Raw genomic sequence first — 118,826 nt, 5'->3', positions numbered from 1 at the left:
ATTCCACTGAAATTGGTGCTCAAACACTGACTGACACATGGAACGGGATGTACACATGTACAGGATTGCTATCTCAAAAGAGAAGTCTAGTGCATAGAAACAAGATTTAAAGCAAGATGCTAGAGCTCAAATCTTCAGCAAACAACAAATTATATGGCAAATCCTATACCCACGAAAACTTTGTAGACACCCGTCTCCAACCAGGGTTGGGTGTCCCAAGCACAACTGCTGATTTCTAGGAGCCATGCCTAAGTACACAGGACCCGATCCTAAATTCCCTTCTCCCTCACTGTCTCTGATGCTAGTTGATTTTCTTCCCTCCCTGCTGGTAAGGCTTCCTCTGTATCTCTCCAATCCCCACTGAGGATTTCAGGGGTGAAGGGTTGGTAGAAACATGATGCAGGCAAGGAGGTCAGGAGGGGTAAGCCACAAAAATCTCCAACCCAAGTAGGCTGCAATTATGGGCGAGCGAGGATGCTGCAAAGCTGCTGAGCTGTGCAAAGCATGGCAGCCACAGCCTTGTGTGCAATGGGATAGTAAGCTGGTCCTTGAGCAGGCCCCTGAGCCCATGCTATCTCTACCTGGGGCACACAGCAAGACGGAGTAAGGCCAAGGACATCTGTGACTTATGCCATCCTGTGAATGCAGCACGTGGCTTCAGCCAGCTGGGAATGTGATGCTTTCTGGACCTGACTGGCCTGTTATCCCTATTCTTACTAAAAAACTGTAATGGGGGTGGTCAGTCAAGCTAATGTTCATTTAATGGTGGAGTCTCATCTGCAGAAAACATGGACATTGATTTTGAGGGGCCTGGTTGTCACATGAAGCCATTGTGACAAAGCTAGGTGGGAGCTGTGTGTGGCAGAGACAAATGCCTCCCTCCTGTGGCAGATTTAATGGGAGCTGAAACCCTCTACCTGGAGCTGTGCACCTTGTGGTGACAGGGGCTCTGACAAAACCTCACTCCCACTGTGCTCCCCAGGCTGGTAGGACGATACTCACCACGAACAGCTCTGTGGCCTTCTCTCCTTTTTGTTCCCTTGTCTGGTCCTTACGGGAAAGGCAGGCTCAAGCTCTTAAAAGAGATCAGATAAACAATAGCTGTCCTGGAGCCAAAGGCTCTGGGCATTTTTGTTCTGCATTAACAAAAACCCAACACTGGCTGCAGCTGTGGCTGGTTAGGTTTAATGCATGCCTGAGACGACAGAACTCAGATTTGACCTGAGCTTCCCCAGAGACCGGGAATGTGCAGACCTAGGGCTTTGGTTACAGACTTGTCTATAAATAGCCCTCAATGCTGATGTAGCACCTTTCATCAAACATACTTCACAGTCTCAGGAGTGGCATTTACATGTGAACATACACCAACATACCCTATTTGGTTGCATGGAAGTTGGAAGCAGAAACGTTACTGACTTTAGCACTGAATCAGTAACTGAAAACTGCCCCTTCCCCCTATGCTCCCATTCCTAAAGAAACCACAGGCAGCCTATGTTGCCCATGCTGAAATTTTTCTGATCTTTACTTCATGAATGTCTCTTGGCCTTTAGATGAGGACTTACCCTGTGCTCCATCAGCTTCTGCAACTAAATTTCCCTGTTGCTCATACTGTGGACTCTCTCAGTGCCATTGCAAGGGAACATACGCTGAAAGTCTCCTAGCCAAGAGTTATTCTGATTTCTGAGGGCAGCTCAGAAGTGATGGAGACCCCAAAGATGAAACAGCTATAAGCCCTGAAACAAGAAGGAACAAACAGGCATTCTGCTGAAAGGTTTTGCCTGTGCCATTGGTTGAGAAATATTCCCTGTCAAGCTTTCTGAGATGCAGCATTGGCACGCATAGATAAATACTTCATTAAAGATCTATAGATAAACTCATCTGTGCCTCTAACACCAAGTTCACCAAAGTTTGCTCTGCTCATGCCAGCCCATCACTGCCATATAGCATCTGAGTGGCACTTTATCCATGCTGGTGTCCCTCTGTGTCCTGCTGAGCCTCAATAACATGATTCTTGGGTACAGACCTGCAGGAGTTGTACTTGTGACCCTGACCACTCAGCAGTACTTTTTCCTCTGATGGGAAAAGGGTTTGATTTACAGCCTGTGTCTTCTCAGAGGGAACAGAAGAACAGAGCTTTCAAGACATCCATGTGTAATGAACACATTTCAACAGACTACCAAACAGAGCCACCCTTTGCTTAAAGATAATGGCTTTCACACTGCAGGTAAAATACTAAGTGCACTCAAGTGTTTTCTAGTCAGCCTTTTTTCAGTGCAAAGGAAGACATTTTGAGCTGGAAACAAGAGTCCTAAGTTTCCCCTATGTCATCAAAGGCATATTTGACTAACCAAAACCAATGAGAAAATGTGGTGAGCATCTGTGGCAGCTCACCCTCTTTAAAAACACAACTACGACTGCTTTTGTCTCTATTTCCTTGTACATCAGAAGTAGCTTAGGTAAAAGTGAACCTGCTGAGAGGCAGTGATTAGTCCTGGTCAGCTACAGAGATCTTTTAATATTCCTTACTCAATTTCTGCTCCACCTCTGTAAGAAGTATTGGGATCTATGGCACTAAGGGGATGCTTACAAACCATTCTCATCATGATGGCAGACTGAGGTCTACTGTGTGTCACCAGGTGCCACCTTCTCTAGGAATGCATACAGACTGTCTGGGACACTCTGAATGCCAGTCCATCCATCAGGACACCCACAGGGATTCGGGTCTGTCTCAGCCCATCTAGTAGGTGCCTTCCCTCTTCTAGGGAGAAAAAGAAGCCCTGCAGGCTCTGGAGCTTCCCAGCCTTCTGTCTATTTTTGCCAGCTCTAATGGTTTCTGCATCCCTGAAGTGACTCAGAGGTCAAAATAGGAAATAGCTCATTTTCCTTCCTAGCACGCAAAGGAGCAAGAGCAAATCTGACTCCAGCCCATCTGGTCCCAGCATCACTGCAGGAAGAGCAGGCGGGATGTGAACTGAATGGCCTCAGGCAGTGACTCTGGATGGTCAGTCTGAAGGGTGAGCTTTCTGCACTTCCATGAATCCTATCATTCTTTTTTATCTGAGCCATGTACATGCTGGGTACCTGTGGGTACAGCCGCGTACATGCACTTCAACTGCAGGAAGCAAGTGTAAAAACAGTCAGTGTGCTTGCAGCCAAAGTGCATGGTGTGTCTCTGCCTGGATCTGGCCCCAGAAACTCTTTTTCCAATTGTCTTTCTGAGTGCTGCACAAGGAAGACAAGCTATGGAGAAGCTCCTGCCCCTTGTAAGTTTCCTGCTGCCGAGCCAGCATGCTAATGGCAAATGTCAGCCCTGGGAACCTGTTGGCTTGTTATTGCAGGGCTGCTTGTGGGCCCCAAGATGCTCTATTCCTGTTCACCTTTCAGAGAGGAGGAAGAGGAAGGCAGCTGAACATCTCTGGAGGCCACGTTCTGAGCAGAGCCATTCCAAGCCTCAAGATGGAAAAAGGACCACAAAAAATTCAGGCCTTGCTGTACCCATGCCATCACAGCTTTTTGTCCCTGCAAGTCCCATTGAAGCCCCTAGCTGGCCCAACACCTCCCCTGCCCCTCTGCTGAGGGCTGCTCCTTCCCCTGCCTCCTGCTCCACACAGGAGCTCCTGCCAACTGCACCAGGCCAAACAAGGGGCCACAGTTCTTGGCAGTGCTGGGGGAAATATTCCATGTCCAGGCTGCTGCTGGAAGGCAGGACCCCACAGCCCACATCCACAGTGAATTAGCCTTCCTGGGCATCCTCAGAGCATGGCTTTTGAAGAAAAACAATGTGCGTTCAGCTGGTTTTCCTGTGGAAGTCCTGGTTAAACCAGCAGCTCCTGAACAGCTTCCTGCACCACCCATAAAATGAAGGTGCTCACTTTGCACCTGACCTGCCAGGAAGAAACTCCCAGGCTGTAAAACTGGTGGCCACATCATTCTCTGGTCCTCCTCACCCTCAACCGGCACTGGGTGCCCTGAGCCATCCTAGCTGCCATGAGTGGGCATGAAGCATGGAGCAGCCTGCTGCTGGAAGGACATGTGCATCCTGGTAGTCTGGATCATGCACACAGCATGAGAGAGACAACATACTCAAATGAGAGTTGTAAAAGTCTCATGGGATAAGAATTTCCATTTGTTTCCTGATTACTATTGACCTGTGATGCAATGCAGGATTCTTGCCTGTATAGGAATTGCTCAAGCTTTCTGCTGACATTCCAGAAGCTATGACCAGAGCTGAACATGGCTGATCTGTCCAAAACAATTCTCCGGATATCTCACAGTTTGTGCAGCAGTGCAGTGCTTTCCCCAGTGCCCAGCAATGAAGAAGATGACAGTCTAAGCCTAAGAGCCAATAGCATCTACTTTTACACAGCTTTCACCAAACTAGATCTCTGCAATAAGAGTGGTCTGATGGCTGAGTTCCACTGAACTTCAGTTCTTAGACCTGGAAGGGTTCAGCATCTCTTGGGCATTCCATAGCAGGACTGCAGCTAGGTGACTGCTGCCTGGAAATGCCACTGCTCAGTGCTGTTTCCGCTGCAGGCTGAGACATGGAGATAAATAGTGGCAGACCTCAGGGCTGTCTCCTTTCTACCCTCTGGTATTCACAGGCCTGTGCAGCAGCTGGTCCTTCCTCAGCTCCTTCCTGAACCCTTGCCATGTTTAGTCTCCCTTTCCTGGCCATTTTCTTTGCCTTTCTCAGCACTCCTTTCTCAGCCATGCTTTTGGCTTTTGCTGCCCCCATGCAAAGCCAGGCTGGTCAAGCAGCAGCACATGAAACTATGCTGTGTTTTCTGCATTACACTTTTTGTACAGGCACAACCACTGGTGTTCTGTGACCTGGTTACTCTATCACTGTCAAAGAGATGAAAATCAACCCTGAAGCATGTGCTGAGTAAAATCTTCCAGACAGGAGAGTACTATCAGTCTACTTCTATTCTTGCATCTAACTGAGCTGGTCTATGAGCTAATGACAATTCCATGTCTGAAACATCCAGCCCTCATTTATCACATTTGTGACAAAAACTAGTGCTGAAAATAGCTCACGGATTGGGCACAAAGTATTCTGTTGGGGCACAAATGGATACTTCTCACCATGTCACAGCAGAGATGCTGTGGTGCTCTGCATCTCAGGTAAACTTGTCTCGATTTCTTGATCTCTCCATGATCCCAGTCAAATGTGCTCTGGTTTGACTCCACAGCCTCCAATCACCTCAGTATTACAGTGGGGCTGGTCTTATTCTACCAACTCCACACTAAGGATGTCCCACCCTATCTGACAAAGATCTGCAAAGAAACAATAGAACATTTGGAAGATGTTCAACTGGCACAGCTAGGCTATGGCCCTCATCTTGAGGAGAGCTGGCTGTTTTAGCAGCTCCATTGCTATTTTTAGTGCCCTTGAAAGAAAAACCTTCTCTGTTATAAACTTATTTGCCCTGTGTTTGGTTCTTGTTACAACAAACACAATTTGTGCAATATGTTGTTTTTCCCTTAGAAAGCAACAGCCTTTGCGTAAGCACACAATAAAATGCAAAAATAAACAATCCCCAGCTGAAAAGATTTCCAGTTGTGCATTTTTCATTGGGTCCCAGAAACTAATGTCTGGGTGAGGGGGAGGATGGGCAAGTGTCCACACTGAGATCTTCCTCAGCAACCTTCCTAAACATTAGCACAGGCAATCACATTTATCAAAGTTTTGATCATGCCAGTGAGCACAAGAAAGGAAGAGGAAAGCAATACTTTCTGTTTCCCTGTTTCTCCTTTGTCAAGATTTTGAGACACAAATGCCATTGTTACTCCCATGAAGATACTGGAATGTACACAAACAGAAGTCTGAGTACCAATCAGAATGTCACCAGTGTACCATGGCCATGCTGACTTCAGTGATGTCACCACAATTATGCCACAGAGGGAGGGGGACCAAAGTAACCAAGAAGCCATGGATCCAGCTTGACACTCACTGGAGAGTTCCCACTGGTTTTAAAGGGGACAGAGACACATAGATAAACAACTGCACCTGATGGAAAAGTTCTTTCTGGTGTATTAGTCAATGCTCACTTCATTTGAAGACAATGCCATGGCAATACAGTGCCCTATAATCTGAGCTCTTTAAACCATGGACTGCTTTTTGGCTCTGAAGCAAGTCAACAGAGCCTACAGTGTGGCATCAGGCAGTCACCCCCAGGCTTCTTGGTCTACATCCTTCTCCATCACAGGGCCAATTCAAGCAGTAGGACTGTCTTTAACTGTGCACAGATACCTGCACTTGTTCTGACATAGACTAAACAACAAAAAATGCCCATAGATGTGGCTAAAAATATTTCATGCACAGGCATCCAAAGGTTTCTTGAATGCTGCCTCACACCCGCTGCTGGCATTTGAACTGTTGGCATCAGCCATGTCCCCATCAGACCCCACTGAGCTGCTGTTGCTTACTTTGACACGGAGGGTGCTTTCTTTGTTAGCCTTTGGGGTTAAACAAGAGCAACAGTTGCCTGCTTTGTGTGGGGAGCGGTTGTTAGGGCAACTGGGAAGAATTCCTTGGCGCCAGCACAAGAAAGCACAAGAAAGGAATGAGCAGAGAAATGTTCAGCCGGAGTCAGAACTGAGCCAAGGGGATGTGCTCTGCTCTGTTTGTGTCTGTGCCTCACCCCGTCCCACCCACAGCCGAGGGGCCCCGTGCAGCACAGGTGAAATCAGCACACCCTGTGCAAGCGTCTGCATGGCTCCCTGCAGCCCGGTGACACTGGCGGTCCCCTCTGGCCCCAGGGCTCATCTCCTGAGTTATGGAGCTGCTAAGAGGAATCAGGCCCTGAGATTTCACTCTGTTGCTGTTTGAACATCCCTCAAAACACATTCGCACAGATTCTGTCTTATGGTACTTGGCACAAAGCTGTTTGCAGTAATAAAGGAAACTTGGAAAATGAGCTGAGCTAGTGATTTTCAAATGGAAAAAAATCTATTTTGGGATCATTTTCACTTTGAAAGATGGTTCAAAGGCACAAGAGGAAAGGGCAGGGCGAGCAGTAAGCTGCCAGGTATGCAAGTACAATTTTTTTAGGCTTCAGTGATTTTATTTTTGCGCTGCATGTCTCCATGTAAAAACTATTGCCTTCATCAATTCATTTTCCCCAGCGCATACCTCTTTCATAAAGAGACAATAAATTTTGTTTGGTTTAGCCTGCTGGTGTATTTACACAGCCTTGCCATAAAGTGGTCCGATTTCAGGTGATGGTGACTTGATTAGCTGGTGTTAGAGCATTTGCTCTTAAAAACTCTGATGGGAGTCAGCTGCTGGTGTCTATGTGAGTAGCAATAAGATGGGGGAAGAGAGAGAAGGAAGAGGAGTGGTAGAAGCAAAAGGTAGTGTTTGTGTTATGGAGTTGTTTGCGTATTTGCTTAAAGTCTGTAGGGGGAGACTGGTGACAGTTTGTGCAGTGAGGGAGTGTAAGCTGTCTGCAAACATAGCAGCTGCTGGGGCAAGAAACAGCTATGAGAGGGGAGAAGGTAGAGCAGGATGTTGTCAGGAATGGGTCAGAGCCAAAAGCAAGGAGGTAAAGTCTGGTCCTGGAAAGCATAGTGCTGGGTGAGACAGCTTAGTATTGTAATAAAAGAAAAAGCTGCAGTTTTCTGAAGTGTATCCTTATCAGAGTTGTGTAAAACTATGCAGTGTTATTTATGGAATGAATTAGAGAAAACTATTAATCTTTTTCTGTTGCAACAGGATACTTCTCTCCTGTTTGTTCTGAGGGGTGTGCTTTAATTTCGTCAAATTCATGTAGTCATATTTCATGATTTGTCAGACTATTGGTTTGTATCAAATATCTTTGTGCTGAGTCTGTTGTTTCCCCAATGACTGAACTCCTCACTTAAAAATAAACTGACATACAAACTTTGGGGTGAAAATACCCCAATTCTTTTTCTCTAACTGGTTTTAAAAAAAAAAACAAAAAAAAAAACAAAAAAAAAAACAAAAAAAACTCCTGTACCAGTAAAAAGCTGAAGGATAAGTAAAACTGCTGAAGAGTTTTATTTTGCATAAGCTGTGATGTTCCAATGCAGTCAGCTCCTGGCCTGAAACTTTCCAGGCGTAACGCCAGACTTTGCTAATATGCTAATGGGAGAGCTTCTACATTTGAGAAGTCTTTAGCTGCCCTCTATCTAAGCTAGTGCATCCTTTAAATTTCTCTTCCTGGCTTAGAATCAGCAGTCGGAGTTTAATGGGTGGCAAAGGCTTCTTGAAGTAATGCCAGTAATGTGCCTTTTGAAGGCTCCCAGTGTTTGATTTTTTCTGTGCCTGAAATCTTTTTTTGTTTTGAACAAGATTAAAAAATTATGAGCAGGATTTTTCTCCTAACTTTCCTTACACTGGTAGAGTATATAGCAAAGGCAGCTACGACGTCCCTGATTTAAGCATGGAAAGTCCCAAGGGCAGAGTCAGTAGAAGCCAAGTATGCAGCAGCTTCTTCTTTGTGTCTAGTTGAAAATTGTTTTGGACCAAATGGCCTAAAAACACACAAACCAAACCTGGTTACAGTGCAAGCGCTGTTGTAGAAGGCTTCTGACCAGTCTTGCTGGCTGACTCAGGCTAACTCAGCCAGGCACACCAGCAAGAGCAGGGGCCCTCTGAAAGGGTGTTTGGGGCTGAGGTTTGAGAAAGCTTCATTGTGGAGACTCTTCAGGGGTGTCTATGCCCACAATGTAATTGGCTCACTGCTATCTGCAAGTTAACACTCTTGCAGATAACTGAATGATTATTCTGTGGGGATACCACAGTACTCCACACTGCAAGCAAACAGGATCACTGAGTCACGTTAACCACCTTAATGTGCTGTTAGACAGTTTCTATTGATAATCTTGACAGTGGAGTTGGAGCTCACTTTACCTAACATGCAGAAATTACTTGTGTGCATGTGTGAGATGGTGAGGCTTAGAAGAACCTGTGTATTGTCTTCCAAATCTGTCTGATGTTTCTTTCCTAAGGATAATCACTGCACTAGGTGAGGCTGTTCTGCTGCTTCGATGCTTGTTTCTTATAATAGCAAAGTGTTGAAACTACAAAAAAGCTTAGCAGAGCATCTGTGTTAAGTGAGAGCCATGATACAGAGCAAAGGTGTGTCTGGTAACTTGAGCTGTTTTAAACAATCTGTTTAGAACAGTGCTTGGAAAGGGATTCCTCGTGGTTCAGATTCTCCAGACCTTACCTCACTCATCCATACTGATTTCTTGGAGTCTGACAATTGCTTCTCTGCATTAAATTCTAATTCTCCTGTTAACATTCCCTCAGTGTCCATTTGTAGCTTTTTTTAGTTTGTGCTGGCAGAAGTGTCTGCTTGGAGTTTCTCCCATTTTCTGTCTGGTTTGGTCTCTGATCCCTCTGTGACTACAGCTCTTTGCTCTAATTCTGATTTTCTGTCTAGACAGGTTTCTTTGTACTTGGAGTCCTCAAGAAAACCTGACCTCTATGGCAGACTGACCTAATTAAATCCCAACACAGGGAAAAGGCCTGTGCAAGGAGCTGGGCGCAGCCTTTTTGCTGGGATACAGCAAAAGCAAATCCGCCCTGCTCTCACAACCCTCCTCCCAGAAAGAGGGAAGATGAAGCGCTTGTAAGCCCTCCTTGCTGTACACTGTTGATCACTTTGCCTCTGAAACCAAGACCATGCAGATACTGGTTGTGTACTTCAGTACCAAGGGCGATGCCTTCTCCATAGCTGCCCTCCCCATGTGATGGTTGGGTTTGAGCAGGGAGTAGCTGCCAGAGCTTGTTCCAGTGGGAACAACCAGGGCAGCTTCCCAGGCCAGGGGTGACCCAGCTGGGTTCAGTGAAATAATGGTGTGGGAAGGGAGGGAGGGAAGGCTGTAGTTTGATGTTTACCCACGGTCCCATGTGGGCCTGTACATGTGAAAGGGGACCAAGTTCTTTTGTAGCAAGGGTTAAGATATGGCTGGTGGGAATGTGTCTATCAGGTCAGTTTTCCATTTAAAAACAAATAAATAAATTCTGGCACCATGGGTTCTGACAAAAGTCTAGACAGGAAAATATTGCCATAGCCATAAGATATTTCAGCTGATTTCACAAAAACACTTCTCCATATTAAAGTATTAAGAACGGAAACAGGAAAAGGAAAAAAAAAATCAAATGTGTAATAACAACAAGTGCAAGCCTTGTAACCTTGTTGAGGCTGCTGAAAGCAGTTAGCCTTAAACATGTTTGTTCTGCGTTAGCCCAGAAATGCTTTCTTAGTCATGCTTTGCAAGTCCTCGTGTGTGACAGGGACAGACCTCTCTAGTCAATGTACGGTCTGCTACTCAACTGAGCTTTACTGCAAGTTGTAGGATATGTTTAGGTGTTTGGGTTTTTTGCCTTTTTTCTAGACTTTTTTTGATTAAAGTAATCTAGGAGAAGGCTTAAGTTTTGAGAGTCCTGGTTTGCTGTGGTCCAGGTTGGTAGAAATAGAGTCCAGAATAATGTGAGAGCGACTTATTCCATTGCAGCAGAACCTGCTGGGTCTCAGTGGAGTATAATGCCGAGAAGTTACCTGGCTGTAATTTGTATGTTGTATCAGTGCCAGAGGCTAAAGTGTTGGCAGGGAAGGGTGTGGGGGGAAAGCGGTGGAAGTATTACAATGAGCTTTAGTCAGCTGAAGTTGAACACAGGGCTCCTCACAGGGAAAGCGTGGTTTATTAGGCAACATGATCTCTCCCTGTGAGATCATACATCAAAACAGGTTGAGCCATGTCTGCGGGCGTTACCCCGTGGAATTTGTAGATAGGGACAGGTTATACCTGCCAGTTCCAGGCACAGAGGCCAGTTATATTCTGCAGCTTCCAGAGGGAATAAGCCTCCTGAGGAGCACAGTTATTCTAATTTTCTTGTGGTAAGTCTACTGAAAAGAACTTATCTTTCTTCCTCTTCTCCACCCCTTTTCAAATCTCACTTTCCCTAACAGCAAGGTGTGATGTGTGTGGTTTCCTTCATCAACAGGCACAGCTATCACTTCTGAGATCACAATGGCATGGTGGAAGGCCTGGGTAAGTAAAGAAAGTAAAGTAAGACACCTTGGTTTCTTTGGCATTATAATAAGGTAACTTATCAGCTGCTCTAGGCAGTGTGTGGGAATGAAGTCTTTCCCCTTAAAAATCAATCCAAACCTGTTTATTGGTTTTCTGATTATAAAATACCTTTTAGCACTTCCAAAACCATGGCTAATGAAGGTGCTAACATGCTTCTGCCTTTAGGAAGACCAGGCTCCCTCTGCCTTGGAACTGAGTGGTGCAGGGTTATGGCTATGTAGCTTTGTGTTATGGGAATATGGCACTGGGGATTGGAGCAGCTGAAGTCTGCATTAAGTTTGAACGCTGTGAGTTCCTTGTCCTCTTCTTCACCTCTGCAATTGGTTCAGGGCATTGGCTTATCCGTGTTTGGTCCCCAGTTGCTCTGGTAGGCTGTGGTCATGGAGGGAGATGTGGTCTGCCAAGCCACTGTGTCTGTCTTTGGTGGCTTTTGAATGTTGGTGCAACAGTGTGGATTTGGACACCTTGTAAGTCTGCTAGGAGCCTGAAATAGCATGTTTGTTCTTTTCCAAACTGTTGTGGGCTCTGGGAGGTGTGTGGTAGATTGGGGATGCTCGTGAGTGCCCTGAAGCAGCATCTCACGCAGCTGAGGCCAAGAGGCAGTGCTAGGGTGAAGTGCCAGCTCTGCAGCCATCAAGGAAGCTCTCACATTAGCTTCTGTGGGAGGCTGGGTTTCCCTGGGGTTTAACTCCAGATATCTAGAGCTGAGACCTGGAAGAGAGCTACTGAAGAGTGATATGTGATGGGGTGCAGCCTGTACACAGGGCTCTGGCAGGCTTCTCTCCCCCCTGGGGCATTGCAGTCCTGGTGCTGATGGCATCAAGCGTCCTTTGCTGGTGAGGCTGGCAGGAGACCTGTGCCAGGGAGTGAAGGGAGCCATCATCCTACAAAGGAGAAATCATGGATATGACCACTTCTCAGGCCTTTATAGTTTTGTAGTTGAGAAGTGTGGGAGCCAGAGGGGGGAAAAACACCTAAAGGGCATGGAACACCAAGCTCATTCCAAACTATTTCCCAAGGCTTCAGGTAGAAAGCTCTCCCAACCTCAGGCGTTGGAGATTTTTGGTTTCTTTGTGTTTTGTTTTGTTTTGTTTTTTAAACTCTAAACTAGTTTTCCTTCCTGGTGATCTACCTCTGCCTCCCTGTTTCATTTTGGAAGTTATTTTAGTAAAACAGATTATTTTTTAAAGCTTGGAGAAGCTCTCTTGCTTCAATTTTTCCCTTTCTGCTTGCTTCTGCCCCCCATTTCCCCCAGGCTGAAAATCATTTGAATATATATTGAGAAAAGGAGGAGAGCCATTGAGAGCTCTAGAAGTCTCTTATCTGTGATGTTGTGGGTAGAGAGATGAGGAGAAGAGGAGATGGCAATGGAAAGGTGATTGAAATTGTTTTTGTTCTTAAAATCCTTCATAAAAAAACAGAATTCAAAAGCAAATGGAAAACTCAGAAGTTTACTGAAAAACAGTAGTCCCAATTATCATCCACATTTCAGGTTTTTGATAAACTGCTTTTCAAAGCATCAGATGTAGGGTACATATATTACATTGCTTTTGTGCCAGTTATTCATCTATGACTGGCACAAATGCTTTGAGTAGTTTCAGTTAGATAATTAGAACATCAATCCATCTGGAAAACAAGACCAAACTGAACAGGGTTTCTCTGGAAACCAATTGTGATCGTACCTGTGATTAAACACAGCAGATCAGCCTATGAGTGAGTTATGAGTAAGCTACTTGAGCCAGCATTGGCTGTAATGTTCCTTAGAATTAATACCAAAAAAGGACCATTGTTGATTTGTTTCCACTGCCTCCAAATGAAAGTTGAGCTTTATACTGCTTCTCACCCTGAGTCACCAGGCACAGATCCAGAGCGTTCTTGACGTGGACCCTAGAGAGGACTGTGCAGCTTTTTCAGAGCAAAATCAGACAGATGAGCATAACCTGCTTTCCAGGGAGATCTGCTGTTATTGGCTGATTTCACAGAGAAGCTGAAAAGCTAGCAGAAAAAGCTTGCACTGGTCTTGCTAGCTCCATCAACCCACCTATTCTGAGCTTGTGATAAATGTTTGGGGATGGCTTTTTTTGCAGTGACAGCTTCACAGCTTGTGACACCCTTAAGATTGTTGCTCAGTAACTGGTGAAACACAGAGCTGCATCTGGTTAGTAGTTTCCTGTTGATGCTGTCTCTTCCTTAGTGGCTCTCTCTGCCAGGAGCAGGGTGTGGTGGCACAGGAGGTGACCCTGGGCTGCCTGAAAAGCAAACTTCAGCAAATTGAAAGGTTCTTTCAGATCTTGCTCTTTAATGAACATACTGTTTCTTTCAAAGCTCATCATGAAAACACCTACTAGCTATATCTACCAGTAAAGCATTGGAGATAAGGACTCTTGAGTTGGCCTGCGAGAGCCATCCTGAGTGCCTATGCAGTGCAGTGTGACTGTCTTTAACTATGGCACGACAGTGTACATCGCAGTTGCTGGCTCAGGAGCACCTGTTAGGAATCTTCCAGAGTCAGGAATACAGGTGCTCAGAAAAATCTCCACAACCTTTTCTACTTGGCAAGGACTGCTTGAAGGTTAGCTCTAGGGAAGACTTGAACATCCTGGAAAGGCTCTAGGAGAAGGGAAAAATATTTATCATGTAGGGAACAGGAGCAGGATGGATTTGCAGCAGAGCATGAGGTTGCTAGGTGGTGCTTGGAGTGTTACGCAAGTAAGATGGGACAACTCTTGCAATTACTTCTGGTCTGTAAGCTTTGTTCTGAATGTGCTTCTTACCTGTCTGTAAGAGTGTCCCTATAGGAAAATTCATCAAGTCATCCTGGTATAATTAGTTCAATATTAATCATAACCATACAAGTCCATCTATGAGAACACTGTAGATTCCTGGGCAGCTTCCACTGCCGAGGAAGAGAGAACTGTGTCCATTGCTGGAGTAAAGTGGTAATGACTTATGACTAACCATCCACATACCTCCCTGTTGACAGATATTGTTGGTGGAGGTGTCAATATATTCAAGCTCACTCCCTTGATTAATGGCTTTAAAGTGAAGCTCTTAATCCTGAGTTCTGGTTTATGACCTCACTAGTTTCTGGAATAAGTCTCACTGTGTCTTTCTGCCCCAGGAAATTGTTTAGGGGTCTGTCTGGAGGGATCCTATGTAGTTGGTTCTCAGCTCGGGGAGGACTTTTTTGTAACTGCACTTCTCCAGTCAGATTTTTTCCTTCAAAGCAACCTCTTAATCCAGTTGCCTCCAGTAGAGGTGCTTTCTTATGTAAAACAAGTTGTATTTGAGTGAAGGAGCTGCAGAAAAAAGCTGCTGCCTATAAAAGTGGTTTCTGAAAACATATGTATTCCACTAAGCCCAGAAGGCAATGCTTTAAACAACTGTACTGAAGCACTGGAAAACATAGTTTCTGATAGCACTGTGGCAGACAGTATGCATGCTCTGAAGCAGTATAAAAGGGCTTGAATAGTAAAGTCCAGGATACTCTGCTTTTCTGCCAGACTAACTGCAGCTAATGATGGTTGCAACAGCACTTGACCTTGTTTTTCCTGCCAGGAGCCAGAGGCTGATACAGGCAGGTGGAGGCAAGAAACTTGAGTTTACAATCTAAAATACCTTCTCTTCAGGTGCTGAAAAGCAGCAACAAGTGCAGTATTTTTCTTATTTTTCAGAGTGAAGAGGAGGGCAAGCCTGTGATAGGGGTTTATTCAAACTTTGACCCTGCACCTGATGCTCAAACTCTCTACAAAGCTATGAAAGGCCTTGGTGAGTTGACTCCAGTCACATGTGTAAATTCTATGTTGTGTTTATGATTCCTCAGATGAATGCCATTCCTTAAGAGAACTGCAGACAGATGACAGATGTGGAAAACTCAAAATTAATTAAAAAAAATATCTACAAGACATATTTGAAATTTCACATCATGAAGGCAATAAACAAGGGAAGGCTCTGTGATTACTTGAATTGAGATTATTATTATTATTATTATTATTATTATTATTATTATTATTATTATTATTATTATTTTGTGCACTGTGTTTATGACTTATTGTTGCTCTCCATAGGGACTGATGAACAAGCTATAATTGAAGTCCTAACCAAGAGGAGCAACAAGCAGCGGCAAGAGATTGCCAAATCCTTCAAAGCACAGTTTGGAAAGGTGCTTCCAAAACAAAGCTGTATTCAGTCACTGTTTCATTGTGTGTGGGATGTAGTAAATGAGTGTACAGTTCATCTTGCAGGCATGGTGTAAACAACGTACAGATCTTTTTCAAATAGGATAATGTTTAATATAAGGCCTGAGGTGAATAAGTGAAATTTATTTTTGGTGGGATAAACTGTTTTCCCCCCAAAGATTCTGATCTTCTCATGAAAGATATTTTGAATGGAATATTCTTTGGGGTGAAAAGAAAAAAACAAACTATTTTGACTTATATTGTAAATTCTTTTGGTTTTGAACCCATCACAAAAATTTATACTTTTCTAAATTGCCTTTTGAGTAGAATGTTGGGTTGGTTTGGGGCTCTTTTAAATGATGAAGGAAGTTCAATTTAAATACTTATTTCATTACATTTATTTGAAAGTTCTAAAAATGAAAACATACTGCAATTATTGACACCCCTGTTTTTGTGTGGCTGTCTTTCCATCTTTGATAAAATATTTGTGGAGGAAAATTTTTGTGCTGCAAGCTCTTCCCACTATGGAGCCAATTGTGTGAGAGTTGCATCTGAAGGAGTGGGGGAAGGGAATGTTTTTGGAAAGAATAATATAGGCTATTGGATCAGTATAGAAATGGAAATCACCAGTGACCTTGTTGCAAAAGGAACTGCCTTGCAGTGATCTAAGAGAAGGAAGTAAACATGTACAGGGTTGAGTACAGGACAAGGAATAGAATGCTTGTCTCCTATGTACCCTTTAAAACAGAATAAGTCAACCTATATTATAACAGCAGGAAGATTTGAAGCCTGTCCTTAAACGGGCTGTGTGCTAGATTCTATAGAAGTCCTGGGTGCATGTGCAGGCTTTGGATATTGTCTATGTCCCTTCCTCAGTTCAAGGCCTTCAGTTGCCTCTTCTGCTCCCTGCCTAAAACAGGTTAGAGGAAGTTCTTTCTTTCCTCCTCTGATGCTGAATTAATTATATCTGGAAGAAGTTAGAGCAGTGGAGTAGCAAGAAATGTGATTTCTATCAGCTGTGAATTATATCAGGAAACACTTCTTTACGGAAAGGGTTGTTAAGCACTGGAATAGGCTCCCCAGGGAGGTAGTTTAGTAACCATCCCTGGATGTGTTTAAAAACCATTTGGATGTGGTGCTCAGGGATATGATTTAGTGGAGGGTTGTTAGAGTTAGGCTAGTATGGTTAGGTTGTGGTTGGACTCAATGGTCTTTAAGATCTTTTCCAACCCGAGCGATTCTATGATTCTATTCTATGCGGATGGACCTAGGCAAAATTCATTTTGTAGTTAGGTGCCCTTTCCAGCCTCAAGATTTCTTCTCAAACTATAAACAATGATGTCATTCAGCTTCACGGATGTAGGTCATGGGGATGGAAACAGCACTAGGCAGTAGAGATCTTTTGAGGCTCATAATGTGATTCTTGTCTGTTCAACAGGATCTGATTGACAGCCTGAGATCTGAACTGAGTGGTGATTTTGAGAGGCTCATTGTAGCTCTCATGTACCCCCCATACAAATATGAAGCCAAGGAGCTGTATGATGCCATGAAGGTAAGACAATTGCATTCTGGTACTTTGGTAGTGTATATCAAGTACTAACCTCCTGTAACTGTGTTTATTAATGCAAATGATAGTAACTAGACTAGTAGGTGATTAAGTTCATTATCAACAGTACCCTTTGAGAAATACTTTGTTGTACTATCAGTGTACATTCAAAATACTGCTGAACTATTTTGGGATGTATGTGAGTTTCTGAGCGTATATGTTTCAGAGTGGGTAAGACAGCAGAAGAGCCAAATTCTCCTTTGGCAACAGATGAATATCCATAGATCAGATTCCAGCTAAACATCTCCTACTTTCTGCAGTGTGATTCTTGTGAACAGAGACAGTGACCTGGGGGCCTAAGCTACTGCCATGATACCCCCAACTGAGGAGATAAAACTTTAAGAAATCAAATTGATTTCTTCGAAGAAAATGAGATTTCTTGGGATCTTACCCATTGGCACAGTATCTTTTTGTGGTATAAGGATAGACTCAGCAGACAAACATTGGTATACCCACATCCCTCTAATATGGTTCATTATTAAAGGTCCAGATCCATAAATGTGCTACAGAAGGACGAGGTTACATGAAATCATCCTTCACAAACTGATGTAAATGGTTCTGCATCCAAGCCAAATATGCTTTGTCTCCAACTTTCATGCTGGCAGTTTCTAACAGCTCAGCGCACAGCCTGACATTTTGCTGCCATCAGACTCCTCATTTGACCATCTTTCTCTACCTTTTTCTCCACTGTGTTTTCCACTAAAGGGTGTGGGAACAAGTGAAGATGTTATCATTGAGATCCTGGCATCACGAACAAAGGCGCAGATCAAAGAGATTATCAAGGCATACAAAGAAGGTAAAGTGCTTGAGGCTCTCATTTATGTGGTCAGAGCAATGTGCTGCCTGATTGCGTAGCAGCAGGGATGCTACCAGCTAGCAATGTCAGCAGGAAGACAGGATTTTAAGAGCAAGAAGGTACAACCTGACTGCCTTCAGCCTGACAAACAGAGTGTGGCTAAGCTGAGTGAATCTGAAACTCCCCTTCTTTCAGTCAGAGGAAGAGGACAGCAAATTACTTTTTTTTTTTTTTTTTTTTTTTTTTGTGAGGCCAAGCCCAACGTTGTTAGGATGCAAATAAAACTAAGCTATCCTCTAGTGTTTTTTTTTTCTCTCTCTCAGATGGGCTGTAGGTGGAAATCTATCAAATGCTTGTAACTCTTAAAGTATATGCCTAGCATCAGTTATGAGTTTACACCTTTGTTACTGGAGGCAATGGTGTACTGTGCTGGGAATGCCTGTCTGGGTGTTGCTGAGGGTATATGCTGATCTCGGTCTGCGTTTTCCACCAGCAACTTTCTTGACTAGTGTGAGGCTGTTGTAGATACTTATGTAACACTCAAATAATCACTTCCATTGTCTTTCTCTTTTCCTTGCATAGAATACGGTTCTGATCTGGAACAAGACATAGCATCGGAAACAAGTGGCTACTTCAAACAGATTCTAGTTTGCCTTCTTCAGGTGATGTTATAAAAAAGGATGTTCACACTTTTCTCTACCTTCTTGGAGAAGATATGCAATAGAGTGGACAATGCAGTCATGACCATCACAAACTATGGGGACATACTGTCACTTGGACTGGTTCTCTGTGTTTTCAGCTTCAGTGTGACTGAGGCAGGGAGCTCTTCCTTAGCAGCAAAGGCTAAGAACTGAGAACAGTCAGCTCTGCTGCAGAGAAACACCTCACTTTTACATATGCATTAAGTCACTATAATTTAAAGTGACTTCACATATCTATACATAAAAAAAGCAACTACAGAAAAACAGTTCTCCTTACAATTCATCACTATTCCTCAATACTGAGAGCATATTTGGATGCATTCATCCTATTAAATTTTCTAAATTTTCCTACCCAGCATCAGAATAACTTAGTAATACTAAGTAAAACCAAGAAGTTGCTTATTTTTTAGTCAAGAGTCATATCATATTCAGTCAATCATATTGACTGAAATATTAACAAATAAGTGCTCTGTGAAAATAGCTGAGGAAAAAATAATCTGTCTAGTATTTAATCTATCTTCATTGCATGGAAGATAACTACTTGCTCTCATGAATTACCTGCTTTCTTCCCATAGGGTGAGAGGGACAATGCCTCTCTCTATGTGGATACAGCATTGGCTCGCCAGGATGCAGAGGTACACTCAAATGCCCATCATCAGTGATATGCTTGCATCTCACCTGTCCTGAATCTCAGAGGTGACAGAGTTCTGATTAGCATGGGGTTGGAGCAATAGTATCTGGGAAGAGGGATTGTCCTGAAAAACCAGCAGCTTCAGTTTCTTCAGATTTGCCTGAGCCTTTCTGACCCTAAGAGGAGAGATGAAAAATGGTCTCAGGCTCAGTTACTTTTGATATGTGGAAACATGGGCATTGTGGAGTGGGATGCTGAAGGGCAGGGAAGAAATTTCAGTAGCGTTGTTGGCTGCTCTAATTGCCGCAGGAAGGATGGAGACAGCAACTGCTTTCGCTAGAAGGCACAGCCAAGGGTCTACAGTCGACTGCTCCAGGAGAATCCAGTTCATATAATATTTTAGGTTACTTCAAGCTGCGTTACCAAAGCAATATCTTCAGTCAAACTCTATTCCTTTACCAGCTGCATGCACAGAAAAAGTAATGATAGTGTGTTAAATCACAGGCTCTCTTTTCTGCTGGGGAGAAGATAAAGGGCACTGATGAGATACAGTTCATCACCATTCTGTGCAAGAGGAGTGCTACACACTTGCTGAAAGGTATGAAGCAGGCCATGATGCCGAGCTTCTAAAACAGAAAAAAATTCTTGCCAAAAACAAGAGGCAGAGCTATAGATGTCAAAACCTGGGTAGTCAGAAATAATCACTTTAATCTGTCCACAAATCCTTGGCTAATCAGTGCCTAAAGGCTGTCAGCAGCTTCTGTGAGGGCTTATGAAGACTTAGTGCCCCTGATATTCAGAATGTTTGTATAGGAGTCCTGATACATTAGCAATGGCTAGATGATAAAGTTATTTTTATAAGCCCAAGGAGAGAGTCCCTTTCTGACCAGGTAGGAACATGCTCTCATGATTCCTTGGACTTGAGTTCCTCTGGGGATAAAAAAAAAGTCAATGATAAGGCCTGTTATTGTACAGTGCTGTAGAGCCACAGGGTGCTTCTTGCAGCTCTCACCTGGATTCTTCTGAGACCATCAGATGTTACTTAGGAGGAAATTTACTAATCCCGCTCCAGCTAAGGGGAATCTCAGCTCTGCATTGCCTCAAGAAGAAGAGACTTTGTCTCATCATCTCAAGACTTCTGAGTCAGTCCAAGGCTTTGACTTGGATTTTGTTATTTATGCTGAACCTAAGCACTTCAACTACTGTTTAAATTTATTAGAGCTCAATTGATAAATTCATCTGTTGATGCCTGAGCATTCTCAAGCTGAAGTCTTCTGAGACAGTCTTCTAGCCCCTGGAGACCAGCTCCCTCTTGTGTTTTCAAACAATTTCCCAACAGCTCTGAAAACAAGGAGGTGTCTTCTGGTCTTTGACTGTGCTTGCCTTTAAGAACTGATTTGCAACAGTTGGTTCAGATGCAGCCAACCTTTGAGGCCTACTCAATCATCAAGGAAATGAATTTAATTTCCTTCTGGGCTTGTCTAATGCTGACTAAAACTGGTTCAAATGTCCATTTCAGAGGGATTTCTGATTTCATAGAACCATAGAATTGCTTAGGTTGGGAAAGTCCTTAAAGATCATTGAGTCCAATCACAACCTAACCATACTACCCTAACAACACTCTGTTAAATCATGTTCCTGAGCACAACATCGTATCACCACACAAGCAATACCTCTGAATATTGGACATAAAATGTCTGAGCAGTTGTTTGGTGGAAATTCAAAGTCCTTTGTGTTTTAAACAGTGTTTGAAGAATACCAGAAACTTGCTGGTAAAAGCATAGAAGACAGTATCAAGAGTGAAACTAAAGGCTCACTAGAGGATGCTATGCTGGCTATTGGTAAGTGCCCTCTTTCCCTTTCTTTAGTCCAAGTTTGTTGTCTTTCCTCCTGCAGCACTGACAGTATTAGGTGGATATACTTTATAAAGATTTCTAGTGGGAAATAAAGGGTCCTTAGCTCATTTCCTAGGGCAGGCTGAATGACTGGAAATGGTGTTGAATTTGCTGCTTTGGACTACAATTACCATTGATTCTTACTGAGCCTTTTTATGTGACTAGTGAGATGCACAAGGAACATCCGTCAGTACTTTGCAGAGAGGCTGTACCATGCTTTAAAGGTAAGACATTTTATTGCAACAAACTTTTTTTTCTGTCATAGCAGACTCAACTGCAACTTGGCTCCTGCCAATGCCATTTAGAAGAGCCAACGCTGTGGGGAAGTCCAACAAATTTAAGAGATTTTCTTTGCAATGATAGCAGAATTCCTTCATGTATCTTGGGTGGAAAAGTACACTTCAAGCTTGAGATACGAAGGAAATCAATCTTTTCTGGCTTAGGAGTTTGTGAGGATCCCAGTCTCACCTTCGTAACATGAAAAAAAATTGTGGACAAAGCCTCAGAACAGTCTGCAAGAGCTTATCCCTGGAATGCTTACTAACGCTGCAGACTTATGTATCTTTTATTCCAGGGGGCTGGCACTGATGATGGGACCCTCATAAGGGTGATTGTTTCTCGAAATGAAGTTGACTTAAATCTTATCAAGGATGAATTCAAGCGAATTGCAGGACAGCCTCTCTCCAGCATGATTGTGGTAAGCAACATCTTGATATGATGGTTCTTAGTTGTTGTGTGCACTCCTAACCTGCCCAATACTATGGGATGATAGTTTTTTCAGTAAAAAATATTTCTGTGAAGTTCACAGATCTTCTTCATTAGGTTTGTTAGAAATTATCTCATTTATACATATATATTATATATATATATATATATATATATATATATATATATATATATATATATATATATGAAAATTGAGTCAGACTGTGTGCTCTGTGGGTAAGTTGGGCAAAACCAAACCCGAGAGGAGACTGTTCTAGGCCTTTTATGTGCATTTTATTGTCTCCTAAATGAATCCTAAATTCATCTTCCTCTTTATACCTTTCCCATGCTGCTATGCCATTTTTGCCTCTCTGCTGTCCTTAACTATCTTAAGCTAGTGTGATGTAAGTCAAAGCAGTTGTGACTTTTTTGTTGTTGTTGTTTTTATTGTTTACCATTACATGCAGACTTGGTCCATGTTGTGGTAAGATAAGTTTATAAACTAAACTTTGTTAGAGCTTACTGTCTTCTGGAGTTTGGTTCTTAGTGAATGACCCTTCCTTGGTGAAAAACCATGTTTTCTACTAGGGCTGAAATGTTGGGTTTTATCATTTGCTGGATAAGGACTCTGGGGCATTTCTTTCCCCTAGTGCAAATGGCACAAGAGCCCTATCCTTATCAGTCCCTATGGGAAGTCTCATTCTATAATGAAGATCCTTTCCTCTAATTGACACTGTCAGTGTCTGTCACATTGATTAATGATCAGTTTTCAATGGTCTGTATGGGAGACTCATTCCTCCTGAGAAGCTGAAATGGCTTTACACCTGTCATCACAAAATATTCAAAGGGAGAAAAATTTTTACCTCAGGACGTGCTCTGCAGTACATTAGAACAAAGTGACCATACCTGTGGCTTTCTTAAAAATGTCCTTTCGCAGGGCTAACTGCCTTTTCCCTTTCTGTAAGGGAGAGAACACTATATGAATACCCTGAACACAAGTCTTGATTTCTCTCCTGATCTGTGGAATGGAACCCTCATCAACTGATCACCAGGATTCCAAATAAAATACTTGATAAATGTTTTGGCTTTTTTTTTTTTTTTTTTTTTTTTTTTTTTCCCAGGCAGAAGCTACAGACTTCATTTCTCTGTTCACTTCTGATGGTTTCAGTTGTCTGAAAGTCTGTTTTTTCTTTCCAAAGTATTTTTCTTGTTGGGGGCATATTCCATCCACTGATAAAGGCAGCAGTCAGCTTGAACAGGGGGGCTTTCATACCTACCTTTTTTTTTTTTTTTTCTCCTGCCAGGATGACACCAGTGGTGATTACAAGACAGCCTTGCTGAATCTCTGTGGCAGTGACTGACAAGATCGAGGAAGAAGATATTGAAATGGATACAAAGAGAAAATTACATTTTCAGGCACCTCTTCATTTACATGTAGAAAATCTTTGCATTGATACAAGTTGGAGAAAATGATCAAACTGAAGATATCCAAAGCTCCCCGAGAGCATGGTTGCTCAGTACACATTAAAATCTGTTCACTTTGCTATCAGTTTTAGAAACTCTTCCAATTATGTTTGGTTTTTCTTCAGCTTCTATTTCAATCTGTGCAGCTTCCCTTTTCTTTTAACATGTTGTGAAGGGAAGAAGTTTCTGATCTTTTAAGTGCTTGTTCCTGGCATTTATCCTGGTTTCTCACCTGAACTAAAATGTGTTGTTCCAGTCTGAATAGCAAGGAAGGTTTCCTCACTTAGTCTTTGGAGTATGAGGACCAGATACACAAGTAAATGACCCTAGGAGCATCCTGCTCCAGGTGCTTTGTCCTGGACTCCTTCACCTGTCAAATCTGATGCACACATTCAACACAAGATGAGGTTTAAGCAACCTTTAGGTCAGATACCAACCATAAGCTGATGGACATGTTCCTTAAAGTACCACCCAGACATCCTGAGGCATAGCAGAATCAAGGCTTTCAAGTAGCACCTATGTGACTTGCTACACTTGGTCTTGTGTTTCTTTTATCCGCTTTCCACGTCCTGCCTGAACAAGCAGCTCTGGCACAGAGACAGATTTCTTCAGTGAACCCCCTGACTCTGCCTTGTGTGATGCTGCTCTGGTGTCTGTCCAGGGCTGGCCATAAAGAAGCTGGGCTGAGGAAAATTTTGTTATGAGTAATAAGGTGGTGTTTAGAGGGATAGCTTTTTCTTTTAAATGGGGATTATGCATATCTTTGTGGTTGGGGGAGAAAAAAGTATTTTTGGTAAATACGTTGTCTTGGCTAGTACAAAAATGACTTCTAATAAATAGTTTTAAGCAAAGTACAAAACTTCACAGTGTAATTTTCAGTGGCCTGGTTGCTGATTACATGTTCTTTCTGCTAAAGTCTCTTTCCTCCCTTCAGAAATGTCTTATGCAAATGCATATCGTACGTTGAAAAGGGAAAAGATTTTCTTCTTGAAAAAATATTCACTCAGGCTGAGTCATAAACATCCTGGTTGCTACTGGTGAGTAAGTAGGTTTTTGGTTGTTTTTTACAGATGTTGGGGAAAGAGAAAACTGCCTTCAATGAATATCTCTGAATTTCCTGGTAGTTTCATAGTGCAGGGTTTTTTTTTCCCCCTCAGTGCAGTTAACTATGCTGCTGTTATTCACTGATGCTCCTGATTGATTGTAAATGCTAGGACTACAATCTTGTATTGCCTAACCTCTCCTGGATTATTTTTAATCCTTGGGCCACTTTGTAGGAGAAGGGCACAGTTCATACAGTTTTAGGGCAAGCTCTGCTAGCACTTGGGCCCTGACTGCTAGAGGAAAGGGTTTTGTACTTCCAGTTACGCTTCCAAATGCACCTCTGGCCGCTTACAGGAGAGCAGAGCCGGGAGCTGAGGGCAGCTGAAATACGTCCCCTAGATTCTGCTGGCTGCGGGGATAGCCGTGCTTGCAGCGTCACCTGGCGGGGGGCGGCCGCGCTGCAGCACGGGCCTGAGGCCGCTCCGAGAGTCGCCCGCGGGGAGGCGGCCAGCGCCCGGCCGGCCCTCGTGAGCCAGGATGGGAGGTGCTTCCGTGTCATCGTGGTCCCCACTTCTCAACGGCAGCTGAAGGGGGAGGAGGGATGAGATGAGGAACCCGTAGATGCGGGTGATCTGGGAGTAGTTCTGGAAAGGAGGAATCGCTGAGGGAAGCTCATTCTATCGACGTAATTACTGGGAAACAAAACAATTGTAAAACATCAATAAAGATTTAATTACATATTGATTGCTGCTAAAATGTTCCCCGGGTGAACAGGTGCTTTAATAAAGCGGAATCAATTCCTAAGCTGTTCTTACCAGTCCCTTCCAAATGCAAATATTGACTCAGGGTCTTTCTATTCATTCACAGTTTAAGTAACACGATTTTGTTGAACAAAAAATCAAGATAAACACAAGATAAGCAAAGCAAAACACAATGCAGGCTGTGAGAAATGAGCAGTAAGAAATGCCCGAGCCTAGTGCTTGCCTTCTGTTGCCTGTATGCCAGCCTTCCTCCAGCCTGCCCGCTGCCCATGCTGCTAGCGGAGCTGAGTGCTTGGGGCTTAGGGGCTGCCCCCTGCACCTTGCTGTGCTCCAGAGCCAAGACCCTGCCTGGGTGCAGGCTGGAGGCTGTAGGTGCTGCAGCTCTCTGCTCGTCTCACACCTGTATGTGTGTAGCAATAAGTAGACTGCAGCTACCAGTGCTGTTCCTGATCCCGAGGAAAACTCGCAGAAATCTGTTCAAGTTGTGATGTCAAGTTGAAGAATGCTTAACCCCCCCCACCAAGGCTTAGATTCTGGAGAAAGGTAGCTGTTGTTCAGCTCTCCCAGCATCCTGGAGTGTATGTGTCCTAGAAGCCCAAAGAATGACTGCAGGATCCCCAAGCGGTGGCCAGCCACAGGCAAAAGTAATCTTATTGCTGGGATTTCTGGAGAGATGAAGAAAACATTGGGTTGGCATGGCTTCATTTGCACCTCTGTTTTGCAACAGTTTTGGAGTCATTTGGTGGTGAAGTGTTTTTAAGTGTTCGAACAGAGATTAGTAAAGCCACTGTCAGAAAGTGAAAGAACTGAACAGTGAGTAGGGAAAGTGAGAGCTCTTTTTCCCATCTTCCTACCCTTAAGATTTAATTTATATAGTTGTGTGTAAGGAAACACATGAGAAGGAGGTTCAGTCTTCCTGTCTCCACACAGCTTCTCCAGCATTTCTCGGAGGCACCCCAGGGGTGGTGTGTGGTGCTCAGCTGGAGGCCCCAGCGAGAGGCCAGAGATGAGGCAACAGGGGCACCCCTGTTCTGTGGGGCACCCCAAGCAGTGCTTCTGCTCTGAGCACAGGATTAGCTAAAATGCAGACAGCACAGTGTACAGGGAGCAACACGGGGACATGGGTCATACTAGCATGGACAGCTGCTTTCATCACTATAAGCTGGGCAGAAGGGAGGTCTGAAGGAAGAGTGTCCTCCATACTGAGCAAAGTGCTGCTTTTCTGAGTGAAAACATGATTTTTTATTGTTAACTTCATAAACTCATGGGAAATAAGCATTGATTTGTTAATGTAGTGTGTTGTCATGAAAAAGTAGCGCCTGCCACAAGCATCTAGATGATGGAGTCTGTTAGTGTTGAGGATCTCTTGAAGGATCTCCTTTTGCTGGCAAGTTCACTACCTGTTGACAAAACTGCACAACTTTCTTGTGGCTTGTAGAAGGTATCTCCCTTGCAGGGAAGATAGTATTAACCTGTGAGCTGCAAAAGTGAGACTGCAGCAAAGGCACAGCATGTTTTACTTCAGCCTCTGCCCTGTATCCAATGCCTGAGCTGACTCTAAAGACTCTTCAGTCTTGTAGTGGTCAGGGTCAGTAAGTTCAGTACATCCCCGTGCTGGGGAGAACACAGCAGCAGTATGGAGATGTTTTGTTCAATGCAGTGCAGTGACCTCCTCTCCTCAGACCACATGTAAACAAGAGGGCCACTCCGATCTCCACCATTCCAATCACTGCAAAAAATACTGAGCTTGTAAGCAGTTGTTCATTCTTCTGGTGTCATACATTTGAACTCAAAGGACTCATCCCTGAGTTTCCCAGAAATTATCAGTAGAAAATTTGTTGTTTACTAAAAAACTGTCATGTTAAGCTGCAGAAAATAAATTAAAAAATCATAGTTTGTGATTTATGTCTGACTGCCCTCCTAGAAGATGACAAAAACAGTCAGCCCTGAGGACCTGAGCTCCTGTCAGTTTGGAAGAAAGTGTGATTTGTTCAAGCTGTGCTTCTGTTTTCCCAATACCCCTTCCTGTTCCAAATCTCAATTAGTCCATGTGTCTGCATCATGCCTTGAATTACTTGCATCCTTCAGAGGCTTGGGGCTGACATTTCAGACCAAAAATTGTGCACCCAGTACGTAAGAGTGGCATTGGTATGGGAGTTCAAGTCTCCTAGAGACTATCCCCTAATACTTAGTATTTCCTTGAAACTAGAAGAATGTATATGGTGACATTTTTTCTGTGGCATAGAAGTCATAAAGATCTATCTGAGTGGTTTTGTAATCCCGAGAAACCTTTTCTGCATTATTTGCTAGATAAAAGCACTTACTACGGAAATGCAGATTTCCATGTACATGCAGGAATCTAACACTAGAGAAATAAATAGCTCTGAAACACAGAGAGGAACCAGTATTGTTCTCTCTGTGGTAATGAAGAACAGGATATGTTGTAGGCACAGTATTATTAATAAATAGTGAGCAATGCAATACAAATCTGTAATTCAATTTAGGATTTCAGCTCAAATTGTTCTTTGGAGTTACAGATGACAGTAAGCTTTGAAATTGAGTTACAGTCCAAGCAGGAACTGAGTCATGTGTAGCAATGTTCTAGAGAAGCTTACAATCACAGTCTGGAGTGGGCAAAATATCACTGAGAGCAGTATGTGCACTGAAAAAATAGCATCTGGGGGACGTAAATTAAATTGAACTTAGAAATAAATGTCAGACAGCAAAAGAGGGAAAAGTGAAAGTCAACATTTCCATATATTGATTTTAAAATTGCAACTTTATTTCAGAAACTAGTTCAAGTTAAAAAGCAATTATTTAAAGGTTTCATTAATCTGAACCTGAGACATGACATTTGGAGCAGAAAACACTACTTCACTTTGCATCAGAATATGATTGGTTGTGTTTTGTTTTTTTTTTTAACTTTCCTAAAAATCTCCTAATTTTCTATTTTAATTTAAGCCGACTCATCTCAGTTTTCCTTCAGTTTTGTGGTTTAGTCACTGATCTGAAAGATCCCTTATTCTTTTTGCTGTAAAATTGGCTGATATTCTTCACAAGAAAGGAAAGAGTCCTTGCTTTAAATTCACAGGCTGTCTTCTATAGCAGAAAAGACATAGTGAGGACTAAATTCTGGATGACTTTAAACAGGAAAAGCAGACGACAGAGGAGCTGGAAAAGAAGGGAAGAGGAAGAGTATAGCTGATGTCAACCTCTAGCTTTGCCAGATTAAAAGTGTATCAGAATCACCAAACAGCTCTTTTGTCTTCCCATGATAGTTGGTTATTTTCTCCTTTCTACACAGTCCAGATTTTTCACCTTAACCAGATGTGACTTATTAGCTATTTAATAACAAGTTTTCCTAACCTGAAATACTAAAATATTCATTCAACACTCTGCTCACTGACTCGCTAGACTCAAAAAAATTTCCTTCACAAATGAACAGAAATACCACTTTTACTGAGGTCATACCAATCATTCACATTAATCGAAGGAATTTCTGCCTCAATATGACAAGATCTCACGGTCATTTCCATGCCACCACCACCTCAGCCTTAGCTCTCTCCACGCAGGCAAGGCCAGCAAGGGTTTCTGAGTCCCTGCATTGCACATGAAATATGTGGGGCTGGAACGAAAGATGTCCTGCAGAATCTGAAAATCATTATGTAAATCCATTTATTCCTCACTGCTTCTCATGCTTCTGGGACTGAAAGAAAATCCCTGCTCAAGGTAGTTTTCAGCTCTGCAGATGTGGTAGTTCTGTATTTCTAAGCCAGAGCTGTCACACCATGAGCAATGTGCTAACTGTAAAAGCCAAGCTGAGATAGATCTTCACTTCCTGGGACTGCTTGTAATGAGGCTAAATTGATTAATTTCAGGAAAGAGTTCAGATGCCATGGTGCAAACTGTTAAATAAATAGCATTTTCAGAGCAGTAAATAACAAGATCTGTTTCTTCTGAAGCACCAGATACCACGTAGAGTAATAAACTGGTGATCCAGTATTATACAGCTTGTAAGCATCAAACTAAGTCTCTAGTTCTCTTCTTTTTATATTTATCTAGTTCATCCTGAAAGAAATAAATCCATAGCCACACTACTTGCTTTTTTTCCTGCCAAGTAACCTTGTAAAGCTGGTCCTACAACCTAGGACCTTGAAATCCAGGCTAAATTCAAAGAGCTTGACAAGCTCATCTGTCTTCATGTATGCAATCATCTGAGTAACTGCTGTTTCCCAAAGGAAATGAGACCTGACAAAAAGCCGGAAGAGCTGCTGGTGTGAGTTTTTTTTACTGATAGAGAGAAACCTCTTCTTAAACTAGCCAAGTACCAAGTGGGCATTATTACTTTTTTCTTTTACTTTTTTGGTGAACTTTTCACATATTATATCAGTAGGTTGTAGCCACTTTGTTAAATGTTTTGATGACAGTAAACACAAGAAAAAATATTTTTGTGAGTGCATTGTGCTTTAAAACTCTCTCACTGGTTTAGAAAAGTCATGGTTAAAAACTGTGGCATTTGGATGACCTTCTGTTAGCTGTTCTTCCATCTAATACTAAGACTCAATTCTGGTATAGAAGAGGGAAACATTTGTGATAATAAACATTCAGCCTCAGTCATTCACTTGTTTATATGAGGTTGGTACTTGAGAGATCCAGTGTAATTTAAAATGCAATAAATTGAAACAAACTCACTCCATTTTGGAGGCTGCTTATGAACTCTTTTAATTTGGTGTCATATTTATTTGGGGAGAATTAGATTATCCTATTCATTAGATGCAGTGGCTGGTGATGAATGGAACAACATTCCACATCAATGGCATTAATTGAATCCTTGCAAGCACAGATAATACCCCTGCAGGAAACAGGAGAAGATGGAAAAGTTCACCAAAGTAGATCTGCATATACTACTGTGACGAGGGAGCCCTGCTGAACTGCCATGGTTGGAGGCAGAAGTTGACTGCTTTTCTTTTCCTTTTTTTTTTTTTTTTTCTTTTTCTTTTTGTAACTGCTGAAACATTTGTTATGATTTCTCTGCATACAATGAGGATCAGATCCTCCCGCTGCTATGCATTGCACAAGTGCAAGTTAAGGGGAAGCTCCTTCTTCAGAACTCACCTTAACCAGAAATACCACACAATGTATGGGACAGGTGGTAGAGTTAGCTGTGCAGAAAACAAGTGGTTTAGAATTTGTTTTAATGATCCACTTTATCTGCTGTTGTAGCTACATGCTGCCCTAGCAGGCCACAGGGACTTCCTTCACTCTGGCACTGACCTGGGTTGGTGATGAATTAGCAGAACCTCACCCACTGACAGCCATTTTAAACGTCATGTTTGTAACCAGACCCAGGTGATTTTCTCCTCACTCATTAGTAATACATTAGTAATACATGCTCAGGTCTTTTGAAAATTTCTCAGAAATGTGTCCTATTGATAGAGCCAGAAGCCAGTGGTAACTGGCCAGAAGCCAGGGCAGTCAGTTGCACCATCCCTATTTTGCTGAAGCAGAAATGGAAATACGTGTCTGAAAGCAGCGGATCAGAACACAGATTGTCTGAGCCGCAGGGAAATCATTCTCCCTGGAACACCATCTTTCCTCTCCACTTGCACTGGGATATGTTTTTTCCTGACTTGCCCTTTCAGTAATGCAATCCTGAGAAGATGCTTTCAGCCAAGGTCTCGAAGAGGTTAAAGCAGTAATAACCACAAGGGGAGCAACATGGACATTTATAAAACTAACCATTTCAGAGCACTAATTTCATCAGCAAGCTAATTGCACATATTGTATCTAAGAACATTTCCAGCCATCTGCAGGAAGAGAATGTCATAGTGCTTGGAAGGCATGATGTTTTTATGGTAGTGTCTTGCTGATAAATGAACGCGGTGCAGTGAGTTTGGGATGTCACAATGATTATCATGTAGAACAAACATCTCTTGCTGTTATCTGGAAGTGTATACATAGCACTTTTACCATGGTATCTGAATACTGGTTTGTGTTTCTCATCCTAGTACTCCTGTTACATTTTACCTCAGTTTTAGAGGGAGGAGCTGAGTGGACGTGGAAACTGTTGCTGCTCCCCACAGCAGAGCTTGGCTGCACTGTTCTCCCGCAGGAAACCAGGGATGCTTGAGGAGCAGAATCGCAATTTCCCAGGTTCAAGGCCAGTACATTGCCAACTATTTCTCACACTTTTACTGTGGATCCAGACAAATATTTGCAGTCTCTAAACAACTTCCATCTTAGCCTAAAACTGACTTGAGTGAGATGAGTAAAAAATAGGTCTGTGTTCTCTCCCCATGTAAGTACAGCAGCATGTCAGGAGAGTTTGTGCTGTCTTTGTGATCATTTAATTCTAGGTAAAATGAAATCCTCACTTGGAAGTTTTGACAGACACTAGTTTGCTGAAAGGTAAGGGATGTTTATAAAGCTGATATGGCAGAATTCACCGTGTGGTACAGCTTTATTTTGACTTCAGGTCTCTGACTCAAGTAACTGAGTTTGATCTTTTATGGAAAATGCTGCACCATTGGGTAGAACTGCAGCAAGATTTGCCTTTCTGCCTACTTGGAATCAACACCTGAGTCTTCTGAACTGAGTTCTGATGTTTGACTGAGCATCACATACCTCTCAAATCTATCTCTGCTCGTAAACACCCATTTTCAAGGACTTGTGTATAAATAAAGTTATTTGTGTTTACATTTTTCCTCAAGTACGAAGGTGACCTTCACTGCCCTGTTGTGATAGATCTGATAAGGTGACAATGCAGCAAATAACCTGCAAGGCCTGGCAGGCTCACCTCCTCCTGCTCACCAGTGAAATGAAGCAGCACAACCTTGCCACAACAAATAGCTATGTCTGCACATAGCCTGTGGGTTCTGTGGGTTGTGGGTTGAACTGAGAGTTCAACACCACCACAGCCCTATGTTGTGAGAGCTGATGACCTTTTTCAGTTTAATATATATATATATATATATATATATATATATATATATATATATTTTAAATACTTGTTTGTGAGTCAGTTTAATGAATGATGGTATCAGCCTTTCTGAGATGTAATATTAATCAATGGGACATTTTCCTCACCTGGAGATCACTGAAGACATTATATTCTGAAGCCTCAAAAGTTTATGCTGAGATGGGCATCCTGCCAAGAACAACATTTCTGCCTCAAAGACAGGGTGAAGTTACTACATCTAGGGTTAAGGCTAAGTAATCCCAGCGGTCAAGACATTCAGGCTAGACTTGCAACATAGCTCTTAAAATATTTCCCATTTTCCTCTAAAGTAAGGCAGTTAGAAAAACAAACTCATGTTTCTTGTTAATTTCAGCACGCAGTTATCAGTGAGACTTTGATGTTTTGTGCAAAGAAAATCAAAACCTTCCTGCAGAAATAACTCACTTTACAAGGATTCATTAGCATCCCAGCTTGTCTGGGCTCCAGTCTTGGTAGGTGAATTTTCAAGCACTGAGAACTGAGGACTATGGATTTAGCTGAAGTTCACTTGGTATGCTGGGGTCCAGTCAATGTCTTCTAAAGACCATGATGTATGAATGGATGCAGTGAAGTGCACAGTTGACTTAAGTGAGAGGTGTGGAGGCTAAGCATATATAGTAATGAATAAGTGTATGAGTATAAAGTCCTTATCATAGTAAATAAACAGAAGTGAATTCTGAACTACGGCAATCTGAAGGGACTCTCTGTGAGGACCTGCCAGAGCAACCTGTGGGAGGTCACTCACTGCATCTGCTTTTCCTGTAGTTTGTGTTATGCGACTGTCCTGCATGGTTTCTCATAGGCTAGATGGAGCTTGCTTCAACTTCTGCTTTAACACACCCAGGCTACAGGACCAGAAGGTCATGCTTTTCCTGAGTACTAGACCTGCCAAAATCTGAGCCTTGGTCAGTGGGAAACTCAAATTAAATGCCTAGTTCATGTTGGCTGACATTTTATTACAGAAGAAAATCTTTTTCTTGTCTTTTGTGCATGTTCCCAAGACGACTGCTATAGCAACAGCATTTTTGTCATGGCACATGGAGGAATGGGGCTCCATTTTGCCAAGGTGTGTAAAGCAGGCAGGAAATGTCACCTTGAATTTTGAAGTTCTTACAATGTAACAGAAGGCCTGTTGAAGAGTGCAGGACCTGCACAATGCCTTCTGTAATATAATAATGGAAACATTAGCCTTTGTTCATCCTACAAGAGTGGAAGCATTAGGAGGAGAAAACTTTGGTCTTTATATCATGAAATAAAAAAAGGCCACCTAGAGAAAAAATTCAGCAGATTCACGTGAAGAACGTTTTATGCTTTAATGTTACTCCCAAATTGTAAAGTAGTTGGCTATTTTGAAAGTGAAACCCTGATTTAAGGAAAAAAATTCTCAGCAGCTGTGGGATCATCTAGCAGAATCCAACTTACAGGAGGCAGAAAATGATTGCCATTTTGACGGAACAAAAATAGCTTGTAACACAGGTGCACTTGATGACGTGTACGTGGAAAAAATTAGCCTGCTTGTTCATGCCTGAGTTCCCAATTTAGGATGCCTAAGTGCAGAACGAAGGATCCTGCTAACTAGGTGTTCTTCAGGATGCTTCACAGCTGGTGGAGCCTGGGCAGTCCCTCCGTGGTGGCCCAGCTCCCCCCCACCCCCCAGCTTGGCTGGGTGGCAGAGGCCATTTCCACTCACAGGAGCAAAAGGTATTTCACTAACTCTAGTGGAGCTCTGTTGCTTTATAGAAGCAAAAATATGGTTTTAATTCAGCCAAATGTTAATTCCCAAAGTCTGGGAAAGTTTAGAGTGCCTGGAAATAGGTTTTTGAAAATAACATGCTCTTCCAGACTCCCCTATTGGGGCAGCTGCCACTTGATCTATCTTAACCTCAGCCCCACTTCCAAGATCGTTGTGAGGCATTCTTGATGCTTCCAAAAGTGCCTCGTGCTTTGCAGAAAATTGACTTTAAAGTATAACTGGCTTTTAGTGCCTTTTTTAATGTTAAAAACAGTCTTAAAATCAGGAAGCATGTTGATTGCAACTAATTGGGAAGACCTGAGTATTAAATCATCACCTGACACAAGGAGAGAAAATCAAGCTTCATGTAATTCCAATTCAAGGTAATTAAGCTCAAGCAGTAACTGCAAGGAAAGGTCCAAGAAGATTTGCTCTTCATTTGTGCTGTTTTAAGGGCTGAGCTTTGGATTCCTAGGTGAGTTGCTGAAGAAAGGGGGTCTGAAAAGAAGCAGGAAACTATTTTACTGTGAAAGCTTAGTGTGCTTCCCCATGAAGTATTTAGGTCTTCAACAACAATTAAAAGTTATCTAATGTTTTATTTCAAAGCCCTGTTCTGAAGCACCTGATACATAGAGTGATATTCATCTGGTGGTCTAGAAACTTGTTATGGTTTGGTTTAAAAGAAATTTATTTTGAAGAAGAAAAATCTGAATCTCTTGCACTTACTGGGAGGGAAAAGGATGTGATTACTGGGCTACTGCTGAGAGACTTATACTGATCCCTGAAGAGGTGGGTATTCTGAAATGGAATTATTCTGGGGAAGCTTGCCCACAGGTGGCTTCTGTAAAACTGGTATCTTTCTTGCCATGCATCAGAGAAAACCTACGAAGGTGCTGAGTGCTTAATGACTTGGCGGAGGAAGACTGTAGGCAGGGTTTGCACTGAACTTGTGGCACTGTTTGATGTCCCAACCACCTGCCAGCAGAACATAGGACTGTAAGGGCTGGTGCACAGCTATCATCTGCTACAGCACCAGGTAAGCTCTTTTACTAGCTAAACAGGCTTTATTCTTAAATGACACGGCTTCAACCAAAGCCTTCCAGTTTCCAGCCCTACAGTAGTTGTGCTAATTTTGTGCTAATATTGCCCATTTACCTTCAGTATCATTTCTTTCTCTGACTTAATCTGCTCAATGAAGGTGTAATCTGTAACTGTAGTCTAAATAAATAGGCTCTTTTTGGCCTTTTAGGCACATTCATTTTCTATTCCTCTGACTTAATGTTACTTTGCATCTTGTCCTGGTTTCTGTAGCTGTTTCCTCAACTAGGATAACTGTACGCTGCATTTTGCATGAGGTCCTTACACAACAGCACATCTGTCAAGTATTGCAAATTTGTTGCCTTGTGATGACTGTGTTTTTCCTTCTCACAGCTGCCTCATGTTATGAGCCATGTTGCTCTGAGATGGCAACATTTTCCCTTACCCTTGGCAATATCAGGCTTCTGAGCCTTCTGCTCTCTTTCATACAGCTTATTTAAAAAGCAAATCAGGCTCTTTGTTACAGCCTTGCATTTTCTATTAAGTTTCATGGTGTAGCAGTTATGCCCTTTCTCAGTACTGTCCCATCTTTTTTCAGTGTTGCTGATACCTCCAAGTTTAGAGCTTGCACTTGTCCAGGCCACAATAGAAAATTTTAAGTAAGGTTGTTCCATTGGTGGAATGTGTTTTGTTTCTAAAAAATCCACTGTCTCTACTGATTGTGCAGCATGCTTTTTTTTAAAATAAAATTTGGGGAAAAAGTTTTAATCTTTTTTTTTTATTTTTTTTTTTATTTTTTTTGTTAACTGCATCTCCTCTGAAACCCCTTATAATGCTTCATTTAACTGCAAAGATTCTGAATTTGCTATGCTGCCATGCTCAAATGAAGTAAGTGAGATCACCAGTAAGAGATGCCAGCTAATCTTGCATATGCTCCCTATGGTTAATATGCGTTGTCTCTTTACCTCCAGGACTCAAATTTTACCTTTCCTCTGCTCATGTTTAGAAATCCTATATAACACTGAAGCTGAACTCATAAATGTTTGAACTATTTGTGTCTCTATTTTGGAAAGGAACTTAATGTATTTAGTAGGCCAGCTCTTTCATTGCTGAGAGGTGTGGATGATTGGATTCTCCTCTGTTGAGCTGCACTGGGTTGGTTTTTGTCTGAGTTTTCATACCACCTTTCTGACAGTAATTTCTGGTTATCAAATTTAGTCATCTCATCCTTTGCAAATCTGTGCTACACTATTATTCCTAATAAGAAAAAAAGTAAGTGGTTAACTTGATTTTTGGATCAGAATGCAGTGAATTTCCTTACTCTCTCAGAGAGTCTTTTCCATACTAGATAACAGTCATAGAATCTTCAAATTTGGAAAAACCAATAAGATCATCTAGTCCAACCATCAATCTTCCTTTCTGCACTTGCATGAGGTAACAAAATGGAGTACAACTTACTTATATGCTTGTGGGACAAATACTACTGCTGCTGATTTTACTCCAAGATGCTAAACAGATTGAAGACTTCAGTGTTTTTATATGATTTGTGAAAATGCCGTTCATACTGAGAAGGTTCATTGGGATTTTGGCCTTTCAAGCCTGTTTTGGGTAATGGAAATCCAACCAAATGGCTGGCGTTCCTGAGAATACTAAAATGGGATGGATGGGTCAAGAGTTAGTATAAACTACTTCAGGAACAATCTGCATATGCTATGGGTAAAGCAGTTCTCTGTGGGAGAGCAGCAGCAGGCTTGGTACAGCACAAACAAGGGACTGGGGAATGATTCTCTGGGAAATGCACTGTAAAATCTTGTACTGATCCCTAAGAAGTTGGCTTCAGGTCTCCAACATGGAATTGTGGTGCAACTTTAACACTTTTCTGTGTTGTGTACACCCACAGAGGGGCACTAGGCCTCCATGCCCACCCAATTAAAACTTCAGCCCTAGCTGAAGCACTGGAGCTAGTGTTATATAAAGGGATATTGCAGTATCTCTTGAGCACTGGGGTGTTCAGATGTGATGATAGCAGGACAATCGGGGAGGGATAGAGTTACTGGAAATATTCCCTGAAATAAAGATTCATTGTGTTTTTTTCTAATTTTCCTGCTTACTGATAATTTGCCTGTTGACAGCTGTATACGTACATGTTAAGTCAGCCTTTATCAGCTAACAGTTCTGAGCATGTGAGGTTCCCAGCTGACTCCTTGTTACACTGAGGCCAAAGAAAAGATTTTAATAACTACATGTTTGTTCAGATTTGTTTGTCCAGCTCTCATTGCTTAGTAAGGGTCACTTAACATCTCTGCAGTGCTGTATAGGACAAACTGAAAAATGGAGCTGTCCTTAGAGGAACTGGGACAACAGAATACAGCTATGCAAGCTGGAACACAAACAGCGTCCAAAACACACAGTAGGAATTCCCCTTGGCACAGTTGTACTCAGAAAATATGCCATATATTTGCAATAGCTACAGAGCTTGGATTTGCCACTCACTGGGGGGAAAAAATGGACTTGATAGTTTTTCTGCATTAGAACCTAAATGGGGCTGTACTGTACCCACCTTCTTATGTTACATTCTTCTCAAGTTGAGGAAAGTCCATGGTGCTAACAGTACTAACATAGGACTGGGATGTGTTTGCTGAGAGTAGGAAAGATACTCAGCCCCAGTTGCAGCCTAAGTGCCTTCTGCTTTATCATTGTATTGTTCGTGTTGTCAGTATGGTGCAGTATTCTTCATTTTTTTGCCCTGAAAGACTGTTCAGTTATACCAACTGTTGCTAAACAGAGGTAGTATTTCACTCAGGGGCTGGCTGTGTATTAATCCTGGATAAAGTTGTTCCTTGTAAAGAAAGTGTGCAAAATGCTTTCTGTCTGAACAAAACTATGGGTCAGTTTTTATTACATGCTATTATTATAATTATAGGTTCTTCTGCTTAATCAGGATGTGCTTAATTAGGATAGCCATTTAATTGGGACATCTCCCAAGGAACCAATTTAGCTTAATGATATTAGTGCTATCTAATCAGGGCAGCTTCAGGGGAAAAGAACAAAAAGCTTTAAAATAAATAAATAAATAATACCCCAGGAGGAAAAAAGATAAGCTGACATTTTGCTGGTCGATGCATCTACTCCATTCCCTGAAGGTTTGGGATGCACTGAGCAGCTGCAGGAATATCTCATTAAGGTTGTGGTGGCGTTCTGCTGCGAAAGTACCCGGCACCACACTTGCTGCTGCTAGTGGTTGCAAAGTAGCCTGAAAGATGAGGCTCAGGAACTTCATGTTGTTCCTCAGTGGGTGAGGAACAACATGATTGATGGCTTAGTGGGTCACAAGACTGACTTCAGTGGAACAGTTGGCTTAAGGAATCCCAGGCCCCAGTGTTCTCAACCCCCTGCTTGTTCACATGCTGAAACGTCACTGTCTCTTTAATTGCAGTGATGCAGCATTAACTGGATCAGTGACATGACAAGGTTTAAAATAACTTTTTTTTTTTTTTAATGTTTGTGGGCTTTTCTTATTTTTAAATGCTTATCTGTTCAGTTTTCCATTTGTCAGCTCTCCTGGGATGCACTGCCATTTCTCATGGAGTGATGAACAAGTGAATAGAGAGAGCTGGAAAGACACTGGCACAGTTCAAGAACACAACACAGTTTGTAATTGCATACTGATTTACGATGTCTCGCTGAAAGCAGGAATGGTATTACCTGATAGTAATTAAAGTCAGTCTTCATCTGACTCTACCTCTTGGGTGCTTTTCCTGTATGGGTATGCAGAATCACGTGTGCCTCCTTCAGTGCACTTGAGTAGTGAGCTAACAGTTAACCAAGAAGAACTGAAATTGCTTGAAAGTATATCCAGCAAGTTCTGCACAGGTATGTACTCCTCAGAGGCTGTGAGAAGTGAACTCATTCAAGCTAAGTTAATTACAAAATCAAGTGACTCTCCAGGAAGGATGAATGTCCTAATTGTTTGCCTGCTTGTATTTGGGTCACCTTGTGCAGCCCCATCTTCTTTTCAATTCTTTTACTCCTGAAGACACAGGGCTGCAGTTTTCAGACTCATGAAGCTGGCTGAATAGTAAATGCAGGGCTGGGTTCCACACCTGCTCAGCTGTGGCCTTAGTTAGTCACCTTGGAGCTGCATTTGCTGTTAGATTTCAAAACAGTTTTAGGAACTATCAAGGATCTCCTTTTGGGATTTGGGTGCCTAATCTTAGAGCTCTGAGCTGTCTTTTCTCTGCTGCACATGAAATCTATTGTGATTTGTAAACTTCTATTAAAACATTTGCTGATGTCTTCTTCAATAGAAATAACTGTCACTGAAAAATAAGTTTGATAAAGTGTATGTATTCCTTGGTGTTGTTACTACTTATTGGCCCTATGCCTCTAATTAGTTTGTTAGCTGTAAAAGGAAATATTAAACATATTCTAAGTATAAAATATAGTATTGCTACAAATAAACACACTCAGATTAAACATCACACTGCTTATTTTTGTTCTCCAACTGTAATAACAGACCACTCAGACAAAAGTGTGTGTAGCCAGCCTAGCGGTTGGCTGAGTCATAGCAACAGCATCAATTAATTTGTTTCCAGGTTTAAAAAACTAATAAAGACTTTCTACAATCTCCTAGATGCAGGAGGTTTGAATCTGTTCTTTACACTCACATATTCTCTGTATGCGTAGACACCCAATACCACATCTTTCATGATGTTAAGAAAAAATCATGGTGTGGTTGGGTTGAAAGGGACCTTAAAGGCCATTTAGTTCCACCTTCCCTGCCATGGGCGAAATAGAATCATAGAATCATAGAATCACTAAGGTTGGAAAAGACCTAAAAGATCACCCAGTCCAACCGTTCACCTATTCCCAATAGCTCCTACTAAACCATGTCCCTCAACACAACATCCAGCCTTTCCTTGAACACCCCCAGGCTCGGTGATTCCACCACCTCCCTGGGCAGTCCATTCCAGTGCCTGACCACCCTTTCTGAAAAGTAATACTTCCTCATGTCCAGCCTGAATTTCCCCTGGCGTAGCTTGAAACCATTCCCCCTGGTCCTATCCCTAATGACACGAGAGAAGAGGCCGACCCCCAGCTCACTACAACCTCCCTTCAGGAAGTTATAGAGAGCAATAAGGTCTCCCCTGAGCCTCCTCTTCTCCAGGCTGAACATTGCCAGCTCCTTCAGCCTCTCCTCATATGGCCTGTGTTCCAGACCCCTCACCAGCTTCGTTGCCCTTCTTTGAACACGTAGTTGAAGTAAAATAACAACAAATAGTTGAAGTAAAAGCACGTTTCTTCTTACTATACTTAGGAGAAGCTTATTTGCTGTTCTGTGTTGCACAAAATCACAGCATTCAACTACAGACCAGTCACAGTTCTGCTTTCATGTGTGCTCTACAGTCTCGGATGTGGATGCTTTTATGGATTATTTTAAAATATGTATAATATACTGTACCCCTGATCCTGGGAAATGGTATGGTAATTATATACATGAATCCTGGAATGCTCTGCATGTTGTTGTTTGAACTATTTGTGGTTTGTGGAAAACTGATTGGTGGAAATAGTTTCAACCATAAAGCTGCCTATTGTTATCACTTACAGCTTAGCATTTGCAATTTTGGACCATAAAACATTGATTTTGCAGTACAGAGAAATGAACTGGATAAAGATACATTGTTAGCAAATACACTGCCTGTTGCTCTGAGTGCAGATAAAGTATTTCCCCTTGTTTCAGCCAGATGGGTCCCCTCTTCCTTCCCAGCAATGGTAAGGTGCTCCTTAGCAGTACATCTTTGCCTAAATGTAAGCAACTCAGAGAATGCAACTGCACTGCTGTGAAACCTGTTTTGCAATGCGCGGGGAATAAATTCATCCTGTAAAGATCTGTAATTCACAGAGTATTCCTGAGGGAAAGCAACTATGCTAGAGGCCAGCAGGATTAATAATCCCAATTGGTCTGCTGGTGACGATGAGCTCACTTGGTGTGAAATTGTGCATGCCTGTGTGCATTGTGCTGTGTGGGACTTCTGACACGGCTGGTGGAAATGTGGGTTGTTGTGAAAGAAATCTTCACGATCTGCAACAGTTTAGCTGTAGTTCTGGTGGATGGAATTAGATTCATGCTGAATGCATGAGGAAATGGTGTGGTTGGATGATCTTGTCAGTTTTAAAAGTGTCAGCCAGCTTCTGTTGTCTTTGAATCCCATCAGTCTTCCCAAAAGCACAGGGCGGAGGGCACATGCACGTTATGCTCCTCAACCAGTCGATGTCTTTGCTGTTGTTTTTAACAAAGTTCCCCATTTGAATATGTTTGCTGTGAGTTTAACAGAAGTGCAGAGGATACCAGAACTTTCTGGTATTTTTCAGCTGTCTCTCTGTTTTTCAGAAATTGGTCTTTAGGACATCAGTACCTCTTCTACTGTCTGCCTTTAAGTGAAATAAATGCTTAGTATTACATAGAGTTATTTATAGTCATTAAGTCAACCTATCAAGCAAATGAATCAGTGGCAGTTATCTCACCAAGGGCATAGCATGGGATAAGTGCATTCTGCTTACAGTCATGCTGGAATAAAATGTAATCAAGGTAATATATATGAATGATGAAGCAGTGTTTGCCCACTAGCTGTTGACAGGGAGTCTTTGTATTCCTACAGTCTGGGTAGAGGGCACAATAATTCATGAGCTATAATTATTGCATTCAGAGAGCAGAGATGTTTAGCTGGAGCCTTAGGGACAAAACAAAGCTTCATGTTTATGGGTTAAAGTGCAAGTTTCATGTTCTGCATGTTATCGTTGCTTGCGACTGCCAAAAGCTATCTTTCTACCACCAGGGATGTCTTGAGTCTAGTAAAAGTAAGCTGTACTTGCATTGGTGTAATCCTACAGTAAAAATGTATTATTATGTTGGTGTCACTGTGTCTAGCATAACCCACCATATTTTGCCAGTTAATTAAAAAAGAAAAAACTATGCAGTGCTGTATTTTCTGTGTACCATGACTAAATATATATTTTTAAAGTTTTTAATTTCTGAAAAACAACAATCAACAACCACCAGCGTTCAGTTTCAACCTGGGTTTCTATCATACAGTCTCTATGCTGCTACTGGACTTCAAGTTTATTGAGTGGTTATCGGAAAGATAAGAATAGGATAAGACTGGAAATTCAGACTAAGGCTTAACTAGCATTGTCTGGCAGGAAAAGGTATTATACAAAAGTACAAATCTCAGCTTTATCTCAGTATTCTCAGTATTCTGCTTATGACTTCCTGAGTTCAAAGAAACGGCTTTGTTAAGCAAACTGAGATAGCGAGGGAAAGTTATAAAAGCTATGCGGATAATAAGCAGTGGTAATAAGCAACAATGCTGATATTAATGTTCAGTATCCCCTGAAAATCCGGCCACTAGAAATTCTGAAGAGAACTGTCTTTCTGTGAAAGAAATGTCAGGTGGAAAATACAAGGAGACTCACAGGTCAATGTAAAAGAATCAAGAGCTTCTTCTTGGGTCCTCGTGATGCGATGTCTTCACTTACTGTAGGCTCTTGGCAGTCTTGGTTCTTCTGGTTGTGTTTGTGACTTCAGTTTGGGACAGTATGTTGTTTAGAGCCCCGTCTCCGGCAATCTGCCAAGTCTGTAAAGGTGAGCTGCATCCTGGCATCAGAATATTCAGGTGTCCCATGGTGAATTTTTGATACCTGTCATCTTCTCCTTAATTGGCTGTGCTATACTACTGTATGTCCCTGGGAGTCCCTGCATCAAGGTTTTAATCCTTCACATATCAATGGCACTTATCACGTGTTGCAGCTTCTGTTTTCTCTTCATAAATGCTATTTGAGAACTAAATCTTTTGTATTTAATACTGTGATTAGTATAATGCCATTTTATAAAAGCAGAAACAAAGTAACACAGGCCATAGCATTTTATTTGTTATTACCAGGTTCCTAAAAACGTGCTGCTTATATCACAGTAACAAGTTGTTTTTCTGCTCTGAAAATCTTACAATCTTTTTGAACTACATCATAGGTGCAGGATCATTAAAAGCCTTCTTATAAAAAATAAATATTATGATAAACTCTTAAAATTCCATGAAGTGATGATTTGTTACTTAAGCATGTTTCTCCTGAATTACGTTTGTGATTCACTAGCAAGGCTTTTCAAAGAGCGTACTCAAAAGTATTGCTGTAGTACAATGAACACAAAATTGGTTGATCCTTCTTAAATAACTAATCAAGATCACATTTGCAGATGGGTAAAATATATGTAAGTTTTGGTGTTTTTGTGGTTTTTCCTGTTACCTTTTTCTGAGACTAAAGAGAGAGATTTTCCCCTTGGTTGCAAGAAAGCCTCAAAGCAACAAATGAAATGGCTTTCAACATCCATGCAGACAAAATTACATCCAACTCAGTGCTTTTGCCTTCAATGGGAACAAGGAACAGTTGCTAGAGCTGTTCACAACAATGAATAGCATATTACTTTCTACTGCTTTTGTGCACGGCTACATTCTGTGCACCCTTATGTCCCTGCAAAATGAAGGAGCGATGATAAAAGTACTGCTTGTATCCTGGCTACTTGTGAGAGCATGATGCCCAGTGTATAATCGAAGATAGAACTTACATATGACACAGATAGTCAGCCCTTTATAACCTAGATTCATTTTCTGGATTTGCTCTAAAGTTTTTGTTACCTGGGGTATCTTTAAGCAGAGTTTGGTGGGAGTTAGTGTTGACCCAGTACCAAGTCCATTAGTGATAAACAATACTCGATTCCAGACTTGACACTTCCTGTCTTCACTGGAGGGAGCCACATTCCTGCTCACGTAAGTGTGGGTTATTGTAAAATTGGGTTGGTTTGCTTTATGTGGGTACAAATGGCAGCATGAGTTGCAGTTCAAAGGAGAGTCAGACCCTGCTGATACTTCTCCACAAAAACGTTCAGATTTAGATCTTACAGCAAAGATTCACACTTCTGAGAAGAAAAACTCTGAAGATAGCTGTTTCCATTTAAGAGAGTGATGCTTGAAAAACTCTATATGTAGGATTATAAATCATAGTCTTCTATGTTCATGTTGAGCAGGATATTCTTACTATAGCTTGACATACATTAGTTAGGTGCTGAAATTGTAACAAGCACACAGAACAGGCAGAATTACTCAACTGATCAGATAAATAACCCTGAATATAAAAACACTCCAAAATTTAATTGGTATTCATGCACTCAAACAATACAACACAGTTCTGGTAAGAGTGAAGTTGTTTATGAGACGTTAATTTATTTTTACTACTCAGCATTGCAAAGTTGTATCAGCTCTGCTTTCAGCTACAACAGAAAACTAGAAAACTTCTAATTCAGGACAAGATAAAATGAGTCCCCTTGTTCTGCATTTCTTCTAATGGGCATAATATCCAGTCTAGAAGTGACGTTGCATACAAAGAACCAAGAAAAGCAAGAGGTAATTAAAAAAAAAAAAAAAAAAAAAAAGGAGAGAAGATGCAGCAGAAGGCCACATGAAAGAAGCAAAAATGTCTTGCCAAGTAATTGAGGAAGATGCAAAAGCAAATCACAAGCAAATCACTTAGCTACTGCTAAGGTTAGTTTAAAAACACAGGGCAGAATACAGTTCCATATTTCTTTATTATTATTATTTATTTTTTTTACAATGAACTTCTCACTTTTTTATCTTTTTTTCCTCAGTATGAACTTTCTTTATTTCCTCAGCAGTCACTGAGCAACATCTCCTTACTATACTACTTATTTACATGTAGCTTGGCCTTAAGGTCTGTGTTTCCACCTGACCTGGGTTCCAGTTATGTACTCTTATTCAGCACTATCTTTGTTGTTGCTGCCAGTGAGTGGAACTGATGTCTGATATCCACTTTTATGTTAATAGGAAATGGTCTGCATGTGTATATTTACTTCTTTGGGACTATACACACTCTGAAAATACAAGGCTTCTTCGAACAGCTTTTCATGTATGTTCAGACTTTCTGAATTAGATACAATTAGAGCACCAAGGAACTAATGAGTATTTTGCTGCTGAAGCAGAAGTGAAATCTTGCTACCGAGGCATGAAGCAGCTACAGTAATACAGTCACCTTTTCTCATCATGATGTACGCTTCCAACATTGCAGAACTTTGTAACTGCCAGCAGCAGGAATTGCAAAACCAACCAGATTCATTTCCATGCAGATCTGCAACTGTTTTTCATTTGCTTGAAAACAGCGTTCTGCCATCACATCAACGTGTTCCGAGAGCTTAACCTGCAAAGTAACATTTTCATTTCCCACTGCTCCTCTTTCAGTAACTTTCATCTTTCTTGTTCTTTGCCCCAAGTTCTGAGGGCAATGGCAATTTCCAAGCCCGTGTGACAAGAGGGAGAAGTTCCAGACTGACCTCCAGCCGTTTGATGCAAACTGGATCTGCTGAATGCTAATAGTTTGTTAGTTAGGAAAGCTCAAAAAAACATATATATTTACATGTCTCTGTTTCCCTGGTGTGTCATCAGTGCATAAAAAGTCTTAATACTGAAAAATGAAGCCTTTGTGAATGCAGCTTTGGCAGCCTGCAGTGGTAACATTGATTGTATGAGGTTCTACCTCAGCCATGCTGGAGATGTGAACATAGACGATAGACCCGATGTCAGTCTATGTGCACCATGGCTTATCTATTGAGCTGGCAGAGCAGCTGTTTGTTCACCAGTCTGCACCTCCTCAAAGACACAAACACCTTGCACATCCCAGGAGCTACTGAATGCATTTACTAACTTTCTTTGCTTGTTCTTACAAAAATCAGGCAGCAGTGGGCTCCTGTTTGCATTCCAGATTTGGCATCACCAGTTGCTTTTATACCTGCAGGTATGACTGCAGTGTGGTGTCAGTACAACCTCTGAAGTGCTTTCTGCTGGCTAGATAGAATTATGTCTGCAATTCAATGACAGTGAGCCCTTGGAGACTTCTGTCTGCATAGTGGATAAAGGTAAATGATCATATTCTTCCATTGATGCAGTTACCGAATTATGCTGACAGCTCAGAATCAATGACTTCACTTCTTTTTTGAAGTTGCTATTGAGGAAACCATAGATGACAGGGTTGACACAGGTAGAAGCCATGGCTACCAAATGGCACAAGGAGAAGATCAGATTGTGGTGGCAAGGTGAAATGATCTTGTAATTCCAGTCCACAATGGTGTTGAAAACATGCAGTGGTAACCAGCAAACAGCAAAGGCAGCAACCATGGATGCTAACAATATATTTATCCTTCTTAACTGAACTGCTCGGTTACTGTATTCATTCTTCTCAAACATGTCCTTTCTTTTCTGTAGGCGTAAGTAGATACGCAGATAGCAAAGTATAATGAAGAACAGCGGGATGCAGTACTGCAGAAGAAGTAGAGTAGTGGTGTAGATAAGCCTGTGTTGCTCAGAAGGCCATGAGTCAATGCATATGGCCTTGTCATAGGAAAAATTCATGATGTGTGAGAGCTGTTCATACAGATCATTAGACAAGATGGATGTGGTCAAAAAGGGAAGAGACATGAGACATGCTAAAGTCCAAATGACTCCAATTCCTAGATAGGCTTGGGAGATGCTTGGCCTCCAACCAGTTGGGTTTATGATCAGCTGGTGTCTTTCCAGAGCAATAAGGACAAGGGAAAGAATTGACACTGTCACAGATGTGCACTGTGTGAAAGAGGTCATTTTGCACATGACCTCCCCAAATATCCAATAGTCCATCATGGTGTAAACAACGGTGAAAGGCAGGCAGACAAGACACATAAACAAGTCTGAAATTATTAGGTTGGAAATGAGGATGTTGGTGACGTTGGTCTTTTCCTTCTGCCTGGCTATAACAGCAATCAGGCAGATGTTTCCCACAATGCCTAGAACAGTCTCCAGACTGTAAGAGGTGGCCAGAAAAACAGTAAGGTCAGTGACATTCCTGCACTGGTTAGAAAGGTGCGAGGGGAAGCTTCGATTTGAGCTCAAGTTCTTACTATTCAGGAAAGGAAAAGCGTCATTAACTGCCCTTGTCTTATTCATCCTGGGCCCCAAATTTTTATCCAAAAAGGTGATAACCAAACATAGACAGAGTCCTCTGGAGCTGGCCTAAGAAGTTATCTGTTCTATTTCACTGCAGGAGGTCTGGGTAGGTCTGCAAAGGAAAGGAAAAAGATTGCTTAGTTATGTTACAAGAGATCAGTCAAAAGTGCAGTGGGGGAAAGTAAGAGAAGCAAGCAATAATTCTGTATTTCTTCAGCTCCTTTTTATATGGCTAATCAGATTGTGAAATGGAATGGTTTGCTAGACTGTAGTATGGAAATATGTGCAAATCTACTGAAATATGACTTTGCCATGCGTGAAGTTATCCCCAGGTTTTAATATCAACTTAGAGCAGTACCTTGAATGCTACTAATTCAGTAGAAAGTTGGATCAAAACACACCGAGGAGTAAAAAAAATGTATGATCTTGTATTTCATAGAATCATAACAAGTCTTAGGATCAAGTTCCGAGTCCCTGCTGTGGACAGGGCATTTGCAAGACTCTGATCCACAGCTGTGTGAAAGGCACTTTATTGGGGGCATGTTCCGTCACTCAAGTAAAACATCCGTGAAAACATTAAAATATATTAATACACGAAGCTAACACCAAAATATTTTAATACAAGTTACTCTGCAAACTGAAATTGTATTTGCAGCCAGAACACGAGTTTGCTTGAGACAGTATCACCATGCAAAAATTCAGGCTCGTATCCTCAGGAGGGATAACATGGGACAATTTTGAAAGCATCTGAAATAATTCAAAATCACTTCAACATTTTTCCATTTCTACACAGCTGTGATAGGTCATGGGAACTGCAGTCCAAGTTCCCTACTTCCCCTTTCTGGATGAACCCCATTGCCCATGAGGCACTGATGTCTCCCTCTGGGTGGCCAGTGTGGCCATCACAGGGCTTATCAGGAATATATTCCAGGCTTTCCATTTTGGCTTTCTGAATAGCTGTATTTGACAACCCTTCTTAATTCCACATGACCAGATTCCTCTTTCAGCAGAATTTCTCTCTTAATAACTAAGAGTGTTCAAATGTTCTAACAGTATGTGCTGTCCACAGGGTGCTGTTTCTGCACAGGCGTATGGATCTGCTGCTCAGCCATGGCTTCTGAGCTGTGACTTTCATTGAGATCTCAGGGAACCAAGACCTCAGAGTTAATTGAGGCTGCATGGTTTTGGAGATCTACACCACAGGAGTGCCTGGGCTCTACCAGAAGACACCTGGGAGGCTGCTATGATCACCTGGTACGTTCCTGGGTTCCTTTTCCACTCTGCATGGGGGGTGATATCTCCTTTCGTTTTTGTTACCAGCGCCTTTCCTCCAGATGGCCATTGGGGCCCACTGATGTAAGTGAATACCCCTTGCTATAGTAGAGCCTTCTCTATCATCCTTACTCTGGAACCCAAATCTACATCCAGAAATCAAAGAAAAAAATCTGACCCTGCTGGGAGCTCTCATCCAATCAAAAGCAGTTACAGGCTGTATGAAGACTTCTGACTTGAGAAGTAAATAAATACATAGGGATTTATACCATTTACCCAATACACAAGCCCTTCCTCTGCAATCAGATGCTACTCAAATCTGTGAGGATGTGATAAATTTCTCAGAGCTTCAGAAAAACAAATGGAAAAGATAACAATGCATACATTAAATGGTATGATGAGACTCACTGTTGGAGTAGCAGTAACTGCTGAGCAAGTTCACTCGTCAAGGTAAAAGTTTAAACCAGATCCCACACATTTAAGGGGCATGCTCCCAAGAGGAACACCAAAGAGAGAGTGTGACTGTGTATTTGTTGTAGATGGTATTGCTGTGCCTCTGAAGGCTCTGCATTTTGTTGGGTTAGGCATCTCTTTTAATGCACTGCATTCTGTAGTGTTTCTCACAAGATGACTGGCAACCGCTTCCCAGTCATGTGTTCTCATGGTGATGCCATAGGTTCATAATAAATTATCAAACTCATATCACAGGCTAGGGGATGAGGCAGGGAAATGAGATGTGAGTGTCTCAGGGAAAGCTTTGGCACATTAAGTAGGTGTGAAACTGCTTGTTGGACCTGATTCCTTTGGAAAGTCAGAGGCTAGATCACCTGTGTGCAGCTCTCTGTATCTCTTATTCCAGTGTCTAGCATGTAAAAAACATTTCTAGGAAAATAGAACAGTGAGTATTTCAGTGACCTAATATCTATGTATCCTGTTACAGTACTCCTAGATGACAGATTCTTGGGGTCAGTCACTGCCAAGTCCTGTCATCTCAAGGTATTTAATGCTGTTCAGTTGATCTAAGTTACAAACCAATAATAATCAATATGGACTCACTTTGTTTAGAGAGTTGAATTAAGTGCTGACTAACAAACTGAATCACCAGTGCAAGTGGAAAAGAATTCTGGCTCCCCTCACTGTATTAAAAGCACGTTGATTACTCAGTAAAATACAGAAAGAAAACAAAATAAGAAACAAACAGACAAACAAACAAAAACTGTGGTCAAAGACGACAGCTTTTGTCTTCAGAAAGTGAAATATTACTTTCTCGGCTTGCAGGAGCAATGAGCTTCCTAAATCAGCAGGGGGGAAGTTGGGAGAAAGAGTTGAATTGCTGTTCCTTTGTTTTTAAAGAAAAAAAGGATATACCAGCTCAGAATCATCAATGAACTTCAGGAAAGAGGTCAGCTATGAAAATCAGCATGCTCCAAAAACAAGGTCTTCTTTAGTTGATGCAATGTGAGATGGTATTTCTAAAAAGTGGGCGACACAAAAGTCTGCAGCAACTTTACTGGATACAGAAGAATACAATAGGGAACTTTCAGACTTAATCTTTGTTAAATTCTTCATTTGTTTCCTTCACAGACATTTGTCATTCTTTTGGAAGCAAGGAAATAGAGCAGCTGAGGTCTGAAGGATGTGCTTCACTGAACAACACAGTCTTCTAAACTAAGAAAAGTCACTCAGGATATCCCAAAGAAAAAATTGAAAACAAACTATAATCAGCTTGACTGCCATATCCTATATGTGCCAGAAAAATTCTTTGAGGGAAAGGGAATTCTGGTGATATTGTACTCTGTCAGCTACCCAGGAAAGGGCAGATTGTCCTTGCAAAGCTGACCAGCACCAGCTCTTCTCTGCATTTGAGTCAGTCTCTGTATAGCTATGATGGGCAGTGTGGGTTACTTCCTACATTAGACATAAGTAGAAGGGAAAAAACGTTTGCAGTTCTTGGCTTCATTATTTGGTACTCAGACACAATTACTTGTCTGGCTCAGAACTTAATTGGTAGCTCAAGCCCTGTTTGCTGCTTCCAGTCCATAAGTCTTCATGAGAGAAGCAACTCTTACAGCCAAATGGCTGTATTACTGATTTAGAGCCATGACAATTATCTGAAGTAAAGCAGCTATGGGCTGTCTCTTTTAAACTAGAAACAAGTATGTATTTGGAAATATGTAACAGAACTCTGAAACGTATCACTGAGTGTGCACAGAAATCCCACAGCCATACAAATCCATAAAGCATTTGATACAGTGAGATTTAATGGTGAGCGTTTTTTACACTCATAGTTAAACTGCTATTCCAAAAGTATTGGGAGAGGCTACTGAAGGAGCTAATGTTAAGTTTTTCTAAGATCTGGGGTACAAGACATGTGAATTAATATGTTACAAGTCTATAACATTGAAAGATGGTTTAAATACCCACAGAAATGAGCAAGGCTGGGCGCATCTGTCAAAAACTGTCACTGCTTAGCAGAAAGCAATGGTTTGGTGCACCCATCCTCTGCAAGCTCAAATCCGTATCAGCCCGGCACTGACAAATCAATTGTTTGCACAGCCTTAATCTACGCTGAATGATAAAGTTAAGTATTTATTGTGGCCTCTCTTGCTTTTATAAGCCTTCTTGCTAAATTATTACTATTAATAATTGTGTTAATGTTTATTGTGGCAGTATTAAAATCTAATTGAGAATAGTGCTTGGTGCTGTTCAGGTCTAGGGGAGGAGACAAAGCTCTCTCTGGCAACACAGTAAGGGAAAGAGCTTTAAAAGTATACAAACAGAGCAAAGTATTTATTACTGTTTTTCCTTGCCTTGTGACTGGATTCAGAGCTCATTGATCCTTGTGGACTTTGGATCAGGTTCACTTCACTTTCCGTCCTTGTTTCTGTATGGTTTTAAAACCACCAAGAAATCCACAACAGTTTTATGGAACTGAAGAACTGTGTAAGAATTCTTTGCTTTCGGGAATCCAACCTGGCATAGGCTTTCATTCCTTGGCTTATCTTCATTTTAAACTACATCCCCATCAGCTCCAGTGACCTAATTTTAAAATGTAAATGCCAATTGAATGTGTTTCATTATTTCCTGTTACCATAATAGTTTACTGAATGAAAAGTCATGTCAGAACTGTTCTGAATCTGTATTTTCATGTTCTTCTAAAACTTGTTTGTTTGAATTGTATGAATGTAGTAACTACTCAGCAAACCTAAACATTTCAGATATACAGTTCTTGCCTCATGTCCTAGGTTAAAATTTCAGGTGAATTCTCACTGAGCTGACTGGTTTCTGACCAGGAAACATCATCCAAAACAGAGGGAGATCAGAACATAAAGGAATTAATAATGATATCATTATCTGTCAGCAAGTGAAGCTGAACAAATGTAGACAATCAAAAGTGATACCTTTATTAAAGAGATCTGAGATCTAATAAATCTGAAATAAACACTTCAAAGAATTCTTACCTGTCTCTGATGGAGGAAACAACCTCTGTTGCTGCACGTTTCTGTCTTGGAAGAAGGGAGAGCTGTTACAGCAGCAAAGTAAGACCATCTGTGTTTCAGCAATCTAGAAGAGATGTTCTGCTCGCTGCTTCAGTAGGTAATTTTGGGTGGCAATTCTCTTCCTTTTACCCCCTCCCTCCTTTCTCCTCTTCAGTTTAGCCAATGAATCCAGCTTCATCCCTGTGCTCTGACTTTGAACTTCTGGCTCCCTCTGCTGTTCCGTAAGTGCAGAAATTCTACAGATACATGAGATGGAGAGCAGCTTCAGGAAAGAGCTACAAAGTGATTGAAGCACAACGCCCATTCAAGCTACACTTTTAACACGTGTATGAGTGGAATTGCTAAAGCAGATAGATAGTAGGAGAAAGTAGAGGAACTGAGCCCCACTTTCTTCTCCTTCCTGAGGAAAGATTTCTGCAGGCTCCGAAGAGGATTTTACTTCTTTTTTTTTTTTTTTTTTTTTTTTTTTTTAACATTGTCAGTATTGGTTTTCTCATTTTTATTTGCAGTTCACCATAGACCACAGTTGGAATTTTAGTTTAGGAGGATGCAGGCTTCAAACTCTAAACACCCAGCTTGTGAAAGGGGAGAGGTGCACTGTAACTCAAGCAAACAACTCAGAAATGTAAGATTTGGAAATAGAGAGGATAGATTGCACCACTATCAGCTTTCCTTGGATTGTTTGTTTCTTAGCTTGCTTCTTTCTTGTGAAAACCCAAGGCAGAAATCAGAGCTGCAAATTTTTCTCTTGCATTGACAGAACATAGAGACAATATTTTATTTCCAAGAGCTATAGCAGGGTAATGTAATTTTCAACTTTACTTAAAATGTGCTTTAAGCTGAAGCCAGCCACTTACTTGGTCCTGTAGCTGCTGCTCTTCTGATGTTTTTCTCAAAGTGTGATAAGTAGCTGTAGCAAATATGTAGTTACATTTGTATGCTGACAGAAATCAAACATTTCAATATCAAAAATAATGACAGGCTCTTATCAACTAAACTAATTGTGAAAATTGTCATTTATTTGTACTGTATTCTTTCTTTCTTTCTTTCTTTCTTTCTTTCTTTCTTTTTTTTTTCTGGTACCAGCTATTAGAGGAGATGTGTCAATCTACTTTAAACACTTGCCTGACATTTTTCATCGCTAAAGGAATAAAGCAGAAGTAGAAATATGTAAGGTATTTCTAGCTTGTATTTCTTGTGCTTTGTGATGCTGAGAGCCTTCAAAATTGAAATATGCTGAATGCTTTAAGCTGGAGAACAGTCCTTATTTGCTGCTCCTTTCTTCAGTGCATGTCTGCTTTTTTTCTTATTAAGTATTTTTCCCAGCCTTCTTTTCAGGAGCTTTATTTACCAGCTGGTTTGTAGCAGCATCTCCCTTCTTGCCACAAGCATCTCCCCATATGCGGGGAAGGCAGTGTGCAGCCAGCAGGGCAGGAAGCACTCAGTCAGACCCAGATCTTCTTTCCAGCTCCTTGGGCAGTAGAGGCTTCACATCCTCCTGGAGCCAGAGAAGCTGGAATGATTTATCTGGCCTGCTCACTTCTGTTTCTTCCTTAATTTGTTTATCATGTTTATTAGTTCTGCTGTTCCAAACATCAAAGAAGGGGAGAGAAGCTGCTAAGAAGCAGACAAAACTTTTTCTGGGGAATGTTTTGATTTATGGAGCTTTTCGTCCTGTCTCCTTCAGCTTGCAACAGTGCTCAGCCAGCTGTCTCTCCACTCCTCCCAAACAGTTAAAGTTACGCTGTGTCATGTACATTCTCTCAACCCATACCTTTGGGAATAGCCTGCAACCATCAAATTAGCATCTGCTTTCCTCTTATGGTCAATAGAGAAAAGCTGCAGCCCTGGTCCTGAAAGACTGCTTAGGATTCTGCAGAAATGACCTGACCACGACTACTGGGCTACAATATCGAGATCTGTCTTCTTGACAGATTTTCGGGATGAATTGCTGTATCAAGGTTCTGGCCATATTTGGTGAGGTGGATGGGGTTATGTTAGAGTCCTGTTTCATGCAGTTTTTCCACACACAGCCCAGATGCTCACTGTTAACAAGTTGATATGGGAGCAGCACTTGTGTCTGAACCTGGAAACATGCAGCAGCTGCTGAAGCAGGATATGGTGATGCTGGGGCTGCCAAGCCCAGTTGTCCCAACTACAGCACTGCAGGAGAACGCTGGAGCAGCACAGGGTAAGAGAAGCTGCAGGAAGACAAAGATGTAGATGCCTCTTTCCTCATCCAAGTGAGTCGTCTTGCTTGATTCAGTGCCTTGCTGAAAGGGATACTGGTAGCTGAGCTGGCTGGTTTGAATGTGGACATGTTTAATTGCACTGTTCAACAGGGACTACTGAATTGTTACTTGCAGGAAGTTGGTGGGGATCCTGATCTGCTCAGACTTTTGGAAAATGCACAAGAAGAGTTTATATGAGGGTTCGAAGAGTGGAAATTCCTTCATATGCAAAATACTTGCTGCTGGAAAGCAGCCTGGAGTTCAGTATTCTCTGCTACTGTAAGTCCTCTGTTAGTCAGGCTGGCTGTTCCCGTTCATGTCAATAGGTTTACATAGTGTAGCAATCAACGGACCAGCCCTTGTTTGCTGTTGATAGGGAAAGGACTAAAACTGTGGCTGGCATGGTGTGAGCCTGCCCTCCCACCTCAATGATAAGCACACATGCTCCCATTGCCCATAGCGTGTGCCCCTGATACAGGAAGACAATAGAGATCTGGCTTCTTTCCTCTGCTGTACTTTTATATAACACTCAGACTATCTGAAAACAACATGTTTCTGGGGGGGATGCAAGGGAAACAGCACTCTTTGTGATGGTTAGACCTCCTTTCTGAAAGAGGTTATGGTAATAGCAAGGTCCTTGCCAAGAAACATTTACTGGTACAGTTAGCATCTTCCTGTGAGTGAGGGGGATGTCACAGCACTGGGATTATGACTGCACCTTGGATGCTCTGAGAGTCCCTTCCATCCATGTTGGTCCTCATTGATGGAGCCCTGGTGCTCTGTCTCTCTTTCTCTCCTCTGCGCTTGGTATTTGGGAGGCTAGTTCACCAACAACACATTCAGCAAATCAAACTGTGGTTCAGCATTTGGAGTCCTGATCTTTCTGGCACTCTTAAACAGTATAAGGTACTTAATGACAAATATACTGCGGAGAAAACATAGCAAAAAGCAGCACATAGTCCATGCATATGCTAAGCCTTCCAAGAAGGGGCTGCGAGGTATTGTCTGATGGAGTTGCTACCAAGAAGGTCTAGCTAATCCTGAAGGACACAGATTTAAGGATCTAAGATTGCATTTCTCATTTTACTTAGATTCTCAGATCACCTTAATGACTTTCTGGAAGTTCCTGGAACCATGAATGAGTTTTTTTTCTAAAATTTAGTAAGCAGTGTTCCTTAGTATGTACAGCTTTTCTATTTGCACGCTCTCAGCACTGCCTTTGAAAATAGGTTGTGTGACTGTGTTTTTCCTCAACAGATACGCAGAACATATTGGGTTTCCATCAGCTGAAATATGCCCTTGTAATATACTTCAGCAAGGTAGAAAAAAGAACACGAAGAAAACATCTACGTGTTACTCTTAAATAAACTGAACCCACTAAACAATTTATATGGGCTTTTCGTGCTGTACGGTGCTCTTATTATAATTGCTATTCATATTGTCTAAACATGTTTTATAGGATATTTTTCATAAAAACCACTCTCATGGACTTTGTACCAGGCACAGAGTTGTGCCTGAAGCCTACTCTCTAAACACGTTTTATAGTCTAGGTTTTCCATACAAACAGCTTTCACAGGGTTCTTTGTCACTGGACTTTGATCCAAACAAGATTATTGCAGGAAATTCTACCCCGGAATGGAAAGCTACAGAGCTATTTATATGGCATTTCTTTGCAATAGGTTGGATTCTAAGGCATGAGCTGGCTGTTTTTGTAAGATACCATTTAACTCCTGAAAATATTTTTCCTTGTATATTTGCGCCAATGGATTGACCTACAGAAGACACTAAGGTGGAAGAGGCTTTCAAAGGTCTTTTTTCTGTTTTGTTCCATCCTGCTCTCCTAGTCCACGTGTCCTTGGGAGAAATGTCAATGAGTGTAACAGCATAATGAATCCGTTTGTCTGGCAGCTTTGTGTAATAACGATTACTCTAATTGCTAGATTATTTCAAAATCAATATTTAGCTTCACTGCCACATTTTTACAGATACCATGAATTCTTCTGTTTTTAACAAGACTATTTAGTGAGTGCTTGGAAGAAAAATAAATCATTTGATATATGTGAAAATTTATTTAACTCTGCATCCCAACAGAAAAAAAAAAGCCTTGTTACAAATGTGTATATAATAAGACAACCATCTAGTGTCACAAATAAGACAGATGGCACAACTAGAGCTGTGAAAGATGTGAGGTGAATCCATTCCTCATGAAACCATGCTGCTTTGCTTATTTTCTCTAAGTAAGAGATGTAGAATATATCTAACTTCCAGGGGATGTGCAGAAGAAAGAGGACAAACACATCCAACAGCCTTAACCAACCCCATTGTAGACTTTGCAGCTTATGTCAGGATTAGTCTTCTTCACAACTCGGATGGAGCAGCTTTTCTTGTGGAAGAGACCAACGCAGTTCACTCTGTCATAGTTCTTGGGGACTGAAACCCTGTCATTGAGAAAGGCAAGGAGACAAATCAGGAGCCAAGACCTGGACAGAGATAAGGATGCTTAATGAGCTATAGCCATCCTGTAGCAAGCGACATTATGGATTGGTTTGGCTCACGGACTGCATTACTATCAACACTGAGGGGCTGCCACCAGAAGGGGTTGAAGCTTGATGATCTTTAAGATCCCTTCCAACCCAAACCATTCTGTGATGAGGAAGAGCTGTGTCTTCCGTAAGAACTTTGCTGTCTTTCACTTTGTTTCTTCCCAAATAAGTTCTATGTGGTTATCAGATAATTCTACTTAGTTGTGATTAGAGCTAACTGAGATATAGGAAGAGGAATTTTGCTCAACTGAATATGATATTCAAGCTCAGGCTTTCACCAAGGCTCTTTAAGTCTGAACATATCAATCAGTTCCTTAATAAGCAAGCAATAATTTGGGGGAACTTACAAGCTGCAGCAAACCATCGCATTCATCTTACACTTGCATTGGTAACAATCCTCAGTCTTCCACACTGCACCAAAAACGTAGAGGTTTCTGTTTGAAATGCACCCTACATGCACACAACAGAAAGCAAAAGTCAGCAAATCAATACGGACATGTATTAGTAGACATAAATCACAGTCTTCTGTTCATGGGCTGGCAATCAAAACTCTGATTTACACTGAATTATATCAGCAGAGAATCTGACCCGGTGCTTTGCAGTACAGATACCACATCTTTGCTCCTGAAGTGCACGGGAGAGTACAAAATATCATGATGAAGTGGTAGCAACCACATGCTAGAGAAATACTCCTCTGTTCTTGTGATAGATCTAAAGAAATTAGCTGATGGCTATGGTAGGATATTTATGCCTTTTCTTATACTCAGCATACAGATCTAGTCTGTAATTTCTCCCTCCCCTCTTCTCCCTCAACTTTTCTAAATTTTCAACAACACGAGTCTTGCAGCCTTTGCTTTGATTTTAGTGTTAGGTACCCTACTCAAGTTAGACAGTTCATGTGTTCTGCCATGTGGGAAATGGCTTCAGCTATACATTAACCCTGAGGGTGTCATGGAACAGCATCTGTCTGTCTGCCTGGAGATGTCTTCAGGTGGGTTGATAGCCCACCACCCTGCTGATTGGATCAATCTTCAACACAGAATGCATTATACTATTCCAGCATTTCTAACAAAATTAGACTTTGAATTTCTACTTCAGGGATGTCCAGTATTTGCCATTCTTACCATACTTGCTGGATGTTCTAAAGTAGCAGCGGGAATCGCACAGAGTCCTTGAGAAGAGGATCAAGCAGAAGACCAGCAAGAATTTCTAAAAAAGAAGCAGGAAGTTTTCTTTAAACCAAGTGTTTTTTCAATGGTCTAGTAAACTGACCCACTTGTGTAGAATTAAGGACAAGTTCTATTATTATAAACAAGCTCAGATTGAAAAATACTTTCCATGTATGTACACACACTATACACCTAGCATATAAACTGCTGACTTACCATACTTGCACAGGCTGCCCACATTTCATAGTGAGGGGCAGCTGTGTATTTATATACAGAGTGGAAACAATGGTCAAGGCAAAGGGAGGTGATGTCACCATGAGCACCCTGGAGCCAGTGGACACTCTAACCTGTTCCTACCATCGATCAGAAGGTGTCACCTCAAAAAGTCTTGCAGAAGCTTGTTTTGTGCACTGATGTACATCTTGACCTTCACTATGCCAGTGTAAATCTGAAGAAACTCCAGAGATACATTAGTCACTCTGCACCAGCACCAGTGTTGGAGAAAGCCTGTGACCCCCCAAAAGCTGCACCTCCAGCCCTGGCAGGCCATCAAGGAGCAGTGGGGAAAGGGCATGTGAGCAGCAAGGCAGTGGTGTGCTATTGTTCACCTGACCTGCTGCTGGAATATCACCTTGGGTCTGGAACAGGTCATTCCTACAGTGCAGCAGAGTGGAGACTCCAGTGTTCTCAAACTGATTTATTAGAATTTCAATGTATATGTGACATATTATTTTGTCCAAATTTAATGACCTGTAAGGACTAGCCAAAGTTTTGTATCTCTAGGTTGCTGGTGCAAACCCTGGCCCACAAGACACGCACAGATCACCATGAACAGACAGCACCTTTTTGTCAGCAAAAGTGAGATGATCTGCATGTGTATTGTCTCAGTTCAGAAGTGAAGCCAACAGTCAGGGTGCTTTTGTAGCTCACTACAGCAACAGTAGTGACATTAGGGATTAGAGAAGGCAAAGAAAGCAAAATTCCAGCTTTCTTTCACCTCATACATACCCTGCCTCCAAGGCAGTTGGGATCTTGCAGTGTCAGTTTTGGAGTTCATCAGGATATCTCACTGCAGGTATTAGGGGTTTTTGCACTACTGCAGTACACACTATGTGAGGCTGCATCTCACAACCATTCAGGAAAACTCTCACAGACCCCAGACCATCTATGGCCATGCCAGAATCTGGAGGAATCTGCTGCTTTGCTGATCTGGGGCGCAGGCATGACAAGCTCTGAAAGTTGCCAGAGGATTCCCAGAATAATGAGTTGCATTAATTCTGCTGATGGGGCTCTCTCAGCAAGCCTGTGCTTGATTAAACACCTTGATTACTCATTAGCTTCTACTGATTGACAGATAGTTGGAGGAAGCCAAGCTGCTCTGGAGGGGGTTCTTGGATAAGAGGTGCAGTGGCAGAGCAAGTGCTGTCTCTGGAGGGGTCCAGAGCAAGGGAGGTGACTGTGGAGGAACTGATCTGTGTGTCTTTAGTTTGGTTTTGTTGTTTGCTCTTGTTCTTGGAGAGAAGCTTGAGAGCTTTCATTGCAGTTTGCTTTTAATCTTGTAGTTCTGCGTTAATCTTGTGACTTTCGGTAGATCACATTCTGTGTGTGGTTCTGCTTTAGGAAACAATTGTTGTGTCTGATGAAGTACCGTAAGGAAATACTTCGTGGTAATCCTTGACTAAATTAACTCCTGTCTGAAGGGAATGATTTCTTCAAGTTGACTGCATTAGCATTAAGAGGAAATAAGGTGAAAATTCTATTTCTCTTATGCTATTAAATCTTTGAATTCATGATAGCCTTCAAATTTCTGGGCTGACCTTGCTGTTGCTCCTAATCTTGTCATATTCCTTGATGAGTGACAGTTGAAGTATGCAGTGCCTGTAATAAAAGTATAGCTTCAAAGAAATGTTAACATCCTTGAAGGGCAAGGTGCGTTCTAAATTCTCCTAAAACAATAAGTTTATTGTAATTTTTCTTTCATAAAAATAAAAAAACTATATTAATGAGTTTTTCTAAACCACTGCTGTTTCTCAGGTAGCCAAGCTCACTATGGTTGAAGCCATTGCTGCCTGGTGGTGCTGGTCCTTAACCTCAGGTGTGTGCTAAAGTGTGCTCTGTGTGATTTCTTTTTTTGTCTTTAAAGTACTTTTAAAAAAAAAAAAAAAAAAAAAAAAGGCACTGTAAGGTCACTTAGATTGCAAACTTGAGAATGAAGGAACGAAGTGCTTTTGAAAGTTTGTGATTTTGAGTTACCTTTGGGATCTATAAGAGAGCAGAGACTAAGACAGTCTCTTTGTCCATGCTTGTTGATCTGCTGGGGAGTCTTCTCTGGAGTCAGTAAGGCTTTCCAGGCCAAATAGATAGTGAAGGAGAAGGGAGTTCTCTGTGGTGTGGGTGTGAATGAACACTTCCCTGTAGGATGTGTCATTTGGTCCCTTCTCTTCAGAGAAGGATAAGTCAATCTTGCCCAGTGATGGCTGTAAGAGGTGAGAAGGCTGAGTGCCTCCTGAGACATGGAGACATGAGACATGGCCTTTCTGTCTCAACTCGCTGCTTGCCTGTGTACCTTATTCCTTGACCTGTGGTGCCAGTGGAGCTCACAGCATGGCTCCAGACAGTCTGTAAGTCTTTCACTAGCTGTGGGATATGGCAGCAGTTAATATATGGGTGTCCTTAGCTTGAGGTCTGTGAAGCAATGAGAAGAACATCCAGCCCTGCCTTTCCCTGTTTATCTTGCTGTTTGTCAGTGAAGCTGCCAAGCTAAACTGGTTAAATAATGCAGTGGTTTGACAAGCGCAGTGACTGCCAAACCAGGGAGGCAGTTCTGCCTGAAGATGCTTTTGCCAATTAGGAGGATTCTGAGTAACTTAGAGATGCCTGGAGCCAGGATGGACCGCTCTCCACACCTCAGAGCAGAAGGGTGCTTTGATGTCACCCCTGGGTCACCGGAGCTCTGACTGCAGGCCAGGTCTCCATTTCTGTAACTCAAGTGAAACTTGCCTGTGTTGAAAACCTAACCTGACTTCAGGAGCCTGTGGTTAGACACGGTCTGCTGGATGTCTGTTCTTTTTTTTTTTCTTTAAGCAGAAATATTCTTTGAAGCAAAAATTGAGTCTTCTTACTGCTGCTCCTGCAGAAAGCCTGACTCTTTAAACTCTTCTGCAGCGTAACCACTTCCCTGAAGAGAGGAAAAATTTACTTTGTTTCCTCCACCACTACTAGGCTTGAGACCTACATACCTCTGTGGACCGAGACTTAAACTCTTCCCTTTTCCAAGGTTCCAGTTGCCCTCAGGATTTGACCCTTCACAAACCTTGAATCTGAGTCCAGAGTAGTTTCATCTTATGCTGTTGGCTGTACTGTACCCAGTGCATCTCTGCTTTAGTAGTGGCTCCTTGGAACCATTGTACATTTACCCCTTCTCAAGCTTCCCAGAGCTACCTGATGTCACAAAGTCTCAGGACTCCGGTAGCAGCTCCAGTAATCTACCCCTGATTTAAATCTCTTTTTATTCCTCTTGCTGGTGGTATGCTAATCATGTCTATGGATCCTACTTCTATCCATGGCTTTGCAAATATGTCTGATTAATAAAATAATGCAGTCAAATTGCAGTATGTCAGTATGCTGTAGTTCCCAGATAGTCCACAGAATTGTTTCCTGACTGGCAACTCTCTAAAACTAGTGCTGGGGAGAATGGTGGCAGCAGCTGATGGCATGAATGCATTCTGAACTGTAAATGGGATGGATGTTCTGCCACTTGCTCCTTCCAGCCAATGCCCATGGTCTTATCAGCTCTGAGCTGCTAGTTCTGGAGAAAGAATTGCCCAGGATTACTTGGTAGACAAGCAGTTGTATCTCTGTCTCCTGAAATTAATGCTTCTGAGGAGTTTGGCTGGAAATCTCAGGGTGCAGGGCTACAGGCTGAACTTTGTCCTGATTGTAGCTAAGTGTTGTGATCTACTACAACCTTAGGACCTGAGCAGAGGACTTAGCAAACAGAGCCTGTTACCTTCCAAATTAAGGAATGCTGCACTAACACAATGCACAAGAAACTTCTAAATCTGGCACAGACTGTGGTTCATAGCGTGAACTATCAAAAAATCTGTTAACAGGGCAAAAATTACTTTCTGGAATCTTCTTTTTTCTACTCTAGAAGGCAAGAAAATTACAGTGGGGGGAAAAAGGGGGCAATGTAGTCAGAAATAGGTATGGTAAAAGTACAGGTTTTGATGAGAAGCATATAAGGAGGTTTGCCACCACAGACTTTAAAGAGTGAGATCAGTCTTATCACAAACTCTTGTCTTTGTATGGGTTTGTGTGTGTGTGTGTGTGTGTTTCTTCTCTGTTAAAAATTAGAGATCTAACACATGTAATTCCTGAATAAAGAGTATCTACTCTTTGGAGTAGAATTATCATTGAGCTTTCTTTCTTGTGTATAAGGGATAACAATAGGCAGGCCAAGTCCAAAGATGGGTTCAAGTCCAACTCAGTCCTGTTGATGACCTCTTCAGAAGCTTCTCTCTGTACTAATAGATTAAAGATACTTCTGAAAAGCTGCTTGCATTCTTAAACCCCTCTAGAACAAACGAAAATTAAGCTCAGTTCTGCCAGACAGAAGAACCAGGCTTTAGGTTTCCATGCTCTCTGTAGATTTTGCTTGACCAGCCTTTCCTTCACGCACAGGAGCACTGTTGTAGAACTAGGATGCCATCTAGTGATTTCATAGCAGAGAAAGAGGGTAGAGCAATCTGCTGTATTAAGTTCTTGATACTTCTTGTAACACTTGCTGGGAAGTCAGTTAGAACTTCCCTGCAATTTCTGGCTGCTGGTGAGCACCAGGTGGAGTAGCACAAGTTTTCTGCTCTCTTTCTGATATGATTTTGATTATCCTAATTTTCAAACCCTTTCCTGCTCAAGATTGTGGAAGAGTTCCCTGATACTGAACACACAGTCAAAACAGATACTGAAATGAAAAAGTGTTACTCTTGTAAATGTTTCTGTTAGGACTCAGTCTTACAGAGAGTTATATGCTGAAAGAAAACCAATGTCAAAGTAGAATTTCGGGGTGGGGATACGTCTTACTGAGTGTTTTAGATTGATCATATAACTTGTGTGTTCTGAAGTTTCATATAAATTGCTATTATAAAGCCAAACATTTTGCCCTTAATAAACCACAGCATGGTTCTGAGAAATAAGTACGCAATAGATTTAAACAGAAGTTTGGAAGCATTCAACAGGGGCCAAGACAAATATTCCTGCATACCAATAGATGCATTAATGAAGAGCAAAGTGAAAAAGCTGAACTATAATAAATTGAATGTGTCTGCATTTAAAAAACAGAACAAAGCAGAATGTGATCTGTAACTACCTAGCTTCTCCAATAAGTATAACCTAAATAAAATATGTGCATTCCTTGTTCTAGATTTTTCACATATGCTCTTTAATAGGAAAACTTTTAGATTATGGCATGTGTGTTCTGGTGCTGTGTTTAAAATGTGCTATTTGGTAGGATAAACATAACATTTCATTTTAGGGCAAGAACATCTTACTGATATTTGAAAGTCTTGTCTTGAAAAGAATTACTACAATTGGAGGGATCAGGGCCCCCCTAAAATTCTACCTCATTTCTAACAGAGCTAGTGGGAGTGCTTCATTAGGTGTGTGGAGGGAAAGGGGTGGAAGAGAGCACACTGTCTATTCCTGGGGCTGTGCCAGGCTCCCAATGTTCTGCAGCCTCTTGTTAATGTAAGGATTACAGGAAACTCTTACATGAATGTTTCCTCTCTGCTATGTGGAGCTAGTGGAACTATCACCTGAAGCACAAGGGCCTGAGCTGGGGATGTGTTCTTTGTAGGGGACAGTAGCTGTGTACATTTAAGAGGAGAAATGTCATGACAAAACACTTGGATAAACGATGAAGAGCAGAGCTCTTCTCTGTGCCTCTGCTTTCTCAGTTTGGAAAGTTTTGTCATTCTCCCACAGCTTGGCTCCTCCTAGAGAAGACAGCCAAGTCCCTGCTGTGCTTCTGGTGTCTGAAATGAGATGTGATAGGTAACGTCATCACATCATCTGCTTCCGTGCTGGAACTTGGAGCAGACAAGAAGAGAACAGCTCTCTGGAGACTTTTTGGTTTAGGCTTAAAACAAATCTCTTTTTTCCTACCCCCTCCTCCTCCCCCTCCCCCCCCCCTCCGCCCCATGACAAGTAGTGTAGATCCTCATATTATATCAACAATCGGCAAATGATGGAGGAAGGCATCTGGGTGCATTTGGGATGTGGTTAAATTGGTTGGGACTGCATAAGTATGACAGTAAGGCTAATTCTTCTAGAGTTTGGGTGCATAGCTTTCTTAAGACTTGCTGTGCTCTGTGAATATGCCCTCTCTATAAGCTGATGGTGCCTGCAAGTTCAGGAGAGGGTAATGGTTTGTTTTTTAAACTCCCTCTCATGTCTTTTGAGCTTGAAATGACTCAGGACCTGCAACACACTCAGCCTCTGGGCAACTGTACAAGGTTACATAAGGGGATGCCACATCTGCTCCAGCTCTGTCTGACAGAGCCACAGCCAGCAAGATTCAGAGCATGGTGTGGAGCTCAGGGCTGAATGGATTTAGGTGGGTTTCATTCTATTTCAGGGATCAGATCATGGTCTGTAGCAGAATGTAAGTGCCTTCAGAAAAACTGGAGGTGGAAAAAAGTTTCTAGTAATGAAGGAAAGTAACTAACTGAGGTTGAGAGAAAACCAGCAGGAAGGGAGAAAGTGGTCTCCTTCTTGGGAAGATTGCACAGAACTTGATCTCTTCTCTACAGAAGCCATAAACACAAAGTTTAGCTTCCATTAAAAGTAGGCCACAATTCTAAGTTGATTGAATTCAGGCTGCAGCATTGATCAAAAAGGTGCTGGCTGTTAAAGAATTTGATGATTCAAGGCTTCAGAAACAGGCATAGTGACCCAGGAAGTCTTTGCAATTACTGAGAAAATATAGCATAGCCTTCAGAAATGTAATTGGAGTGCATTGTTCTTTGGTTACTGTTACACGTGTACTCTTCTCATTTTCTGGCTTGCATTTTTCCTGAACGTAACTCACAGCACTGGCCGATTTAGAAACTTGAATTCTTTAAGGGTTAATCAGGCCCGTGGTTGAGAACTGGGACTGTTGTGCTGTGGGTAAGTGGGGTAGCTGGTGCTTCTTGCAGTCCATAGGTTGGGCAGGCTCTAGGGAGCCAAGCAGTATAAATGGTTATCATGAAAGAAATAGTCTTAGGAAAGGCAATGTTCAGACAAGTGTTCTGTTTTGTTTTTTTTTGGTTTTTTTTTTAACTGCTTTTCATTGCTTTCCCTTGTTTTTTGGATTGTTCGTTCTTTAGATCATCTCCCCCCCCCCAAAAAAAAAATCTCACACAAATTTTTGATGCTTCATCTAGCTTTATTTTTAGCTTTAAAATATAGCTGTGTGTGGGTAACAGAATGTACTCCTTGGCACTGAAGTGTAATGGAAGAAAAATCGAAATAATCAGCTGCTGCTGATCCTTAAGGTCAGCTTTAATTCTGGATATCTAGGAAGTAATAAGTTAGTTCTTGCTGCACAGAGAGGCAGAAGGCAGAGAAACAGGGAATCTTATGTGCTTAGGTTCTGCTTTATCACTTACGAATCTTCTGAGTAGACTTTACTCTATGGTCGCATTCTTCAGCTTTTTTTTTTTTATTTGTGAGAGAGAACCCCTGAAATGAAAAGAGGGTGTCTCCCCCAAATCCATGCCTCTCCTTGGTTAGCCCACCCATTCATGTACTTCGCATGTTTTTGAGTGATCAGCTTTCTCCACTACTTCATAAACACAGGCAGTATTGTTGAATATGCTTATGCATTTCTCTTCGTCAAAATTAACTGGTCTTGCATAGCTGTCATTGGGAAAAGAAGAGCAGATGATTAGGGCAAGAAGGAAGTGGCTTCCATCTGGCATCTACACTTGTAGTTTGGAGAGGTGATGTTGAGATGTTATTTAATGATAGAAAAGGGAGCTTATATGAAGCTGACAGCAAAAGGCTGCTCGCCCTGCTGCTTAAATAAGAGCAGGGTGGAGTTATAGTTTACTGATTTGATTTATATCCACAGGATGCTTGTCATGTTTACTTGCTACTCCAATATCATTGCTTTTCTGTTTTGCCACAGCATGCAGTCACATGAATACTATAGGCAGGCCAGTGTGTGGCTGACTGCCCATCAGAGACAAAAGAGGCAATTTGTGCTTGGAAAGGTCTTAATTAGCACTGGTAAAAGACTCTTAAGTAACCAAATGTTCTCTCTCGAATAAGTATTTTAGCCCGTTCACAACCATTCCCTTTTTTGCCTTTTGTTATTTCAATTTTTTTTTTTTTTTAAACCTGAGCTCTATTTTTCGGAGGAACTTCTTGTGTGTTCAGTGTTGATGTTGGGTTAATGCTCATTTTTGTGATATGAAGGGAGTGAATGAGAGGAGGGTCCTTTTGGTTTCTCAGGGACACTGTGTGAGGTAAATGCTTTGTGCCACATTGTGCCAGTGGAGAGAACCCCACTGCTCTGAACTTACGTGGTGCAGCAGCTGATCCCAAACTTTGAACAGGAGCACTCTAAGCAGTCTTCAGTCTTCCAATGAGAATTGAATTCATGTGGCTCTCCCTTCTTGTCATAGCTGCCTGAAAACGTAGCATGTAGACAGCAGTCAGACTTACTACACTAACAATGCTATCGCCTGCAAGCTTTCTATAGGAGCTCTGTTGAATTCTCCAATAACGGAGCTGGACTACTATTGTATTAAATCAAGGAAAAAGAATATCCTCAACTCTGCTGTTTTCCATTGTACTCAGCAGCATCAAGTTTCCTAGAATAGCTCATCTTGGAACTAGGTGCCCCAAGCAGGAAGAAAACGAGGCACAGACCTGATTAGAAGTATGCAAGGGCTTTGGCTACACCCCACCATTATCACTAACTATTCTTAACTCATCGTTTAGAACATGTTTAAGTCTCCCTGGAAAATTCTTTCTGATCCTCAGCTGCAGGAAGAATGCATGTAGTGGATATAAAGTTCTTGTCTAACATTCACAAAATAAATTTTGAGGTGATTTGGAAAGCAAAACTTTAAGGACTGCGCTTGAGTGAGGAGAGGATTTGGGAGCTCTAGGCTATGCCAGTGTCTTCAAATGTATTCTCTTTCTTTGTCATTGTGAGCTCTTTTTTTCTTCTAGTACCAATAGCTTTTCCAAGTGAAGGTAAAAAAGGTTTATCTAGGGTCTCTTGGTTTATTTAGCATACTGATACAAATCAGCTCTTGTTGCATGCCACTTTTGATCACTTATTTTCCTATTTTTCAAACTAAAAACAAGAAAAAATACATCATATGCAGGTGTATAAAATAAACCTTTGCTACTTCTCTGGACAAAATCCGTTTGTAATTTGGCCTGTACCACATTTCTTTGAAAATTTCTCTTTTATAACATATTGTAAATTCATTTCTTTCCATACAGCACTCTCCTCCCAGGAGTTTCTCTCCACTGTTTCCACTTATTTTTAAATTATGATAGATTGCACCAACTAGATAAATCCAATCAGGCAGTGCTTGTGGGGCAGTATGACAAGATGTGGACAGCTGGCTTCTTACCTATAATCTCATCTCCACGCTTCACTGGATTCAATGGCAGAAAGTAGCAGGAAGCATTGGACGCTGTCACGCTAACAGAAAGAACAAGAAGGCAGGCCAAGAAGGTTTTCTGAAGAGGAAAGCACAATTATTGCAAATACTGAAGCATATACTGAAAATTACTGATGGTAAATATTGCTATAAGAAGCAGGAAAATACATTGTGGTTTTGAACGAAAATCCAGTTGTCATTTGTGTTTTAGACACTTTAACACATCATCAGGAATATCAAACCATTTAGAAGACACAGAGGGAGAGCATCATTTGAGACTGGGTTTAAAAAAAAAAAAAAAAAAAAGTCTGTCTTTCCCAACTGTTAAAATCAAGTGTTGCCTGATCCAGGACTGGTAGACTCGGTTACTGTCTATGGAAGTAAACTGTACAGAGAATGTGTTCTACTCCTTTCCTCTCCTTACTCCTTTCTCTTGTTACTCTCTGTCATGGTTCTTAATCGTGATATGGTTCTTAACGGTCACTCTTTCTTCCTGTGTTTTGTGTGTGTATATGTGCATTTATGTGTTTTGGATAAAGTAGAACTGGTGACTTCTTAAAAATAAGTTATACCTTAGATATGGAGGGAAGGATAGACAAGCATTTAATTTTGCAGAGGAAAAGTTAAACATGAATTGACAGACATTCCTGAAGGGACAAGGATAAGATAAACCTGAGCACTGCAAACAAGGGATTTTATTGGAAGGCAGGAAATCCATAAAGTAATTTGTATTTTGTGATAATTCATCCCATGGCATTGACAGTCACACAAACATAAGCATCATGAGCATCTGATCATCCTAGACAAGTCTGGTACAAAATACTAATACATCACTCATGTTCAGAACCTGTTCTCATTTCTCAGATTTCTCCATAGACTGAACTGTGCCATGGAATGGAGCAGATAGTCTTAATACAGGAAACAATGATAAAGTAAATTAAGTCGAAAAATGATGTTGTAGGTGTCACTTAAAGCAGCTACTTGATCTGGACCCAGAAAGCAGGATTTTGGCAGAAATTTACAGAACCATGCTAGAATGGAGCTAGTTGGATGACTCTGTCTGCAAGGCCTTTAGGGATACTGCAGAGCTGGGAACAGTCATACCTAACCTGTAAGAGCTAGATCAAGAATTTAAGCATATCTCACTGAAATATTCTGATTTCTTGAAAGAAGAAAACAGAACTTTAATTCTTACTGAGATACATTCTTTTGTGTGGGGAGAATGTGGCTATACTTGATCTGAAAAATGACTAAAAATCAAGATAACATTTTGGAGTTTAAGTAAACATTCAAATATGATCCTGACTCTTCATAAAAATGATGGCCAGAGCTACTTTCTGCCAGAAAATTGATTACATTCAAACATCTCATGCCTTCATCTGGAGTACTATTGGACATCTCCTGCATTGTAAATGCTGAAATCTTTTACACAAGGTTCCTACCTGCCTGTCCTTGTATGTCTGACTTTTGTTTTCAAAACTCAGTTTTGAGTTACTTAGATCTTTGAGTGCTCAAGTAAACCCAACAATATCTCTCTGAAAATCTGTAGCAACTTATAATTATCCTTTACATTATAAGATGTAAGGACTCACCATTCTTGCAGAATTATGAGGCTTCCAGTAAGGAGATAGTCTGTAGAAAGCTCATCTTGTCCAAGGTCTTATATAGAAGGGAAGCTTCCGATATCAATCCTTGAGTAAACTGAACACACTTGAATAACTCCAATGAGGTTTCTGCAAAATGACCTCATGCAGTAGACATTATTAGAACGAGGAAAGTTTTTTGGTTCTGAGTAGGTGTGCCTTTGTTTAACTCATTATCCAGAAGAGAATTATGGGAGGTACTTCAGAAAGAATTTCAAGACCAGAAGAGATACTTGACATGATGAGAAGACCATTAGTGAGCATGTGGTTGTCGTTGTTGCCCACACTAAAATTTGTACGCTCAGTTTGAACCATCTGGATTTTTAAGAGACAAACTTTGAGCAATCTTTCAACTTCCTTGTTCATTAGCTAAAGAAAAAGTAAGACTCTTGTGAAAAAGGAATGGTGGTTGGAAGGGTTAAGTAGAAAGCCAGGTTTCTCTGGGGAGTTGCTGGCCTTTGGAGAGTTGAAGGCCCTTAGAAAAGGGTAGTAAATAGCTATTTTCTTCTCTAGTCAGATTTTCATCTTGTACAAGACCCAAGTACCAATGCCTTGTCAGAACAGGCACTCTTTCCAAATGCTTAGGGTAGTAATTTGATAGTAAAGGAGACAAGTACAAATTCCTTTTGCTTAGCTGTGATCTAGTTGGTTCAGATATTGAGAACTAGCTATCCTTGTTAGTAAGGGGCAAGACTTCTTGTTACCGGGACCACAAAATTTGCAGTAATTTCACCAGTCTGATTATTGCTTGATTATTTTGCCTCATTGCACGGACTTGAGAGTTGAGGCTGAACTCCAAGCTGGGGTGACTACTCCCACACTCCAGAGTTGAGAGCTGGCTCAGGATCTCCATTTCAGAAAGCCAGCATTATTGAAATGTGTGTTGTGGTGTGACTGGGACTTGTAAAGAGAGCTGGCTCCCAGCTTGGTAGGCTGGGTAAATAACTACCTCATAATGAATAGATAGCTTTTTTTTTTCTTTGTAACTTCCCTATTTTTTTTTTTCTTCAGTTTCCAAACCTTTCTTCAGGATGGGTGAAATGAGCTTTAAGAGTTTGCAAGTACTCATGAATTTGAGAAAACTGCCCAGAACCAGCTTATTACTGAAAAGTTGGATTTGGCAGTGTCAATATATGCACTGCCCTGAAACAGGAGATGACTAACATCACTGCAATGTGGCTCACACCCTTGAGCCCTAAACACTAATAACTGAATCAAATATTTTAGTACATGAGCACAGGCACTGAAAATGCCTTTAATGACATCAGCAAAAAGCAAGTATCCTTATAGGACATCTCGCAAACACATATGAATCCAGTTCAAATCTCATGATGGTTTAGGATACTATCAGCTTTACAGAGGAAGTATTGTGAAGCATGTGCATTTATCTATTAAAGGAAACAAAAGGTTCAGCAGGTTACCAAACTTGTATACCCTCGTCCTCTGCCAAGGACTTGCTTTGTGTTGATTGCAGTAAAAATAGAGCTCACACTTTCCCTTCTATTATCCTGTTTTTATGCTGCCTGACCTAACTGACTTAAGTCTGTGGAGAGGCTGAAAACAAGTAAAATTTTTGCTTGTCTGCGTTTTGTAACCTTTATATTGTGAGGAAGTAGCTATTTCACACTGGCTGAGGTCACTGTGGGAAGTGCCACTGAGTCTTGTTCAAGGTATTGGCCCTTGTGTGTCCTCAAAGAAACGAGACAAGTATTCCATCAGAGTCTGGGGGGGTGTGGGGTGGAGGGAGGCAATCAAATTATGTTGTCTCGATTCTGTTGCTATTACTAAGCTATATGTTTTTTTTTCTCTTACATGGATCTTCCATGCAATATTTTGCCTAACAGATACCCTGCAACAGGTTTTGTATGTGAACTCACCACTAGGTGCACCATAATCTGTGATGCAGGTGCGCTAGAATGTGACTTGTGGAATCTGCTGTCAAAACTCAGTACAAATTGCTAGTTTTGTGTTGAGTCACAGAGAAAGTGCTTGTTGCTTTAACTTCAGAAGGCAAAAATTCAGCTAACACATGAGCATTTTCTTTCAACCTGTCAGACAAGCACTGACCTCTCAGCTGCCCCCATTGCGAGGCCTTCCCTGTTTTTTCTGGGTGCATGCTATGCCTGGTATGGAGAGAGCTTCTTGTCAGCTGCTTTCTTGGGAATGCAGTAGAGACTAGCTGCAATGTCTAGGGACAGTGAAGAAGCTCTTTTCATAATCACTGAACGCCTCCAGTGTATCCTGTTTCCTCTGAAGGAGGTAAAAAGTCTTCGAAACTTCCTTGAAGTTTTACCTCAACATTTTATTTAGTCATTCTTTACCTGGAAGTTTCTGGATACATATCACTGAGCACAGATGACAGGGGGAATGTAAAAACATTAGTGTTTTTCAGTGCCAGACAGTCAACAGAGAAATACAGAGTGATTTTGGAGTAAAATTCTTAAAGGGAAGAAACAAAAAAACTAGCTACTACCTATGAAAAGGATTATTCTATGAACAACACTAAATAGGTGAGAAAGCAAGAGGAAGTGCGAGCATATCAGCTCACAGATCATGGGTAAACACCCTCTTGCAAATATATTCCCAGTGACCTTAAACTGACAATGCTAGGTGTAATATATATTGGTTTTACAATTGTTGAATGATGTCTGCCACATTTGCACTTGAGACAGGGCAATTGTTTAAGGAGAAGCTTAAATAACAGTAATAAAGGGTATGGCATGCTTTTGCCACACAAACATATTTTGAATGTGGTAGAAAAAAGTTTTACATTGATGGGAACATTTTTGTTAACTCTGAGGCTCATGCACCCACAAACCTCAAAACCTGTGTCCCCCAGATCTGTTCTGCTCTAGGAATTATCCAGGAACTGTAAGTTTTGAAGACAAAGCACTGATGGTGGTTAGTTTGTCCAGGTGATATCTGGAAGAGCAGAAGTCTGAGCTGAGGTCTCAGTTCAGTCTGGGAGGCCCCAGCTGGAGTCAACATAATTTCTTTCCTAATCCAGACATTTCTCCCTCCTTCTGTGTGTAACAGAGTCCCTGAGTAAAATTTCAGATTGAATTCAATGCAGTTGCAGGGGGAGTGAAACCCTTCATGTATTTTTTTTCCTGTTTAGTACTGCGGGAAAGAAAAAATCTCTCTTGCTAAGGCACGATTATTAAAATGTATGGGAATTCCTCTACTGGCTCAGAAAATCCTATTGTGTCATAATACCAAAAGGAAAGTCAGTGTTAGGCAAGGGATATAAAAACAAGATGATCTAAAGGACCAACTGTGAAGGCCAAGCTGTGTTGGAAGGAGGATGGCTCTGTCTGCAATGCAGCAGCTCTGGGAAGATAGCCACAGGTACTAGAGCCCCAAGAAGGGGCGGAAAAACTGAATGGTGAGGAGTGACAGAGCCAGCCAAAAAGAAAGCTCTGTTTTATGGGAAATGCAATATTTCCTACTCTCCTTATTTTCAACTGAAGTCAAGTGGTAGCAAAAAGATCTCAGAAATCTTCAGTGAACCAGAGAATCAGAGAAAAGCTTATTCCAGAAATGACAAAATACAGTGATTCCAAGGACAGATCCAAACCTCTGCCTCTAGTTTAGTGGGAAGTGCAAGTGTCAACAGCAGATTTGGTCCAGCTGCCCTAGCTTTGAAAGTACTCGTTTGGTCCTCCAGGTGATATCTAAATTTGGGCAGCCTTGCACCTTTAACAAGATCTGCAATGTATGCACAAAATGAAATTAAATCTTCCTGCTTATCTTCAGTTTTATACTCTCCGTTTCTTAATTCAGAGACCCTGGGCTAAAAATTAACTTAAAACTAAGTTAATTCTGTTTATCTTTCACCTACATTATATTTAGGCTCTATTCTGAAAGTCTCAGCTTGTTTCTAAACCTGCTAGTCACTGATTGAAGATAAAAAGCTTGTTGATTAGACGTTACTGCTGTATAGATTCAGTTTGGGTTGGGGTGGGCAGCCACATCCATGGGAAATCTTGCCTAATAGTATCTGCTGTCTTTTCTTTTTTCAGCTGTTTTTCGCTGTAATGTATGAAGTTCTGTTTCTTCCATTTCTTGCTCTGGATATTTTCTTGTTGCTACAAATAGATAGCAGCTAGACCAGAGAAGCCTAAAGTGAGATGTTGTGTCTCTTGCCTCTGTCAGTTTCATCTGGAAATCACTTATAAGCTGAGATTTGTGCCAAGGAATTCCTCGTATTAAGAATGGTAAATATGACCATATGAGATAATAATTTTTGCGTATTTCAGAAGAAATACTATGATGAGTCAAAATGTGAAATGCTGAAATATTCTGTGGCATGCCACAGCTCCCAACCACAACAAGCTGGTTGTCACTGCTGTTGTATGCAATTCTTGAGGACTTGAATTAAAAAAATAATCCATGAGAAGCATCAAAGTCCCTTTTGTTAGCAATGAAAATATTTCTATTTGAAATGAGCATTAAAAAAAAAAGTCATTTTTCTCACGAAGCAGTTCCATGAGTTACTGTAAGTAGGAATCTGCACATTCAAAAGATGACTTCTGCTAAGAGGCAGAAGCTGTCTGTTTTTTAAGTGAGGAGGTCCATGCAGGTACCAGTTTAGGCTGTGTTCTTTGTAATTGCAACATGAGCTGGCAGAAAATGGAATAAGTCATTCAGGACAAGCTTCAAAACTCTTCTGCAGGAATCAAAATCTCTTTGGAGAGAACTTATTCTCAGCAACAGGAGAACATTCATTTCCACATGCTGTTTTTGGGAGGGGAAGCATAAGTTTGAGAAATTACATGCTTAAATTTGTGAATGAATCTAAAATTTAAAAAATGCATATGCAAATATTTGCACTGGAAAAAAATGCTGAACCAACTCTCTCTGTCCCCTCACATTTTCTATAGCTTCACAGGAAGCAGTTTTATGGAAACGTGGAATTGTTGATCAATATCCAGCCCACAGTGCAGATGACTTTAAAAGACTAAGAATGCAGTACTGGCACTTGTGAAATGCTTGGACGTTCTCCCTCCCTCTTTCACCCTCCAAAAGAAAAATAAAAAAGAGGTATCTCAAAACCATAAGAAAGTTTGAGAGTGTTCATAGGCAATTTACCCAAAACAAAGCTAGAAAAAATGTACCACAATAAATAGTTCTGATTTAGGATAGGACCGAGTGGGAGATTCTGTTTAGAAGCCCATTAATGGCTGCACTTCTCTGCCTGGTGACGGACCAAATCCAAAATTTAGGTCTGCAGGGGGAAAAAAGGGATTTGCAAGGCCTCAGGTAGCTCTGCATGCAGCAGGAGGCTGGACTTGGGGCAGCCTTGGCAGAGCAGGAGAACAGAAGCTGATGTCAAGGCACAGCTTGGCTGTTCAAGTAAAAAAGAGGCAGGAGAATGTTTGCTGACTCTGGAAGGCAAGGTGGTCACAAGGTCTCATATTGAGAGGAAATGAAAAAGGAGAAAGAGAACTGGAGTTAATATTTCATCAGATGGCAGGTGGAGATGGGGCAGAACCTGAAATGAAAAGGTTGTCCTCATGGAAACTGAAGTACACGGAGGATCAACCCACCCTGCAGCATGTTTTTCTTTCCATTTCTCTTGTGAAAGCCCAGCCAGTCACTGGCTGTGTTACTTAGTCCATTCACTCTGTGAGAAACTCTCCTCCTCAAATCCCAGGCTAGTTGATGTGGCATTCTGCAGGTGACTGAGTTTGATAGGAGGAGACGCCTGTTGTTTCAATGGCTGTGATACAGACCAGGAGAAGACATTGATCTTGGGATGAGAGGGCACCCCAAGAATGTACAGCTAAAATTATGTTGAGACTGGGTTCTTTTCAAACTCCAGAAATTCTGAATTTCTGACAGGTGGAATCCAGCTGTGCCAATCACTCTCAGGAAGGTACTGGAAGGTTGTCTCAGAGAATCTGACACGGAGGAGAAGAGAGCTTGCTGAAGGTAATTTGGTCAGTGTCCTCCTCTCCTCCCAGGACTGCTGTGTGCCTGAATGCCATTATGAGCAGTGGCAGAATACATACGAAATAGTGCATCATTCTCATATTTTGACGTATGGGGAGCTAAAATGGATGCTCTGATTCTTGGCAAGAACAGAACCTGCGAAGTATGCAAGTGGCTTCTGTAAGGGCACAGATATTTGGCATGTTGGAGTAGTGAGGGAAATACATTCCTCTCTCAGGGAAGGTGTTGTTCTTCAATGTTATTATGTACAAATAGCCATCATTATGAAGCAATTCTAAATATTTCACCTGGATTTATTTTTCAACAAAGCTCAGTGATATCAATGCAAGTAATGAAAGAAATAAGACTTTGTCTCTGATTATGCATCTTGTTTACTGAATTAGAATAATTGGGAGATTAAGAAGGATCCACTGGAGTACTCTTTGTTATAAGATCTCTCATGTCTTTGAGCATCTCTATGAGGGCAAAGCTTCTCCAGGAACAGGTGAATCCCACAGCACAGAGTGGCTTGAAGCAGGGCACATTGTTAGCCTATACGAGTGAATCGAGTGCACTGCTTTGAGGGGTGCTTCTGTACCACATCATAGTCACAGTTTTTCTTGTTGAAAATGACTTTACATGTTTCTTTGTCATAATTCACAGGAGTAGTATAGCTGTCATCAACAAAGAGAAAGCAAATGTTAGACATGGAACAATAAGCAGTTCAATAATTCCATGGTTTGAGAATTTTATCTTAAAGTAGTGTTGAGTGAGAAATCTCTTGAACTATGGCTTAGACCAACCTAGCTAGAATGACTACAGCTACACCTTCCAGGACCTCAACAAATATCTTGCTGCACTCTGCTGTATAGAGGTATCAGTATGGTCAACACTGGCCTAGAAATTATCTAGCATGGCACTCTGAAGTGTGGTGTAAGCACAGTTTCATCATGTTTTATCTCTCTTCCAGTAACTTTTCACAACCTTCTGTATGCTTGGAGTGTGGCTTCTGTCTCCTGGCAGTAGGAGTCACCTGAGCAAAGATGAGGAACATAATCACTCCATTTTAGCTCTTGGAGAAAGTGGGATATGAGGAAAGGAGGATGTCGGAGACAGAGAAACAGCAGAGCAGAGCCATGTCACTCTAGAGTCTGCATGTTCGGAGCAGAAAAGCATCACTGAAAAGGGGTTCAGGTCATCACAGACCCTTCAGAGCATCTTAAGTGCTATGAGGTATGAAATCCTTTCTACCTTCTACTTTCCTTGAGAAGGAAGGACTTAACCTCTGTGAAAAAGGAGCTCATAAGTTGCTCAGCATTAAAGGCAAGCACCAACTGGATGTGTCTGGGAGGGCCTGTCTCCACTCCCAGTCAGCAGAAATTGAACCAAGGTTAACACAGAATGGAGTCAGAAGCTATGTATGGCTTGCCCCAGCTCTGTGGGCAGTGAAGAAATGCTCTCTTGTGTCTTTAGAAACCCATTTATTCCTGGAAGATGGAAACCTGTTGTCTATTTATGGGCAATGATGGCAGACTTACAGGGAGCAGCAGTGCATTTCGTGTTGACTGCAACTGCATGTGAGGCAATTTTCTGTCCTTGAGATCTCTCCAAAGGGGTACAATACTCCATCCACCATACAGCCTGTGTAACAGCAATAGAAGATGTTCTTTAAGCCCCCACATTAGAGACTGAAAAGTCTAAAAATGACTGCATTTTTTCTGAAAATGTTTGTTCCTGATAATTGTAAAGCAGTTCATCTTGCTCCCCTAGCTATTGCCTGGATTATTTTGAGAGCATGAACTTGTTTCCTCTTTAATTCTTAGAGACAATTTCATTGTAACAGAGCTGGGGTGAAAGTGAGCAACCAAACAGCTTAGGCCACCATCTGCAACCAGACTGAATTCAGAAATCCTCTCACCCCCAGCAGAAGCTCCATGTGCAGGAACAGCATTAGCAGCCTACCACCAATAGCAATAATATTGCTGCAACTGTATTCAGTCCAGGGGAAAATTTTGTTTTTCCCTAACTTTGGAAGCTTGGTGCTAGAACTGCCTGTCCAGGTCTTTCTGACATCTCCCACCTCCTTGATATTTTGAGCACTTCTCAGCAGTTCTTCATAGGACTGAGCCAACAAAATACTATTGAGTGAGATGACTACCTCTCTCCTACCTTTTTCAGCCTCCCCTGGCTTGAAGAATTGATGAAAGCAGAAAGCATCACCCTGTGTCACTATGATGCCCATTGCAAGAAGGAAGGCCAGAAGGATTTTCTGTAAAAGAGATACAGATCATAAATTTAATTCCGCTTTGATTATAATTATTCCAAAAATCTAAGTCACTGAACCTGAAGCAGGAATTAGGAATAACCGTATATGAACACGAATATGTTTTAAAAGGGAACTGTACATCTTTCACAGCATTGATTTTCCTTGTGACAGGAGACAAAATCACATGACAATTTTGGCTGCAGCATCGCTCCCTGTCAAAGTCCAATCTCCAGAAATCACAAAAAGCTTCCATAGAGGTTTACGCTTCAAAACCCTGTCAGATTCTTCTTATCTCTTTTTTTAATTGCCTTTGAGTCAGATGTAGCTATTTCTCCTGTAAATCGGACTGTGTAGCAGACCCATTGTTTTGCTTTTGAGCACAGCAATTTCACTGAATGTGGCGGTAGAAGAGGACTTTATAGCTAATTAAATTCTACTAATAAGTGGCTGGATAGAGAAGAGAGACATAGATTAGTGCCTTAGGGCAGAATACCAGTCTGTATTCTACTTAGCAGCATTTGAACAATGTCAAACCACACACGCAGATCTGGGTAGGGAACCGTGCATCCTTCATGCTAATTGGTGGCAACAGCTAAACAGCTGCAAGAGCTTTTTGGAGATGTCAGCTGGGACCTTCTGAACATCCGGGACTTCTTTGGAAAGACTTGCATAACTCTGTAGAGGCACTTATATGGGAGTAGAGAGATTGGAGCACAGGATTGATTTGATGAATTAATCGAGATGGATAAATTTAGGCAAGAGTTTAGAAATGGCTGGAAGCTGAGAAGCAGTGGGGAATGTACTTCAATTTTCTTGATAGCACTTGCAGACTTACACAGTAATTTTGTAATAAGAAAAGGTCTTTCCAAGTCACTGTTCAGAATTCCTGAAATTGCTTCTACTTGAAAGCATGATTAAAAAAATCAGTGTGAGTCTTTGCTTTTAGGTAGCTCTGCTGCCCACCTTGAGTTACTTCAATCATAAAAGTAAAAAAATAATGGAAAGTTCTGAACCATGATGAGACAAGGGAAACCTCCTGTGTTGGAAGACACTTGCTATTTTAATTCTTGAAGTGCTGCTTTCTTACAGGACAGAAGGATGTTTACAGTGTAGTGAAAGGAAGGTGAAGGGACTATGGAATGGTCCTGTGAATGTTTTATCCTTTGTTTGCTCCACCATTTGTCCTTATCTTGCTATCCAAAGAAATGCAAGTCAAATGAAATCAGGCATGCTTCTCTTTCTAAAGAACAAAGTTCTGGACCCAGCAGTGAATCCAAACAGAAAGAAAGGGAAGCGCATGGTGTTTGATCTCTTCTGAACTGGTCTTTTCCTGGAATGACCAAAGGATACATGAGCTAAGTAACAGACAGCTAGCAGGAAGCAGACTGAGCAGTGAGGATCAAAAGGGTAAGAGAGCACTGGTAGAAATGGCATTATTTATTTAACTGAGAGATGTTATTTTAGTTACATTAATGACAAGGACTTTTAGTTCTATATCCGGCTTCTGTTTTTCTGGGCTTTCAAAAGCATGGCACTTCAAGGAATCTTTTGTACTTATTTTCTCTCTTACAAAGGGAATGCTACCAACCATCTTGCAGAACAGTCTTCTGCAAGTGGATGGATGAATTGATGTGGAATGAAATGACAAATCACCTTGACCAGCTAAGTTTATTCCAATGAGTACCATCGAGCTCTAAGGAAAATTAAGCAGAGAAATAAGTAGACGATAATTTCTCCCTTCTTTTCCAGATCTACATATGTCACAGAAACTGCTACCTCTTCTGTAAAATTTACTTCATACCATAGATTGTCATCAGAGGTAGTAATTAATGTCAGTAGTTTGTGAAACTAGGTAAGCATAAGTTAGAGAAAACTAGGACTTGCCTATCTATTTAGCAATATCTAACTGATGATTCAGATTCTGCAAACACATTTGAAGCCTTGGAAAGCTGAAACAGGGCAGGTCTTGATAAAAGAGAAAAGCAGACAGAATACACAGTACTATACTTTTCCTTGTAAAGTGAATCTTGTGTTTCACACCTATAGATTTAGAAAGCATCGTTCTAACTGTCCATGAAATTGTGAATATTTTCACAGACAATTTGGAGAAAAATGTAACAACAGCTCAAAGACCCAGTGATATACATACAGTTGTTGTTTTTTCCTCAAATAATTACAAAGCAAAAAAACCTAAAAATCATAGTAATCTTCTTAACAGTGTATTTCTTGACATCTTCAGGCAGTTTTTAGGGGAATATACCTACACCTAAAAATGCATAATTAGGTGATTCTTTAAATATCCCTCTGTTTCAGTTTCAAAGCAAACAGTGATCTGTACCCTGCTTTAAAAATAGTCTAAGCCTTTTACTCACCATTGTGTAATGTGCAGCTTCCAGAGAGGTCCAAATCTCCAGAAGGTCTCTGCAAGTGCTTTCTGTGGAATCTGAAAGCAGATATTTTAAGATGCCTTTACATTGAGCAATTTAAGTCTAGAAAAATAGCTTGTTCAGCTCAAATCCACTTATGTTGAAATTTCTGAACAAACTGCTGAAATTTTGCCAGCTGGCAACGAGAAAATGTTTGGTTCTGTGGAGCACTGACCTGGGTAAAGAGCTGAACCTCGAACAAAGATTCTCTTGGAAGCTTTATGAATAAATAAATTAAAAAAAAAAAAAAAAAACTTTTTGATAAAATATAAGTATTGATATGTAAGCTGTAGACAGTACTGTACTGGCTAGTCCAAATGATTTGCAGATGTGGCAAAATTCGTGCTGACAATTTCTTCTTTCAGTGGGCTGGAACATGATTGGAGAAGAAAATCAGGAGTAACTTAGAGATCTCTTGCCAGATCTTTGGATACTCATATTTAATACTAGTGCATGCACTGTAAGATAACCAAAATTGTTGATTTCTGGTATTAAACTTTTTAACAATCAGACGTTGGTCAAAGCAGGACCACACCACAAAATTTCTCTTTAACTTCATCCAGAAGAAGTATTATTTCACAAACCAAATACTTGCTTTTCTTGTGGGACTTTGCAGACTGTATCATGCGTACTTGTAATAAGTTATGTGGCCATTTTTATAAGTGCAGAATGCTTTTACAAGCAGTGGGAAACATCAGAGTGCCAATCAAATACTCTTTCTCATATTCCTGCAACCTCTCTTCAGAAGGAAACAATAAACTGTGGCCCTGCCTATGTTTCAAAAAGAAATATTTCATTATAAATGTTAGCAAGAAATAAAAAATTATGCATTGAATTATGTATTAAATTTCCTACTGGAAATTTAACACCAGATCAGAATAGGGTATATGATTACATTCAGAAAGTTTGAACAAGTAAAACCAATAATATCTGTCTGTATTATACGCTCAGTTTGGGCTTATTTATTCTAAGAGTTGGTTAAATAATTCATGGAGTTGTAAATACATTGGAGTGGTGGAAAGAGAAATTATCATTCACTCACTTCCTCATATTGCCTATTTCTGAGCACCACTAATAATTAATTGAGTTTTGGATGTAGTTATTCTAAAGAACTCAGCAGGAATAACAACAACAACAAAGAAGTACATCACATCAGAATTCCATGACCTTCTGAAAGAAAATGCTGAAAATGAAGTCTCTGCAGTTTTGATAATCTCTTAGTAAAAAAATAAACCTAATTTATGAAAAGCTCATAAGCATTCCATTTTGCAGACTACACACCTGTCTCTTTTTGTTGTCATTCTAGTGTGTTTAAAAACTTTCTACATCAGTGACAAAATTCAGTAACTTTCCTTTTTCATCCTTTGCTTCCTGCATTCCAAGTAATAGTCTGTTATCGTTGAATCTTCCCTTTGTCAGTACTTACAGACAAGAAATCAAATATAACTTCTTTCAGATGCGTACACTGTTTTTTTAGTCTATGGGTGGGTAGCACTGATTCTTTCATTCCTGTGTCCCATTTCTAAACATTTTCCAATTTGACAGCATCTCATTTCATAACTGATTAGAGAAAGAGGCATGGAAGTTTGCCAGTGCTGTCAAAATGACCACAGATATTATGAAAAGAGATAATAATACATTTCCTGTATACACACCCAAGGGTCACAGTTGCTGTCTTAAGCACGTATTTTTCTAGTATGTTTTTGGTATAATATTGTCTTTCCATCCCTGAATTCTTTCCAGGCCCACTGAAACTCGTGTAAAATTCCTATTTCTATAGAATGTATAAAATCACTAAAGCATGGAGGATTAACCAAGCACAGTTTATTTCACGATCAAGACAACATCACTTAGTCTTTTTTTGTCGCATTAAAAATTATCTGGCAAAATTTACCAACAACGATTTCATATTTTCTCACAGATCACAGCTGCAGGGAAGTTGGACTAGGTGGCCTTCAAAGGTCCATTCCAACTCTAAGGGTTCTGTGATCACTAGATACAAATAACTCACAAAAGCATAGAGAAACTTTAGACCATGTGCACTAACCTGTGGCTTGCACCAGTTCTGCATTATTCTCTTCCCTTCACCTACCACATTCAGGATTTGTTGACCCCAGGTCACCATGGGCTTGACAAAGGATTTTTATGCCAGTCCTTTTGTGGTTTTTCATAGACAGCTCAAAGCAAGACTGGTTTTGCTTTCAAGGCACTTGTTATTCAGAACACCTTATTCTTCTGCTAGTGGGTTTTTGATCAACACGCTGGAGCCCTGCCAGACACGCTGCTTGGTGTAGGTAGGCTGGTGGTGTTCCTCTGGTTGTCTTTGTACCTCTTGTCTCAGGATATGCAGATCTTGCTTTCAGAAAATTCTTTCCCTATTCTCTTCTTGAAGACTAGATCTGGGTACATCTCCACTGAGCTGAATTTAATACACTTATTTTGGAAGAATTATTTCTTCTGTAATACCATGTTAGTTCTCACATAGGAAGAAGAGAGACAAAACTGCCTTGAAGGTCTGACTAAGACCACTAAAAATCAGGAAATATTTTAAGGATTTGCTGGTATAAAAACTGCTAAGGATTTCATACTGGGAGCTTCATCAGTTTCCCAGTTGAATGCTGCTAAATCTCCAGTCTCTTTCCATTTCTCAGAAAGCACTTTCTCAGAAGCACTGATGCCCAAAGGAATACCTGACAAGCTCATCCTGACCAGCTTTAGTGGTATTGCTTCTCTAGTAGTTAGAAATACTTTTCTGGGACTTTCCAGTAGGCAGCCCAGTATGACACAGTAATTTTGAGAAGCAACTATTTATTCAGTCTGTGGTGAACCAGTGGCAGTCATTCATAATATCAGGTGTCTTTGCCTGGGCAAACTGTGATCTGGCTGGATGAGCAGATCTTCAGCAGGGGACACGAGGCAGTTAGCAGCTGTGGGAAGCAAGGTGGAATGGATTCAGTTAACAGGAGCTGAATTGAGATGTGCGTGAAATTCCACTGAGCTGATTTAGGGTGGCAGAATGAAAGGTGATGCCATTAAGCTTTGTCCTGTCCCCCCAGTCCTGCTTCACCGCCCACCGATGCTTTGCAGCTCAAGGTGACCCACTGTTATTGGGCCTTTTGCCGAGTGCACTCAGAGCTGGAAAGAGAAAGAAAAGCCTTACTCCCCTGGTTTCACTTCCAGTCCATTTAAAAACCTCCTAGTTAAACTGATATAAGACCCTTTCTTCCATTTTAAGTCTAGTAAACTTTATGGTCACTTAAATCTAGCACCAGGTTCAAGGAGTACTTTGGCAATAGTTGTTTAAGTAAACTCAGTTCAACTGCTGGAGAGATTCATTTTATGTGTAACAATGTTTTTGCACTGGTTTAAATGAGCTAGTTCAAATACATTATTGTTAAGCCATAGTAACCCTAAGTATAAGCAAGAGTTCAGTTATGTTCTTGGAAGGAAATGTCATATTACGATCTGCTAGACTAGTTTTATTGTACTATTTCTGTTTGCCAGGACTGATGTATGCACTGCAACTGCACACCATCACCATCAATTAAAAAGTCCATTAACAATCCTTGAATATCTTTAGAAGCAACATTTCTAGTATGAATGTGCATGCACAAGACTTAGAATTCTTCAGTATGCCCCTAGAAGTACCCTGCAGCTTTATTTCCCTTCTGGCTCCTTTCAGCTACTCATCTAATGAAGTTCATATAATTTTGCTGCTTCTGAATTTACATAAAAGTAAATATGCTTTTTCCTACTTTTTAAATGTAAGCTGTGTTCTTACTGTCCATCATCAACAATCTCCAGAGCTCCTGCACAGCTAGAGGACAGATGTCCTTGTGGTGGGCTGATAATCAATGGGAGAGCAAGGATTTTGCAACATTCACTGTTGATTACATCTAAGATACATAGACCATGCAAATAAATATTTGTACAGAAGTGATACAGAAAGATAAATTGTGTACACAGTGGGAATGGAGATTTTAGCTTAAGTAACACAAACTTCTGCATTCTTCAGATTAGATCTTAGCGTTTGAATCAAACAAAGAGCTTGCAGCTTGACTTTAGACACACAGGTCGTTTCATTGTTTCCAGTGGAGCCGCTCCTTGTTCTCAGGCATAAGCTTGTTAAAAGGTTTGCTAGAACATAAACCAACAGCTTTCTTGCCTCCTTGTTGCTTTATCAAGTTGATATATCAACTGATATTGGATGTGTGATTTTGTAATTTCACTGCTCCTTTTAGTTTTGTATTTCAAAGTTTCGGTAAAGAGTGAAGGGGGCAACCAGCTTTTTATTTGCTGATTCTGATGCTTGGCTTTAGTAGCTCACCTAAGCATGCCAGTGGTGACAAGTTTGAGAACGTACATTCTGACTACAAAGGACTGTAGATCCTAATGCTCACATTGCCCCCGTCCTAACACATTACCCAATCCTACCTCATAGCAAAGGAACTCCAGAGTAATGGTCATGATTTTACCAGCAGAGGTGAACTTTGGGGATCAAAAGCCACATGGTTCTCCTGTGGTGAGCCAACAAAGTAATGTGGGTCCAAGCCAGTGTTCTTTTAGGGGGTTAGCACTTCCGCTCTGGATTTCTTTTTCCTTCCTTAGGACTTCTAGTCATCTGGAATGAGGTTATACGCTCTGTTTCTGTGTTTTCCCACTTGCATGACAACTTACTGCACTAAGAAAAATCCATTCCATTTTCAGTCAGTGCCTGGAGCTGAGGTCTTACAGGTGATGGTGGGTAATCATAGTCTGCTTATTTCTGAAACACAGATTATAATTAATCATTTTAAAGGAAAGGTCAGCTAATTTTTTATTCCCTAAGACGAATTGTCTGGTATGTGAATGGTGCGTTCCATCATGCATTAACTAGTAATGAATCAAAAGCAGAGGAAGAAGTACCCCTGGGAGCTTCAGACCCCTGTGTTGGTCCATTGACTACACATTTTGTATTTATTTCCAGCTATAGACAATCCTTTCTACACTCTGCACAGGACACTGAGATATCCTCCAGCCCTGACTTCAGTAGCCACTCCCAGGTTCTGGTAATTGCAGGGTTTGGACCATCATGTCTCACTGTATGCCCATACTAAACCATACAATGCAACATGTGCATAAAAATGAGGAGTGCCAGAGAAAATGAAGAACAATGAGTGATCTGTGGTTTTGACTGTTGGGGTTTTGTTGTTCTTTTTCCTAGCATGATAAAGGAGTTTATCTTTTTATTGTAATTCATCTGTTTCTTTTGTTTGCATCCTGTTCTAGAATTATTGAAAACATATTTACCTTGTGTTAGCTATTGGGAAAGTTGGCTGTGGTATTCTCCTTTATTTTTCACTTTGTAAACATTTGTGAGATTAATTGTGTGCTGTGTCTTTCAAGCTTTTGTTAACATTTCACATTTAAGGTAACAAGAAAGCAGTACTTCTGAAAACATTTTACCAACAGAAAAAAATATCACATAATTTTTACCCAGGTTTGTGCTTTGGTATATCACTACCATGAATTATCAAGAAGAGAGAACTAAATCTAAATGTATATTGAATTTCACATCATGACTAAGTATATGTCCAGTGTAAACTGTAAACTACTCATGAACAAACACTACTGTGAATAAATGCTTCATATGAATGCTTGAAAAATCAGATCCTAATAATCACGTATAGTTCAGAATATTTCTTCATAATCTGTTGATGTGTTCTGTAATTGTTCTGTATTAAAGACAGTTGCATATGGGTTAGAAGTGAGTGAATATAGCATACGCATTATCTCCCTTAAAGCTGTCCACGTTGCTTTGAGGGTATTTTTTGGACAAAGTAACCTATTGCTTGCTTTAAGAGTAGTCACAATCCATTCCAAACAAAAATGTTTACTCTCAGCTCTGCAGAATTTGTACAGAAATAATAAGCTGTGATTATAGATACCACATACACAACATCAGCCTCTAAATGATTTACAACTTTGTATCATCTTGTCTTTAGCCTTCCACAGTTACTAGAAGTCCTGTGCAAGTTCCATGAACCTGTGGAAATTATTGTGGATGCCACTGAAGACCAGCTGTAAGCTTGTGCAAGAATGTAAATGCACAATTTCCTCCTTTGCTTTGCAATTGCTTTTATATTAATGTTTGCAGTTGTTTCTTTGTGAACATAAGGAATGTGCTTGTGGTCAAGATAATCTACACTTAAACTGGTGGATAAATGAGTCCTACTGTGCTCTTTGGTCTGGATACTTCCAACTGTTTGTTGTACTTATCCCACCCTTTTTTACTCCACCCAAGGCCTTGGTTTCCACATGACAGAAGCTAGGGACTTCAGTCAGGAGAAAGCCACCCAAGATGAGCCCCCATTGCTCAATATAACCTCAGCTAATTTCATCAGTATATTGAAGAGGCAGACCTCAAACACTTATCCCCAGCTCAGCTGAGAAATTACAGATCCAACTGCCACTTCAGGCTTATTGCTGATGCTAAGTCTATATATAAGCAAGCCTTCACCCTTGAGAAATAATCTTTCATTGCTACTGCTGCCAGATTGTTTTCTTGAAAACCTTCATGTCTTGTATTCTGGCCCACCTCTGCAATCACAAAGACTTCCAGTAACTTTCTAGTGGTCTGACTGCCTTAAACACTTTTACTGCAGTCTTTCAGAGCCCACTAGAAGATTTCTGGCTCATCTTGCTGCAGTAAATGCATAAAGCAGAGCAGCGGGACTGCCAGAATGACAGAGCATCAGTCTGCTGTAACTACTCCTTATGGCCATGCAAGAAAGAGCTCGTCCTCTTGACTGATTTCAGAAGCCCTCTGTCCTGCCCCACAAGTCTTTAGGGAACCTGAGTAGCACAAGCACAGATCTTAGTGCCAAATATAAGTAGAAAGTTATGCCACAGAGCTCAGGTATGCCTGTAAATGTGGGTACCAGGCAGCTCAGCTCTATGTTCTATGTTCTGACATGTTCTATTTCTCAGCATGCAGGTCAGGCCCTGATGATAAATGTGATTATTGACACCTCTGCACTGCATATTTATTTTTCAAGTTCTGAGGAAAACCACAACTGATCTTTCTTGTTTCTGTCTTCTCTCTAACCTTTATGATCAATACAGCTAAATTCTTCTCTAGAAGGGATTTTAGGACTAAAATGCTTTTCAGGTGCCTGACAACAATATTTGGGTTGCATCTTCTAGAAAGTAGGTTTGTATTGTGCTCTTTGTAGCCCTGTCTGTTCAGAAAACTGTTTGTGTGTCTCAAATAAACAACTGCCCCTAAGGAGTATTCCATATTGGTTTTCTTTCCCTAGACACTAATTCTCACGGGGTCCCCAGACTGAATCTGCCTGATGGAAAGACCCTGCAGTATCACAACCCATAGAGCACATAAACCCCACATTCTGTCATGCGCTGGTACACAAACCTGCATGATCCACCAAGAGCTTTTTGGGCTCCGTTCTGTATTTCAGTGGATATGGAAAGTAAGGAAAGGCAAGTCTGCTAAGTTTTGGAATACTGCAGAGGAAGGAACTATGGCAAAACACTAAAAGCCTTGGAGAATAACTTTAGATTAATCCCATATGTGGGGCTTCCTCAAGACCCTGTTGTGAAACCAGCCCGAACAAACATTTTTCCACATGGAATATTTTCGATTTTCTGCTTTATCATCAACACATAAAAATTCTTGAATCTCTTATAAGGTTGAAGGATTGACCCAGCTCAGTAATGCTTATAAAGTCGCTGAAAAGAATGTAGTGATGCTTTTCTTTTAGATGTTCTTCTGGCCCTAATCCAGCCATCTCCCTCAGGTATTTGGATGCAGTCATCGAAATCAATGTATGGGAACCTGGAGGTGGTGCTTTGTCTTATTTTAAGAGATCAGCCAGTGCTCTGCTTCCTCACCGAGTGCAGTTCAGTGCAACAAATAAAGCAACTCCACGTAGTACTAGCGAGGGCTGCCCTAGACTGACTGTTTGCATGAAGGACTTCGTTCCCAGCAGGGAGAGCACGATGTTACTGTTATATTCCTTCTTGTTAATTCACTTGTAATGAAGAACACACGAGATGCAGAGCTGTCAGGATGCTTCAAGGGGGTTCGAGGCGGCCCTGAACTCAGCCTTCCTCCCGCCCGCGGCGCCGGCCCGCCCCCTGCCGGCCGTGGCGCAGAGCCGCACGGAACTGGGCCGGGCGGGGCGGCGGCTTCGGGGCGGGCCGTGCCGCGCAGCGCCTTGAGGCGGATCACGTGACAGCATTCAGCTGACTGCCGGGAGCGCGGCGCGGGGCGGCCCGCGGTCAGGGTGAGCGCACGGGCGGGCGGGGTCGGGCTGGGCCCCGTCTCTCTCTCGCTTCACCGCTCTTCTCCCGCAGATGAACGGCGCGCAGGATGCGGCGGAGCCGGCGCCCGTGTGGGAGCGGCCCTGGTCGCTGGAGGAGATCCGTAAGGGCAGCCAGAGCTGGTCCTTGGCCTCGGACGCGGGGGTGAGCGGACGCTGCGCTGCGCGGTCTCGGCTGCGTGAGCGCCCGCGGTGCGCGGAGCCGCCCCGAGAGCCGCCCTGAGCGCCGCTTCCCGTCCCACGCAGCTCCTGCGCTTCCTGCAAGAGTTCTCCCAGCAAACCATCTCCAGGACCCACGAGATCAAGAAGCAGGTGGACGGGCTGATCAGTGAGACGAAAGCCGCCGACTGCCGCCTTCACAATGTCTTCAACGACTTCCTTATGCTATCCAACACGCAGTTCATAGAGAACGTAAGTAGGCGCGCACAGGGAGCGCGGCTGTACCGCACGCAGAGCTGTAACGGCCTGCCGGGTTTGTAGGCTTCCCTCCCAGCTGTAGCTTTTACCGAGCACTTTGTCTCGATCAGCGTTGTGCTCAGGCCGTGTGTGTCTCCTCTGGAGCCATAATGCTGTCGTGGGACAGATGCTGGCAGAGGATGAGGTGCTGAAAATCTGGGTTACTGGTATTTATTTGCAGTGTTATGATCTCTCTTCTGGCCTACCTTTGCTGTTCAGCTTAATGGCCGTAAGAAAGAAGGGGGCAGACACTTTAGCAGGATCTGTGGCGAAAGGACGAGGGGAAATGTTTTCAAACTAAAAGAGGAGAGATTCAGATTGAATAAAAGGAAAATATTTTTTACTATAAAGGTGGTGAGGCACTGGCACAGGTTGCCCAAAGAGTGGTGGGCGCTCCACCCCTGTAGACATCCAAGGTCAGGCTGGATGAGGCTCTGAGCACCTGATGAAGCTGTAGGTGTCCCTGTTCATTGCAGCAGAGTTGGACTAGATGGCTTTTAAAGGTCTCTTCTGAGTCAAATGACTATGATTTTGTACCAAACATTTTAAGTCTTGGATGCTTTAGATTGTTTTTGCTCAATTGTAAGTGCACGGAAAATGGTCATCACTTCTAGGTTGCACTTCAGCAAGAGAGATCTGTCTCTTCTGAGGGGATAACAGCCTCCTATGTTTTGAGAGATCCGGATTCAGGTTTGCAGGTTCAAACTGTAGCTGATCCTGTGAGAGAGTGCTCAAAGTGCTGAATAGAGCAATCACCAGAACATGCTGAGGGCTGGGGAGGGATGTGACCTTTCCTTTTAATGGCAAACAGGAAAGAAAGAGAAAAGCTGTTGGAAAACAGAACCCAACTGCCCATAAATAAATTAGGCTTACTTTTGAAGGCTTCTAAAATAGCTTAATAATAGGGAGTTAAAACAGTCTGTGTGTTGTAATTGTTTTGTTTTGTTTTGTTTTTGTTTTAACATTAACTTAGTCTGTAAAAGGGGTTAAATGCTCAGCTTGCCTTCTGCTGTTGCAATGTCATGTGTGGTCTTCAATCACCTTAGTTGGATTGAGAGGCTACGTGGTAGAACCTTCATAATAGCTGCAGTGCATGAAAGGATGCTATGAAGATGCCTAGCATCATCTGTGGCTTTTTTAATATCTCATGAATTAATTTGTAATTTTATTTTGTTGATGATACCCATGATTTAGCCCTTGTAACAGTTTGTTGCTCTTATTTCATTAATCTTCCTTGACTTTTTTAGCGAGTATACGATGAAGAAGTGGAAGAATCTATAGCCAAAACAGATGCTGGGGAGAAAGCAGAGCAGGTAGCTAACTTCATCTTACATGGGTGCTTACAAATCAAACTGTTAACTTTCTTCACAATGTCTTTACTCTTTATGGTGTATGTCATTCAAACACAACATTAACAGTAACTTTGAAAGCTCCTGCAACGTATGGTAATCTTTTAGGGTCTTCCCCTCCCCAGTTTCGATACTGTAATGTGATAGACGTTTATTTTCCAACAGCTATGTGTATTTTTCTAGGAAAAGAATCAAAGATTCTGGATTCAAATTTGTGAATTAGTAGAATATGACTGCAATTACCAGGAATGAAAACTCAGAGCTTTCTATATATATCTTATAGTCTTGGTGTATTATCACATAAAGGTTCCTGTGAAGGAGCACAAAAAGGAAAGTGTTGTGTTAGTGTGGGTGTTTAAAACGTGTCAGTTTATAGGGTTGAAAAAGGTGAATTAAGTCAAAGAAAAAAAACCAAACCAAACCAAAAAACCAACCCTCAAAGCTCATGAAGATCTTTTTCTTGCATACAGTGAAAGACTTTCATCATACTAATTTGAAATCAGATTTTTGCATGCGTGTTGCAGTGAGGTTGAATCTTGAGTAAAATGCAATGACAATATTCTTCCTGTTGAAGGAAAAGACACGGGAACAGAAAGAAGCTGATCTAATCCCCAAAATACAAGAAGCAGTGAATTATGGGTTGCAAGTTCTGGACAGTGCATTTGAACAGCTAGACATCAAAGCAGGCAACTCTGACTCAGAAGAGGAAGAAAGTAATGAGAGGGTAGAACTGATACTTGAACCAAAGGTACAGAGACCTGTTTTTGCTGGGAGGATTGGATTTGTGTTTCTTTTATTGGACTTGCTCTTCATTTCTGTCAGCAGTAATATTATATTGTTATCAAATTCATGTTATTTACCTAAAAAGAAGATTTGGTGACTATATGTAAAACTGAAATGCTGTGTGCTGAGCTATTTCTTTAATAGCCTGCTTGTCTTGCAGTTGGGTTAGCATTGATGAGTGGTGGCCCTAAAGAGATTTAATTGAATGGGAGTGGACTTGGGAAGTTCACTACCTGAGTTCTGGGTGGAATGAAACCTTTAAATGTCATGGTTTTTTTAGTCAGTTTTTACTGCCCTAGTAATTACTGTCCTAGTAATTAAGAATCCTAGAGATAGAATTTGCAAGGGTTTTTTTTTGGTAGATCTCATCTAGAAAACATACTGGGACCGTGTAAACAGAGATAGTGTCAAGAGGGAATTTCAACTGGCCCACACCACTTGAAGAATGTTTCTGAGACTCTTTTGAAATAAGCTTGTATCCTTCTCATGTTATAACAAGGGCTGTAGGACTTCTGTCTTCATCAGCAATGTAGAGCTGTGCCTAGCTGTCAGAAAGACTTGATGTTGTCTCTTTCTAGGATCTCTATATTGACAGACCTTTACCTTACCTGATTGGCTCTCAGCAGTTCATGGAACAAGATGATGTTGGCCTTGGAGATCTGACTAGTGAGGGTATGTGCTCGCATAAATTTTGATTTCTCTTGGAGAAAGTAATTCCTAATCTGAAACTTTGGTCTTTTGGTTTTAACTAAATAGCTTGTGACATACTGCATAGTTGTTTTTGCCTGTTTGGGTACATACTGAAAATAGTTACAGAAAACCTTGAGTCATGCTGTCACAACCACCTTTCCAATATGTGAGTGAGTTGTCAGTAAGTCTTGCTCTGTGTATTTGAAACACAGAATGCTAGAACTTCAGCAGTCTATAAAGCTCTTTCAGACCACTCTTATCCTTCTGATTTTTATTTCTCATCACAAAGCTTTTAATGTTGCAATAATTATATCTGGTGACCAACAAGCTCTGTGTCATGTCATGTCTGATCCTAACTTTTGTTTTCATCTAAAATAGAAGGATCAGTTGATAGTGATCGTGGAAGTGTACTTGACAGTGAAGAAAAGGATGAAGAGGTAAGCAATGAAAAAGTAGCTGCTTTGCATAAGTGTTAATGAGTCCTTATTTAGATGTGAGGCCATTAAATGCCTCACTTTTTCATTTGGAGTCTCAAGACTCCAGTGTCTCCTCCTTATGTCTGTTGTGGTAAATGTGCTTTTCTATTACTGTTCTTATGGAGTAATTTTCTCTGCAGCCTTTCAGGAGAGTAATGTGTTACCGGCTCTAACTAATGCTATAGTAGAATATTTCAAAGTGAAATGTTTTATTCAGTCTAATTTCACTTTGTGAAGCAAAACAACTTGATTCTTGTGTGAGAATTCAAGAATTGATGAATTTGTTGTAAGTTACTGTGGCAAAGAATGGGTTGTGAACTAACAGGAATAAGTTCAAACAGGTTTCAATGATTCTCCTCCAGGCTTGGCCCCGTGAATCCAATGCATTGGACTGTCAATTTCTGATACGTTTTGTCTACCTGGAATATTTGTGGTTTATAGCTGTGCTGTGTAAGCACTGCTTTTATCCTCAGGAGTTTACTCTTGGTATCTTTGCTCAATTAGAGTTAAATGCCTTTTGAGTTAGTTACTCGAATGCACTGTCAGATGAAGTTTGTTTACTTGGCAAAGTTAATGAAACTTGAGTAAGTTCCTCTTCAGAAAGATGTTCAGTAGCAGTCAAACAATTATGTGGTCTGACTGGGGTGAGGAGATGAAAAGTATCCAGATTTAAGCAAGTCCGGAGCTTCTGAGCCCACTCCTTTGACCACTGAATAAAGCAATGTGTGATAATTGTCTTTGGGTCTCTTGTGTTCCAGGAATCAGACGACGAATTTGGAAACCCGAGTGAGGATGACCAAAAGATGGTATAATTATATGCCCTGGTACAACCTGAAAGACTTTCTGCTTGAGATACAGTGAGAATGCAAAAAAGAGGAGATCACAGCCCGGGATAATTAGCAATTGAAAGCCTTGGTTAAGCCTGATTTGTAGAACTTTCTATGAGTAGGCCGTCCTGACCAGGTGGCATGTACTATGTATGAACCTTTGTTGGGCTTTAAAGCATGCTTGTCAGCCATCATTAGATGCACAGTATATGTTCAGTGGCACTGCATGATGTGTGTTTTTCTCAGGAATAACTTCAGAGCACTGGGAGTTGAAAGAATCAGCCCCATGAGAACTTGGCTTCCGAGGGATTACTGTGTCTAATTACAATTCTGAATTTGTGATACAGGGAGTAAGGAACAATGCAATCTGAGTATGACCTGAAATCAAAGATGAGAACAGTGTGAAACATTTGAAAAGCATAATTATTTGGATAACAAATGAAAAGGGGAAAAGAAATGCTTAGGTTGAAAAATTCAAATCTAATTTCAGCTGTTGGGAATAGGTAGCTACCTTGCCAAGGGGAAGGAATATTGCCCATGTTTAAAGGTGTCAGTGGAAAAGAGGCTTATGCTGGCAACCCTCAGTCTGAGAAGATTCAGGACTGGAAGAACAGTTTTTCAAACAGTTTTTCTGTGTGTGTGTGTGCAAAAGATGGCCAGTAACAAGTCCAGTGAGAGTTTCACCTTCAGTGCATGCTCCTTGTGAGTACAGGCTTAGCGTTTGGTGATGCAGCCCAGGGGTGTACTAGAGAACACAACTAGTTGCTTGCAGCTACAGGCACTCTCTCCTTACATCTCAAAAGTTGTTCAGTACCCCCAAACTGGCTGAATGTTTCCATCCTTTCAGTAAGTTTGCTCTGGATGTTTTATCTAAGCAGGCAGAAATTTGTACTCGTGCCTTTTGTATGCCAACTTGAGGAGAGGACAACAGGGTATTATTTCTTTTCTCAGAGGACAGCCCAGATGAGTGATGAAGATGATTATGATGGTTGTGATCTCTTTGACTCTGAAAAAGAGGAAGATGAGGATGGAGACTTTGAGGAAACCACAAGACCTGTAAGTGATTAGTGCCTCTCCACGAGGATAGGTTTTGAGCTTGTTTCACGAAAAATTTGTCTTTGGTTGTGATTATAGTGGTAGCTCTTGGATACCTGAAGTGGGTAAACCTGGTAGAGAGGACCCGTGAGAATCTTCTTTCAGTGTGATTATTCATGCTTCGTCCCTTGAAACTAGGGGACTCCTGCACACTAATCTGGAATCAAAACCAGCTTTAAATGTCATTAAGAAATTGTTCTATTTGGGGTATGATAAATACTTCTTGTTTCTTATATTCCCTAATTCAGGTGAGGTTAAAAATTTTATAATCATAAAGGACTACAAATGGCTTTTCTTTGATGCACACAATCTCTTAATTGTCTTCTTAAAATCCTTACTTACCCTTTCTATTGAAGACTAAATAGGAAATTGTATAAATGAGGCTGTGCTGTACTGTATTTATGATTGCATAATTGCAAGTACTTCAAACTGGCATTGGGATTGAGTAGAATAATTATATGGCTATTTGCCCCTGCCCCTCAGAAAAAGAAAAGGCCAACGTCATTTGCAGATGAGCTTGCAGCCCGAATCAAAGGAGAAATACCAGTTAAACAGGATGAAGAGCGTTCGTGTAAGTTAACTCTTAAGTTCTGATGAATGGTTGTGAGATGGTGGAGAACTCCTGAGGGTGTTGGAGAAGAGAATTTGGTAACAGTATTTGAAATTACACAAATCTATTGTTTAGCATGTATTAGTTGAAGGCCTAATAGGAGGAATTAAAAACACTATTGTAACTGTTTTCTGCTCTGAAAAACATTTTGGTCATAACTTATAGGAATGAATTGGAATTTGCTGAGAAAACTCATTGCTTTCAGATGAGACAGATCACTTCTCAGATGCACATGTTATTGTAAATATTTTCTCTTAACTCTAATTCTCCATCAGTATGTAAAACAGCTGCACGTTTGACCACATATCCTTCCCCCTATTTAAGGCAAGTATGTGAAAGCACTGGTTGCTGTGGTCTTTTTTAGAGCTCAAAAGAGCCCTCAAGAAGTAGTTTGCTTTCATGGGACATGGTTTTGTTTATTTTTTCTGCTGCTGTATTTGGCTTAAATATGCTGTGTTTTGAGGAACTTGTCAGTCCTGCTGTTTTCACTGATGTATTAGAATAAATAATTACTTCATTTACTTTTACTTCAATCTCAAATGGCAAGGCCACTCTCATGTAGTTATTCTTACAGCAAAACAGCAGTTGAACATAAATGAACTGAAATTAAGTTCTAGAGTGCTCATGAGCTTGCTTTTGCCTTGTATTTGTCTTTTTTACTCTCAAAGTTACTACATTTATTTGTTCTTGCTTGATTCGAACTATCAAGTTAGGATTTTGGATATTGGAATGTAAAATTTAACAGCTTAACTTGTTCAATTACAGGCTAATCTTCTGTTAATTGAAATAACCTTGCTGAGCGATGAGAAAGAGAGGAGTAAAATTTATTCTTAAGTAACTCCATCAAGGCATAATATGTGGCCTGAGACATCCAAGGTTCTGTGTGCCCTGTGTGGGATCTGTACTATCTGTAATGCTGTATTTCTCTCTGACATCTCGGGTGATAGTAGACACCATTAGTCACAGTATGAACAACTATGTTGCCATTATAATTTTAAGTGCCATTTTTAGACCTTGTACTATAGAGAATTGCTTTACTGGGCTGATATATTTTGTTTAAATTACTTTTTGAGATTTTTTTTATCGTAGGTCAAGCACAGGTTACAAGTAAAGATAGATTATTTCATTTACACTTTGAATTCTTCTTCTTAAAGCACTGTCACCAGAGGTCAAATCAAGGAAAACTCCAAAAGAAAAGAAGGAAGTTCAAGTTCCATCAGACGGTAAGATTTCCTCCTGTCTTGCTCTTCAGTTGGTTGAATTGTAAGATACTGCTTAAGAAAACATGGTATTTGCTGTAGAAACTGGGCAGGATATCAGTGAGTGTCCTTCAGGAGGTTCTGTGTGTGTGCAAAAGATGGCCAGTAACAGGTCCAGTGAGAGTTTCACCTTAAATGTAACGTTGTGGAGTAGCCACAAACAACCTGAGAGATCTACAGCAGCTTCTCCATACATATCATGTTTATAAGAGAGAGGGGGTGGAATCAAACTAATTTTTGTTTTGATTGTTTCTTTATTCCCTTTCCTGAAACTCAGTCAATAGTCTTGTCTCTCGTGCTTTCTAGATGATGAAGATGACATCTTCAAGCCTCCTAAGCTGACTGATGAAGATTTCACACCATTTGGTTCTAAGGGTGGTCTCTTCAGTGGTGGCACAGGTCTCTTTGATGATGATGAGGTGAGAATGCTAAAGTACAGATGGAGATGTGTGTGTGTGTCCTTTTAGAGCAAAACAGAAAAACACCAAAAAAATCCCACAAATTCCCAACAACTCTGGAAGGCAGAGAGAAGAAACAACATTTTGTTTTTTGTTAACGTTCAAATATAATGGGACAGTGTATCTTTCTGTTGGACAAAGAAAGCTATGTGAGTGAGGTACTTGTGTTGCCTTTGGCACAGCGCCTACTTTTCTGTGGTAGTGCTGCTAGAAATGCAAGTGTGGTTCTGGCACTACATTAGAGAGGTTTTGATTCCAGCTGTGTACTCAGTGCCTCACTTTTATCTGTGATGATGAACTAAATATTATGCTGATTGTTCACTTTAAGAAAGATTTCTATTAAAAATTAATGAGGTTTAAGGCTTTGACAGAAAAATTGTGTAAAAAAAAAAAAAAAAAAAAAAAAAAAAAAAAAAAAAAGATGATTACCTCTGATTTTTATCATGCAGTTGATGCTGGAAGAAGTCCAGAACAGTAGCCAAGCCATTGCCTTTGCAAGGTGTAGTGTTCCTAGTTATAACTAAAGAAACAGCACACACATTGATTGGATATTCTACACAAAAGATTTGGCAACTGTATTTTCCTACAAAAGACAAATTCACTACTCCTTTGCATTTTTGTCTACTACCAGGGTGATCTTTTTGCTGAAGCACCGAGAGAAGATTCAAAAGAGCAAGAGGAACAAGTTTCTATCAGTGCAGGTAAGAACCTGCTTTTTGGCTTTCTACTTCTGTCTGTGCTGTAATTTATCACAGCCAGCAGCAGGAACATAATTTTTCCAACTAGGAATTCTGGCGTAGCAATTGTTCTCAAATCTCTTATTTTCTTCAATCTCAATAGAGAGCAGTTATGTTTTCCTTGAATTTTATATGTTCACTGTGATCACTTACATGTACCTGTCTTCCTGGAGCGGACAAAATATCCTTGCTGATGTTGGCAGAGCTCACTGCATACACTGGGTTTCTGTTGCTGAGGAGTACTGTGTGGGATCCAGTCGTGGATTTTGTTGCGGTCGAGATTGTTCCTCACAGTTTGAATATCTACATTTCATTTTGTTGTATATCCAAACTCTTGAGGAATCTGATGAGCACTTGTTCTGTACTGCAGCAGTTTTTATTGAAACATTGTACTTATTGAATTTTCAGATGTGGGTTTAGAGACTGAGCCGTTTTGTTTTGATTGTATTGTATCAAAGTAGTTCAAATGTGTGAATGTGAACCCTTGTAAACAACACTGTGTGGATGCAAACTGTGTTTGTAAGCCTCAGATTCATTGGCAAGTTTTAATGGATTACAGTAAGCTAGACTGTTCTTATATGCATCTGCAAAAAAGAAGCAGAAGTTCAAAGAGAACATCTTAAAGACTTCTGGGCTGCTAAGCAAAATGTGGAGCTCAGAACACCTCTCAGGTTCCTACTTCTATGGTAGAGTTCTAAAGGCTTTGATAGTGTAAAGTGAGTGCATCCAATTGTATTGTACTTCCTGTGATTTCAGCAATCTCTACAAAATCCTTAAAGAAAGTTCCTGCAGGTGCAGTGTCTCTGTTCCCAGGTATGACTCATTCAATAGCAAATTGCTTCATGCACAAGATGTCATTTTCTTTAAAGCGCACTGGGGAGCTTTTAAAGAAGAAAGCTATGAAAGCTCAGCAGCACTGCACTGCTTGATGATCACATGCTTAATGACAAACACAGGCGCTTCTGCTGTGCTAAGCCTAACTTGCAGCATGCTTTATGTTTAATCAGGGTTCTGCAGGAGTTCTGAAGGTAGGTGCCAATGATGGGAGATAAATGGTAGCAGCTGGTAGCTTGGAGAGTTTACACTAGTTTACTCCAAAGAATATATATTACTTTAAATACTAATATGCTGTTTATGTCTGCAGTGCACTCAATCACAGCTCTGACTCATACTCTGAGAGGGAAATGCATTTTTATCTTTTAATTTTGATCATATTTTCGTGGGTTAGCAGAAGCTTGTGCTTTTGATGAGACATTGCAGGAATGCTTTAAGTACTGCTGTGATGGAAACTGTGTGTCTGGTTCAACTTTCACAGGAGTAACTTTTTTCAGTAGCTTTTCAGTAACTCTGGCTGTGGTAACTGTGTGGATCCCTTTTCCTCCATCTGACCTGCAGGAGGGAGTGATGTCTTCAGTTCCTCTGTAATTGTGGAAAAAGACAAGAAACCTGCAGCACAGAGTACAGAAAAAGCTCCTAAGCAACCTGAAAAAGTTGTTCTTTTTGATGATGATGATGATGATGACTTCTTCATGGGAACAACTAAAAAGCCTCCAGGTCCAGGTACCTCCTTATCTGTGCAGTGACAAGTTAAATGTAAAAGATTATTGAAGTTCAAACTGTCTGAATCACTGAGTCCTTCGCTGGACTTATTTTTGACTTGGTTTTTGTTGGGTTTTTGTTTGTTTTGGTCTGTGTTTGTTTTAATATTTATTCTATTAGTAACTCTTTTCCTCAGAACGATAGGGCTGGTTTATCTGTACATGCTCTCCAATGACCTTTCTCTCTTAGGATGTTACTTCTTCAAAGGCAGTATTCAGTCTTAAAGCAGGAAAGTAGTACAGACTGAGCTCATGCAGCTTTGAGCACCTCTGCTCACCACCACCTATTGACAGGCACTTGACCTTTAGGTGTGCCAAACTAATGTAAAATGCTTTGTTGAGGGATTTAGAAGTAGCCATTCAATGAGACTCCAACTGGATGCTTGTTGGTTACAGTGTCTGTCACTGATGCTCTGTTTCACTTCAAGAGCTTGCCTAGTTTTTTCCCTTAAAAGTCTCTGCTACTTTGTATGGGGACTGGTGAATCAGGGCTTGAACCTCTGATTGATCACCTGAGGCGAGCAATGAGTCAGCCAAGGGAGCACAGGTGAAGGGAATCCACCTGTGCTGCCAGAAGGGATGGAGCCTGGCTGCACCTCTCCAGACCCATTTAAGAGCTGACTACCAATGGGCAAGCATCTCTTCTGGAGATCTGTGCTACTGGAGTTTACCACACGAGCCCAGGGTAGGATGAGAATCTTCTTTCCTGCTTTAGTATAATAATTAGATAAGCAAAGCTCTCAGATATACTGTGTCATCTGCACATTCACTGGTTGTACATACTTGTTTTTTTTATAAAAGAGAGCACAGTATCTTTGACTGCTGTCTCTTGTTCAGTAGTGTCTGTGCTGTCCTGTTCTACTCATTACATTATTTGTTTTGTCTCTTAATGCAGTCAAATCTGCAACTGACCTATTTGATGATGATGATGAAGGAGACTTATTCAAAGAGAAACCTGCCATTTCTACTGTGGCTGCTAGCACAACTAAAGAAGCGGAGAGTGAAAAGAAGATAGCCATAGCAAAAAAGGTAATGGAATATAAATAGGTTGTATGGCTAAGGTATTAGGAGAAAGAAATTACTGTGTCTGAGGTCATCTTTCTGTGTGAAACAGTATGGAAGTGCCATATTTTTCTGGCAGAACTGGATTTGTAGGGTCTTTTGTGGCCAGAACTCCTTAAGTGTTTCAGGAGCCCTTAAATGTCTTTTTGCTTCTCTAACTTTGAGTTTATTCAAGGCTTTTTGCTTGTGGGAAATGATTAGAGAATCTTTTTAAAGTAGAACTGAATTGGGAGCAAAATGAGAAGTCTTTGCTAGTTTAAACAAACAAAACCTTTAACAAGCAAACAACAACAACAGAAGTGTAGGAAATTCATTGCTAGAAAGAAGCCAGCCTGAATTAAGAAGCTTTGGTGTCATGGTTCTGTACTGCACAGACTGTTGCAGTTACACAAACCTCTGACAGGAACTTAAGTGGTAACCCATTACTTGTATATGTTTTGGGACAGGATTGTGGGTGTCACATTTCTACCTAAGCATATACAACATTCTGAGCATTCAAAAAGCAGCTTTTCAGCTGAAAACTCTTTACGTTACCAAAAGTTTTAAATGCTGTCCTGAGGACACATGCATAAAGCTGTGAGACTTTCCTCATGCACACTCAATTTTATTTTTCAGAGCAGTGTCTTGTGGCAAGTGGTGATGCTCTTTGTTTCTGTAACACAGACTGTATGTGTTCATTGTATACATGCTGTCTAAGCAGTATATGAATGTAATGAGCTACAGCAACTCTTTTCCCCTCCACACTGAGAAGCATACAGTGCTGGGGATGTACAATACCAATTGTTGTAGGACTCTATCCATACTGACTTTTAAAAAGCACTTGAGCACAAAGCCGAAAGCCAGCTCCTGCTTCTGATGCAATGCAAAAGCAGGAGAGGTTATGGGAGAACCTCCAGTACTGTTGTTCAGATTTGTAATACTTTCTTTTCCTGGAAGAGAGGATGAGAACTGATTCAGCAGCACCACTCTTGCTCTGTCAGGAAGCGAAGGCTATTTTAAATTTAGCCTTCCTGATAGTAGTGTTTGGGTCTGGAATCATTCTGACACTAATGGCAGTATAGCTGGTGGCAGGCCTGGGCCATGCTGTGCTAATAAAGGAAATGATGGCTGGCACAAACTGTCTTTTTTTTTTTTTTTTTTTTTTTTTTTTTTTTTTTTTTTAAGTATGGCTTAACAGTCATTTGTCCTTTGACTCAAAATGAGGCCTGGCATGCATTAGTGCACGTATTCTCTGCTGAGAAGGAAGGTGGTGGGAGAGGGGACCTTTGCAAAGTTCTGGCTGCATAGGTGTTGCTCACACAGCAAATGAGACTTAAGCTCATGCATGGCAAGCCTGTGTCCTGTTCTTTTGACTGCTGTCAGCAGCATGCCCCCTAAAAAGGTCATAGTGTGCCTGCCCTTACTGACTCCAAATAGGTGCTGATGCAGTGGTTTTCTTTTCCTTAAGAGTCAGCCATCTTCAGGTGATGATTTCAAGCCTTCATCTGAGACACCTCAAAGGAAACAAAGGGGCCTCTTCTCAGATGAGGAGGATTCTGAAGTGAGTATCTCTGAAATAAATTACTGCAAAAATCTTTGGAATCTGAGTCATTCTGACTTTATTCCACTTATCGGCCCAGTTGTGAACTCTGACACCATGTATCTGCTCCCAGCCTTTCTGGAAACTTTCTCCGAGGGTGAGATCTTTGATTATTTCTTCCCCAGTGTGAGAAGACTGAACTTATGTGGTACACATAAGCATTAGAAATCTAAAGGGAAGGAAAGAGCAGCAAATTAAGAACAAGAATTACAAAGGACAGACTGTGTTTAGACTTGTGTCCTTGATTTGCTGTAGTAACAAATCTGCAAAGCTGAGGGAAATCACCATAAGTTTTTAGGTACTTGGTGTATCTGAAAGACAATCTATCCTGACTTCACAGACACACTGAACATTTTTAAAGGAAAAACATAGATCTCCCATTTCTTAAGTGTGTAGCATTGCCTTGTATAGTGATATTTCACTGGTTTGTGCAGGATTTGTTTTCATCAAGTAAAACCGTGACATCAAAAGCTACATCGCTCCCCACCAGCAAGTCCACAACGAAAGCTCCACTCTCTTTGTTTGATGACGATGAAGAGGTAAGTACCACTTCCTGATCCTGTCTGTTCATGGGAGCAGCTTGCTGCAGGAAATATTCAGGTGTTTAAAGATCTGAACTCATAAATGGAACACTAAATTTAGAGCACCAAATTGGTCGTCTTATACTCTTTAATAGTTCTCAGCATGCAGACAGCATCATGGGGGAGATTTGATGAGGTACTCTTGTGAGCTCTTTATCTTTTTAGTATCTTTAGCCAGTGCACGTCATCTCTGAACCTAAATGCTAAGAACATTGTCCCTTTCAAACAGCTAAAGAACACTGAGATACAGAACTGATAGGTGCTTGGAAACACTGTTCTATCCTGGCCTCTGCTGTCTACCCATGAATGAGTTCTTGTTTCCACTGTCACAGCTGGCAAATATCTTTTTTTTTTTTTTTTTTTCCCTTGCTTTTCTGTATGTGAAAATGACAACTGCTAGTGCAGAAGTTGAGATCAGAGCACAGTTGGTGCTAGAAACTTATTAGTGTCTGCTTTTCTTACCTGTTGCACCCTCTTCTTCCTCCTGCACACACTCCATTGAGCTGTCGACTTTGGGTCTGTAGCCTGAGTTAAGTTAGCCTATAGTTCTAGCATGAGACTGACAGAAGGCCTGTTCAGAGCTGGAAGAGCAAGAATTTTTGCAAAGTCAAGATAATGGTCCCTTGTTCAGGAGGGGGCTGCTTGAGCTCCCTCGACTTCTGAATGGGGACTGTGCACAGAGGGAACTGGTAGGATTGTGAAACATTCTGTAATGTGGTAAGATCTCTGGATTTTAGCATAGTCCACGAAGATTGTGTTACCAAGTAGAAACTGTGCACCACTATTTTAGCTGTTGTGCTGCAGAATTGCTGTATGGTGGATGTAGGAGAACCTGGATGCCTAAATCTGGCAGTATGCTTACAAGTTTCTGATCTGTCAGATGTTGTGTGCTTGAATTTCCCCATACCACAATGTTGTATCATGCTTGAAAATATCTTCGAAGTGTGTTCACATAATTGCTTCTTTCTTATTTGAGAAACAATGAGCCATGGTGTCTTGCATGCTGATGACTTCTCAGCAAGCTTTCCATTGTGAATTTGGATTTTCATTCTGTTGTTTTGGCGTTTGTTTTTAGGATCTGTTTGGTGTGGTGCCTGCCAAGAAGCAACAGGAAAAGCCCCAGGAAGAGAAAGCGAAACAGTCAGAGCCACACAAGAAAGCCTCCAGCTTATTGTTCAGCAGTGATGAGGAGGTACTGAAGAGCAAGACTTGATTGAAATGGGTTGCGGGGTTTTTCTACTAGCCAAAACAAAGAACTGTTCAGACAGGAGCTACAGTCAGACTGCTGTGTCTTCTTGCCATGCCTGCCTCATTCCTGTGACATGTTCACTGTTGAAGAAGCTTACTCTTGGCTCAGATTAACTCAGGATCTGGGCAACAGAAATTATGTGGAAGTGAATCAATATTTTTCAGGGTAGTATTTAGGTTGATAAGAAATGGAGGACACTGCTGCCAACAAGCCAAACTTAAAAATATTGAGTGAAAAAAAAAAAAAAAAAAAAATTGTTTCCTTCTACTTTATTTTTTGGTGAGAAGAACTTAAAGTTCCAGTTATGTTGTTTAGAGTTTCTTTTGTTTGGTTGGTTTTCTTGTTTGTTTTGGTTTTTTGAGTTTTCTTGAAAGTCCAGAGATAGATAAAATGAAATGCAAGGATGAAACTTCCTAGGAACTGGCACCTATTAGAGATAGGTGAGGTCTCATCCTACATGTTAATTGAAACTCAGAGGCACTAAGTAACTAAAAGCTTGTCTGGAAAGTTTACGCTAACCTTAGCTCTTAAGAGCAGCTGTAATGGGAAAGCGCATGTACGTTATTCTGCTGGCAAATGTATGCTGAAAGGTGGCCAGGCCCTCTGTGAAACCTGATCAATGTCAGATTGCAGGAATATAATGCAGGAATGGAGAGGAAGAAAAAAAAAAAGCCAGTAGATAGATGCAAGGATTGCCAAGGTGCTGAACTGTTTATTCTTACAGAGAAGTTGTGAAAGTGGCTTTGGCCAAGACAAAAGAAACTTAAGAGTTCCTTGTTTTTAAGGAACACTGGAATGTCTCCAAGCCACTTAAGCTTCCTTCAGAAGATAACCGAAAAGAGGACTCTGCAAAATCATCTAGTACCATCAGTCAGGCTAAAGCTGTGAAGAAGACGAGCCTATTCGAGGAAGATGATGAGGAGGATTTATTTGCAATCACTAAAGAAAGGTGAAAATACTTTTGGGGGAATCTTCAGAGCAGTCCAGTTCTGTCCTAAAAACATGAAGAGGCAGACTCACTGTAAGTGTTGTCTCTTCTTAATGCTGCTGAGGATGAAGTAGAGATGTGTGAGCGGGATTTGTTGGACTTGGCTAGGCTTTTTTGTCTTTTTTTTTGGTCTGTGAAGGATTGTATTCCTCCACCAAACTGGGTTCTTCATTTCTCTGCTTCTAATACCTTTTCTGACCTCTTTTATCTTCAGTTCTGTAGAAAGGTATGCAGATGAGAGAGGATGATGGTAGAATTGTTTGGGTGGTGAGGAACCCAATTCCTTTATTTAGGATCGCATATTATGGATGAGGTTATGCTTCCTAAAGAAATGCAGAACATGGGCCTTGAAACTTTTGCATTGATCTTCCACTTTCATTCTTTTCCTCGCTGCAGCCAAAGAAAACCACAGAGGATATCACTGCTGTTTGAAGATGATGCTGTTACTGGAGAATCACTCTTCAGTTCCCAATCAACGCTTCCTTCAGCTTCTTCAGTGGTATCTTCCCTTTCTTTTAAAAATAATGCAGAATACTTGTACAGTGTTCACATAAGTTATCCTTCCTGTTAGGTAATGTAAGCCCAACTTGTTTTAGACAATAGTAGTTCTAGCAAACTTGGAATGGAATCAGACAGAATTCTTACAGGCTAGGCATATTACTATCAGGCTAAAAGAGATTTCAAAATTATCATCATAATAATCATCACTAAACTTGTTTGGTTTATGCTGAAAGCCCTTTCTGGGGATGTTTTAAGATCTCTCAAACCATAAAGTACCACTAAGAAGAACAGACAGTTTACTGCTGACTGTGAAACTGGAATTTCATTTGTGTGGTATCTCAGCTCTAGCTGGCTGGCCTTCAGTGGAGCACTCTCATGCTATCCTGTCTTTTGAGCTCAACCTACAATGTGCTCCTGTCTGGTTGCGCTTTGGAGCTGAACGTAAGAAGTTTAATGCAGCAGACTTGTTGCACGTATGACGTTACTCCCCAGTCTTGCCTTTCTGGTTGCCAAGAAGAGAGTTGCCAGAAACATACTTCGTGGCCTTACCTTTTTCCAGGTAGGTTAAGTGCAGATTTTGGGGGTGGAAAAAGAAGCAGGCAAGCTTCTGAAGTCTGGCTGTTGGTGATCTTAGAAGCCACTGCAGTAATTGAACAGGATTCCTACAGCATCTGCTTTAAGTTTGCAACTGCTTCTTGGCGCTCTTTTTTCAGTCTTAAGAGCCTATCATACTAGAAATCAGAATGCAAGAAAAGAAAGCAACCTCAAGCACATTGCCAGTGTCCATGTGGACTCCTGGATAGCAAACTGAGGGTCTGCTGTCTCTCGGCAGCACGTTCTTCTAATATACCAAGCAATTCTGTGTCAATGATTCTCGTAATTTTGCAGGAGAAAATAAAGCCAGCACAAACACAGTCCTTGTTTAATGAAGAGGAAAAAGAGGAAAAGAATGATCGACCACATATTGCAAAGTCTAACCAGGCACAAGATACACTGTGGTCTTCAGAAGAGCCTGAAGCAGTTCCCGTGCCTAGAGGAACAGATGTCGGAAGACAGGTGACAAAGGAAAAAGTAAGAGATTTTCTTATATTAACCTGAAGCATGGCAAAGATTCAGTATAAAAATGTAATGGGGACAGAGTTAGTTTTTTGATTGCCTCTGCTTTTACTTGGGAGAGAATAACTCAACTTTTAGCAAAATCACTTATTGGTCAAACATTACCAAACTGATTAAATGGCATTTAAATTCATTTCCCAGCTAGTGTTTGCCAAAGTTTTGTGTTTTGAGTTGTTTTTCTACTCTAGACTGAGTGGGGCAATTTTTTTTCATGTGTGCAGTGCTCTCCTTTTGAAAAAACAGTAAGCTAATACTAATGGGTATGCTTTGTAAAGCTCAGTAATTTTCCTGTTTGAGCATGTTGTCTGATGAATTGTAGTCAGTGTTGGTAGTTATAGAGTTGAGGCTGAATAGGATTGTGAATTTCTCATGTGCAGTAGTTTACAGAAAGAGCTTTGAGTGCATTGTTGAAGAAGCTTCAACAGAACTTAACTCCTGGGCATTCTCCTTCTGAAAGACTGTTGGGGAATTGGCAGCTGATGGCTTCCAGTATATTGTTACAGTGCTTTAAACCTTCCTGAGCACTCTCAGTGTTCAGGTGGTGCTGCCCATATGAAGAATCCCAAATGCCATGAATTAGATACCCTGCAGATAATGTCAAAACAACAGAATGCAGAGTTGTGGAACAAGATATAACCTGACACATAGATGGGAAGGAAACAATATTCAGAAATCTGATTAACAGCATCAGGTTGTAGAGTGTAGAGTACAGGAAGGTGACTACATTCATTTCAGAGTTATAAAATGTTTTCTTAATCTATTGAAATGTATCTTGATAATCTGCATGTTGCTATTCCGTCTGCTTAGTGTAATTGAATTGAACTTAATTGTCTGCTGTGATACCAGATTGCACAACTCTGACCAAAGCTTAGTGGGTCTGGGGCAGACTCAAACTAAGTAACAGCTGTGTGTGTGTGTTTATTTATTTATTTATTCATTTATTTTGGTGGAGCCTTTTGCCACATCATCTTTGGAGCCAGATCTGTTTGCAGCATCACCACCAGCTCTGGAGAAAGATGCCAGTGTCCAAGCTAGGAAAGTGTTAAGCTTGTTCGATGAGGAGGAAGAGGAGAAACTGGAAGATGATGGCATTAAAAATGCACACAAAGGCAATGATGTGGTGAGTCTAGGGAAGTTCTTGAATACTGGGAAATAATACTTTTACCTCTAAACTAGTCCTGTTCTAGGCTAGTTTTCTAGAAGGGTTTTATTTGTTTGTTTTCACACCTCCTTTCTCCGATTCATGCTAGGTAATTTTTCTCAATTTCTCAATTTCCTAATTCTTGGATGAGAAATAATTCCTACACTTACCCATAATCCTGAATCCCTCTGTGATTTTTTTCCATCCCGCTGACTCGGAAACATTTTGTCATATGCTACTTTAAAAAAAATCTGAAAATATTTTTTCTTGATACAGTTACTTGATGTCTATTCTAAAGAACTGATTCTTTAATTACTCAAGGTTGGAGGTATTAGAAAGTAGAGGGATTTGGAGTATGAAGCCTCGTACTTTATCCTTCTTTTAATAGTGGTACAATCTGCTTGCTCTGCATAAACCAGCAGACTTAGTTCTAAGATGACTCTAGCTGAAGCTATGCTTAATTCTGTTTTCCAAGCATGTGTTCACTTTTTTTTAAAAAAAAAAAGCCTCTAGTTGCCATATTCTTGCTGTCTGGCTTTCCTGATATATTGCATTAAGATGTGGGCTTTGAATCTTCAGCAGTGATATCCTTGAATTTATGGCAATGTTCATATTTCTACTTGATGCAACTATACCAAAATGTGTTCAGTAAACTTGAAATCATATCTAAAAGTACAGAGTGTATACTAGAGCATACCACAAGTTTTTGTCATCTTATAACATTGTAAAATAAATTTTCAGCACCAAAGACTATACACACTCTATTTGTGAGTCCCTGGAGTTGAATGAAACAAATGACTCTTGGACAAAATTCCCTGTTTATTGCTGCCTCAGAATTAGTTGAACACTTACCTGTTATGAACATGTGTTTTTGTTTTCTTTTTGGAGTGGGGGAAGTATGGGGTGGCAGCTGGGAAAATCTAAGCCCTTTTAAAGCTTTCCTAGGAAGCAAGCAGAATATAGCAGTAGTGGAGTGGTTACAGTGCTGAAATGCGTAATCATGAAAAAATTACAATAATTAGTTTAGGAACCTGATCTTCTTGACAGGGAAAGTGTTACTATTTTGAGTGCTTAGTGTAGCAAAAAACTAGGTGTACATCAGGTCTTTGTGCATTTGTGTATACACAGCTGTTCTAGTGCTCCAAAAATTTGACCCAGCATTTGGCATAAAGATAAAGCAAGTGAATGAAGATGCATAAAGGTAGTATTAAAAAAAATATATATAGTAAGGGTGGACCAAAAAATGGTGTAATGGTGTCCTGGAAGCTAGCATTAGAAAGCAGATGCAATCTGGTGTGCCAGATTGTGGAGGGCAGATGAGAGAATGTTTGATATTGACCTTCCCTGCCACTCAGCAGCTGAGTTGGAAATACATGTGTTTGCCAAAGGCAAAAGTTCTGTTCTTCACTATGGGGGTGCTTTTGCTTTAAAGGGAGGAGGATGAGCACTCTGTCAACAATAACAGCTTTAAAGAGCTTCATTTTTTTTTTGTTGGCTTTTTTTTTTTTTTTTTTTTTAGGTAGTTCAGGAAGATAACTAGCCAGATTTTCTTCTCACTTCTGCCATGCACCCTCATCTATATGTATAATTCTAAGCATGAAAGTTTCTTCCTAAAATATAAACATTTGCTGTATACTCATAATACCATACTGAAGGTCTTTTTTTCTTCCTCATAGGGAAGCATAACAAGTAAATAATAAAAGTTGCCTTTCAAATTGGCAGACCTGGAAGTACATTTTATTTACTGTCTTCTAATCAAAATGAACTGATAATACAAGCATTTGCATTGTAGGTTTTGCAAACTACGAACATGCTATGGTAGTTCAAGCTGTGTTTTTGTTGTTGCCAGGGCTGTAGCACAGCCTCAGGTCATTTGTAACCTGCCTTATCTGCTTGGCAAGTACACCACTGAAGCAGTGTCCTCTGTAAGTAAGATTCTTTTTTTTAATGTCTGAACCTTTCTCCTTTCAGCCTTCTGAGAAGAGCATTCGTCCCAAAAGCACTGGTGTGTTTCAAGATGAAGAGCTGCTTTTTAGTCACAAACTTCAGAAGGACAATGATCCGGATGTTGACCTCTTTGCCAGTCCCAAGACGTCAATGGTGAGTCCAAATCCCTCCTCTGAACCTGCTGTTTAAAAGCAGTCTTTGAAGTGTGTAGCCTTCTAGTGTGTTACAGTTGAGCACAACTTAAAAGTCCCTGATCTCTAGGAATAGCCAAGTGCTAAAGTCAAGGCACTGTGGGTAGAAGATGTGCTTTTGATCTGTGACATTCTTTTTTATCCTTTTTCTCTTCAGTCTACAAATCGTATTCTGAAACCATCATCTGGAGGAAGTCTTTTTGGGGATGATGATGAGGATGATCTCTTCAGTACTGCTAAAACAAACCCTCCGGTATGTGATCCTCTATTATAAATGGCTTCTGAAGAAGACCATGGAAATAAGTGCATAGAAGGGAGTTTTTCCACATGTGTTCTGACAGGACATGAAATCACTTTAAAGTCTTTTTGAGAGAATAGAAATGGCTCTTGTAACTCTGAAGACATATGGAACAAACAGATGCAGCAGACCTCCAAGGGCTGAGATTTGAGAACTATATTTTTTTCCTCCATTGGTACCATTGGGATGGACTTAAATGTTAGAGAACACACTTGAGCAGAAATCAGAATAGTAAAGTTGCTTGTGTATTATTCAGGGTCTGGCTGGTTTAATAGGTAGTGATACCTTGGAGATGTTGAAACTTTAGCCTACCTCTCTGCAGTGAGGTTCTTTAGGCTCAGTATGGCTTGTGGGACTAGTAGCCCTGAAGCCCTTTATGTCATTTAAGTCTGTAGATTGGTTTAATTTAAGGTAATGAATGTGTTAATAAAATCACTGGATTGTTATTAGAGGGTGAGAAGCTGCCATAATGAACTGGGCTACATAATGGGTGGTTTGAGTTCCAAGTCCTAACATGCATTCTGAACTTCTGCTCTAAATGTACAAGGACTGATACAAAAGTAATGCATCATATTTTATTATGTTGGCCTACAAATCAGCAGGGGGTGTTGGTGGTATGGCAATGGAGGTTGAACCTTCCCCCCAGTATTCTGTTACCTCTTGTTGCTAGTCAACAAATGTCAGCAGAGGGGCAGTCTGATGAAATAGTGTCTGAAATAAGGTGTACAGTTGAATTTCTCCTTTGGAACTGCACCCATTAACATTCACTGACGCTTGCTGAATGTTTATGGAGACCAAACAGTGGGTGTGAGCCGAGCGAGGCAGTGGTGGTGTGCTTCAGCAATGCAAATACTGACTGTGGGTCACCTCTGCTGGTGCGGATTTTTACGAGCACAGCATGAAGGCTCTCTTGTTCATAGCTTGCAAAAAATAATGGTGGCTGTGTTGCAAAGTAGTATTTTAGCTGACAGTTTGCTCTATCAAATAGCGTTCGTATGGTCTTCAACTGTTGTGGTTTCCATGGAAACAAATAGGAGGCATTACTTTTGGAGCAACCTATGGAGCTTAACTAAATTGAAGCCAGCTCTAACGTTAGTCTATTTTCAGGCCAATAGCTGGAAGCTAGGCCAGAAAAGTGGCAATATTTCCTGGAAACTGTTTATATGAGGAGTGTGGGAGGGACTGTCTCTAGTCAGTGCTCTCAGCTACTCACGAAGGTTGCTTGCTTGAAACTCTGAAGACAGTAGTGTTCCTTAGCTAGTTTATGCTTTTATTTTCCCTGCTATTCTGTATATGAGAAATATGTATGCTTTTGGAATCTTATCCAAACTCACCTTATTTTCCATCGCCACAGACAACAAAGGTTATAAGTGTGAAGGAGTGAAAGGCCCTTATCATTGATGACCAGAAAGTAATGCCTAGAATGCATTGCAGGCCTAAAAGATGTGGGCAGTTTTCTTTGGAAATGGAATTCAGATCTTGAAAAACTTTGGTTGTTTTCTTGCTCTGCAGATCTTGTTTTTTTCCAATTCATGTTGATTTGTGCTCTTAATGCTTTCAGAAAATAGCAGAGAAGAAAACAATTAAGACCAGTCCTGTCCCTTCCTCGGAGAATTGTAATCTTCTAGAAAATGCTTTAAGTGCCAAACAACATGAAGCTCTGAAGACAGTAACTACAGAGGCAAGTACTGAAAGCTTGTGTCTTGGACTGCATGCACAGGAAAAGATGTTTTAAATAGGTCTCCTGTAAAGATCAAAACTAATGCCTGGATTCATTGGCTGCAAAGCTGCAGAAATGCAGTAATATGTGGCCATACTTGTCTCTGCTTATCAGAAGGTGCACTGTTAATAGCAAAAAGTTTAAATGCTATTGCTAATGTTTTATTCACTGCCAGTGTGCTTATGAGGGCCAAGTGCAAGTGAAGAACTTCAGGTGCAGTTTGGTGTGATTTGATCACTTGCTCATTCTTTGAAATGCCAGTATCTGCTGGAGTTACTGTGGTCTTTAAAGTATAGGTGGGCTTTCTCATGATCATGAGATCATGATCAAGAGATCATAGCACACAGAACAAATCTGTGGCTGCTAAGACTCTTCATGAAAGTTTCATGGTGAGCAAACAAGACTCCTGATCTTGCAGGACCAAGGACTCCCCTCACAGATGGGGAGTCTGTATCTGAATTGTGGCTTGTCTCATCAGAGCTGCTTGTTTGATTTTCAGCTGTAAGAGATGAGCTTTTCATTTGTGGGGTGCTTGAGAATATGGGTTGATAGGAGGTTGTTTTTTGCCTTCTGGGCTGAGGAGCACATGATAAGTCTGTAGGACTAGTAGTTAGCTTATCTTCCCTTCTGGTAAAGTACTCCTCGATGTAGAGGATCACATTTGACTTCATCCTTTTGTAGCTGCTGAAATACTGGAATGATCTTCACCTGTGTGAGGTTCAGCCAATTCCCATGTGCATTTAAGTGGTAGATTACTGCAGACAGCAGGATTCTTCTGTCATGCTATCAAGGCCCCCAGTACAGTGTCCAAATGCTCAAAGACTGCCCAGCCGCACCAATGGCAGCACAGCCCAGCTCATAAAACCATTGCAGATCAGAGACTTGTGGAAAGCAAGCCTCGGATGGAAACCTTTTATTGATTTGGTTTATCCCTGAGTCCCAGAACTGACTAAAGTCTTCAGGTGACACAGCTTTCTTGCTCATTGAGCTTGCTGGTCATATTTTTGGTACGGGTGGCCTGCTTTCTGTAGAGGAAAGCTTCCTTCTTGAAAGCTTTGCAATTTTGGAACACTCTAGACTCCAGTGTGGGTTTCATTAAGGTCTATGGCCCTAATACAGCAAGTGACAAAGAGAAAAGTCAATTATAACACTTATACATCGTATGTGTGCATAATTATACATTTTTTATGTAATTGTATATGTATAATTTATATACTTATGCATATATGTAATTATGACAAGACAGCATGACCATAGGATCTTAGGGGAGTGAATAAGCAAGGAGGTAGGGTGGCTGTCACGACTGGATTTGACTTGTGTTGTGTGTGACCTGGAGAAAGGAGGAAGTTGTAGAATTATGATGGTAAAATATAATATTGATAGAAAGGGGTGGAATTGTAACAAAGATGGGGCTATGACATGAGGAACAGGATTTAAAAGTCAAACGACTAGCTCTGGTTTTAGAATATGTGTTGAAAACAAGGTATCTCAAGAAGAAGCTGATAAGCAGTGAGATGGTTCCTTTCTACAGATGTTTTGAAATTCAGGCTATAGTCTGGTTGAAGATGTTGATATTCTCCGCCTGTTGTTTAATTCAGTGTAATTTTGTGCAGAAATCTACAGGTCCCGTACCCATTAAAACCAAAGAACCCTCATCTCGGATTGGAAAGTTACAAGTAATTATTTTACTGGCATTCTGGCTTTCAAAAAAAATAAAAAATATCTTCCTTGCCTCACTGATGGCTCTCCCTGAAGCAAAATCTTTTTACTTCCCTACCTTACTTTTGCATTTTTATTTTTTTCAGATGACATGTCCTCTATTGTTAATTTTTCTGTATTGCATGTTTAACATTATTTCCCCCTTTACTTTTCAGACCTGACTATGGGCAATGCTATTTAACTCTGGGGGCAGAGGGTGGGCTTTTTGGCCTGCAATTCTCAGCAATATTTTAAGTATGCTTGGATACTCTTAGGGGTTTTGAGTTTCGGTTATTTCCTTCTCTTGATATGAAAAATCTAATAACTGTCTATATAACTGTTTCACTCCAAAGTCAGAACCAGTCTTGTCCTCAGACAGGATACTGGGCTACATAGTTTTTTTGTGCGAGGTACTGTAACCGAGGTGTTCTTGAAGTTCAGTGCTATTACACTGTATAAGAGTAGTCAAAGGTTTAGTGAGACAGAGAACATGGGAGATCTAGAAGTGAGTTGAGATGAGAGAGGCCAGGCACTTCTAGGAGTAGAACTTGAATGCCTAAATGTGCTAGTTCTTGCTGCTTCTCTGGAGCAGTATTAACATGCTATCTTTGTGTGTGTGTATGTGTTTTTTGTTTTGTTTTGTAGGCTAATTTAGCTATTAACCCTGCAGCCTTACTTCCTGGTGCAGTGCCTAAGATCTCCAGTGTAAAGTCCCCCTTCCCCATTTTGGACACTCCACTGCATGAGCCCAATGACGTACAGAGCAGTGAAACCTTCCCTGCTGCAGTAAACAATGAAGAATTAGGTGTAAGCTTTGATCAGCCTATGCAAGCGGATACTTTGCACAGCGCCAATAAGGTAACCTTGGTATTTAAGATGAGAGAAAAGGGAATTAAAGCTAAATCAGCATCTTCTCATCTTTCTTTGCTCAGGTTTCACAACTGAATGCTTGCTTAAATGTACTGGTCGCTGCTTATAGCTCTGGTTTAAGTAACTTCAGCAAAACTTGAAGTTAATTTCAGTGTGCTGATATGAAATGAGTAAAATGTTAATTTACAGTGCTATGAAAAAAGTGTTAGAACAAAGCATGGGTCCTAATCTGTCTTCCATAAAGTGTAGGGTTATTTCCTTCTCCCTTCAATATAACCCTCTCTGTTTTTATTCTTTTCCTACAGACCAGAATCAAGGTTACAGGAAAACGCAGGCCTCCAAGCAGAATGGCCCGCCGGCTAGCTGCCCAAGAGTCTGGTGACAGTGAAGAGGTGTACAGTGCTAAAGAACCACCGTTCTCAGTACCAAAACAGAGATCAACAATAGGGAACGTAAAGGAGCTTGTTACTGAAGTGGAATCTAAAGAAAATGGTTTTCTCTCTGGCTCATCACTACCAGCTCATGGCAGCGTTCTGACTAACAAACTTCCTCCAGAATCCACAGACCAAGGAGATGATCTGTTTGAATCAGAAGACCTTTTTGCAAGCCGCTCAACAACCAGAACAGCTACACAATCAAAATTGAGGGAGGAAATGCCAGGAAGTGTGGCCAACGAACCCATCAAGGGTATGGAGAAAAAGCCTGAACTCTCTGTTCTGGGTAATCAGGACAGCAGTGCTCTTTTCCAGTCTGTACAGCAAAAGTCTTCATCAAAAAACAGCCCTATGTCTTTTTTGGAGGAGGAGGAAGATTCTCTTTTCCCCAGTCAGAAAACTGGGAAGGAGGAATTGAAATCTGCTGTTCAGCAAGCTGTTGATTCTGCTGCACAAGATATTTTTGAGGTAATGGCTGAGGCTTGCTGAAAGGAGTTGGGAAGGGAAGCCTGATACCTTGGCCTTTTTGACCCCCCCAGAGCCTTATATGCAAATACTTCTACTTAAACACAGGCTGAGTAGGAAGGGGATTGTGCAGAACAGTTAATGAAGTGTCAATTGTACTCTGCTACTGGGCAACAGAAACCCTTACTTTCAGGGTTCATCTGTTTATTAGTAAGTGTGGATTAGAAGGTGAAGCCTTATCAGAGCAGATTGGGCAGTGAATGTGCTGTGATGACATACCCATGGTTATTACCTTTTTTAGATGAATGAAGTATTTGGTTCTTTTCTGCTACTTGTTCAGTGCACAGTAGCTCAGATAGATCATTCAAAAAAGGAGAAAGGTTGGCATTCTGAAGGAAGTGACACTGTATTTGACCTGTGCACAATCCCTCACTAAGCCACATCCAGTAGGGGAGAAGAGAATTTGGGAGAAACCCAAATTTCTCAGGTTTGGGAAGCCTGAGGCTGTCAGTCTTCTAAATGCCCTAGCAGCTGTGTACAGGTAATGATTATTCTCTTGAAGTGTGTTGTGTATTGATAATCTCTCTGTACTTTGCTCCAAGGATGATATATTTGCTACTGAGGCAATTAAGCCAATGAGCAAAGCAAAAGAGAAAATGACAGAGAGTAACCTCTTTGATGATAACATTGATATCTTTGCGGATCTCACTGTAAAACCAAGAGAAAAGAAGACCAAGAAAAAGGTGGAACAAAAATCCATATTTGATGATGATATGGGTAAGTGTCTAATGTCTTGCTATTAATGTCATGTCTCCAAATGTGTTTGTTTTAGATGTTTTAGAACCCTTCACTTTCTTGAACTATTAACTGTTCTGATGTCTGTGAACATGCAAGATTTTAACCTTGTGTGAGAACTTCCTAGATCTGTAGGAACAGCACGAATTTAAAAGCTGTAAGAAAGTGTATAAAACCCTCCTGAGAGGAGGAATAGTTTAATCCCTGTAGGGATCTCTTCATCTGTGGGAATTAGAACATTTCTTGTCTGGAGTAAGAGAATAATCTCATGCTCTTACAGCTCTAAGAGATAAGTTCCATGTTTAAATTTGCACAGCTGCTTGTATCCTGTTTTCAGATGAATCACTGTGAATAAATCTTTCCCTATCCCAGCTGCATTGACTATCTTAGAGCTCTTAAGATCCTAGGATTTTGTTTACATCAGTGTATACCCAGAGCAATTTGGAAATGCTACACCTGAAAGCAAAAGGTACTCTGTATATTTTGAAAAAAAAAAACAAAACAAACAAACAACAAAAAAACACCAGCATATAGTAACTTGAAATGATGTAAAGTATGCTCCTTTCTTGTTCTGTCAGTGGAGATACCAGAAGTCATTTGATTTCCCAACTGCATCTGTTCTCAGACTCTTCATGTTTATAGGTCTCCTTTGGGATTCACGTAATTCTTTTCCTCTAACAAGGAAATGTCCCTTCTCTTCTGTATTTGATTCCTGTCAGCCTTCATTCTGTTCAACCTATTCAAAATGAATCTAATTAACCACTGTTTTGCTTGTGCTTCTGTTAAGCACTCAGACCTGATGGAGTGACCTGGCTAAAGTAAAGGGATTAGAACTTGCCAGAGAATAAAAAGGTTGAGATTTCAAGGCATTCCCAATTGATACATTAAAAAATATATATATGTTTACACATTTGCAGGCAAGATTCATGAAATATATACTGAATCAAGAGAAATATTTCATTCTAAGTTTACTTTAGAAATATTTTAATAGTTTACTGTTTTCCATGTAGCCTGTAGCAAATGAAAGAACTTCCCAAACCACTACATCTTCTAAATACTTCTGCATACAAATCCAGAGCCTTGTGTTGAAAAAACAATTGGAGAGTACCAATTTGAAAATAGCTTGAAAAATAAGTCATGACGAATCTTGTCCTTTGCACTCTATTTTTGACATGCATTCTAATGCCAGAGCTTGTTGTCTGATGTCCCATTTAATGTTGATATGTATGAGCATCTACCACCCCATGTATCTGGTAGACTTGGTTTTCCTCTAGAACGTGGATGTTGTCCAACCTTTTGGCTTTCCTGGGCTGCACTGAGTGAAGAGGAATTGTCTTGGGCCACATATAAAATATATAATAATAATTAGAATATATGACATAGGTACTGTGCACAAGTAACAAAACTTTTATATTTTTATTGAAACAAAAAATAAGGGCAGTAAAAACATTGGAGCCATGCCTGACTCATGAAAAATATCACTAAAAATCACTTAATAATGTTAACAGTTTATGATCTTGTGGGGCTGCATTTATCAGCTGTCTAGGGCCATGTGTAGTCTATTAGTTGGACTTGCCTGCTCTGGAGCTTTGTTTTCAGTGCAGCCACAAGTATGCAGCTTCTTAGTGCCCAGAGTTATGGACACCAGCTGGAGTGCAGGGGAGATAGCTGATGGTGAAGATGTTCTGCTGGCCTTAGAGCGGTAGAACTGACTCTTCCCTGTTCTGCAGGTTAAGATTTGGATTCAGCAATATGGTAACACTTTATCTAGGCTGAAGGTAGCAGAAGGCGATCCTTTCTGCTGCAGATAAAGCACTTAACTGGCTGCAGTTCAACTGCGTGGAGGCCACAAGCAGCTTGCTTTCTTTGTTCTACCAGTTTTGTATCATTATTTAGTACATTTGTGGTAAGCTTGTGCTGGCAGTATTATGAAAAATTCTATGGTAGGTCTTTATTCTTCTCGCCTCTTCAGTGACTGTATGGTAGATGACACAAGCATCTTGATGTTGTCTCTGCCCATCTAGAATTGAGAAAAAGTGAACTTTCTTGTGCAATGACAAATGCTGCAATTTGTGGCCAAAACTCTTTTCTCTAACAAGCCTTGTTATAAAATGTGAGTGATACCTCTACTGCTGATAGCACTCGCACTATTTCACAGCTGACTATGAGCAAATCCATGTGACAGCTTTCTGCTAGGGAGTAATGCCAGTAGGGAATTACTCTATTTCACTGCTTTTTCAAACTGCTGTTGTGCTGAGATGCTGTCCTGGATTATTCCTGTGTAATCCTTATCATCAGCGCAGTAACAAATGTGCTGAAGGGGAAGAAGAAGCAAGAAGAGAAAGGCAAGCATCTTGTGACAGGCCACTTCTTGCTTGGCCACTGCTCAAGGTTAGGATAGATATTTAAGTCTGGAATGTTAATTTTCATACTGTAGACCAGAAAATAACCAAGAACCTCTGTATGGGGTGTATTTCCTAAGTAGGGATTCAAAACCAGCTATGTAAGGGCCTTGTGAATCACAAGGAATCCAGGTATCTCTGCCTTGTAAAATAAATTAAAAATTAAATCATTTTCACAGTCTCCAGAGAACCTCATGGCAACACTTCAGTGCTTGTAGAGTAGGAGCTGTCTTCTTCCATCAGTACGGTCTAAGCACGAGCCACAGCAAGAGCTGAAAGTTTGTGGGCTCTGCTGTTGTTATATGGTGCGTGTGTTGGAGGATTTCCCCTTGCCTATTGTTATTCTGGGAAATAACTGTCTTAATAGAATGGAAGATTTTTTCATGTTACAGTCCTGTTTACTTTTACTCGTTACAGAAATATTTACACTGAGGAAGGCAGTTGGGAGGTCTTGATTCAGGACTGCACACAGACTTTTTGAATACTTAGTAAGAAGGTGATCAGAGCAGTCTGCCTCCTGCATCTGAGCTGTGTCCTGTTCTCCAGTGCTGTATGCTATGTTTTTGTTGTGCTATAGGTTAAAGACTCTCTGGCATGGCTAGCAGATGGCACAGCAATCACTAGCAAGTTGTATGGTTTTTCTCTTGTGATTTTCTTTGGCACCAATCTCAGCAATTCACGGATTCTCTCAAGTTCTTCGAATGCTAATGTTCTAGAGAAGCTGGAGGTTGTCTTCTGGAAATTGCAAGATGAAATTTATTGCAGACATTTAACTTATTAATGCTTGTCAAATGCTTTTGAGAGCTTGAATATGGTATAAAATATAAGTATTATTCAGCTTTATGGAGAAAAAAACCTATTCTTGATTTGATTTGCAGCTAGCAGCTCCCACGTATGTCCTTAACAAATCCAAGTAGAATTGCAGCAGAAAAGCATTTGTTTATAACAGAATGTCCTTGGCAGTCGCTGTGGTGTGCTGGGGATTTTCTGTACAATAATACTTCTGTTTAGCAGTCAATTCCTATTAAAGCTATCTTTCTTTTTTTTCTTTTCTTTTCCCATATCTAGATGATATATTCTCTGGCAGCCAGATCAAGATACCCACTCCCAAAAGCAGATCTTCCCAGGCAGCCTCGGAAGTGAAATCTGAAAGCAAGGCACTGAACACGTTTGATGACCCACTGAATGCCTTTGGAGGCCAGTAGCCAGCAGGAGTGTGTTGCAGAGAGGAGGCTTTTCCTGCGCCCTGTCCAGTACTAACACTCTGGATTCCCTAATCCAGTAGACCTGAAATGAGATGGCTGTGGATATTTAAATGACAGATTACCCATTTTAAATGGTTAGTATGCTCTTGTGCTGGATATAATTGCGCTTAATGATACATTTAAAGAGGACAGTAACCTCCTGCTATTTTTTTCCATGGTGGCCAGATGAATATAGCCTGTGCAATACCTTCAATGAAGTTATCTATTATACAAAGTATAGTTTGTTTTATTGAACAGATCTATGGAGAGAATCCTTGATATTGTTAAATAGTAAACTGAGTCTGTTAAATGAGATATGTTTGTATGTCTTGCTTTTTTTTTTTTTTTATTTTTGCCACTTGTGAAGGGTATCTGTATCACGACTAGAAGATAATCAAAATCACTGCCATGCTTTCTCTGGATAAGTTGTCAATCTCGAGCTAATACTAGTGCCAGACTGGGTTCTGTTATCGGGTACAGCTCCTCTTATGTAATCCTGCACTTAAATCTGAGTGCAGGGATTGAAAGCAGAGGGAGACTGGTTATTTCATGTTGGCAGCTAATGCAATCTGTAAAAA

At 41.0% G+C, this 118,826-nt stretch overlaps 4 protein-coding genes and 1 long non-coding RNA gene across 7 annotated transcripts; 3 read left to right on the top strand and 2 right to left on the bottom strand.

The window, feature by feature from the left end:
* The first annotated feature begins 7,256 nt into the window (after positions 1-7,256).
* Positions 7,257-23,906, top strand: LOC125693369 (annexin A8-like). Of its 3 annotated transcripts, none has more exons than XM_048945220.1 (14): positions 7,257-7,301; positions 10,825-10,877; positions 10,985-11,031; positions 14,748-14,841; positions 15,141-15,235; positions 16,690-16,803; positions 17,563-17,653; positions 18,236-18,315; positions 18,930-18,989; positions 19,490-19,583; positions 20,731-20,826; positions 21,046-21,104; positions 21,455-21,577; positions 22,890-23,906. In XM_048945220.1, the coding sequence occupies exons 3-14, from the start codon at positions 11,011-11,013 to the stop codon at positions 22,944-22,946; spliced, it is 984 nt and encodes a 327-aa protein (XP_048801177.1). In that variant the 5' UTR covers positions 7,257-7,301; positions 10,825-10,877; positions 10,985-11,010; the 3' UTR covers positions 22,947-23,906. The 3 variants fall into 3 exon arrangements, with proteins under 3 accessions (XP_048801177.1, XP_048801178.1, XP_048801176.1); XM_048945221.1 differs by lacking the exon at positions 7,257-7,301 and adding an exon at positions 7,341-7,359; XM_048945219.1 differs by lacking the exon at positions 7,257-7,301 and having other exon boundaries at positions 10,612-10,877.
* Positions 23,907-33,950: 10,044 nt separating this feature from the next.
* Positions 33,951-51,377, top strand: LOC125694054 (uncharacterized). The gene is made up of 5 exons (XR_007377369.1): positions 33,951-34,058; positions 34,459-34,619; positions 45,476-45,596; positions 47,729-47,913; positions 49,516-51,377. It is a non-coding gene; the product is annotated as an uncharacterized LOC125694054 (long non-coding RNA).
* NPY4R2 (neuropeptide Y receptor Y4-2) lies at positions 45,526-51,850 on the bottom strand. Its single transcript, XM_048946712.1, has 2 exons — positions 51,393-51,850; positions 45,526-46,771 (listed from the first exon to the last, which is right to left on the bottom strand). Exon 2 carries the CDS (start codon positions 46,657-46,659, stop codon positions 45,526-45,528), a length of 1,134 nt encoding a protein of 377 aa, XP_048802669.1. The 5' UTR covers positions 46,660-46,771; positions 51,393-51,850.
* A 23,059-nt stretch (positions 51,851-74,909) lies between these two features.
* Positions 74,910-79,386, bottom strand: MSMB (microseminoprotein beta). The gene is made up of 4 exons (XM_048946451.1): positions 79,255-79,386; positions 76,786-76,885; positions 76,155-76,257; positions 74,910-75,290 (listed from the first exon to the last, which is right to left on the bottom strand). The coding sequence occupies exons 1-4, from the start codon at positions 79,255-79,257 to the stop codon at positions 75,164-75,166; spliced, it is 333 nt and encodes a 110-aa protein (XP_048802408.1). The 5' UTR covers positions 79,258-79,386; the 3' UTR covers positions 74,910-75,163.
* Positions 79,387-87,496: 8,110 nt separating this feature from the next.
* On the top strand, positions 87,497-118,563 carry LOC125693481 (WASH complex subunit 2-like). The gene is made up of 31 exons (XM_048945502.1): positions 87,497-87,593; positions 87,664-87,774; positions 87,876-88,040; positions 89,333-89,398; positions 90,009-90,182; positions 90,796-90,889; positions 91,286-91,344; positions 92,142-92,189; positions 93,162-93,266; positions 93,789-93,876; positions 95,070-95,138; positions 95,481-95,593; positions 96,264-96,333; positions 97,126-97,182; positions 97,765-97,929; positions 98,863-98,996; positions 100,477-100,569; positions 101,043-101,147; positions 102,265-102,381; positions 103,224-103,387; positions 103,823-103,925; positions 104,816-104,998; positions 105,996-106,163; positions 108,156-108,284; positions 108,480-108,575; positions 110,182-110,301; positions 111,954-112,016; positions 112,684-112,896; positions 113,214-113,810; positions 114,410-114,584; positions 118,073-118,563. Exons 2-31 carry the CDS (start codon positions 87,664-87,666, stop codon positions 118,207-118,209), a joined length of 3,981 nt encoding a protein of 1,326 aa, XP_048801459.1. The 5' UTR covers positions 87,497-87,593; the 3' UTR covers positions 118,210-118,563.
* The last annotated feature ends 263 nt before the right edge of the window (positions 118,564-118,826 follow it).

Source organism: Lagopus muta, chromosome 5, assembly GCF_023343835.1.
Source record: "Lagopus muta isolate bLagMut1 chromosome 5, bLagMut1 primary, whole genome shotgun sequence".
NCBI classification, from domain to species: Eukaryota; Metazoa; Chordata; class Aves; order Galliformes; family Phasianidae; genus Lagopus; species Lagopus muta.
This window is presented reverse-complemented; position numbering and strand designations above follow the sequence as displayed.

What these genes read in the sequence shown, in the direction of transcription:
- LOC125693369 (XM_048945220.1), top strand. Translation starts at nt 11,011, where the DNA reads ATGGCATGGTGGAAGGCCTGG. An exon ending in CAAAGCTATGAAAGGCCTTG is followed by an intron (nt 14,842 to 15,140) that starts GTGAGTTGACTC and finishes TGCTCTCCATAG; the next exon opens with GGACTGATGAACAAGCTATA. An exon ending in AGCTGTATGATGCCATGAAG is followed by an intron (nt 16,804 to 17,562) that starts GTAAGACAATTG and finishes TTTCCACTAAAG; the next exon opens with GGTGTGGGAACAAGTGAAGA.
- NPY4R2 (XM_048946712.1), bottom strand. Translation starts at nt 46,659, where the DNA reads ATGAATAAGACAAGGGCAGTTAATGACGCTTTTCCTTTCCTGAATAGT.
- MSMB (XM_048946451.1), bottom strand. An exon ending in GCCAGGGGAGGCTGAAAAAG is followed by an intron (nt 76,258 to 76,785) that starts GTAGGAGAGAGG and finishes GCTGTTACACAG; the next exon opens with GCTGTATGGTGGATGGAGTA. An exon ending in GAAATGCACTGCTGCTCCCT is followed by an intron (nt 75,291 to 76,154) that starts GTAAGTCTGCCA and finishes TGTTGATGACAG; the next exon opens with CTATACTACTCCTGTGAATT.
- LOC125693481 (XM_048945502.1), top strand. Translation starts at nt 87,664, where the DNA reads ATGAACGGCGCGCAGGATGCGGCGGAGCCGGCGCCCGTGTGGGAGCGG. An exon ending in CCTTGGCCTCGGACGCGGGG is followed by an intron (nt 87,775 to 87,875) that starts GTGAGCGGACGC and finishes CGTCCCACGCAG; the next exon opens with CTCCTGCGCTTCCTGCAAGA. An exon ending in CATATTTGATGATGATATGG is followed by an intron (nt 114,585 to 118,072) that starts GTAAGTGTCTAA and finishes TCCCATATCTAG; the next exon opens with ATGATATATTCTCTGGCAGC.